At 39.7% G+C, this 144,179-nt stretch overlaps 6 protein-coding genes and 3 non-coding genes across 15 annotated transcripts; 7 read left to right on the forward strand and 2 right to left on the reverse strand.

Moving 5' to 3' along the window:
* Nucleotides 1-38,545: 38,545 nt before the first annotated feature.
* Nucleotides 38,546-42,255, forward strand: nppc (natriuretic peptide C). Its single transcript, XM_029429889.1, has 3 exons — nucleotides 38,546-38,764; nucleotides 39,927-40,220; nucleotides 41,722-42,255. The coding sequence occupies exons 1-2, from the start codon at nucleotides 38,672-38,674 to the stop codon at nucleotides 40,197-40,199; spliced, it is 366 nt and encodes a 121-aa protein (XP_029285749.1). The 5' UTR covers nucleotides 38,546-38,671; the 3' UTR covers nucleotides 40,200-40,220; nucleotides 41,722-42,255.
* Nucleotides 42,256-50,676: 8,421 nt separating this feature from the next.
* ncl (nucleolin) lies at nucleotides 50,677-58,384 on the forward strand. The gene is made up of 16 exons (XM_029430248.1): nucleotides 50,677-50,833; nucleotides 51,865-51,963; nucleotides 52,044-52,149; nucleotides 52,433-52,546; nucleotides 52,836-53,042; nucleotides 53,280-53,414; nucleotides 53,656-53,739; nucleotides 53,912-54,035; nucleotides 54,589-54,725; nucleotides 55,099-55,225; nucleotides 55,482-55,618; nucleotides 55,955-56,084; nucleotides 56,395-56,534; nucleotides 56,763-56,889; nucleotides 57,151-57,446; nucleotides 57,614-58,384. Exons 1-16 carry the CDS (start codon nucleotides 50,816-50,818, stop codon nucleotides 57,679-57,681), a joined length of 2,049 nt encoding a protein of 682 aa, XP_029286108.1. The 5' UTR covers nucleotides 50,677-50,815; the 3' UTR covers nucleotides 57,682-58,384.
* On the forward strand, nucleotides 52,606-52,743 carry LOC115007661 (small nucleolar RNA SNORA57). The gene has a single exon (XR_003832222.1). It is a non-coding gene; the product is annotated as a small nucleolar RNA SNORA57 (small nucleolar RNA).
* LOC115007642 (small nucleolar RNA SNORA57) lies at nucleotides 54,288-54,425 on the forward strand. Its single transcript, XR_003832204.1, has one exon. It is a non-coding gene; the product is annotated as a small nucleolar RNA SNORA57 (small nucleolar RNA).
* On the forward strand, nucleotides 54,771-54,908 carry LOC115007641 (small nucleolar RNA SNORA57). Its single transcript, XR_003832203.1, has one exon. It is a non-coding gene; the product is annotated as a small nucleolar RNA SNORA57 (small nucleolar RNA).
* A 5,511-nt stretch (nucleotides 58,385-63,895) lies between the features above and the next one.
* Nucleotides 63,896-70,595, reverse strand: b3gnt7 (UDP-GlcNAc:betaGal beta-1,3-N-acetylglucosaminyltransferase 7). Its single transcript, XM_029428886.1, has 2 exons — nucleotides 70,377-70,595; nucleotides 63,896-66,469 (listed from the first exon to the last, which is right to left on the reverse strand). Exons 1-2 carry the CDS (start codon nucleotides 70,385-70,387, stop codon nucleotides 65,224-65,226), a joined length of 1,257 nt encoding a protein of 418 aa, XP_029284746.1. The 5' UTR covers nucleotides 70,388-70,595; the 3' UTR covers nucleotides 63,896-65,223.
* A 7,709-nt stretch (nucleotides 70,596-78,304) lies between these two features.
* On the reverse strand, nucleotides 78,305-111,605 carry armc9 (armadillo repeat containing 9). Of its 5 annotated transcripts, none has more exons than XM_029429010.1 (26): nucleotides 111,570-111,605; nucleotides 103,055-103,220; nucleotides 102,671-102,796; nucleotides 102,077-102,247; nucleotides 101,537-101,692; nucleotides 101,320-101,412; nucleotides 100,050-100,074; nucleotides 99,204-99,361; nucleotides 98,772-98,870; nucleotides 97,989-98,024; nucleotides 96,046-96,080; nucleotides 95,838-95,949; nucleotides 95,402-95,494; nucleotides 92,818-92,908; nucleotides 92,355-92,478; nucleotides 91,873-92,012; nucleotides 90,978-91,054; nucleotides 90,418-90,492; nucleotides 89,862-89,952; nucleotides 89,317-89,372; nucleotides 88,417-88,515; nucleotides 87,770-87,885; nucleotides 86,989-87,158; nucleotides 86,471-86,576; nucleotides 82,987-83,180; nucleotides 78,305-79,571 (listed from the first exon to the last, which is right to left on the reverse strand). In XM_029429010.1, exons 2-26 carry the CDS (start codon nucleotides 103,127-103,129, stop codon nucleotides 79,549-79,551), a joined length of 2,541 nt encoding a protein of 846 aa, XP_029284870.1. In that variant the 5' UTR covers nucleotides 103,130-103,220; nucleotides 111,570-111,605; the 3' UTR covers nucleotides 78,305-79,548. The 5 variants fall into 5 exon arrangements, with proteins under 5 accessions (XP_029284870.1, XP_029284869.1, XP_029284872.1 ...); XM_029429009.1 differs by lacking the exon at nucleotides 111,570-111,605 and adding an exon at nucleotides 103,562-103,921; XM_029429012.1 differs by lacking the exons at nucleotides 82,987-83,180; nucleotides 111,570-111,605 and adding an exon at nucleotides 103,562-103,924.
* On the forward strand, nucleotides 100,421-109,178 carry polr2h (RNA polymerase II, I and III subunit H). 3 transcript variants are annotated; one of them, XM_029429017.1, is made up of 6 exons: nucleotides 100,421-100,536; nucleotides 105,387-105,478; nucleotides 106,022-106,105; nucleotides 106,628-106,721; nucleotides 106,861-106,944; nucleotides 108,761-109,178. In XM_029429017.1, exons 2-6 carry the CDS (start codon nucleotides 105,406-105,408, stop codon nucleotides 108,876-108,878), a joined length of 453 nt encoding a protein of 150 aa, XP_029284877.1. In that variant the 5' UTR covers nucleotides 100,421-100,536; nucleotides 105,387-105,405; the 3' UTR covers nucleotides 108,879-109,178. The 3 variants fall into 3 exon arrangements, with proteins under 3 accessions (XP_029284877.1, XP_029284878.1, XP_029284875.1); XM_029429018.1 differs by having other exon boundaries at nucleotides 100,458-100,541; XM_029429015.1 differs by lacking the exon at nucleotides 100,421-100,536 and adding an exon at nucleotides 104,187-104,412.
* Nucleotides 110,591-120,388, forward strand: mfsd8l1 (major facilitator superfamily domain containing 8-like 1). The gene is made up of 12 exons (XM_029429014.1): nucleotides 110,591-110,986; nucleotides 112,357-112,542; nucleotides 112,692-112,754; nucleotides 113,506-113,625; nucleotides 114,489-114,568; nucleotides 114,660-115,008; nucleotides 115,124-115,197; nucleotides 115,450-115,663; nucleotides 116,007-116,129; nucleotides 116,243-116,373; nucleotides 118,533-118,652; nucleotides 118,812-120,388. The coding sequence occupies exons 1-11, from the start codon at nucleotides 110,911-110,913 to the stop codon at nucleotides 118,611-118,613; spliced, it is 1,497 nt and encodes a 498-aa protein (XP_029284874.1). The 5' UTR covers nucleotides 110,591-110,910; the 3' UTR covers nucleotides 118,614-118,652; nucleotides 118,812-120,388.
* The last annotated feature ends 23,791 nt before the right edge of the window (nucleotides 120,389-144,179 follow it).

The following is a 144,179-nucleotide window of genomic DNA, read 5'->3' on the forward strand; positions in this document are numbered from 1 at the left end:
TGAACTGCCACTTTCGTGCAAAATTGTATTTCTTATAAACTGTGACTTTTATAACAGAATATTTTTGTCATCAAGAAAATGTGCTTACAATTTTCATTTAATTGGTCCTATCGGTATGAAGACCTCCTGGAATAATAGTTGCATCACAGCAAACACACAAAGTAGGAAATTTCCAACAATGTCCTGGAGCTCTGTAGCCTTAAAGTGACAATGAGAGTAAGTGTTCCATGTGTAGGTTTGCAAGCATGCAGGTGGTGCTATCAGTATAGAGTTGCAGGGGTATGGTAGGGGGTTGTTTCTGGTGTTCAGGGATTCAGAAGTAAACTGAATTAGCTACAGCTAATTTGCACTTCTGACTGGTTTTCATTGCAATGTCGACGGCAGCTGAGACTCATGGGTAACAGAGAGCTATCCACCACCAAACCGACATGAAGAAATGTAACCTCATAAATAAAGTTAAAACCATTCAAACTGAAGGCAATAACATAAACATAGTATTGTTACATTACCTGCAAGACTTCTGTGTGTCTATGCTTTGGAACATTGAGAATAGTATTGAAGTAAAACTTTGAAACTGCAATTTACAGTAGTAAAAATACTTCCAAAAACCACTGATTACTCCATTACTCATTTAAATACAATTTAAAAAATGTGTACAAAATATTAAGTAGATGCATATTATTTTGCCTACACACACATCTATCTATAAATTAATTTAATATAAATTTGTGTGTCTTGATTTGGATGATTTATCAAACTAAGATACAAATACAAAAACAGACACACACACACATCTATCAGTCCTGCTTAAAGCCTGTTTGCATTCAAGTGGATAGCAGCCACAGGGAGCATTACCTGAGAATTAAGTGAAGGCAGATTGGAAGCCTGACGAGAAATTTCCTACTTCGAAGGTTGTATGGAACAAATTACTGCGTCCTGTAATGCCTGCAGATCCCGAAGATATTCTAAGACTCTTTGGCCTGATGAGGTTCTTGGATCACACACATGACGCAGACAAGCATGACGGACTGAGCGGTCTGCATGTTCCCTTTGTACTTCTAGTAACTAAACACACAAGTGTAACACACACCACGCAGCCACACAAACACACATACAGCTCACACAAACAGAGGCAGTCACTTTCGAATGAGTCATCATTGCACGGGTTCATAAGGAAATCTCAGTGAATCAGCACTAATTTTCCTATCAGCACTAATAATGTGCACACCACTAACAGTCCGGTCTTACTGAAGTTCCCTAGTGGTAAGTGGCTCAACATGCCGCCAATGTTTTGGTGTCTGAGGTCACATCCTTAAAGGAATTAAAGGCAGGCCCATACCCCCATTGATGTCACTTAGCCAAAGGCAAGCTAACAAGCTCATGACAGAAAATGGCACACAGTTTCACAGGTTATTTGTAACAAAAAGTGATCAGAAAAGTGTTTTGGGCCACAGCTGCTAAAAAAAAAAGAAAGAAAGATGAAAGCACCCGTGAGATTTGGCAGTGGTGACAAGAGTTTGAATCTAAGATTTCAGACTTTTCAGTAATATGTGTTTCCAGACAGTTCACAGGGTTCACCCCCAATTTAACTGTCATGGAGAGAATTATCACAATCTGAATTTTTTTTTTGGTAAGGGTAAGCAGTAAAATAGTAGACAGAGAAGTATGTGAGCCAAAGATATCCAAATCTAAGTGTGAAAAACAAGTAAATCACGCCCTCCCCCGCCTCATCAACCACTAAATTATGGCCAGCTCTCAGAAGGGATTGCCTGTATCTCTAACTGAGTGATCATAAAGCAACCTGTAACTAAGTGTTTGTGATGCATGGCATTGCCCCAGGTAAAGTAAGGTTAGAAGAAACCTTTTGATGTCCCCATTTATCTGCTGTAAGGATTTCTCTTGAGCATTTACGTGGTTGGATTCTCACACGTCATCCCCTGCTTCCCCAGATTTCATCTCCTCTCATGGCTGCATGTACATTAGAGAGACACTAATTTGTGTGAATTACACAGTAATTAGGCCTATCTCTTATACTGCTACGGTCGCCGACAGCTACGGTCGCCGACAGCTGCGTCTCGTTCTAAAGCTAGAGACTGGCATGTCCCTTTGAGACAATCGTTTTTCAAATCAGGTAATTAGAGCAATTAGCCGCATTGTAATTACCTGCTGTCGTTTAGCCTAATGATATTACTTACAAACACTCTTTAAAGGAAGATAGAGCTACTTATTGAGCTTCCGACTTCAGTGTTTAGGCCAACAAATGAGAGCATGCCAGCTGTTAAGCAGACTTTGGCGTTAAAATACCTTTTCAAGGCTTCTTGACTTATGATGGCAATAAAGTTGGCATTATGCACCAGAAAAGTGAGATAGACCTGCAACCTACTGACAAAACAACATCGCTGTTTAAAAGCGTTTATTGCACTGCTATTCCATATTGCTGAGCAGGTGACGTCCAACATATTTTTTCGTTTGACCATTTTTCAGAAAGAGAAACATGTTATCTGAATATTGTTTGATCAAAAAAATTTAAGTTTTGTTTGGACAATAAAGATATACATTTCTTTTGTAAAACTCTCATTGGATGTCCTTAATGTAAATGATTCAACGAGACATAATGACCGTTTTGGTCTACTAAGTGACTCAATCTTGGTTGCTTTCCAACTATAAGGCTGAGGATTCGAGTCGAATCGAGTCCCTATGGACTGACCTAACTGCCACTCATGGAAGGTCTTGTATGCTTTCAGCCTTTGATGAGTGAAGGTCCTATGTGTCATGTCAAAACTCACTCAGCCCATTGACTAGAATAGAATAGATCATTCATATCATTTTCCACCGCCTTTTCTTTTTCAATATATTTGTTTATTTTCCTCTTGGTGTTGCAGTTGTAGTTTTGTTAAACCACACCGAATCAGTGAAAGGTATGACAACCAATGGAAATATCTGAAAAGAAACGAGAGGCAAAAGTTGTAACGGTATACACACAGTGGGGTTACCCAGTGCCGGTAAACATGCCGCACCAGAATTTCAAACAGGGCGAGGCTACAGGCTCTCAGTGTAAAGGTGATGGGAACATTTTCTTTCTTTAATGATTATGATGAATATCATAATGTCAAGGCTTATAACCTGAAGTTTTTTCACTGCTTTAAAGTTTAACAGTTGTCACACAGGATATTCTCGGAGTAGCACGTGTGCAGGTTTTAAGCGACTTCACTCATGGTGGTCCCTTTCCCCGTGGAGCAGCCCTACGCAGTGCATGTTGTTCAGTGATAGTTCCCTGCAGTCCTCACTTCTGATGAACACTAATTGCCTTAGAAGTGCCTAGTCTGTGGCAAAACAAAAATAAAGTCCGTCTTTTGAACAAGCCTGAAGAAGGCTCTCACACTTCATCAAAGCGCACCACACAGTGAAAACAATACTCGGCCTGTTGCCAACTCAGGACGGGTCTTTTAACTGATCATTATGAGAGTGCAGTTTTGCTCGTAATCATCCTTCAATCTAAAGGGCCTTGCTAGTACAGAGCCAGGAGGTCTTGTTACCATAATCTAGTGAGAAAATACCCCTGCCAGACTTTCCCTCTTTATTTATCAGACCTGTAATTTACTGTGAACTATTGGTACATGAGAGCAGTGGTCACTACACTCTAAAAAATTGACATCAATTTCAGTGGGAACTGGAATAAGTGTTCTTGAGATTCATATTCAGGGCAATGTTTGGTGAGCATCTTCGAAAGGAGATAAACTGTCTTCAAAGCATTCTATACAATATAGAATTCTGAGGTAGTTTTCAGTTTCCTTTGAAGAAACCCTGTTGAATCATTGTTTTTTAGAGTGACAACCCTGAGAAAAAAAGGAGGATATGGAAGTAATTATAGAGTGATTTTATTTTCAAAGTACCCTATCACACTATTACAAAACTTTGAAAGGCTTTGTCATTAAGAGGTCAGAGGGTTGAAGATTGTTATTGCACTTGTTTTTTCTATTCAATGTTCTATTAAGCCTGGATCATAAAGGACATGGAAGCGCCGTGATTTTTGTAGAAGCGCTTCTTGCGTTCTTTGCAAGCCCACGTAAACCAATTGGGCTGTGGAGCTACTCCATTATCCGCATCTTGTCGATCACAACAAGCAGACACACAAATAAATACACACTCACACACACACAAACAGACAGACAGACTAGAGAGAGATAGCGATAGAGAGAGAGAGAGATAGAGAGAGAGAGAGAGAGAGAGAGAGAGAGAGAGAGAGAGAGGGAGAGAGAGAGGAGAGAGAGAGAGAGAGAGAGAGAGAGAGAGAGAGAGGGAGAGAGAGAGAGAGAAGAGAGAGAGAGAAGGAAGAGAGAGAGCGCTCGATCGAGAGAGGAGAGAGCGCTCTCTGCGCGCCTTCTCGCCGCGAGCTTTCGCGCGCTCTCTCTCGCCCGCGCTCGCTCTTGTCTCTGCTCTCGTCCCTCTCTTCTCCGTCTCTCCTCTCTCTCTCGTCGCAGAGAGAGAGAGAGAGAGAGAGAGAGAGATGGGCTCTTGTGTGTTTTTAGGATGTATTACAATTTTTGCAATTTAAGTTGCGCTGTGAGCTTGACATTTTAACCTAAATTAAAGCTCACAGAAGTTTATTTTCCAGGCTGTAACAATCAGCTCCGACCTTTAGACTGCAGTTCTGTTTGTTTCAGTTAGTTTCGACATGATTTGTTGTTCTTGTAATGAATTTGGGGGGTTTCCTTTTGGTATTGCCAATCAAGATGCATCCTTGATAGTGTGAAATCAGTGCTCTATTATTTTGGAATCATACATTAAGATATGACGTCAAATGTATCCCACAAGGACGATATGGGAATGGAAACAAAAAATACAGACTGAAAAAAAGTTTTTACCCAAAAGTTTTTATGAATCATATTCAGGAGTTCCTCAAAATGTCTCTTTCCACTGCCTGACCATTTACCAAGTTGAGGTCAGCACCTCTGCCCTGCTGAGAACTGCCTGGGCAAGACCATACCACCCTTTTGTTGGTAGACTGACAATTTGCCAGAACGTCTTTGAGGCCAACTGCAAGTCGTTCTCGTTGGTATCCACAAACACCTACCACACTCACATTTTTGCTTCGACAACCACAATCTGGGCTGTCGATACCTCCCTGCTAATTCAGGAGGTCCATGGGCTAGCCAAGAACCAAAAGGCATAATTTCTGGGTTCACCAGTTCTGCATCTGATCAAACTTCCTACCAGGTGGTAAATACAGTATATCTCAAAAGTGAGTACACCCTTTAGATTTTTGCAAATATTCTGTTATATCCTTTCAGGGGATAACATTATCCTACTGAAACTTTGATATAACTTAAAGTAGTCAGTGTGCTGCTTGAATAACAGTATAGATTTATTGTCCTTTGAAAATTACTCAGTACACAGCTGTTAATGTCTAAACAGCTGGCAACAAAAGTGAGTACACCCCATAGTGAACATGTCCTAATTGTGCCCAAGGATGTTGTTTTCCCGCCCTGGTGTCATGTGACTCGTTAGTGTTACAAGGATTCAGGTGTAAATGATAAGCAGGGCTGTTAAATTTGGTGTTTTGGGCACAATTCTCTCTGAATGCTGGACAACATGGCACCTCATGGCAAGGAACTCTCTGAGCGGCTGAAAAAAAGGATTATTGCGCTTCACAAAGATGGCCTTGGCTATAAGAAGATTGCCAACACCATGAAAATGAGTTGCAGCACAGTGGCTAAGATCATACAGCGGTTTTCCAGGACAGGTTCCACTCGGAACAGGCCTCGCCAGGGTCGACCAAAGAAGTTGAGTCCACGTGCTCAGCGTCATATCCAGAGGTTGGTTTCCAAAAATAGACGTGCGAGTGCTTCCAGCATTGCTCCAGAGGTTGCAGAAGTGGGATGTCAGCCTGTCAGTGCCCAGACCATACGCCGCACACTGCATCAAATCGGTTTGTATGGCCGTCGCCCCAGACAGAAGCCCCTTCTGAAACCGATGCATAAGAAAGCCCGCAAACAGTTTGCTGAAGACAATGAATCCAAGAACATGAGTTACTGGAACCATGTCCTGTGGTCTGATGAGACCAAAATAAACCTGTTTGGGTCAGATGGTGTCCGGCGTGTGTGGCGGCACCCTGGTGAGGAGTACCAAGACAAATGTGTTTTGCCTACAGTCAAGCATGGTGGTGGCAGCATCATGGTCTGGGGCTGCATGAGTGCTGCCGGCACTGGGGAGCTGCATTTCATTGAGGGACACATGAATTCCAATATATACTGTGACATCCTGCAGCAGAGCATGATCCCCTCTCTTCGGAAACTGGGCCGTAGGGCAGTTTTCCAACATGATAATGACCCTAAACACACCTCCAAGATGACAACGGCCTTGCTGAAGAAGCTGAAGGTTAAGGTGATGGACTGGCCAAGTATGTCTCCAGACCTAAACCCAATTGAGCACATGTGGGGCATCCTCAAGAGGAAGGTGGAGGAGTGCAAGGTGTCCAACATCCGTGCGCTCCGTGATGTCGTCGTGGAGGAGTGGAAGAAGATTCCAGAAGCAACCTGTGCAGCTCTGGTGAATTCCATGCCCAGGAGGGTTAAAGCAGTGCTAGATAACAATGGTGGTCACACAAAATATTGACACTTTGGGCACAATTTAGACATATTCACTATGGGGTGTACTCACTTTTGTTGCCAGCTGTTTAGACATTAACAGCTGTGTACTGAGTAATTTTCAAAGGACAATAAATCTATACTGTTATTCAAGCAGCACACTGACTACTTTAAGTTATATCAAAGTTTCAGTAGGATAATGTTATCCCCTGAAAGGATATAACAGAAGGGTGTACTCACTTTTGAGATATACTGTAGTTGGCATATCTCTGATCCCCTCTCCATATGGTGGTGATAGCCTAGTTGCCTGGTGGTACGCCTTCAATAATTGTGAGTTCAATTACCACCATTGTACCCCTGAGCAATGTACTTGTGCTCCAGGGAGACTGTCCCTATAGTTAGTTCACTGTAAGTTGCTCTGGACAAGGGCATCTGCTAAATGATCTGCAATGTAATATGAGTGTTCAAGATATGCAACTGCAGATAAACGGTACATCTACAGAGTTGGACATTGATCTTTGGCCAATGGTGTTGCAAGTACCAATAACACTTGTTTGCTTGATTTCCTTCCAATCACCCACCACCAGAACTCTGGAGTTCTCAGGTGGCATCCTATCTAGACATGACTGCATAATCCAGTATATATTGTAAACCCACAAAAACCTAAAGCCTTTAGCAATGCCATTTAGCAGGAGCACAGTTCCATTGCATGTTTTGTGCACACAGAAAACACTGTCAATATATGGAAAATGTTCTTATCAATTGCTTTGAGTAATGTCTGAGTTAAACTTCTTTTGTTTCACTTGGCTACTTGACTTGAACTTATTTTTCTTCCATTTTGACTAAATGACTGCAAGAGCTGGGCCATGAAAAGAGGCATGATATGCATTAATATTTCTCAATTTCCATGGCAAAGGGATCGGGAATAGTGACAATGCTTGCAAATGATGTAGTATTTTTAAAGGGACAAATGATCCTGAAATAAACGTGACATTACACGTCATTCCATCTGATGTCACCTTCTCACATCTTTCTTGTTTAGATTGATGGGGAAAGTTTAGTTTGTGGTAAATTAGTTGCCTAGTGAAACAACAGGCTTACCTATATTTCAAAATAATTAGTTCAGACACTGTATATATCAGCTCTCACAGCTGTTTACAGCATGCAGTTTCCTCAGTAGGCCAATGAAATTGTGTATTTTAACAACAACACATTACTTCCTAGACCAAACTACTCAATACGTAAATGTTTCCAGTTTAGTTTGAGTGTGATTTCAGTTGTGTTTGCACATATGTATGTCTACATATAATCTTGAGCATAGTAGAGCATAGTAGAGCACCACTTTCAACATCCTGTCATAGTTGGCAGATAACATGTTCATTGACATTTCCATAGATCAGCACAAGTTTACTCTCTTATGTTTAGTCTTTCTTGAGACATTATCTCTCATGCCTGCATTCAATTTTGGTAATAAATGGTGTGAAGTATAGATATATAGAGGCAAACCTTGACAGAAAATACCTTTTTATTGAATGAGAAATCAATTTTATTACTTGCTTTCAAACCAATCAATCTGAATACATTTCTTTGAGTGCACCTTTTAAAGTCTTCCCGGTCAGAGTGACCCCAAAACACACTCTTGTCTCCACCAAGGGGGATTTTATTAGGTCCAAATGATCAGATTTATATTCACTTGTCTAAATGTAGACATACAAACAGTGAGTTGTTGAGTTAGCTTACCAAAAAAGATTGTTTTGTAACTTGAAGTTCTTCTGAGCTGTTAAGTATGTTATAGTCACATATTTCACCTGTCACCACAGCTTTTAGACATTGGACGTTATTACAACACTGAGCTGTGCCTGGCTCCATTTGTTCATTAGAGCATAAAGACGCCACAGGACCTGTCTGTTTCTTAATGCTCATTGTAATGACTGATAATGTTTCTCCAACTTTTACGTTTCATGAAGCCAAGTTCAAATGTAGCTTTCCTGTAGTCAAATACTTCAAGCAAAGTGATCTCACGCTCTAATTTGACAGCTTTTTAAATAAATGCCTTGCTAATAATATAGCAGGTGCTTATACTGTAACGCAGCCAACAGGATGGCTGGTTACACCGTAAGACTGTGGCCATTACTCTTGCTTACTTTTAGAGACATCTGAGGTCACTATGTCATCAAATGTTGAATGCCATCACAGTTTGAGGGCTTGGTTTACTGGTCATCATGCATACCACTGAATAAACTGTGATAAAGTGTTCCTCAACCACACACACACTTCCTTTTTAATGACTGTGGGTCATTGAAAGATGTGGCCTTTTTACTGCAAAGTTTCACTCAGGCTTGAAGTAAAAATAGCACTTCAACCTTTCTTCCAGTTTTGTGGGGAAAGGAAACGGGCAGAACCTAATGGCAAGCACAGAGACTGTCGTCATGGGAGTATCAGCAGGGAATTTGTGTCACCATTCCCTTCCTGTTGGCCGGGCCGACAGCGGACCTTAAACCTCAAGATAAGAACTCTAAGCAACCCCAGCTCGACTTTATTGCTGCGGCCTAATGCAAAAACCAAAGCACTTCATAAGATGGAACTTATGCTTGCTTGTGGTACCCAGGCAGCTGGCCAATTCTCCTCTACCCATCGCATCAACAACAAGTGACAGGAGCGGAAGCTTCGAAGGGAATTCCTGTAAGGGTCGCCAAGGGGAGAGCCTTGGTCTGTTTTACATTACAGACATCAGCCATGTTTTGGCAGTTGACAACAGCCAGGGAAAGATGAGACAAATAACAATTTGGGATTCCAAAACAAAGTAGGTCTGCTTAAACCCACACCTCCATTGGTTCCATGGTGAGCTGAAGGTTTGATTATCTCATAGGTTTACGTTTGCTGTTGAAGTACGCCACATCTTGAGCCATTAGTGAGTCATTAGTTGCTCAGTAGACGGCAGGAATGGTAACCATAAACACAGGCATGCTGTTTGGGTAGGGATGGCGCATTGTGTTCCTTCATCAATGCTCCTAAATAATCGTACTCAATGCTTTTTTGAAAGATCAGTTTAGACGTGTTTGTCATACTAGTACACATTGAACAGTGGCAATGACAACAAAGGGAAAATATTTCTTAACATATTGTACACTAGAAGGAAGCTATTTGAATCGTCAGCATGGAAAATAGCCCTACAGTAAAGCACATGAGCCATCCATGTATGGAAAACAAGTATAAGTATTTTTTAAACTGTAGTTTTGATACCTTTACAAATGTTTTGCACATTTAGAGTGAGGTAGCCAATATTATAAAAGCTTATGTTATGGGACAAGATACATTTAATTTAATGTTCAAATTTGGTTCATTGACTAAAGATACTAAAGATGTACTCAATGATTTTGTGGGATATACACGAATATCTTTCTTTGTCAGACCACCACTTTTGGCTCATTCGTGCTGGATCACATTACATCAACAGGAAGGGCAACACTTGATTTTGAGTGGCCAGGGTTAATGCTAATTACCTTCCCCTATGTAAAATTTAAAGATGGATTTGAAATAATAAGGGGAGTGCTAATTGGCAACACTAGTTTTGTGTCTAAGTCTCCGACTCTAGACGACAAACGTCTCACACCAAAGCACGTGCTTTCCAAAAGGTCAAATCTGACCTTATTTTTGATTGGTTGCATATAGGCATTAAAACATACATGGAGCTTTTATTTACATATTAAATTGCTGAAGCCTTATGATACCATACTTACATACCTACTTACATTACATATTTTAGGTTTAGTTTATGCTATTTTCCACAAAAGCTTAAATTAAAGATAAGTCTTAGCCACATACAGAATTTGAAAAACTGAAGCATGCATTGGTGCCTGCAGTTCAGTGTTAACAACAACACCAGTTGACTGATGTGAGATATTTCCTGTGAACACAATCAGAGCGAAAAAGCAAAAGGTCTGAGTAAAGTTTTAAGTGGCTGGTGACTGTTGCCCAGTGCGGTCTGCCGCATGTGTTTTAATACGCAGCTCTGAGGTCGAGAACAGTACACCTGGGACACAGCACACACACTGCTAAAGGAAGTGATCCTCCGCCAAAGAAAGCAATAGAAATTTCCAGCTAATTCACCAGTCGGCTGAGACCCCCCTCCAATCCCCCTTCAAACTCACTCCTTTATAAAGGATGAAACACAATGTCCCTAATTGGACCTTTTCATAGTGTGGAACAATGTATACAGTTGATGCCTCTATTGCAGTTACGTGTTAATGACAGAACATAGGCCTAGTGCTAAACAACACTTGTGTGGCCAAATTGAGATAGACAGGTTGTTTTGTGTTCTCAAAAATGACATGTTGTGTTTCAATAGCTCTAGAATGTGTGACCTTTCAGTAACAGATATATTTAATTGTCGCTTCAATTTCTTTTTGCAATTAACAAACAGTTAAATAAATTTGTAATTGTAATTGTAAAATTAAGTATGAAGTGGGATGTGACCTGGAATAAACATTTTGGTTTTCACACTGCATTGCAATTGTCTAATGAAGCCTTTTGTACCATATTTTAAAGCAACTTTGATGTCTAAAAACACCAGCGTATTATATAACTTGTGATAGGACATAGGATGTCATGACACACAGTATATTTTATAAGTAGTAAAAACATTATTTGGAGTGATTAGGTTCATTAAATAGTTTGCGTAATATGTTATACATACAGTATGAGATTAACACTGTGTAATGTATAGTTTTAAGGCAAAGAACTATGCAGCATCTGCAACTTAGATCAAATAATGGCCATTATGATGTGATGTGCAAACCCTCCATTTCATTGCTTTTCCAATATTCAGTGTCAAGCCGCAGAAGTAGAATGGCCTCCAAGTTAATATTGGCTATATATGCTGCATTCATAGGGAGGGGAGGAAAACATTATGTCTCCTTGGCTTATCTCATGGAGTCAAAAATCACCACAGGCAGGTTAGTTAGAGCTGCACCTCTCTCTCTTATTCCATTAAAATATCTCATCTCCGAGACAGATTCTATCTTGAATAGTCCAGTTTGTTATTCCAATGCCTGCACCCATTTCCACATGAAGCAACTAGACGAGTAATAGCATTCATCTATTACGACACTAACCCACAGGTTGTATTCCGACTGAGTGTTCAATAAAATTAGTATTCAGATTTTTATAGACTATATCTGTGCAGCCCATTAGTTTTAATGACAAGCGCTTTGGTTTTATGGTTTTGTGGCATTTTGAAGCCTAAAGAACTTTTGTTATGTCGTGTCATACTGTTTCATACTGCGGGTGTGTACTTTCTTTCCCCCATGGTTTAGCCAATTTCACAGCGTTGAGCTTAATTTCTTCGTACAAAATTCTGTAATGGAGAAAGTGGTGATATGAATTATATTTTTTCCTCGAATGTGGTTTATTTACATGACAATTTGTATAACTTTTTTAGTGGTTTGACATGTAAACATGCAGACAAACCCAAAATTGAAACAATGTGTATACTGCACATGGGTGGTGGTTGGTTTGAGGAAATTAAACCCTCATCTGGAATGACTGGAACATACCTACAGTACAACGCTGCAGGTGCTGTAGAAGTCAGAGTACTTAAAGTTAAATCTTAATTCCTCTTAATTAAAGTGTTTACTTTGTACATTAGATACTGAAAAGGGGTGCATTGTTGGTGTACCTGTGATACAAAGAAAGAGTTTTTCTTTTTAGTGATGTAAAAAATGAAATGTCACCACACAATCTGACAGACATCATTAGTGCTGGTCGAGAGAAGAGTATCTAAGGAGGCAAACATGAAGTAAAACAAGGTGGGGCAGGATGAGGAAAAGGGCTTCTGTTTTGGTTTGCAGTTATCAGAGAGGCCTATGTTTCTCTACCTCCTAAACATTGTTGAGGTTCCTGATGTGTAACGATATTGTGGAGTTTTTCCTGTCCTTTATCTTTCAAGGAGGGAAACCTAAATGACTTGCTGTGACTCACTCAACAGGCTGTGATCAACTGTGATCCCAGAAGACATTGCAATTCCCAGAAATATCCGAAGGCCTTGGTATTTTGGATTATTTCCTATACAATAGATAAGATGGGCATTCATAAAGTCTGAAATTAAGTGGAAATCATGTTTAACTTAAAATATATGACCTTAAGAGATAAGAGTCAGCCATTCAAACACAGCTGTTTCCTCTGAAAGAAAACAATGAAATCCTTGAACTGAATGAGTATGATAGAATATTTAGCAATAGGATTTACTGTACAGGAAGCTAGTCATGCTGACATTTCCCTCCACTCATGCTTTATTTAAGATCTAACAGGAACACAGCTCACGTCCTTTGTTTGTGGAATCAAATATTCCCTCCCAGTGAAAAAACACCCACTTATCTTTGATTAAAATGTTTACCTTGTCACTTTCCCTGAGGACTGTATTTCTCCACAGCCTTTTTAAAATGTGATTAACTGTGAGGCATCAAAATGCTTTTCATCAGTTATTATTTCCTCAAACTTTTCAATTCCTAGCAACTATTAATTATTTCAGAATTGAGGGCGGGAGAGTGACTTGCTGCAGGCGCCACAGCTTGGATAAAGGGAGAAGTGCTACTTCCCTAGTTCACCAACTTTCTATACATTTCTGATATTTGCATTTCAAAATTACAATTGCATATCTCACAGTTGCATTTGGTTGTGGGAATTTTTGCTTTTCTAAATTTTAGAATGGCCTGGGTTGTAATAAAACAGAGGCAAATGTATTTACATGTTTTAATATATGGTTATTACACAATGTCCTGTTCACTGATTGACAAGAAATACCATTGCCCCCTCAAATATGTGATGAATATAAATGGGGCAAAGGTAACATTAAATCAGTTCTCATTAACTGACGGATGACTAATCAAGGTCAACAAAATGCTCCTAAATACTGTCACTTTATCCAAAGTTAGAAACCCAGTGACCAGTGAATTCCTGAAAGACAGTTTGTCTCGGCATACGCTTTCTCAACACACTCAAACACATACACCCTCCATGACGCCCACAATCGCTACTGCCACTGTGTGTGTGTGTATGTGTCGCTGTGTGTTTGTGTGGGGGGTGGAACACGAGCATAATTGGAGTTGATCACAGTTCTCTGAAGCACATTAGCACAGAGCCCACAGTGTACCAGGTTCCACAGAGAGCAATACAGACGCGCAAAAACAGGTATATGGAAAACTAAGCTGATACAAAACAGAAACGTCTGAACTGAACAACAAGGAGGGGCGATTGGTGGGTAGAGGGGCCTCCAACCATCATTGGGACCACCTCGAAATGGTCCCAAAGAATCCAGCGGGAAGAAAAGTTGATCTTCAGCCAGTATGCTACAGGATTTTTATGTTGCCCTACACTGAACAACTGTTACAACATGCTAGTAGAAAAACAAAAAAGATCCATCTTGACACCTACTTTTGAAATTGTGAGAGACTGATCTTTTAGTTTTCTTTGCCTGAAGGGCGTGCGGAGCGTCGGCATGTAAATCAACTTGGTTTGACTTTTATATTTGGTGTTAGTTGTTAGAAGGAAGATGGATTTGCTTTGACAGCGATAATAGTTTCCTGAAAGCAAACTGTATGCACATTCATCATTTAGGCATCATCTTTCAGACGGGTGGCATTTGTCAGCAATTAGAGCTACCTGGTTACAGATCAGTAATAATGACTCCAACAAAGAACTCCAAGCTTCAAGTAATGTTTTGACAGTTTAGAGTCAGCTTTCAGACATCTGAATTTCTATTTGTATTTATACTTCTGTGAGACATACTTCTTTGATCGTGAGGAGCCATATGGCCACTAAAACCTCTGTGTTTTTTGAAAATAACATAGGTGGATAGATACATTGGTACTTACAGGTTAGAGTAAAATAACCCATGCTGACAAAAAATGGCTAACACAATTTCAGACTGAACGTTGAAATTAAACAAAATGATAAATCCTTTTTATTATCGGATTCCCCTCAGTCAGCCTTTGTTGCATTTGGTTCTGAACATTGAATAGCTCTGTAATAGTATAGGATCTTTTTTAACGTTGTGGCCTAACTTGTAACACTTTATTCCAAAAAATATTTCCTATTTGGTTACTCTATGTTGCCAGTTGATATGGCAATGTAGTGATTCCGCCAAGATCATTAAAACATTTTAGTACATCCTTAGTGGGAAAAATACTTGTGATGAAGTGAAGGAAGAGATGCTGTTTGGGCCTTCAGCAGAAGTATTTTTTTCCTTTAAATAAACAGAAGAATACATAAAATAAAAGACCTGCAGTTCACAGACACATAGCCACCTACATTGACAACGAAAGAAAATCCAAAGAACAGACATCACTGCAGAAGCTGTATTGATTGACAAGTGAACCCTGGGGAGTACAGTACAGGAACTCCACAGCAATGAACGCTTCACACCAAAGATGCTGCCAGAATGACAAAATAAGGATCTTGTGGAACACCACTTGAACTTTTAACCAGATGAGCACAAACAGACACAAAAACCAAATGAAGTGCATTTCTTTCAGCATGTTATATCATCATAGCTGCTATAACCATATGCTCATGAAACCAGAGTACAGTAACACGTTTTGTGATTACACACACATATGGTAGCAATTAAGCTCATGCCAGTCGGGCTAGCCTCCTGTGGCTAGACCTTGTGGTAGTCACACCAGTTTCACTGAAGTCATAGTGCCAAGTATGGTTAGTGTCACAGCAGATGATTTGAACCTGACGCAGACATGTCTTCACAGAACGAGTGTTGAAGCTGTCTGGTAAGCTTCATGGTTATGTGCTGGATGACTGCGAAGTCGGATTAGTCTAATATCATTGTCTGAGTAACAGTTTCCAAAGATGTTAAGAGCAGTTTGATGAGTTTTTTCCTGCTGTCCGTTTTCCTGCCTAAAGGTTGTGGTTCACCAAGGAGGGTGGGACCAAAGAGTTCGATTTCTTTGCGACAGGCACTGAGTCAATTGAAGTGATGCCGGCTGGCATATTCATCCAAGAGTGCGGTGGCTCAATACGTGCTGATTTGCAGAGGCACACTAACATTTCCTCTCCTAAAATAGCCTCTTTCTTGAATAAGGCATTTATAGTTATTCTTTCCTGATCAGTTTTAGTATGGGCTGGCAAATATTTTAATATTGAATAACTCTGCCAATGTAGACAATCCATGTGAATACCAAATCAAAAAGTAAGTACATCTAAGTTTGGGAAACATCTGTAGTTCACCATAGCTGCTGCCTGTTACTTTTGTTGACATACTAAACAGTTTTGCCTCTTCAGGCCTCTGAGGCACTCCAATAAGGGAACATCACCATTTGGTTAAGCTGTTTGTAATATGCCACCTGTGACAAGGGGTCGCATTGCTTTGCTTTCATGAGGGTTAGCAAACGCTGCCATAAATTGTAGAAAAAACAATGATATCATATATGTGACACCACACATAGGTAAAAGGACTTTTGGATGACTGGAGTTGGGTTTACAGTTTGCACCATCATCTTAATTGAAGACAGAAAATCCAATATTGTGGAATAAGTACGGAGCCTAGAGGAGTGCAGCTGTGTGTTCGGAATAGCAACATGTATTAACTAACTGATAACTAATATACCTTTTACTTTTGTTGTTCTACATATCTTCTAATGCAGCGGTCCCCAACCTTTTTGCACCAGAGACCGGTTTCTTGCAAGACAATTTTTCTGTGCAGAACATATCATTTTAATAATTATTACATATATAATGTTAATGTAAGTATTCTATTTTATATTCTATTATATTTTATTATTATTACATTGTAATATATATATTATAATACCAAAAAAAACGTTTTATTCTTTCTGTGCGGTGGTTGGGGAGCCCTGTTCCAATGTGTCTTTTTCTATTTACTAAAATAATAATTATTAATTGGATAAGGGCCAGTATCTGTTGAGTTATTAAGGTTAAAATTAATTGATTTAAATTCCGTTCTTCACTAACTCGAATGTTATACGGATACTGTCTGTTGTTTGGTAAACTGTGACTACAATCTATGTGCAATATAACGTATTTGATAATAGCCCCTGTTTAAGCAGTGGCAGCTTAAACAAATGTACTTGCCTCCTTGCTTAAAATTGTTGCTGTTTCTCGTCACTCAAACCAGTGTGGAAAATTACCAAATTACCAGAATCTGGAGACAGAAAACTGTATCCTACAAACAGGAAAAGGTGTCACCCTCGTTAAAGACAACCACATTTTCAGTGACTCATTTAAAAGAGAAAAAGGAGCCACCAAAGTGCCTAACGTTCAACATCTCAGGTAGACTACATTGCCTGACTCCTGAAAATTTTCAGCAAAAAAAAAAACCCTCACACATTCTCTTCTTGAAGTAAAATATAATGGCTCAAAAGAATTAAGGGTAATTAAACCTAGAAACTGACTACAGAACAAACCACGGAAAGGGAAGTTGCTTGGTAATTACTTGGAGAGGTGGCATGTTTCCTGTATCCAAACCTATCTTTCAGCTCCCTGCCACAAACGTCCAAACAGTGTCAGCTGGTTTGTTTTGATGCTATGTAGTCTTAATTGGTCTTGTTGACTCATGCTCCGACTCCTCAGCTACAAAAAATGCCACCATGCCCTCAGACTCCCTCTCCATAACTTATTTGTTTAATTTTGTTTTTGTGGAAAGTGACGGTGATCACATTTCCACTTTCGCATTCAAAGAACAAATGAAAGAATCTGAGCTCTTTTATTGACTTCTTGTTTTCTTTTTCACTTATTTTAAAATTAAAAAAAGTAGCAGGATAGGCTTTACAGGATAGTTGCTCATATCTTTCTGACGTTTCCCTTCAAAGACCTTTAGATATTTTCCCCCTTGTGACATTTAATACTTTTTACTCTCGCTCATTCTGGGGTTACATGGCCTTTCTGGTTTCGTAGTTTGATTTGTTTCGGATCGCACGTTAACTGATCCTTTCAGTTCTTGATAAAAGGCCTGGAATTATGGTTTCTGATCTGTACGTCTTTCAACATTGTAACGTGTAAGTGAAACTTCTGTGGCATGTTGATGCATCATACAATACATCTATTAATCTGTCAACAGACAACTTAACAGAGACTAACTGTGCAGCAAACTCCTTCACCCACTATGTACTGACATCAATCCAAACTCTGGCAGTGATAATTTCCTCTTTAACAATGTTCTTCAGATTAATGTTTGTGCAGAGCAGTCCAGAAATACATGATCTAAACTAATAGTCTTGCTTTTAATGACAGCAAGTCTTTTATTCAGTGCCAAATTGCACTAGTCAGACGCCTTTGGGGTGTTTCTTTCTACTCGAGGCACCACTATTGGGTTTCCAGCCCTTAATTTAGTTCAAATCAACATCCCCACCCAGAACAAATGGTCTACCTCAGATGACTCTCAAAACAGATCACACAGGATGAGCCCAGGTCTCCAACCGTGCTTCCTATAACCTTTGAAAGCCCTCTGAGGAGCCTCTCCTCGTCAAGTGTTTCAGAGGATCAAAGGCGGATCAAAAGTTTTGATGTTTTTCTTTGCTGTGTTTCCTGTCCAGTTGGTTGACCAACTGACTTTGATTCAAAATGAGTGGAAATGGTGAATGAAATTCCCAACAATATTATTACTATAGTAGTATCAGAATATTGGAAGCCGATTAGTGAGTGCACAGCACAATGACCCCTAAATTAATATTTAATATCAAGAGTGGTAGTATTAGTGTTAATAAAAATAGAAGTAGTAGGAGCTGTTTATTGGAACTAAATATCATTTAAATCTGTTAAGTCTGTAAGAGATTTTCGTTGAAGAAGGATGGGCTTTAATTACACAAACATTTCTCTGAAGCATAACTGGAGCCTGAGATAATCGCACTTGTTGAGTTAAACCTCAAAACCACAGCAGGCGGAGACAAAGAACCACAGTCTTTTAGTGATTTGAATATGTGAATGACAGGGACTTGTTTCAGGCCAACTAGCTAACCTAGTATAGATTGTATTTTTATTTATTTTTTGTATCTCCTCCTGCATGGATCTTTCTCTGGACGCCAGTCTGACATTACACATTTAAGGTTTCTTTGTCTTGCCGACTGAGGTTTAACTCCACAAATGAGATCATTTAAAAAAATGTTTGTATTGTATAACTACAACTTGTATCTGAACAATGGTGATTGTGCAGGAAAGTGCAGCCCGGCGGGTCTGTCAGTCAGAGGCAGTGATAGAGGAGAGGAGGACTCATGAGGAGGAGGAGAATCTCCCTCAGGGAGGATACAGGAGGGCAGGAGACAACATGGCAAAGGCAGCAGGAACACTTGAAGAGCATGGCCGACTGCCAAGAGTAGTTTGGCGGACCTCGGCTCTCACAGCACTTCACTCCAGCAGCCAAACAAGCTCTCTTTGGTTGAGGCTTACAGGGCTTTGCTCTGAAACAATCCCCCATATGCCTCATGCACGTAAACAATGCACACACATCAAGATCGGATGCAGTCAGACGTGACAATACTTTTACAAAACCAATACTTGCACACTTGAGAGGACTATATTAAGCTTGCAAAAGCACCATGCATGACAAGGCACGCTGACATATAAACAACATCCATGCCAAAACAGACAGTATTAGACAGACCACACAAAAACACACAGAGCACACCCAAACTTTTGATCATGTCGGGGCTTTCATGCACTGCATTCATTTCCCAAACTCTAAACCTTTCCCTCTCTCTAATACTGTATGCCTAACCATGATCCATACCTTAACCCTCGTACTAAAAAAGGGAAACTAATACATACATATTATCACACACACATTAGCTAAAAACATATTTTGGAAAACCATAACGCACTTAAACAAAACAAACATCGGTGAAACACACACACACATGCACATTTCCTTTTGCTTGAGAAATTATTCAAAAATAAAAGTCTTAGATGATTGTATGCTGTTGTTTGAAGGAGGAACAAGATTTTTCCATCCAGCCAGTCATAAGTCATGTCCTCCAGCACCTCCTGGGGGATCAATACATAACCCTGTCTGTTTAGGATGCTCCACCTAGTTGTACCTTGAACAGTATCTGGGATGCATCCTGATTGAGATGCTCAAACCCCTCTCAGCTGGCTGCTTTCACTGAAGAGCCGCAGTTTTGCTTCAAGCGTGCAGATACCCCATCAATGGCAGATTGTGCTGGTAGTTCATTTGTAGCCACTTTGAGATTTCCTGGTCCTAATGGCTGAATAACAGTTATACAAGAAACAAAGAATGTCTAGATTATACCATTATATCTAATGTGGAAAAAAACAGTGTCAGCTGTATGACTCAATCATTTGCAAAAATATTGTCTTATATTCATAAAATAAAACAAACCACTCTCTGTGTTATGAATGACCTGGGCTCACCTCACCCAGCAGTGCACAGCAAGGATGAGTTCTCAAATTATCAAAATATTTATTTTTAAAATCATTAAACACACTTGACTGAATTTGAAGGAAAACTCTACATAATTTATCACTGAGGTGACAATGCTGACATTGGTTTTAATTAAGTGAGCCGTAAGTCAGCTTAAGTTTCCCTCGGTCTTTGGGAGATAATATTTTTATTAACTGTTTTTTCACACCATAATTGTAACATGTAAAGCTGCAGGGCAGAAGCTATGGTTTCACTGCAGCAGAGTTTTTAGAGGTTTACTCTATGATGGCCAAGCTGTCCGATCACTGCTCAGATATATTATATGTTTTAGTTTTTGATGGACATTGTCCACAGTAGTGAATGAGGGACTTTGTCTCCTACTAATAGGATAACTTTACAGGAAACACAGTCAATGGTGGTCACAGACTATCTTTATGCTAATGTAAACTCAGTACAATGTGACATTTGCCAGTGAGGTAAGGTAAGCTAATATTAGCTCAGAGTGACAAAGGAGCAATGCGGTCACCAAACTGCTTCATGGTTAATTACATGCCAAAGAAACCTGACCGCTCCGGTGCTTGACACCACCATCCGGTTCTGCACTGTTTTAGGAAAAAAACGTCCACTTCCAATGCTCACCGCCAGCTGCTATTGCAGCGACAAATTATGGCAATAATTTAGGAAAAAGCTCCTCCCAGATGTGAGGGCAGCTTCAGGTCTTATAAAGTGAAGAAGTCTTGCTTTTACCACCACCCACTCAACGTCCACTGAAAGGTTTCCCTTCCGTTCCCCAAGTATATTACTTATTTGGAGAACCTAATAACGATTATTCAGGGTGGTAGGGTGGCCTAGTGGTTACAGTGACCGTCCCATCATGTAAAGGACAAGGGTTCAATTGCTGAAACAGCCGTACATCCTGGCCAAAAGCCCTTCAGCAAAATGCTGAAACCACTCAGTCACTGAAAGCCACTCTGGATATGACTGCTCGCCACATGTTAACATGCTCTGAATTAAGTGAAGTGTTTTTAAACTCTCATATTAAATCAAGAACGTCAGGCCTTAAAAAAGCATTGTGACTCATAGAGCAGATAAACATGCAAAAAGAATTTATCACAACGCGTGCGGTCACTGAACATTAATACCACATCCCGTTGATGAGAAAGACACACTTGGTGGAATTAGAGTTCAGCTGTGAACTAGGTGAAGGAGTAAGAAAAACAATGTAGGCTTGTGTGTGTGGATGGAAGAAGATAATGTCTTTATAATATGTCACATAGCTCGGAACAAAAATAATGAAATCAGACATGGTCTTGGCTTGCACTTGTGTAAATGGTCATAATATATGTGGGAAAGTGAAACTTTCACAGAGAAGTATACAATATTGACACTTTTGTTGTCAATACACCCAAATTGTAATCAGTCATGACTACTCATTGTACTGTTATTCATAATTTACATTGTATCCTTGCTATGAATCAACAATGTAACCATAAAGCCACTTTCTGATCACATGTGTGCCTTTAATTTAAATATTTAATTTAGAAGACTTTATCAATGTGCAATGTGCCTCTCAAGTACATGAATTGAACTAATATCTTAAAATGCATGAAGTAATTTCAACCCTAAACAATGACACTAAAGGTACTCATCTCCATTGAATTTGAATTTCTTATTAAGAGATAAGTCTTTTGTCCTAGAAGGATCTGGAAGAATAAATGTTTGATTACAGCATAAGTGTTGACACATTGCTGCTGCTGTAATGCCTTTAGGAAGGCAGGTAAACTGGGCAATCAGAGAATAGATAGAGTCAGATATAGCTAAATAAACAGAGATGATATCTGCTTTCATTTTCCAAAGACATTCTGCAAGTCAGAATGTGTGAGGACCTAGACTAGATTGACAGGTGTTGAGCAACAAGGTTATCATTACTGTGCTGATATTACACATCAAAAGGCAAGCAAACAAGTGTGGAATACATTTTTAGAAATGCAAGATTGATATCTAGGCCTACCTGTTATCACTGCGCCAGCAAAATGCCACAATATAATTTCAAAGCCTAAGGGTCCTGCAGGGAAGGAAAAAAAAAAGTAATGATAACAAGAATGCTTCCAATATTTCACAAGTAGGAGTCTGGAAACATTTCAAAATTGGTTGCGGGCTCTTTTTAATAATTCTTATTTAAAGCAAACATGTAATCAGGGTTCACATGCCCACAGGACAGGGTAAATGAGGATCAAACCAACCAATCAAAAGCCACAGTCTACACCAGGGGCACTTGGTCGCCCACAAAGACTACGTGAGTCGCCCGCAGAGCATGTTCTAAAAATAGCACTAGTCACCAAGAAGCTCCGTCTAAAATTTGTATTTAATTGTTTTGCTGTTTTTATTTGTTTTTTTAATCAATAACACTTGAAGTATTCTTTATTTTAAAATGACAATATTGAATATAGAATATAAAAAGCAAATGTTTTATGTATATATGAACTCTGACCCTGCAAGCTAAATCTCCATTTCCCTTTTCGCTGAGACAAGCTAGCGGGAGCAGCTACGGTGGGGCGCGAGCTGCGTTGTTTACGCTAAACATGGCAGAAAAGCGAAAGAAAACAAACTATTTTCACAATGATGGGGAGGAAGAATTATGTTTTACAACAGTGAAAGAAAAGTGTGTATGCCTCATTTGCGGGGCGACGGCACATTGTGGAGACACTTCGGTACGTGTCACAAAGCTACCATGCTAACTAACTAACTAACTAACTAACTAACTACCTGCAGCACTGCGGGCAGAACAAGCCGAGAGTTAAAGCAGCTTTGGGCAGCAGCATCTCTTCTCACGAGGCCGGTGAACAAGTCACAGAAAGCATCGGAAGCTTCATTTAGAGCTGCACATTATTTTAAATAAAGTACGAGAAAGCCTTTTCGGACGGAGAGGTCTTGAAAGGTGCAATGATGGTTATTGAAAACACTGTTCAAAGACGAGAAGAAAGGTTCAGATGTCATCTCCACTCTGCGATGTTACAGTGTTAGTGTTTGTACAAACAGGATATGATCTGAAGATGTGACAGCTAATGATTTCCTTAATTACTTTTACAGAAGTGATGCTTTGTACTAAAATATAACCGGTGTGATTTTGAACAAAATGCTACAAATGTTCTCATTCATTCATACAAAACTGTCAATAAAGATATTTACAAAAATATCAGAGATGTGATAACTCTGACTTTCAAATGTTGAAATATAAATAACATACATAAACAATGTTGCATGTTTAAATATATCTGTGTTTCCTACCATGGTAAATCATTGTTAATAATTATTGTGAGGAATAATAAACATTAACATGTGATCAGACATTCTCTTCACATATATGAATATTTATTATGATTATTATTATTAATGATAATATCATTAAAGGTGAACCGTACAACTATGTTATTCAGGAAGTTTGTATCAAACAAGTAGCCCTTCAGTATTATTCAGTACCCTTGAAGTAGCTCTCGGTATCAAAAAGGTTGGTGACCCCTGGTCTACGCTCATTAATTAGTTATTGTGTGATAGCTACTGTTTACATATTTAAGTAGTTTAAACTGCTCTCACATTGTGATACAGATCATCTGTGAAGTGCGCACAGTTATTATAGTGAAACATGTTCATGCAGAGACTTTTGGTATGTTCGTTACTAATGCTTTGAAGAGGGTAAACGGCATGGGGAGCAGGACATGCACCTTGAATCACTGTTATGTAGGACATTATCGTATTTTATAAACAACTGCAAAGCATGAGGCCCGATCATGGAAGAACAAGCATGATGTATGAGTTGGCCAATTATGAACATACAGTTGTTTTGTGGAACATCACTCTCTCCCATTGATTTGTGCTTTTTTATCTGTTTGTTGTTTTAGTTACAAATCCTCCAGATTAGCTGGTAATGAAAAAAAGCTGACAATCCCGCTCAGAAACGGGGACGAAAGGAAATGCGGATGGGAAATGTGAGGTGGGCCCACGCCCTTGAGTATAATGCCTCAGACATGGACTTTATGGCCATTACCAGTCCCTAATTTGATTCCGTCGTATGATCCGGAACAATCAGAACCAGGCTTGTCTTTAAGGATGACTGGTAAAACCCAGCCAATGGAAAAGTCAGTCTGCATAGCAACATGGAGACGATGCAAAAACAAGCTTGCTTAGACCCCTCATAGGTCAGCTAAACGTCAGGAGAAGAAATAGACCTGACAATGCACACACCTGTAGCCACTAGAAATGAAAAAGGCAGGAAGAAAATGGAGACAAAACTTGCAACTCCCCACTAAAATCCACTACATCATAATTACTAGAACCATCCTACAGTAAAGAAGTCTATAGGGCAGTGAAATACGTGAATCCCTTTTAGCTAGTTAGAACATGATGGAAACTTGTTCCTCATCCTCACTACCGTGGCCAGTTTAACAGCTTTTCCATGGCAACGCTCCCCAGTATACCCCAGCTGCCGGAAGGGAGCCAAGAGATGCAGGGTTTGAATGTGGGATAGGGCGAGCCTCCATTAAACTGGTGATCCCAGCATGGCGGTAAACCTTGGTGTGCTTCACTCCTTCCTACTGTAAAAGCCTGGGTAAGGCGTCAGGCCTGAATAGGCAGAGACTCTGCCCCTCCTTGGCCAAATACTGTACCTCAAAACCGGATGGTTAAGATGGAGCAAATGCTTTGCTAAATTCTGATAAGAAATGTTTTCAGTTAGTTTCGGTTTTCCACCTCCGATGAAGAGCAGTAGGCTACCCAGACGCTTCCCTAAACTTTGTTTCATCCAGAGAGTCCCAAACACGGTAATGTGTCTGTCAGATGGTCTGAATGAGATACTACCTATACTACTACAGCGCAATAACGTAGTGTCGTCAAATTGGTGTTGGTCCAGTGATCATTTCCAAATCTCCTCCTTAATTCTCTGCCACTGTATTGCATGTGTGACGAACTGGGAGTAAAGCGATAGATTCATTCAGTCGCATACTAGAAAATGTATTATAATCGCAAGCTCCTTACCACACATGACTAAAAATGTACATTTTATTGAGTCCAAATTTCCTTTTTGTAGATTTATGTTTCTTTTTTTTTATAAAGCAGTAGCGAGCTACTTGCGTTAGCCAATTCAACAGTTAGCTTTTTGGGGCAGCCCAGAAGCTAACGGCGAGAATGGATTTGGACTCGGGGGCGTGGCAGAACACCAGCGGTGGGCGAGTGTGCGGCAGACCGACATGCTCCGCTCACCTGGGACTGGATCCTGCTGTGGGCGACGGACTGCTGCATGGGCTAGACAGGCTTCTACTGACACATTAAGCACACACAAGGTTTGTTCCCATCCTGAGCCTGTAGTGATTGTTTTTTTAAGAAATCTTGTCAGCCATTGTTTTACTGCTTAATTTTACGTTGAACGTTGAAATAATTAGCCAACAAGTGTAAAATAACATGACGTTGGTTGGTTTTCCTCATGTCCTCTCTAATATTTTGATTCACCAGCCACCTCTGGTGTACAGCATATGAAATAAGTTTGTACTTTTTATTGACTAGCACATGACTTCCCCATGTAACCTGGTGCTGGCTAAAAATGAACGAACAGCTTCATTTTTACTGATACTTTGGTGAGATTGAGTTGTAGCCAGTCTGTACTAATACATACTGCCTCCACACAATAACTATATGCCATATTTATATACACCTTCTAAAGTCCAACAACGACAAAAGCTCTCCACTTTTCCTGCCTACTCAGCTTTTATGCAACCAAACTAAATGCCAGCCATATGGAAACATATACAACCTTAAATAGTGTTACAAACTCACTGAGTATTGGGTTGGTTTAGCTTTCTTTACGCACTGTAGGTGATGACTGAATGATACATGTTTTTCCCTCTGGGCTTACCGTAGTATGTGCTTGCTGCTCAGACCAATCAGTACTGCATACCCATAAAATCATTTGAACTGACTGGACTGCTGCTAATACCTCATACATACGTGCTGCCCTCAACACTTCCTGAACATGCCAAACTGCAGCCCATATGCGATACTTGTGTGGTCTCCAAGTCACTTCCTATTTTTGCTACCATTCATGATATAACATACATATAAGCTAGTAGATGTTTGTTTATTTAATGTTCAAAAATATGCACGCATCTCTCGCATCGTGAAAACTTCATATGTTATCAGCTTTATGTATGTAGAGTACATTTATTTTAGTTTTGACACATTATATTGCGTTACTCTTACTTGATACCCTGCACTCCTCTAGTGGCCTGCAAAACGTGCAACATACTGTATATGCTCAAAGTACATTTAGACGTACGCACCCGGGTACGACGAGGAAGCACAATTACTCAAACCACCCGGCACTGACGACCAGCTTAATGCCAACAGCAATGAAGGCCTAAATTAGATAGCAGCTTGAATCACAGGGACAAGAAGTTTCCAGTTTGTAGCTAGATAAAATGCTGACTATGTTAACCAGTGTTTTGTGCATTGTAAATGGCAAAGAACAAACACTTTGACTCAACAGCGGGACCATAATGTCTAGCCACCTAAAAAGCTGACTGTGTTATTCAGACATCCCCATTAAGGTAACTGCAAATGTCACAAATCCATTTAGTTGCTGGTGTGGTCTTTACTCTTATCAGTGCTAATACACTATCTGCCAACAGCTTGTAAGCTACAGAACATGTTTGGTTTCTGTGTCTGTCAGTCCCCTACTGGGGCTTTTTTAAAATCTGTTTGTTGTTTCAGTTACAAATCCTTTAGTTTGGCTGTTAAATTATACCCATCTCTTTACTATGGATTGTCACACAGATGTGAGCATGACCTAATGTAGAGTTATTAATATGTACTGCCTGGATGTTCATTGAGTCAAAACTCCACCCCGGTTTGCCACACTGGCCATGGTCCTTAACTTTAATCCTAGATTACCTCACTTGCTTTTTGATGGCATGTATGTGGGTATTAGTCTATATAATTGTTACAATTAATTTGGGTGGGGAAAGTGTTTGATTCAGTACGTGCCAGTCAGATACAAAAGAAGTAACATAATGTCTGTGGCAGAACTCTGACCACTGTGTCTGAAACTGTCTTTGACCTCTGAATTATGATACAGAGGAAGAGGTCACCTTTAGGTTAAGGTGCAGTTCATTCACAACCAGTCTATATTGTGTGACAGGAGTTTATGAGAGCGGTACTTAACGCTGCTTGACAGCGACCTTAGTTTTCCTTATATGTGGTAAGTCAGACGCCCTTCAATAGCACTTGGGTTACTGTCTTCTTTCCTCTCTCATTTTTGACTCAACTGTAGAGGCGGACTGGGTGAAAAAAGATCTTTATTGAATTAGCTCCTGACTGTAAAGTTAACTGCCATCAAGCTCAATACTTTTTCTCAGGTCTTAGGCCAACAGGTTTCTTTTTAAGCGTGAGGATCCCAGACCTCTGCCTGGTCATTGTGCAGTGCCTTTGTGTGTCATACAAAGGTAAATGAGGCATTCATTCGGGTAAATCAGAAGATTAAACAAAATGTAACCACATTACATCTGCATGCAAGTTTGTGCACGATTGAATCCATGCATATTGAATGAAATCTGAGGCAAAATAAGTCAAGTTCAGTTTATGAGTCAAATCCAGACTCCAAAAACAATTTGAATCTGTTGTATTCACCAACACTCGCTCTACCAAAGAACACAAAAATTACAGAATATGCAAATCACACACATACTGTAAATATAAAGAGTCTGTATTTTGCTCTGCGCTAACTTGCTTATTATAGACCTGTGTGGCCTTTACGCAGGTCTACGTAACTTGACGTCATAAATCACCCACTAAGTAGGAGGCACACAGTTAGGAGTAACGGTTATTTTGAAAACCCCATCACCAGACTGGCTTGGTTTGTCTGATTTTGAGTTGGACCTCATATCGTCACCACGCCACTTGCTGTCAAATGCTTCATCTGGTTTGAAATTGCTCTGGTGTGCAAGTGGATATCAAAGCCCCGAGTTGCTCCTAAATGCAGGTTTCAATGAAAGGCAAAGCTATAATGGCAGCTCATTTCCAGTCAGCCAGAAAGTTCTCATACTTTTCCAGCAGAGAGAATCTGGCAATGTAGGTTATGGTGACATGCAGAAAAACCAATGGTTTTATCATCAAGATCCACAATTTTCACTAATCGTTGTCATTACTGAACAGTGAACGTACTATCACAAATTGAGGGCACAATGGGGACAATGCCCGTTCTGATGAATTTAACAAGAAATGTTTGATCATTCTTATTTTTAGCAGAGGCAATGCATTGCCTAAAAGTCAACATCTACATTTGGTAACTTAGGAATTACAGCTGCTTTTGGGGGTAAAGCTAAAAAAAATATATACTTTTTTCATTAGCACTTTGAGGAAAGTCCAATTTTTCAATCAATTTTCTTGTCATTGATTCAATTGTATCCGTCCTTGGTATAAATCAGCCAAAGTGCAGGTACAAAGCTTGGTGTCTTGCTAGGGATTGGCCCCTGTTAGGTTATTAAATATGCAGCTTCTTGGTTACTAGACAGTTGTTAGTTATCACTTTGCTCAGATAAAGGGTTGTTCAGTGGTTAAATACCAGCATACTGCATGCGTTCATGCCTAGTTAATATTGTGCTTGCAACTTGAGATGAAACGTTGGGGTTGATTTACTGTGAAAAATCTAAGCCCCCTCATTCATTTAATAGGAACATTGCGTTGGCACAATAATCAAATACATGCAAGCTCACATATTTGATAGATAGCTTCAGATATTACGAATAGAGTGAAGCTACTTTTTTTTAATATCCGTTTATGACATAAAACTTATAATACATGGATTTTCATTATTCTATAAAAACAGTGGTAAATTCTCCTGTCTGAGAGTGTACGCTTATTTACTCCTGGATACAAAAACATCAGCTCCATTCTCTAAAAGCCTTTGAATTTCCTTTGCGGTCGTCCTGACACACATTCCTTGTTGTTTTTCAAGTGGAGTAAAGTAGTGACCTCACGTGAAGCGTCTGCAGCTCTGAACTTGTTGTTCAGCTGATGCTGGGTTACATCACTGCCTGAGAGCAGTTTGTCCTCAGCCATTATGACAAGAGGGAATTAAAATATTTCGTCTTACAGAGGAAAAAGTAGTTTTTACTAGTAGGTCAAGTAATTGTATCACACCTCTTGGCTAGCTCAATTTATTTTCATTCAACGATATTATGTTATGTTCTATGGATATATATACATATATATCAATGGATGCTTGTTGAGTGAGTAAACTCATTTGTGTACCACATCATTTTGGGAGTGGCCTTCCTCAAACAACTACTGTCTTTATTTAAAACCGCTTCAAGTACTCAACAATGGTTCAAATTAACACCAATAAAATGATGCTGTGCACAAACTGTTTAATGGAATACTTTAACTTATAGTAGAATGAGTATATGTGTATGTCCCCTGCTCTGCACCACTGATTAAAGGGCTGTGTTTCAGTAGAGTGGTGTGCAGTTGTGCAGAGCAGCAGCAGGTCATTCTGTCGAGCGCAGATAATAGGGCTGTTAATACTTTCAAAACCATGAATGACATGTTTTAAATCTCTCAATATGATTTTTTTAAAAGCAATTACCCATGAATTGTAGATTGGGGAAATACTGTTCTCAAATTAAAATAAATAATAATTAGGGAAACAGTGTGTTGCAGTGTTTTTTGCGCAGCGACATATGACTAGCAATAGAACTCTTCATTTACAGTCAAGCAAATTATATGCAACCGTGATTGAAGACTATATATCTGCGATTAAATGTCCTGTTTCCATGTGGTTTTGTCACAGCTTGTGCCACCCAAACCCCAAAAATGCGTTTTTCCACATGGTTTAAGTGACACACCAGTGTTGGATTGGCTTGGAAAAAAGCTTTTCTGCCACCAAGTATGTGCAGCAATGCTGTGAACACTGAATAAATGCTCATAAAACACTTTGCGTATTATTCACTTTTACAATTTTAAAAGTAATGGTAACATTGGCAGCGATATCAATAATAATGGGAGGAATTGAAAGTTTGTTTTACATATCGAATAATAATAATGATGATTGTAGTTGTTTTTTGTAATGATGCCATGAGGAGAGAAATGCTGTAACGCTGATATCATTGGCCCAGAATTTGGCGATGTTGGCCATTTGTACATGTGTCCTTGTGTTGTGAGACATGTACCCAGTAAAATAAAAGCCAGACAGCATCCCTTGTGGTTCAGGAAACAAAATATCTGTGCAAGAATAGCTTTTGACCTAAGAGCTTCTTTCATATGTTCTTTCCTCCTGCCTCCAGATGTAATATTAGTGTTTTTGGCACAAGAATGAAACATATGAACAGTAGGTTAAATAGTCAGTACAGCATTTTCTATTCTAAAATATGCACAGGTAACATTATTGTTCACTTCACATCTTTATAGACATGTAAAAATGTTGCATGCTTGGAATTTTGCGGCGGTTTTAAAGTGCAATGTTTAACGATATCATGAGATGTAATTGTTTGTAGATGACTGAACTTTTTCCACCTTTTAGTCTTCTCAGTGTCTGCTCAAAAATCGTGAGTATATATTTAGTTATGGAATGACAATAAAGTAAAAAAAATAAAAATAACAAGTGCATGCTTTGGAACCGACAATAAAACTCTATTGTTCATATGACCATATTCCACTTGTGGCTTCGTCTTCCTTTGTATTTGGCTTCATGCATGACCAACGCTGAACAGTATTTTGGATGGATTCCACCTTTGTGAGGAAAAAATCTACAGGCAGATTGTTTGTACAGTATGTGCGGGGTCCCTGGCGATCACATGTGTGGTGTGACGGTGACTGTTATTACAGCGTCTTCCAGTTTATCATCCTGCTTGAGGAGAAATTGAGGGACTTTTGACCAAATTAGTCAATTAACAATTTGAAGCACCGGTTTAGCGAGAGATAATAGAACCACAGATAAAGACTTGATTTTGATGGAAAGATGGTCCGGTTTCAGACTTTAAGGCCTGCTTTCTACAAGTTAAACAGAAGGGTGGGTTGGGAATTGTGGTGTATTATAACTTAAATCAAACAGCGGATATTAAAACTGAAAGAGAAAACTGAAATAAATTGTTTTTTCGAAGGGGGAAATAGTGCATATAATATTATGTACTCGTGTAAATAATGTAAACTAGGTTACATGACATGAAAAAACAATGTAATTTAATTAATATTGGTTATGTGTCACTGCTCTCTGATTGGCTACAGGAACTGCAATGCATGTGTTTGATACAGGTGTGGATTTGTTTTTTCTTCCCACGGAAAAATATTGCATGCCTGTGTGTGGGTTTGAATGTACAGGGTGAAAGTGGCATGCACAAATCATGATCGTCAAGGGAAGATTTGCACTCACAACACCATTGCTCTTTTTTTTCACTTCACAAATCCTCATTTACTTTTGTAAATCTTATAAAACGTGAAAATAATATATGAAAATATGTTTCCTCCATACTAAAGAACATGTGAGATTTCTCAGCTCATTAAATCTGGCACCGAAAAATAATGCCACAAAACTTTAGATCAAGAGGGCAAAACCAACCTCCTGAGATAAAGTTCCTTCTTGTCCCTGGTATGTGTACAGGAGTCTTAAACTATACATCCCTTGCCATTGAAGGCAAGCCTGCTGTTGGCACATACGAAAGCCTTCACAGCACTTGTGTAAAAAGCATTAAAATTCCCCACGCAATAAAACCGTTATTTATAGGACCATAACAGCCTTGTAGTTTGTCTTACACAACCCCAGAGGAGGAACCAAGACACTTTATCCTCCCATAGACACTCACTGCTAAGGCTACTGCAACACATGGCCCATTTGCTGGTTTGTATAGCTTCCTGATGCAAACCAGTCAAACTGCTTCATATTTTTCCTGCCACATGAAAGCTTAAAGATTTATTGAAAATTAAGCGAATAAGAATGTACACCAAAGGCAGAGCAAGTAAGGGGGGGGGAACAAAGGGACGGAGCAAAGTAGGTGCTCTCAGTAACCTGTGATGTCATGTGGAAAAATGTGTAACATTGTAAAAAAAAAAAAGACAAACTTGTGACACAACACTTGCGGCATTAAGAAAGAATTTGTCACTTACTTGTTAAATTCAAAATAAAGGAATTAGCAATAAGAGAAAAATGTTGGGCAAGAACCAGAGTCATGGACACGAGGTCAGCAGAGTTCAACAGTTCCACAGCGTTGTTGTTGTGAAATCAAATCAAATCAAATCCAAATCAAAAAACTTTATTGTCATTCCGAGATTATACAATGTACAATTCAAATGAAATTTCGTTGTCCTGGCTTACTGTAAAAGTGACTGAGTAAGTGGTCATAAATATTTAAAAGTGTCGTGGTGCTGATGCAGAAATCTAAAATAAAATGTGTACTTAAAATATAAATGTAGTTTATATAAATAACATATATACACTCTATAAAATATATACATTTAAGAGTCCTTCACATTGCTCAGGAGAAAAAGTTATTTCGGGTTCAACAGTCTGACGGTTTGGGGAAAGAAACTGTTGCAGAGTCTGGTTGTTCTGCTCTTTATGCTGCGGAACCTCTTGCCAGAGGGCAGCAGGGAGAACAGGCCGTGGTGGGGGTGAGTGGGGTCTTTTATAATGTTCTGGGCTCTGGTGAGGCAGCGTTTATTAGCAGTGTCTCTGATGGAAGGAAGACATGTCCCGATGATCCTCTCCGCTGTCCTCACCACTCTCTGCAGAGACTTCCAGTCTGAGGTGTTGCAGCTTCCAGACCAGGTAGAGATGCAACTGGTCAGTATGCTCTCTATGGTGCCTCTGTAGAACGTGGTGAGGATGGGAGGGGGGAGAAAGTGCAGGCACTGCTGTGCCTTTTTCACCAGTGAGGAGGTGTGAAGGAACCAGGTCAGACTGTTTGTGAGTTGCAACCCCAAGAACTTTGTGCTGTCTGTAGTCTTCACTGCTGAGCCGTTGAGGAGGAGTAGTGTGTGACAGTGCTGTTTTTTCCTGAAGTCAACAATGATCTCTTTTGTGTTGTCAACATTCAGGATCAGGTTGTTGGTGTGACACCAGTCTGTCAGATGTTTCACCTCCTCCCTGTAGGCCAGTTCGTTGTTGTCCCTGATGAGTCCCACCACTGTTGTGTCATCCGTGTACTTCAGGATGTGGTTCGTACTGAACCTGGCACAACAGTCGTGGGTCATCAGGGTGAACAGCAGTGGACTCAGAAAGCAGCCCTGTGGGGAGCCGGTGCTCAGAGAAATGGTGCTGGAGGTGTTGTTTCCAACCCACACATGCTGGGGTCTGTTGGTGAGGAAATCCAGCAGCCAGTTACACAGGGGGGTGTTGAGGCCGAGGGGTCCCAGTTTGCTTACCAGATGCTGGGGGATGATTGTGTTGAATGCCGAGCTGAAATCCAGGAACAGCATTCGCACAAGGGTGTTCTTCTCCTCCAGGTGGGCCAGGCTCAGGTGGAGTGCAGAGGAGATGACGTCCTCTGTGGAGCGGTTTGGGCGGTAAGCAAACTGGAACTGGTCGAGATTGGCGGGAAGTATGGAGATGATATGGTCCTTGACCAGCCTCTCAAAGCACAGAAAGTGAAGCAGGCTGCAGATGAGTTGAGATATGAAGTGGCTCCTCCGTTAGACCCAGTATCCTCTACTCCCTCTGACTGCAGGTATCTCAGAGTGTGAGTGGAATTTTCCATTTGCAGATACTGAAAGGGGCAAACCCTCAATTAGTTCATAGAACGAACTCAATGAGACTTCCTCTCGTCTTAAGTATGGGAAACAAAAGCATCTCTCCTGATGATAGCTGGCATTGCGGCACCCCATTGCCACAAAAAGCTGCTAAAGAGCACGGAGACTGTCATCTTTGGACAAAATCTTGATGACACGGCAAGCCCAGGTCTGGAAACTGGCACTTGAACATTTCAAAATGTTTCATTGGGCTGTGTATCAAACTTTCCCCGCTCAGTAAGTACATTATATGTACAGGGATATAATGTGGTGATTGACAAACCGTCCATTTTCACTACATATTCTTCCACGAAAAGCGACACTTCCATATGCAGGTTCTGTGCATTGCAAAAGTTCAATTCCAACAACAGCTGTGTAATTGAAGAAGACACTTAACTTCTCTCTACTCATCCGTGTTCATTTAAACCAGGGGTGGGGAACCTCCGGCCTCTGGGCCGCGAGACCATTTGATCAGGCCCTCGAGGTAATTTGTAAAACGCACGCAAAAATAATCCACTTGAAAAAAACTAGACGGCAATATTTTAAACAGGCGACTGTCTGTTTGAGCCGGTCATTGACATCAGAGAACGCAGCATGGCGAGTGTAACAAAGAGAAATGTGGATGCGGAATGTCGCACTTTCCAGGAGAAATGGATGAACGATTATTTCTTTGTGGAGGTAAAAGGCCAGTGTGTCTAGTTTGGATAAAGTTAACGCTCTTCGGCGGTGTTTGGCCCAACAAGCAGCTCTCTGCAGAGCGGAACATGAAAACATGGAAAGATAGAGAGGTAGACCACCACACCAAGAACAGACTATTCCACCACTGCTGTGCAATTATCACTGCCATGTGCAATACTCACTTTATTTTCTATCAACCACTTGGTACTTATATTATTTTTTAATATATTTAATTATTGTGTTCTGCCTTCTTACTTCATATGTTCTTTTGCTGTGACAAGATACATTTCCCCGTTGTGGGACTAATAAAGGATTGTTGATTTCTGATAAAACAGAAAGATACATGGATAAAAAAGTTGTGTTTTTGCACAGCATAAAAGAAAGGTGAAATGAATGGGCTGCGTCTTAAATAAAATTGCAGCGGTTATGATTTCAATACTTAGTATGGTGTAAAAAAGTAAAATGGCCCTTGATAGGAAAAAGGTTCCCGAGCCCCGATTTAAACTAAAGAAAAACATCTCTGACAAAACAAACGAGTGAGTCAATGAAAGTAGTGCTATTGTGGAGTTACACCAAAGGATATACGACTCATGTCAGAAAGCTACATTTTGTTGGTGATTGAGGAAATAGTTGTCTTTTAATAACTTTTAAAGAAAAGTGGGTAGCACATGTTTAGTTTAGTTGATTTAGTTGACCATTAAGAAGTGATTATAACAACTGCCCACTCTCATTTAACTTTCCGTCAGCAACTTCACTTTGATTGCAGTCGGTTTTGGCAGAAAAAAATCATCCTTGTGGCATCTGCTGAATCAAAATAAGGATCACTTTGATCAATAAGTACATTAGCCTCAAGTAAAATCCCAGATCATTGGGAGGATCGAATGAATGAAATGTTCATTACCGACTGTCTAAGTGCCCTGGAGCAAGGCACGTTACCCCGCTGACGCTGCGTAAAGGTAGGAAACTGCTTCCATGGAGCAGGGTGATGTGTGAAATGATGCCTCTGCACTGTGTTAAAGAGCGTAAGAATAAAAGAGCATGCATGTTCAGTAAACATTGTCTATGTTAACAAATGCTCCTTTAATCTGACGTTAAGAACTGGGTAGTTGGTATGAGTAATAATAATAACCACCACGGCTGAGCAGAAGTATGAGGAAAGAGTGCCAGGCACTAAAACTCATACTTAATCAGAGAATTACAAGCAAGAGGCCACACTGTTTCATCACAGTTTTTATTTTTAACATCATCTCTAAAGAAGTGTATTGCAGAAACACTAACTGATAAAACCAACGATGGTGTGCGACTTAGAGAAGAAACATTTCATATGTGTGTGATGCTTTCCCGCCGATAATAGAGACTGAATAGAGCCCTTCTGTATATAACTGGGAACAGCTCTTATACAGGGGGCTAATGGACACACACGTGTGCGTGCGTGTGTGTGTGTGTGTGTGTGTGTGTGTGTGTGTGTGTGTGTGTGTGCGTGTGTGTGTGTGTGTGTGTGTGTGTCAGGATGAGAGCAATCCGCTTGCCTAGTAAGTGATTTTGGACAGTTTGCAAAAAAAGATTCTAATACAGAAACTAATTTTGGGTTTCAATACCAAGTCCTGTTTCAGACACTTTCAAACAGTCATCAGAATATAGTTTGTGTTATGATACACTGAACACCAAGCCCACAGCCATCAGTGAAGTGAAGTGAAGCCCTGGTGTGCAACCAGAATCAGAATCAGAATCAGAAATCCTTTATTAGTTCCACAACGGGGAAATGTACCTTGTTACAGCCAAAGAACAAGAACGTAAAGTGGCGAGTACAAAATAATGAAATAGAATAAAATAGAGTAAAAGTAGTATCAGTACAGAGTAACCAAAAAGAGAGAGAGCAATGTATATTGAGAAGACTGACATAAACACATTGGCTTAAGCAAGTTATGACGACACCCGTCCACATATCACCTTTGCTACGCAATTCAAAGACCAACACACTTTTTAAATGCAAGTTTTAAGGCTGGTAGAACTCTGATAGTAACATAAATGTGATACATCACACATAAAGCCAGAGATCTATTGATATTCTTTTATCACATTGCATATGCCTAATCTACTACACACAGTTTTATTAGGATGTTCATATATGCTGTGATTAATGAGTTATCTTTACAGGAAAGTATTGATCCAGTATAAAAAAAAGGGGTTATTCACTTTTTCAGCACAGCAAATACTGCCACTCTGTGTTCCAAAACAGACAGTGCTGCCTGAGATTGCAGCTCCACCGTGCACGACCCAGACTGCTCCAGAATCATTCCACACAGCAAAAAATATCTGTTTTCACTGACTTTTTATTTCACTTTTAAATGCGCATTTTTTCTTAAACGCTGTTAAATAACCTGTCTGTGGCCGTCTCTGGGCACAGATTAAGCAATGTGCCAATTTATTTTAACATGTGGCGTTTCTAGAACATTCCTGCATCTATGAGTCAAGCTTTAAACATTGCAAATAAATGGATTTATCATATTCTATCTCAAATTAAAAGATATGTCAATATACGATGCATCTCATAAGAGTAGACTACGCTACAATATTACATGCTGTTAGATGTCATCAACCAATTAAGCATTAATGTCTCAACACTGTATTAGAAGATGCTTCTTTAGGGTTGTATCTTCTTGGTTCTACTGGGGTAAAAAAAAAACATTTATACTCTAATGTTTCTTTACTACACCTATTTGGTGCTATTAAAAAATATATAAAAAGGTTCCTTACAAAATGACACTTGTACCAAAAACCCTTTCTGGTGCACTAAGAGGGTCTTAAGCCTTTTACAGTATATACTTAAATCATGCAGTACTAAAATAATTCAAGAAAGATTGTTATACCACCAGGCTTTAAAATGTTATTTTCTGAACCTTAAAGACAGTCAACAAATTGTGAATATATATTCTGGATTGAAATCATAGTAGTAATTCACATTAATATAGGGTTCAATTGTCTATGTTTCTGTACGCACCTATACCATCACAACAAATACCTAATTAGTAACCAGATATAATTAGTTTAATAAACAAAGGAGTTTCAATCAACCTCCTTTTTGAGTGTGGACAAGTGGCTGTCTGGACAGAAGCACACACACGTCAGCCCTCAGTCTAAACACTCCATCATGGTGGGCTGTGCCTCATAGTATCCTCAGCATGGGTCTGTTTTGTTCTGTGGTTCCACTGTGAGTACCTGATGCGATGCGACAGGTCTGAATGAAACCCACACCATAAGATTTCCAAGATTTACAAAACAAATCCACAAATCACATGTAAATGGGATTTTGCGCAAAATGTCATTCCCATCGAGACACATTCATAATTCCTTTATAATGGTGCTCACTTCTTGACGTGAATACGTTCTGTCGTGTGAACCATCGGATCCATTTGACTGTTAATGTACCGTAGTGGCAGATGTCATTGTTCTACATGAAGTCTGAAATAACATCTTTGCGCACAGATGGTTACATCTAAACACCACGATCTGTTTATTTGTTGGTTATCACATCGCACAAACGGCAAAAAACGTTTCTTTATGGTAAACAAATATAACAATCGTATTTGTATAAGATGTGTTCAAGAAAGTATCTGCTTAGAAAAGTACATTTGACCATATAATTACCTAAGACTTCTCTGAAAATAAGATACATTATTCAACTCCAGTGGCACAATTTCAATTCGCATATCTTCTGTAAAGAAAAGTAAGCTATGTCATTAATACTGTCACAGTAGAATATATAACGTAAATGAGCGGCTGGCATCTTAGAAGTTATTTCTCTGCCAAAGTCGCTCTTCAGCTCTTGACGCGCAGCCTTTGAAACCACCTTCGATTTCAACCGCTGCATCTCAGCCAGAGGTCTGTAAAAAAAAAAAGTGGGCATTTTGATAACTCACAGCCTATCTAATTTCCCCCAAAGCACCGATGACCGGAGCTTTTATCATTTATTGAATCCCTGGCACCAAGTGTTAAGAGGCAGGTAGAGAAACAGGGAGTTGGCGCGGAAGGAGGACCATTACGCAGGTTATCATGACATCACCACGGGCTGGCTATAAAGCGGTGAGGACTAATACACAGAGTGAGAGGAGCACTTGAGCAGCTTTGGAGTAAAGACCGGACTGAAGCCTCTTATGTTTAACAGCTGATTGGCCGCTACCGTCACGCTTTCTGAACTTTAGCGCAGAGGAATTCCTTCAAGAATACAAGACTTGTCAAAATGAACTTGTCATATTTGGTAGCGTGTGGACTTATGGTCACCCTGCTTTCAGTAAGGATGGGGGCAAAACCTGTATCTCAGACGCAGCAGAAGGTAAGAATAAGTCATTTTTAATTTTATTACTGAGAACTAAAGCACATTATTTTTGCTTCGCACTATTAACCGTTGAGATGAATGCTGATTCAGGAGTGAACAGATGTTCTGTGGTCCAGGCGCTCAAGACTGTTGTTTTACGCATCATATTTCATAATTTCAGTCATGCTTAGCAATTCAGCATTTTTTCCACACCCTGAATCTAAAACATCCCAGCAAATGGGTTTGTATCGCTTTATTTTATAAAGAGACGACATGTTATATTTAATGAAGTCTAACCCCTTTAGACATCATAACCACCGTCTTTTGCTCCCCAACATTTCTCAGTTTTAGCATGTAAGTGCCAAATGAAGTCATTTGACAAGCGCTCCAAAGAAGAAAGAAACCAATGCCTTTTGTAGAAAAACCGTTCAAATTACAAATAGATTTATAAGCGATAAGAAGCTACTTTATACTATTTAGATAATCATTTTCAACTTGGAATGAATATTTTCTAATTGTTTGCCAAAATTAAACTACAACAACTAAACGTTTTTCTGCGTAAAATGACCATTACGCATAGCATTTGCCTGTAGAATAACATCGGGACTTCAGAAATGGTCTTTAAATTAGTTATTTGTTTAGATGGACAGCATTTAGGATGGCTGCAAGTTGTTGCCACAGCCTGCGATCAGACCAGAGGAGCGGACTGCAGGCACCTGTCTTATGAGTCTCCACTGAAGGCAACAGCGAGGTCAGAGCTGAACTGTCACATAGTAAAAGTGGAAGTACAGAACCCTCACGGAAAATCAACTAAATTACGGGTGTCCTTTGAGGTTTGAGTTGAATAACTGCTGCATCTTGTGTCTCTATTCGAAAGTTCTTTTTTAGTTAGAGGACCACTATCCATCTCGGTTAATCCTATAGCGCCGTGCGTAAAAATTGGCAAAACGTAGTACATGGTACCTCTTGGCCAATGCACATGGTGTTTGAAAGAGCTTATATACGCACCAAGTTCAAGTTCCCCCCAATTTAATATCAAGTAGGCTATTGCAAACGGCTGCTCCGCTCAAAGAGGCACTAAGTATGTATTTCAATTGTATCCGAAGTATCTCTTTTTGCACAATGTATTTTTACCTAAGGGAGACATCGTTTATTTATTTTTTCTCTATCTGTGTTCTAGTCACTTAGAAGTTTGCTGGGCGAGGAGCTGACGGAGTTTCTGGAGTCGGAGGAGAGGGAGAGGCGGCTAGACGCTGTGCGCTCTCGTATACGGTTACTGGGAGATTTACGCACGGACACCCGGGCCAGAGGGATGTGGGCTCGTCTCCTAAATGACCAACCCGCACCGAGGAGAAACAAATCGGGAAACAAGAAGGGGGGTTCCACGTCGCGAAGTGGCTGCTTCGGACACAAGATGGACAGGATAGGAACCATCAGCGGCATGGGCTGCTAGGGTTGGAGCAGCGCTGTGATGGTGAGTTTCTTTCGAAGTCACGGTCCCACGTCACACTTACAGTAGATTTACTATCACCTGACATATAAACAGAACCAGGAGGACAAAAAGGAATAAATAATGTGTAGAAAAGGAAGAATGAAGGCTGGAGGGAGAAAAAGATACAAAAAATAATCAAGACAGCAAAGGCAAAGCTCCTGTTTATGGAAGGATGATGCAAACTGATGGAAGGACAGTAGGAAGAAAGAATGGATAATATGAGGACAGAAAGAAGGAAAGCATTCTTTTTGATATATTTTCTCTTTTGTCAATGTTTATCTAAGGACTCCATTTAGGTGACAGATGGTAGGCTTTGTGTTTCTTCAAAGGCCCTTCGTGGGTTTTGTGTATAGCTTCAGAAAGGACAGAGGGAAGGAAGGAAGGAAGGAAGGAAGGAAGGAAGGAAGGAAGGAAGGAAGGAAGGAAGGAAGGAAGGGAGAGAGCGAGAGAGAAAGCAAGAAAGAAAGACAGAACAAACAAACAAAAGACGCTAGAGTCAGATTTCCTTGACGCTCGTCTCAGGACAGTGTGTGCTTTGCTTTGGCCAGTTTAGAATAAACATCAAGTCTGAGTGGCATGCAGACTGAAGGAGAGTGATGACTGTGTGGGGTGGTTGTATTCTTTCAGGTGATACATTCACAGTTCTGGTTCAAAGGTTATCTTGATGTAAGAAATCCCATTAAGCACAACACATTCTGCAACTGTACGTCATTAACCTCAGCTGCCTGATAGACGCTTCATCGTGAGAAAAGTTGTTACTTGGGATGATATTAAGAGAACATGATGTCTCACGCTTGTGATCTCTTCAAACCTCGACCTCTAGCAGTGTTCCCTCCTCAGACAGGAACCCGTTAAGACAGCAAGAATGCTCACTTAAACTGATGTAAAAGTATATATGGGAAACATTCCAGTTGGTATTTAGGAAGTCCACTCTTGTATTCACACACATCATTTAGAAAACAAGTAGCATATATCAAGTAGTATATCAAAGTTTAAGTAAAAAGGAGGACAGGGATAGGTGGAGGAGGGAAGAGGGGATGCAGACAGCACCCTGCGGTGGCCAGGATCTTTCTGGGAGACCCATTCTCTTTACACAAGTGATTTTAACAAAAACAACAAAGGGGCTGTGGGGGTGAATAAAGATATGAGGAAGCTAGGTGACGCACAATTAGTCCTGAGGCCTGAGGCCTTTTTTGTGGTTTTGTGACTAACTTGAGTTTGTGAGTTTTTCATCAATTGACATCCGTTTTTCCTCCCATGGCCTGCAGTGTATCGTAAATGTGGAAATCTGTTTTAGATGTGTGAAAGAGTCAGAGTAACACTTTAACTGAGCATAAAACCGAAAAGTACATTTTGGAGATTCAGGGTCGAATACACGGTCGATAAACATTATATATTATTGGATAAATTAACACGTGTGAATTCGGTTGTTTCACAATGCTCAGTCTAACCTTCATCCGTTTTGTTTCCTCTCTTTCTCTAGATCTCTGGACGATGGGTTGGATAACAAAGGTTCAGTTTGTTCTCACCTGAGGGAGAAAAAAAGAAAAACTAAAGTGACGGATTTTCGGTACGAAAGTCAACACGACCAGCATAAACAAAGACTGAGATAACAATGCTACAAAACCCTCATATATATATATATAATGGATATGCAGGTATATATACATATATACATATGTGTATACCATACAAATGTTCGACAGATGCATACTACAAGATGGCGGACAATGGTGTAAAAACTACAAACCGCAAAGCTGTATATTGTTGCTGCTGCTGCTGCTGCTGCTGTACATTCATGTACTTCATCTTCCCCTGCATAAATGTATTTATGTTTAAAAAAAAAACTATTTATATGTTTATAAAAAGAGATATTTATAAATATGAGTTTTATTTATGTAACATTTTGAAAATGGATGCAAACTGCAGGTCAATTCTGTTTGTAACTTTTTTCTTTTGTCTCAAATAGTTGTAAATGTTTTCAAATATGATAAAAAGAACATTCCATGTGCACTTACATGTATCCTCTCAGGGTTTTATGTTTCAACAAAGTCGGTAGATTTGAGTTACCGAAGAGTTCGGCATGGCTTGAAGGAGAGAAAGTGGAATCTTGGATATGTCGGGAGATAAGAAAAAATAGCTTTCTTGTCGTCAGCTTGACCACCAATCAGTTCTATTCAGATCAGATCTTGAAAAGGTTTCGCTGTAAGCGAGTGCAAACTTTCTGCACCAATATGGGACCTGCACCTCACAGAGCAGGAGATGAGTAAATGGCATCGTACTCTTATTATTATTATTATTGCAGTTGGTGCAGAGCAACTGTCTAACCGTCTTAAATCAACATAAGGTACCATAGAAATGAATTGCTTACTGAGGTAAATACAGACTTATGGAAATATGACATTGTGCCATTACCTTGTATATTCACACTGTGACCTATAGTGTTTGAGAGCAATGGTAAAATAAGACTTAAATCCCAAATCACCAACCATGTGAATCACTAATTGTGTGGAGGTCAGTGGGCCAATGCCTCAAAAGACAAGATGTCCCTGATGGTTGGATTTAGGGAGCAGAGGAGATGAAGATATTCTAATAGCAGTATGTTTTCACAATGTTTTGCAGTAACTCCTTAGAGCCTGGAAAACAGCCAAGTCTTTACTTCGACAGCTTTAAGTTTTATGATGATGGTAATCATAATATCTTTATTTATATGGCAAACATCTAAAAGTAAATTTTCCAAAGTGAAAGGCATAAAAAGAAAAAAGATTATAAAACGGTCATACATATGTGAGATATTCAAAGAAAACAAGCAAAACAAGAACATAAGATGGAAATATATAAAGGCAAGTCCATAAAAGTGTGTTTATGAGGAAAACGTGATAATGAATTAGCTAGCAGAAGTTCCTGAGACAGGTTGTTCCACAGTTTCATGATATAATCACCCAGAAGGGAGTTGAGAGCCAGAAAGGTCGTACGGGAAAGAAGTCAAAACCTTGGTGTTGAACGTGTTGGAGTTGTAAACCACCCTTCATGACAAGTGTAAGCTGCTGTGGTTACCTGTAGATTTAAAACATTTGAATTAATACAACTGAAGTCAGGTTTACAAGGCCTGTTCACTACTGTAAACAGGACGATGGTAAACGTAAATACGTAAGTCCAAATAGTTTTGAGAAAAGCTTTCCAAACTTACTTAAACATGATATTTACAGTTCTCAACCAAACAGTTTAACATTGATGACTTGAAATAATATACTCCCACACTAGAGGGCAGCATAGAGCCGAGGGGAACGAAGAAGAACTAGAAGACATCTGTTGCACACACACACACACACACACACACACACACACACACACACACACACACACACACACACACACACACACAATGAACTCCATCATTTACCAATCTATGAAAAATATTACATTTGTAAAGGTCGAGTGACTCAATTGAGAGAATTGTTGTCCGCTATATTGAATACCATTTTATATAGGCTTTATTCATGAATATAGCAATTTGAAAGACATGTTATTGACAGTTAGCAAACTCTTTTCCAATGAATGAATAAAATAAGCACACATAAAACACATAATGAAGAATCAATTGAAAAGGAGAAAAATAATACTGTACTTGTGTAGTACAGAGAACTGTGACACTAAAGGGCTGAAAACACAAAGGCAAGACACACACACACACACAAGCACACACACACATCACAGAACACTGCTCACAAAAACCTGAGAAAGAAAGCATGTGCAAAACATGATAACACCTGTCAATCATGGATAAAGGAAATACACTGAATGGTATATAACACCACAATGGAACCTCTCTGCTGAGATGTTCATGACAACAAGTGAGAGCTTTCTTGCAAACCTTGAGCATTTCTCCTATTTTAATATCTCAAATTGCTTTTATCATTATCTGTTATTGCTTTTTATCCCTGCTCTAGTCTAGATTATTCCAAAACATGTTTTTGAATCATTTGGGACTGAATTGCTATTTTTGAAGTCTGAACACTCATAGTGAGGTCACAGGTAAAGTGTGTGAATGTGTCCTTTATAACTCTAAGAACTACCAACTCCTTGAAAAAAATAACGATTGTAACGTCATGTGTGTTAATGTATTTATGTTTTGTTTCATGTTTAGTTTAAAGTCTATGTTTAGTCTTGTCTCATTGTTCTCTTGTTAAGTTACAGTCACTCATGTCTCGTCTCGTCATGCACTGTCTGTCATTGCACTTCCTGTTTTATTTTGTAATTACCTTTCCCTCTCGTTTCAGAGCACTTCCTGTCTGTGTTTCCCGCGTGTTTGATTGTTGCCACCTGTTTCCCATTACCTCGTGTGTGTGTGCGTGTGTGCGTGCGTGGTGTGTGTGTGTGTGTTTGAGTGTCTACGTTTTTTCCTCAGTGAGTGATTTTTTATTGAACTTTTAAAGATCTTGAGTAAAGATCTTTTTACTTTTGAAACCTCGTCTTGAGTTGTTGCTTTTGAGTTCAAGCCTATTGTGTCACGTTCACAACACCGATATCTATATACAAGTCCAGGAAAGAGAATGAAAGTGCTCTTAAGACAATGGGTAGCTCTACTCTTGTTGCTGACTTTGGGATAGTGGTGTATTACATGTTGGCTCTGTTGAGAATTCGAAGAACTACTGCAGTCGATAACTCATAACAGACAAGAGTTTTAAGTATTTAACTCCATTAGCAAACACTGACAAAAATGATTTACATGTTTAGAAGCATTACCAAAGATTTACCACTGCATGCTTTTACTAACACTTTAAATCTCACTCTGGCTCTGTTTTGGGTAGTTGCCCAAAAATAAATGCACATTTCCCTGTGATAAAGAAAATCCTTTCTGACCTAAAATCCCAGCATGCATCTATTTACCTCCATGATTAATTTGAAAGACAGCGAGAAGACATTAATACAACACGTGAAGGTAACAGGAAACCAGAACTTGAGTTCAATAGGAATACAATCCAAACATAAAATATGACATTGCATGTACTTGTAAAGAAATATTGTGTCCTACAGTAAATGTTGCATGGTAGAACATGTGTATGCAGAATCATTGACAGTAATATGAGTACTTGACCAAACCCTGTGAAAGAAATATTCACATTTGGATAATAAGTGTGACATTATGAGTGGGACTGTCGAGCATATAGCTGTGTGGATGTTATCGTGACTGTGTAGTTAGTGCTACAGTATGAGAGATGACAGAGACATGCAGCGAAGGTAGACGTTGTGTTTCATGGTCGGCACTAATGCCTCTATATTATACTCTATTTTATAGAGGAGCCCTATATTTTATTATTTATTTATTCATCATGTTTTAACATTTAATACGATGTAATTATGTGATCATTCTTACCTTAATACCCTTTGTTGGGCTTCAGCCCACCTAAAATGTTTTAAAGCCCACCCAAATTAAATTTTTTGAATAAATAAAAAGGGGTTAACGCTATACAGATATTTTAAAATATTGTTTCCAAATCGCCCCAAAACTCCCTTTCATACTTTACAATGTAATCTACCGGGTAAATCGCGTAAATCAAGGGCGCTAGGACCCTGGGGAAAAGGGTGCCGCCATAGACTGTACGGGTGTAGCACAGCTTTGATATCATGTTAGATATCTGTAACTTCTGACGAGTCATGCTGGAGACGAGAGGTTGACATTTTGGAAGATGCACTGTGTGAAATTGTACGAAGTTATTAATATGTGTTAGCTCCTTAACTTTTAATAACTCTAGGAAAGGGAAAAGTGTAGTAACATTAGGTCTTCTATGTTTGTTGGTGTACTGTCAGTAGTCAATAGTAACTGGCTAGCTACAGAACAGCTAACGTTTGTTCACTATGGAAAACAATTGTAAGCAGGAAAGGGTGAATCGCTATTCTAACTATCATAATCTGCCAATGTTCAATGATCAGATGGATATAAGAAGAGTCCTAAAGAAAGGTGCAGCTCTGCCACAGGGAAGCAGCAGCAAAGAACAAGTGATGTTGGAGCCAACAATGTGATGGAGGTTAGTTCAGGTCTAGGACTAAATAGGAGTGGATAGGCATTTTTTTTGTTTTAAAGCACACCAGATTTATGGTTGGTTTTCGCCAATTATTCAATGTTTTATGATGATAAATTAAAGAAGAAAATATGTCTGTCGCTTTGTAGTTATTGCCATCTCATCTTTTTTTTTTTATAATTCTTTATAATTATGTTCACAGTTGCAAGTACCATCAACAGTAAGGGCAAACATTCTTATATTTTCACCCCAACCACATGGGTTCACAGAGATTAGCAAGTATAAGATTAGTAAAAAACAATATGCACCAGATGCATACAATTCACTTTAAAATGTTAAAAAAGTTCTGCCCGGGGGAGCATACCCCCCTAGAGGATGCGAAGTCCACCCTACCCCCTAAGCAGTGGCGGCTCTAGACCAATATCACTAGGGGGGCCTGGCTGGGGCCAAGGGTTTTGTCAGAGGGGCACGTTCAACCCGGGACAAAAGAGACAAAGCAGTGTTCAAGCCTTCAATATTTTTAGTTAAGTATAAATAATCGCGCACAACAAAAATAATACCATGATTGGTATGTTCCTGACTGATTGCAGCATCTCTCCAGTGATCAATCATGGCAAGCGTGTTTTTATTTAGGTTCCCATGGTAACGAGTCAGACCGTTCATTGTAGTGATGAGAGGTCCGGATCTTTTCGAAGACTCTTCATTTAGTATCACTCGGAGCCTTCTATTTTAGCCTAATTTAGCAATTATAGATGGTTTGTGTGTTCGTAAGCAATTTTTCATTCAGCGTTTTCATAAAAGCCTTATTTTTATGCATTGCTTTCATACACAGTTACTATTGTTTAACATTTAATCAAACCTTTAAATGAACAACTTAACACATAACTACAGCAAACAAATCAAATAATTAAAGGCCAAAGTCTTAACATTATGACACTTTAGATAAAAGTCTTTAGTGCAGAGCTTCTTTTTCGGTTTTCACTAATTTCTTCACTTTCTCCCGACACGTATGCATTTAAATCCAGCTCCCAGTCTCTCTGTCACTTTGCGTGTACCTGGCCTGTACCACTACACTCGCTGTCTTTGGAGCGTCTGCCCCCCTTCCTTCTTTCACATAATTGTAGGATCCTACTCTGTCCTCGCATGTGATTGACCGCATGGTGTGCCTATCAAAATAAAGTCCCGCCCCTGCCTGGAAGGTTGCAAAAAATCAGTACTTTTTGTATATTGTGCAATATTTGTTTGGAGGGGGGGCCACAGGTGGGTCCAGACTCAGTGTTACAGGGGCACTGATAAAACACTGATAAAACATACAATCTACTATACAAAAGACAATGTTTCAGGTGATTTCCCCCAAAAGATGTATGCAAAAAAAGTAAAAAGAGTTGAAATGTCTTTTCAATAAAATAAAAAAAAGAAGAAAAGCAATGCATGGAGCTTTTAAAACAAAGGAAATAAGTTATATTACCCCTCACTAATAAACATATCCTTATTCCACAGTGAGACTCCAGTTATACACACAATGCAAGAGAGAAGGTTTTCTCTACCCACTGCGATAAGTGAGGGATGTAAAATGCAATGCTGCCTCTGTGTGGTGTTGAGGGTTAATTACTCAAATGTGCTGTTGGTGTCCCCTGGGATTCAACTGGGTCTTTGGATGAAATGATGTGCACCTTGTACACATACATATATATGAGTGCGTCAAAGAAAGCATGTGTAATACCGTCAAAAGTTCTAGAACAGCTACTAAATAGATGTTTTGTCAACTGCTTTTTCCACGGTCAAGAGTAAACTTTCAATCTCAACATTTAAACCAACATAATCTAGATCAGTGGTTCTCAACAAGGAGTCCGGGGACCCCCAGTGGTCCTTGAGGGAGTTGCAAGGGGTCCCCAGAAAATGGGGAATAGTTTATTTTCACTATTTAATTCACTATAAAAGTGAGCCCGATGTGAGTAAGACGGACTGATGATAGGATTACTTCCTCCATGGTTATCTTCTCAACTGATAACTAAAGAATTCTGGTCTTAATCATATCTGAATGAGTTCTACTGTCGCTTTGAAAGACAATGGGACAGACCTGACACCATCCCCCGCGACACTCTTCATCAGCTCCAGCCCAGGAGCCCCACCTTAGCCTCTCCACTACTGCCCACCTCAGTGACCCCCCCCCCCTACTTCCACATTGACACCTCTCTCCATTCTCGAGAGGGACGTCAACAGCCTATTCAAGAGGCAGAATCCCCGCAAAGCAGCCGGACCTGGCTCTGTCTCTCCTTCCACTTTGAAGCACTGTGCTGATCAGCTGTCTCCAGTGTTCACAGACATTTTTAACACCTCACTGGAGACATGCCACGTGCCAGCATGCATCAAGGACTCCACCATCATCCCTGTCCCCAAAAAAACAAGGATCACAGGACTAAATGACTACAGACCCATCGCCCTGACCTCTGTGGTAATGAAGTCCTTTGAGCGCCTTGTCCTGTCCTACCTCAAATCCATCACAGACCCACTCCTGGACCCCCTGCAGTTCGCCTACAGAGCCAACAGGTCTGTAGACGATACTGTCAATATGGCCCTCCACTACATTCTCCAGCACCTGGATTACGCAGGAACCTACGCCAGGATCCTGTTTGTGGACTTCAGCTCTGCCTTTAACACCATCATCCCATGATCTCATGATGGTGCACTTCTACACTGCCAGCATCGAGTCCATCCTCACCTCCTCCATCACCATCTGGTAAGCTGCTGCCACTGACCGGGACAAGGTCAGACTGCAGCGTGTCATTCGCTCTGCGGAGAAGGTGATTAGCTGCAATCTGCCATCCCTCCAGGACCTGCACGCCTCCAGGACCCGGAAGCGTACAGGTAAGATTGCAGCAGACCCCTCCCACCCTGGACAAAGACTTTTTGAGTCACTTCCATCAGGCTCCCCCCCCCCCCCCCCCGTCATTTGTGATCACACATATGTACCCTACAAACTGTACCTCATACTCTGTATGTGGAAACCTTTGCATATTCCTCTGAGTATTTTTCACATTTACATTACAACACTTTTAATTTTAATTTAATTAAGATATACTGTACATATTTTTCATAACATTCTGTACATTCTTTTTTCTATATTTATATTCTTCTGTATTTGCTCTTATTTTTAATTTCTCCTACTGTTTGCACCATTACACACCAAAGAAAATTCCTTGTATGTGAAAACCTGCTTGGCAATAAACCAAATTCTGATTCTGATTCTGATATCTAACAAGCCAAATGTTTTCAGGTGGAGGTCCCTAAATCCAAATATTATAAAATGGGGGTCCGTGACCTAATATGTATCAATTTAGGGGTCGTTGACATGAAAAAGGTTGAGAAACACAGCTCTCCATGACCCGTCCTTAAGTGCTCAGAAAAGTGTAAATTTTAACATTTTGAGTCCTTGACAACAACATGGTCAAACTCCATGTGCTAAAGAGGATTGAGTGGTAAAAAAAAGCTCCAGAACTGCAACTAATGGACTGGACTACTTGAATATGTTCCTGCCTTTCTGGTTTCAGTTTCTTTTTATAAATGACAGAAGAACACAGTAGGATCTTTTGCTGGAGTAAAAGCACCAATACCACACATTAAAAGTCCTACATTTAAATTTACCCTAGCCCATTCCATACAAACATAACACTTTTTTCTGATGCATTAATGTAAAAATATATTGTATCGTTGTTGACGCCAATCTAGGACTATTTTACCTACTTTATAATGTTACGGCATTTAGGCTTACCTTAGACAATGCATCATATGTTATGATAATATGTAAAAATCTTAATCTACAAAGAAACTGTTACTTTTATGGCAAATCAATGTAGTTCAATTTCTGTTTTCTGTTCTGATGTGGTCTACTTGAGGAGTAAACAGCAGCATAAAATGGAAGAAGTAACCAAAGTAAAGCAGGCCTAGAAGGCTACCTCAAATATCTTAAGTAACCAAATTGAGTAGTTTAAATGAAGATGCACTGCTCTGGTAGAGCGTTGTTACGCATGGCCGTCAACATGTGGTTGCTCTTTAATGGCAACTGGCCCAGGCCACGTGGTTCAAATTAACAGCTGCATGGGGCATACAGGCGCTCTGTACTGACTGTGATCATAGACAACAAATGTAAGTGTATCATTTATGAAAGTGTCAACAATCTGTCTCTTATTAAATGCAGCATGTCATAGCACTGTCTTCAGCAACGGCATCTTATTTCATGAAAATATATTGAATTTGTGTATGTACCGTTAACAAATTGTTCTTCTCTGTGGAGTAATACATGTAATGGTCTATGTAGGCGAGGCGCGTGCACGGTGTAAATATTCCACCATGTGATTGGTGGACATAATCATGTGGGCGGGTCGACGTGAACGCGCAGACTAAGAGAGTAACGAGCGCGGCTTCGACGTCTCTGTCTTTCCTGCCCAATGTCCCACAGAGTAGGCTGAGCCACCACGTGTATGCGTTAGATATTTCGTTACTCGTTTCCAAACGTCCAGTTCCTTGTGTTTCGTTGAAGCACACAGCAGCACCATGGTGAAATTAGCAAAGGTAAGAACAAATTGCTTAATTTTATATTGTTTAGTAAAATGTGATTGCGTTCGTGATCGAAAGCTTTGTTGTTACGTACATGAGGCCTTTACGAAGAAGTTGCTGCGTTTGTGTGAAAAAACGGAACTAACACCGGGGATAAATGTTTGCAAATATATTGCCGTTAATGCTTTCTGTTCAACAGTTAAACCTTTTCTGAAATAGTTACGTTGTTGGAAAATCCCGGTGAAATTGAAAACATGCGTTACTAAACGTTTTTCCGCTTTCCAGATCGGCCATGTTTGTTGGGTTTTTCTGGCCTGCTAACGGCTACCATTAGCAATCACTCAAGATGGCATTCATGCGCGTTCTCGATTTTAATCATGGAAGTTTAGCGATGCATACAGGGCTAGGCTAATCTCGGTTCCTTGGGGCTTGTCAACTAATGCAACATTTCTAGATACATATTAGAAGGCCTGAGATGTATATAATATGCTAGCTAACGTGTGGGCTTTAGCCTTAGCGTGGTGATTTAAGTCTAAATGCAGAGCCGTCGTTTGTCTTCGTAGTTGTAACGTTACGTTTCACCGTGTTTTTGTTTTTTTAATCAGACTCTTACAATTGGTGAACGTTTCTTGGCCTTCCTGCACATTTTGAAAAATATATAAGCATCCGTTCACATGCTTGTCTGAAAACCACAGTTAGCCAGCATGCTAACTGCCCGACCTCCTGAGCTCCACGTGGGTTGCGCGTCTGCTCGGAGTGACACGAGGTGAAAACCGAGAAACCAGATTACCGCTCAAAGACCCGCCTATTACTAAACATGGCGCATGGTTAACCCGCTCAACTATTTGATACAGTGATTAAACCATCCGTTTTTTGTTTTTTCAAGCTACACCATGGTGTAGACACAATGTTGTAAGCATGCTGAAGCGGGATGCATGGAGTAGCATACCATAGCCCTGCATTATTATATTTACCTTTACATGTGCTTGACCTACTGCAAGCCAATTTTGACAACCCTTTTTCCGCATTTTTATCACTTCTTGCAGGCAGCAAACAAGCAAGCAACTCAGAAGAAAAAAGCCCCCCCACCCCCCAAAGAAGTGGAGGAGGAATCTAGTGAGGAGGAGAGCAGTGATGCGGAAGAGGTACAGTGGTTTTTAGTTTTAAAGTCTTAAAATTACAATATTACTGGGTGTAAATTATTAACATGTTTTTTTTTTTTCAGACTCCTGCACCTAAAGCTGTGAAGAAGGCCACACCAGCAAAAGCGGCTCCAGCAGTTAAAAATGGAGCTTCTGCCAAAAAAGCAGAAAGTGAGGATGATGATTCAGGTAAGCAAAAAAACTTTCTTCCTCCTGAAGCAGTTTGTATTTGAATCTGTATTCAAAAGCATGAAGCTCATAGACAGCAAAATAATGCAAATTAACCTTTTGGGTTGTCCATTCAAATTTATGGGACATAGTTTTCACATGATTATTCATTAGTCAAACATGATGGACAAAACATTGTAATTCAAGACCAAAAATCCCTTTAGAAGTATAAAGATAGGTATTGTGTATTTGTTGACACGCCACAAATGTGTATTTATTTTGTTTCTTGTCAATTGACCTACAGAGGAGGAATCTGAAGAAGAGGCCCCACCACCAAAAAAGACACCTTCAAAGGCTAAACCCACACCAGCCAAGGCAACTCCTGCAAAGGCTGAAGAGTCAGATGATGATGACGATGGTATGAATATTGTATTATATGTATTAGTTATAGTAATAGTAAGCCGTTATGTGTCACACCCTCCATTTCTTGGCATGCATGTGGTCGTTCAGTACTCATGTATGAAATGTACGGAGGAAGAAAAAAGGCAGTGCTATGTCTTCGGTACCGGTGTGTGTTATCGTCTGCCGGTTCTATCCTCAATCGCTGTTACATACTTGCCTGGCTTTTAGTGAACTCACATTTTCTCTAAGATTCCAAATACATGTAACATTGCTAAAATTCACAATTATGTTTGTATTGTGACTAGACGAGTCCGAAGAAGAGGCCCCACCACCCAAGAAAGCCGGTAAAGCTGCCAAGCCCCCAGTGAAGGCTAAACCTGCAAAGGAGTCATCTGAAGAAGATGAATCAGAAGAAGAGGCCCCAGCCCCCAAGAAGGCTACTCCAGCTAAACCAGCTGCCAAAAAAGCGGCAAAGGCTGCAGAGGAGTCTGACGACGAAGATGAAGAGGATGGTAAGACCAAACCTCAAGTAATTTTTAGGGCATCGTTATATAGGAGATACTAAAAGCGTTGCTGACTTGTGAGCTGCAGTCATAGGAGACTATATGATGATCAACAAGGGACTTAATACTGATTTCGTATGATGTCACCTTTTTTAATGGATCTGATGCAGGTCAATGGCATGTGGTCTATGGTTTGAATTTATTCACAATGAGTGATCTAACTTATCAATGATTGTTGTTCTCCAGACTCCGAAGAAGAGATGGACACCACTCCTGCTCCAGCGAAGGCAAAAAAAGCAGGCATGGTTAAGGCAAAGGAAGATTCTGAGGAGGATGAAGACGATGATGATGATGATGAGGAAGATGATGATGAGGAAGATGGTAAGTTGTTAACGAGTTGCATGTTTCGCAGTTTGAAAAGACTCGTCAGTCTCCAGTGTTTGTTTGAAGGCACATTTTGTTTACATTGTAAATTTGTGAAAAGTAGGGAAACCGAAACATGTTTATTATATTTGTTTAGCTCTAACGTTAAGTTTAAATGCATCAGGCATGTTCCAGACTTTCTTATATCTGGACTTCATTGATGTCTGTTTTAAGATTTGCAAAACTCTTATCTCTACAGACTCCCCAGCGACCCCCGCTAAGAGGAAGGCCGATAGCAAGAAGGACACACCTGCTGCCAAGAAAGCAAAGGCAGAAGGCGAAGGTAGGCATAACGCACTGACCCATCATCAACTTTCAACATTTTATTATGATGATCAACAAGGGACTTAATACTGATGTGTGATGTCACTTTTATTGTTCTGAATCTGTCTGGCATGTGTAACAGTTTTTTACACTAAAAATGAAACTCAATAGAAATGTACTTTACTTTTTAGGTTTCTGTCTTTTTGTTGGAAACTTGAACACCAACAAAGACTTTGACGAAATCAAAGAAGCCATGAGGAAATTCTTTACCAAGAACAGTCTTGATGTCGCTGATGTTCGATTGGGTGGATCAAAGTAAGCATTACATTAAAACAAGAAATAGAAACGTGTTCCTATTTTCTATAAATTCAGTCAGTACGTGTTTGTTATAATCAGGCATCACATCTAATTGCTAGTTTAATTACGTCAGTATCTGCTAGTGTTACCACTGCTCATCTAACAAGGTTGGTCATTAAAGATAAACAAACTTACTACTTACACATTTTCAAATTGTCATAGGAAATTAAATATGATGTAGACAGACTTTTTTATTTATTATTGTCACACCCTCCATTTCTTGGCATGCATGTGGTCGTTCAGTACTCACGTATGAAATGTACGGAGGAAGAAAAAAGGCAGTGCTATGTCTTCGGTACCGGTGTGTGTTATCGTCTGCCGGTTCTATCCTCAATCGCTGTTACATACTTGACTTTTATAGTTTTTGGTGAACTGAATTCACGATTATCATTATCCCCCAAAATAGTGAAATCCAAAACATTGTTTTTGAAACCGGGCTTGAAGGAAGTTTTTTTATTTTCTGTTTTGAAGCAGTGATGTCTAATTATTCTTTCATGACTTGTCTCAACAGGAAATTCGGTTATGTGGATTTTGCATCGGAGGAGGACATGCAGAAGGCACTAGAGCTCAACGGCAAGAAGTTCATGGGTCAGGAGCTGAAGTTGGACAGGGCCCGAACCAAAGAAAGCTCACAGGATGGCAAGAAAGGTAAAAAAAAAATTGCCTAATTAAAATGCCACCATTTCCACAAACCCTCCATTTCTTGGCATTCATGTGGTCGTTCAGTACTCATGTATGCAATGTACGGAGGAAGAATAAAGGCAGTGCTATGTCTTCGGTACCGGTGTGTGTTATCGTCTGCCGGTTCTATCCTCAATCGCTGTTACATACTTGACTTTGATGGCTTTAACTCTAAGGAGGGTTTGCCTCAACAGATTGTCTCAAATGAATTACCTAGCACTTATCTTTACTGGAATGTCTGATTATCACATGTGTTTAGTCCATTTTTGGCAAGCAAAAAAAATTCTCAGAAATTTAAAGGGGAATAAAGCTGATTCCAACATTGAAATTTGTCCCACAGAGAGGGATGCACGGACACTGTTTGTGAAAAACCTCCCCTTCTCTGCGACAACTGATGACCTGAAGGAAGTCTTTGAAGATGCAGTTGACGTCAGGTTACCTCCGGGCCAGAACGGTTCAAACAGGGGGTAAGAACAATCAAGCACCTAAAAGTAGATTAGGTTTTTTTTCTTAGACCAGATTATGCAGATATGGTAATTTACAAGGAACACTAGATGGCGCCATGCAAGTCCTACAAGCTAACCTGAGGAAACTGATTTAGCCTATGGTTATAGTTGAAGGAAATGCATTTAAATGGCCATTTATTTTTGTTGATCGACTAATTGTTCAAGCTCTCGATACAAGCGTCTAATTCATATGCTAATCACTTTTCTCATTTGACAGCATTGCCTACATCGAGTTCAAATCTGAGGCTGAAGCAGAGAAGATGTTGGAGGAGGCTCAGGGAGCTGACGTACAGGGGAGATCCATCATGGTTGACTACGTAGGAGATAAGAGCCAGAAAGGGGCCAATGTGGCAGGTAAACTTGGAAACTTTGTAAAGCTATGAAGCTTGCATTGCATTATATTCTTCTGCATTTGCTCTTATTTTTAACTTTGCTTGGCAATAAATTTGATTCTGATTGGTACTTTAGCTGTATGAGACCTGAGTAGTTCAGGGGTAGTTTTGCAATGTATTCGTTACCTAATGATTATAGTAGGGAGGCAGTGAAAGCCTGATGTGTAATGTTTAAGGGTGGGGTTTGTGTGCATGCATACATAATTTGCATATTTATGTTAGTCTGTTGCAAATATTAGTTCCAGGAGATCAAAGAAAATGTTTCATCCATCTCACCGCTTTGCTTCTGGCCCTGTAGCGTCCGGAGCAGCCAGTAAAACACTTGTTGTGAATAATCTCTCCTTCACTGCCACGGAGGAAGCCCTGCAAGCCACATTTGAGAAGGCTGTCTCTATTAGAATTCCACAGAGAGACGGCAGACCAAAAGGGTAAATATCTGTAATGCTACTGTTCATTCTATGGATTGTCATTTTTCATCCTTAAAAATCTGGCGCTTAAATCTAATGAATCAACTTCTCATGAGCTCCTCGAATCTTACCCGTGATTCTGCATGGATTCGCACGAGAAGCAGAAACAATGAACAGTTTGACCAGGCTCGCCCTACTAATCAGGGTGTTGTCAGTGTCTGTTGTCCAACAAGTAGAAATGTCTAATGGGAATCATTTGACAATATGATCAGTAAGTTTTTTGTGAATAAATGTGTTTACCCTTTCCCTAATGTTATGCATATTTCCTCAGTTTTGCTTTTGTAGAGTTTGAAAGCACAGAGGATGCTAAGGACGCTCTTGAAAACCTCAACAACACAGATATTGAGGGCCGCTCGATCCGACTGGAGTACAGCCAGAACAGTGGCAGAGACGGGGGCAGAGGAAACTCGGGTAGGTCTACAAACTTTACAGTTTGGTTAAGCTGAAATTGACAAACTAGCAAGGAAACCAGATGGCATGCCCAGATGAACTTGACTTTGCGAAATTGACGATAAAAGATAGTTGAGTCCTGAGTCTTTAGCTTGATGAAGCATTTGTATTTTTACAACAGATCATTGTGGTGGAGCCAATCTAAATTATCCCTTAGTGTATTTTTAATGATGACTTCTCCCCCACCAGGTCCAACTAAAACCCTCTTCGTCAAGGGTCTCTCTGAGGACACAACAGATCAGACCCTCAGGGATGCGTTCGAGGGTGCCGCAGCAGCCAGGATAGTCACAGACAGAGAAACGGGGTCGTCAAAGTGGTAAGTTTTTGGAGATTTACATATTCCTCTGGCTGTTAACCATTATTGAGCATTGCTATGTCCAGCAGTGACCAGTGTATGGATTTGCATGTGAAGTAGAATAAACTCTCAGTTCAACACAGAATTGAAGTATGTTAATGTCTGGGACAAATAAATCAGCCTGTTGCAGTCTCACATACAGCTCCACGGGGTAATGTCTAGATAATTTCATGTTACCTAAGCTGGGTATAACTAAGCCCTTTCCTTCTTCCTTCCCCTCAGCTTTGGCTTTGTGGACTTTCACAATGAGGATGACTGCAAGGCAGCCAAAGAAGCCATGGAGGAAGGAGAGATTGATGGCAGCAAAGTGACCCTGGACTACGCAAAGCCCAAGGGTGAAGGCGGCTTCCGTGGAGGGCGAGGTGGTGGTGGATTTGGCGGCCGTGGTGGCAGAGGAGGTCGTGGCGGCTTCGGCGGCGGCAGCTTTGGTGGAGGCGGCTTCGGCGGCCGTGGTGGTGGCAGAGGAAGGGGAGGCCCACGTGGAGGTGGACGCGGGCGTGGTGGTGGCGGCTTTGGAGGTAAAATATGAATTTAAGATGCCATGTAATGTCTGGTCAGCTGCTAATGTGTAGTTATTAAAATAAGGGAAAAAACAATGTACGGCAATCAGAGGTTTTAGTTTCATAATTAAGTTGAACTTGAAAATGCTCACTAGTAAACTAAGTTTCCTTTGTTCTCATTTCAGGTGGAAGAGGAGCTGGTGGTGGTGGATTTGGCAAACCCCAGGGAAAGAAAACCAAGTTTGATGACTAAATGAATAGTCTATTTTACTTTTGAACGGACTCTGGTTTCATCACTTTTCAGAGCTTTTGGACATTCCAGAAAGCGTCATTGATATATATTTAACTGTTAATGGGCATTTTAGCCCTTTATTTAGACCCCTCAAACCTTCTCCACCCTTCTGTGCCAGAATGGTACTTTTTGACCTTCTCAGCTCAAGTGCTTTGTGTGAGTACTGAATGTCCCGAATGCAAACCTGCACCTCACCCTCATTGCTTACTTGCTTTTCTGAAGGAGTAAAATGGAACGGGTCTGGCAAACAAGTTTGCTGTGAAAATATGCTTGTCTTTGTCAGATACATTGTGTAAATTTAAACAGTTTGTATGATTTTCATTTTACCTTTTGTAAAAAAAACAATACACTTGTATCCATATGTTTTTTTGCTTTTATTTTGTCCTTTAGTTTGCTTTAGGTGCCAAGTTTTACTGTAATGTGCAAAGCATATTTTGATAGAAGATTTGAGTCAGTCATGAGTTGGGTGTTAAGAAAATGGCAAGTTGTTCTGTCATGTTTGTTTGGTGGGGCACAGTCAATGTCTGAGTCAGAGGATACAACACCTCTTCTATGTAACATAAAATATTTGTAGTGCATTGACTAATTTTTTTTTTCTTCCCCATCTGAGAATCTCAAGATTTTCACGTGATTAAATAAAACCTTGTAGGTGGTGATTTTTAAATGTCTCCTCATTGCAATCTGAAACATAAGTGTCATTAGCTAGACACATCTAATGCAATGCAACATTCATTTTTGTGAACCTTTTCAGGTTGATTCAACATTTGTAATTATTGACTAAGGGTGCTGTGTTAAGTCCATCCCAGTTCACATAAATGGGAATGGAAGATGGTCATATTTGTACATTTAAAATACTTAAGTCTACAAGCAACTATGACAACAGACAACTAACTGCCAGCCTTTGTGTCATTAAAATGTATCCCTGTTAAATCAGCCAATACCCTTTGGCTGACAAGTCCATTTTTTTCCACAAGGGGGCAGTGTCTGCAACGATAGGTGAGACAATGGTCGAAGTTCTCTAAATGGGGAAGCTGCATATGAGTACTTGTATGCAAATGAGACTAAATTAGTCAGTCAGTCATCGGTGAACTTTGATTATTCTAATCCTACAGCTAGCAGGTGACACTGGGTGAAGATAGTGATCTCAATCTAATCTGCCCTCATAGTTGTTGCACTCTAAAATCAAATCAAGCAGGCTTTCAGACTGCATGAGCACTTCATTCCCTTAATGTAAATTCTGGTGGTTGGTACCTTTTTTTTGTAGACTCAAAAGTAAAGAGGCTGTTACTGTAGACAATGTGGAAAGTCTTATTCAATGGCAATTGATAGGCTTTAGAAACTATGGTTTGCATGTAATTGCTTCTGTGTGTGAGTTGGTTGAGAGCTTTAAACACTCAGCACCGTGAATGACAGAAACTGCTTTATTGGTCAAGTATGGCATACAAAGTGTTACTGTGGTTTCTACTAGCTCAGTGTTCTTATACGGTGCCAAGAATAAATACACAGGGATGCATATACACGAACAGCTAAAACAAGGACAGCAGAGTTTCAACTTGGTAAGAAAGATGCATAATTTATATACATGTCAAGCTGTTATTGTAAAATCTTATATATCTGATTTCCCACTGACAACAAGACTTGGTGTGACTTTAACAGTGACCCTGAGCTGCTGGACAGGTCTTTGTCAGGGACACTACCAGACGGGACAGCAGTATGCTGTCATCCCTTGTCTCTGGTAGCTGAACAGGGATCTTTGTTCCTGAAGGTGCCTGGGTGAGAGGCACTGATGATGGCACCACTGAATACCTCCATTTAGAGATTAGTTGCCTTGAACAGTGACAGAGTCATGTTAGCTTTTCTCGTGGCGTTATGTCAGCCATCTAGAATGACCTGTGTGCTTTCCTTTTTGTCTCCGAGTTAACCTTTGAGTGTTGTTTTTCTGTTCTCCATTTTACATTGTTATATCATTTTGTATCTCCTGCTTTCCTGATTGTGTTCTTTTTTGTATTTTCCCTATTTAACACAGTCAGGCATTTAAGAGTAGACAGTAGAGCGTTTACAAAGGGATCTTCTATATCTGACTACAAGTTCTAACATTTCTGTAACTCAGAATCGAAAAAGTATTTTTCCCCCCCGGTATGATCGAGGAATTTATGGGAGAGAATATGATTGAGAGAGGCGATGGAGCTGCTATTTTACCTATTTTTGACAAATATATTTCCAACCATCAGCATGAAATTCTTAAAGATTTGACGCTGAGACAATAGGGCATTGTAAGGAGGAGAGAGGACAGAGACTGATACTCGCATTTGTTTAGTGGCTGATCTAAATAGGACCCTCTTTAAACGGGAGTAACCTATACAGCTCCAAGTCCTCTTCACAATGGATCTTTGTCAAGTACATGGTGTCCTATAGCACAGATGTACTATGAAGTCGCATTGCCTTGGCCTCTTTTTCTAGTATGATTTGTGGAGTCGGGGACTACAGCGTCCTCATCTGCTGAGTGGGCATACAAACACTTATTTATCTTCCTTACATTCCCCAGATGTATGTCACAGAGAAGAATACACTATGTTCTTTGTTTTGTTCATGCCAGAGAACAATGCATACTCTCTTCCCTACACTTTGATCATTTCCAGCATCATAAAACAGATGGGGACCAAATGTTCATGTTTTAACTCAAATCAGATAGACCTTTGTACAGACTTATTTTATGCCATTATTTAAATCCCAAACAAACATTACAAGTCTGGAAGTTCTTTGAAAAACATATAGTGGGATAACATGGAGACTGATGTCTACATCGATGTTTATAAAGTTATACTATTTATATAATGTCATGCCAGTGTGAAGATTTTCAGTTTTCACCAATGGCTGAATGAATAGTTTCAGTTTGTCACATGTACACATACATTTACTCAGTGGCGGGCCGTGCATTTCACACCTAGGCCTTCAGTGATGTCCTACACAGTCCTACCTGAATCATTCCACCTCTTAATACCATCATTATGACGCCATGGCTCTAGAAACTATACAGACAGAAACGCAGTATAACCGGGCGTTGCATCACCTTAACATAGTCAAGTACAACAGAGTTATATTAATATTTCCGAAACCTTTAGTTGTAAATAGCAGGCATTCCCAGCAGTACAATGTGCAGTGCCTCTCGGAGGCTGTGAGCCGGGGGTACCGCTCGTACTTAGTGATTTGAAAGTGGCGGACAAACCCTTTTCCCGGCTGTGATAGATTCGCTAGCGTCGGGGTTGGATGTTCTCTTCTCACGATGTCTATCTTGTCTTGAAAATGGCGTTGTAATTATATCTGCGACCAAATCGATCTCTTCTCCTCCTTCAGCCATTATGGGTTAAAAAAAACCAGCTTGTAGAAATCTACACAAATTAGCCCGTTCAAGTTCAGTTTGCTAGCTCTCCGCATAGCTCTGCCTCTCAATAGTGCGTATCCAATCAAAAGACGTGCACGTGCTGACGTTATCGTACGCCCCAGTAGCTGGCCCCGGTGTCGCCAACTTGAAATCTGATTGGTTAACGCCACAGTTTTGTTTCCGTTCACTTTAAGCTACAGGCGCCGCACTGTTGATTCTGAAGGCCTAAGGGCAGATTTCGTGGACCCTGGCAACACATTATGGCTGAAATATGATTGGATAAAAGCTCTAACATAAAGGCCAGCCCTCCAAATCTCGATCTGAGGCTGGAAGCAGCGCAAAAAAGAGGAATGCTATGAAATGAAGAGAATAGACTATGGGGAATAATTTAATACATATTTGTGGAAAAGATATATCAAAATTAAATTTAGATTCTGATGATGTTTAAGCCAGCAGAGAAGGCCTTGCTGGCCCTGACGGCCCACATGTCTCATAGATGCTGACTTTGAACCACTGTTTCATATAATATGTTTTGTATATATTGTGTACTGCTGTGTGCATTCTTAAAGGGTCAGTTTATTTAAGCCAAATCATAAATTTAGCTAAATGTACCTTAGGATAGACCCAGGCAAGCTGTTTCTTGTCCTATTGCTAAGCTAAGCTAACCGGTTGCTAGCTTTAGCTTTAAATTTAGCATCGAGAGTGGTGTCAATCTTCTCATCTAACTCTTGGCAAGAACGTGAATCATTTCTCATACACTGTCATCTACTATAGATAATATTGAATGTAAAGTCCCATTTGGTGATCTGAAACACCATGTTCGAAGTGATCCACCGTAATGTCATCTATGATAGCCTATACATGATTTGTAACTTGCGCAGCATGCTATATGATATTATTTTGCGATGCCTGAGCTGATGGAGATGCTATCATCAGCAGTCTGTACATTGAGGAATGTTCTTTTTAATTTTAGCCCAAGCAACAACTTTCCCATCTTTAGCCATGCCAATGATGGTGCTCAAGAGGCCTTTGAAGAAAATAGAGGGCTAGTGTGAAAGCCTGCAGCCCCTTCCAGCCGACCCCAATGACCGCGCTGACATACAAAGCTTCCTCCAATTAGTGTCAACAAATATGCAGCTCCTGGTCTGCAGGTTGGAAGGCTGGGTGTGGGCTCGCATACATTCAAATATCATCACTAGAGTGGGAAATTTACACTAGATGATTGTACATTTTTGCTGGGGGTTGATAAGTCAATTCTTCCAGCCAGAGCCGGCTGGGGGAAAAAATCTTTATTGTAACTCTCTGATACTGGCACAACTTTGAGCTGTGTGTTTTAAGGTTTCTCTCTCTTTGCAGGTTTTCTACACAGAGCGTTTAAGAAGTGAGTAAGACATGAATCATCTTTTTCTGTTTTTATCAGGCAACCACACATACAGGACACACTTGAACCCTGACCATTAAAACTCAGTGCATCCTAATGTACTTACCCAGAAAAACTGCTTCAAGTAACAGAAGTTCAAAATAATTTGGGAATTTAGACATTTTAATTGATCCCTGAAGAATAAAACTACTACCTGTATTACCTGATTTTTCAATTATTTTAAATTCAGTGGCACTACACTCACTGTTAACTAATATTTGTGTTACACAGTATGTGGGGAGGAAATCCTTTCTCCCAAAAACAAAAAAAACTTGCAACCCAATTTAAAAATGAAGTGAAATAAAGTAATAAAGTTGGTTCCTTCTCACACAGGAAAAATCAGGTTTCTTTGAAGAATTCACTGCCACCTATAAGTTACTTTTCACCTCATTCACACCACTATGTCGCCGCTATCTGGACCCCCAGGACCCCAAACAACAGGAAATTTGAATGATGCCGTTACAGCTGCTAATAAAACATCTTTAAGTAAACAATTGCTTACAATCACTTCTCTACCTTGTTCGGTTTTGTTAAACAGTCTCTGCAGTGTTAGATCTAAGTAGAAATTCCATGTTATCCATGACAGTAAACGATACGCACTACGTACAATAATAGAGATAAGTCAGCATATTGTATTCCACACAGAGGATAGTTGAAATAGATAAATCTTGTTAAGCTTAGCTTCTGTGTTGGCAAGTGCAGATCTCATGAAACACATAGGAGAAGATCTAGTTTCTGTTTGGCTTTCTTATCTTTGTCCTGGAAGAGATTGTCAAGAACAACAGGAAAGTATTTGTTTTGTTTTCTGATGCTCCTCTTTGATTTTTTTGGGCCAACTTAAAGCTCTAAACAATATCTTCACTGTTCAGTGGGTTCAGGTCTCAGCGGTTCTGCTCGCTTAACATAAACTGTGAAATGTCACACGTATGCGGAGCATGTACGGTTGCTTTCTGAAAACAAACAAAAAAATAGACTAGAAATGATTTCCCATTCCATAAAAAATAAAGATTATTGGGGGAAGTTGTGTCATATGTTTCTTGAGTTTGCACCAAAAACGATGTTCTGCGAATGCCATAATGCAGCATTCTGTCATAATCAGTGTAGGAATAATGCAAGATGCAGCTCTTTCATATCGTATCACAGGATTACAAAGAAAACAAAACACACTGATTGATGGTTTTTTTGTGTCCACCAATATTAATTTCATGGCTGTTTGAGAATAAATGTTTTCTCTATTGTTTAGTAGTTTAACTGATACCCATGTGTCAACACTGGACACTGGTTGTGTGACCTGACGTAGATTTTCACATGGATGTTCGGTACTGATAAAGCCAAGGCCAAACACAAGAACAGCCAATCTTCAAAGACACCTATACAGTCAAGATGTTTATTTACAAATTACATTATTTGTACATTTTGATTTTTACATATATTTACATCACCTAGAAATAACCATCACCCGCTACACCCACAACATACATCTTAATAATCATTGAACATCCCATTATTATGCTCATCGGACGCTTTAAATTAAATAAAAGAACCCCTTTTATTGTGGATTAAATTAACATGTCATACATAGTCGTACCAGCAATAGTTTTAGTTCTCAGTGTCATTGTAGACCCTCTACCAAATCCATGTCAAGTATATCAGCACATTCAAATCCACAGACAGCAAACATGAAACCAGTTTAGAGATTTGTTTTTAAAAGTTTCCAGTAGTATAAGTGTAGTAGACGACCAGATCAAGTCAATCACATTCCAAAAAAAAACTAGTGCAAGGACCTCTATGATACAGAAGTGATTAAAATCTTACTTTAGGAACATGTACTGCATATGAAGGTAATGTTATCATATTTACACTTACAGTAGAAAAGCCAAAACTAACAATGACATTTTTTTTTTATTTGACGGTATCACTGAGGTAGAGAGGGTTGTTTCGTTCTATTACTTGATGTGAAGCCACTGCAGCATGACATACTGACTCAAGTGAAGGCAATGTGTAACACTGTAATAAACCCAAAATGGAAGCATAACTAGAGGCTGTGCAGCATGTGCAATGGCTTTCGAACCCAAGTCTCCAGGGCAGTAACTAATACCAACTGATTTGTTTTCTACAAGATCAACCTAAACCAAACATTATTTCCCCCTGACCTATCCGAAAGCACAATATACTGCGAATACATATTCATGGTTTTGTTTACCACTTGTCCTCATAATACATTTGAAATCTCTCATATTCATACTTTTTTTCAGTTTGCTATTATTGGTGATTTGGTGACAGCTCACTGCCACAAGGTTCCTAACCAATGAAAAAACTTCCACCGTATCGAACCAGAAGAAGGAGAAAAGTAGGTGTTGGCCGCCGAGTAGGGGAGGACGAGGGTGTGTGATACGGTGGAGACCCATCACAAATATTATGCAACAGAATAAAATCCTGTTATTGTTGAGCCATAACAGTCCTCCTTAGCGCGCCCGTTAATGTAGCAGCTAAACTTTGGTTGTCGTCTCTGAATCTGCGTGCTGTCAGTGTTGAGTCCTTCAAAATGCCAATATAAATACACAATTCTACAACCTTTAAAGATTTTTCCAAGGTCCCTTTCAACATAAAGGAGACTTTACTGGGACTCTCATGCATCATGGTATCCACCGAGGTACAGCTCAGCTTGTCGGTGCTGTCCTTACCTAGTGTTCCCATCGAGCTATAGGATCTCCACTTTCTGCGAGCAGACCAGCTCACTGTTGACCAGGTTCCACATGTGTAAGAGGTCCGGCGGGAGCAGTTTGTGCACCACAATCATGCTCTTAAAGAAACAAGGTTCTCTGTTCAACTTGCTGTTCTTATTTTTCACCAAGCCAAACGTCTTAAAGGCGTTGTGTTTTATAGGAGTGACCTGAAGCACCTCCAGACACATGCCCAAGAAGACATCATCGATGGGGTAAAGCTCCAGGGTGTCTGCCACCCAGTAAAGCCTCCTTGCCAGGGTCCCATCCATCAGAAAACCCCCTCCTCCTGCATACGGAGGGTAGTGTGTATTATTATACAGAGCCAGGGGGATGTAGTATTTGTTTTCCTTTTTACGAATGGGACTAGCCTTGAAAATCACATCCCCCACAAACAGGTTCTTTGCACGGTTGGTGCTTTCTAGAAACTCGAAGATGTTCTCCACGCTGACGAAGACGTCATCATCCCCCTTGAAGACGTAGCGTACACCGGGGCAGTAGGTGTGGAACCACTTGAGGAAATGAGTCTCCTTAAGCGTGAGGTTGAAGAAGCTATCCAGGAAGTCCCACTGGAGGATATCCCTGTAGATGTGGTCCTCGTACTCCACTAGCTTCTGGTGATTCGCTCTCTCTGCCACGCTGGAGGGTTTACCAAGAAGGAAGAGGGTCTTTATCTTCTTGCCGCCAACTACCTGCTCTTTGCCCCAGGTTTTTCGGATGACCTCCCTTCGGTCATGCTGGGTGGCCACGGATTTTATTATCATGAGCAAATATATGTCCCCTGTGCACTTCTCCGGGTGGTTGATGTGCATGGGAAAGTAACGGCAGTGTCGATAAAGCATGAACTGCTTGAAATTCTCCTCCAGGCTCTTGAACCAGTCCTGACTTGAGAGGTTGAGGTTGGCGCTACAGTTAGAGCTAGTTACATCCCAGGTTCTGGGGTTGTTGTCCTCAGTGGTCCTGGACTTCTGCGTGGTGGCCCGGGCTTTAGGCATCAGCTGGCGTTTGCTAGCCTTCCAGAAGCTTTTTATCCCCTGGTACGAGTCTTCCGGGGAAGCTCCAGGTTCCACTCTGCCAGAGGCGTCCATGTGACCGTGCCTCTCGAGTTGGAAGGGAGCCCCCATATTGATGCTCCCTCTCTGGACAACCGTCAGCGCCACCACAGCCAGGAAAAACACGACACTCACCCTCTTGTACACTTTCCAGTGATTTCTGTTGTTCATCCTGCGTGAAGACAAAGATCACAGCCAGTCAGAGTTAAGGCAAAAACTTTTTGATAGACAGAAAGCCCCCTCTTCTGTTTTTAACCCCAAACAAATGTAACTGCAGTGGTGAACAGTATTTTTACAAGTACAATTTTGAGGTACTTGTACTTTACTTGAGTATTTCCATTTTATGCAACTTTATACTTTTACTCTACTACAATTCAGAGGCAACTATTGTACATTTTACTACACTACTTCATCTGGCAGATTTAGTTACTTTGAAGATTCAGATTAATAATACAACATATTATCAACAAACAATGTATCATCTAGTATTAATAGGTTAAGATAATACGTTATTGATGCCATGGTGAAATTCACAAGCTACCCAGCAGTGTATATATAGTAAAAAAAAAACAAGCTTCTCCTTTACCAGCTGCAACAACAAAGTGGTGAACACATTAATGCATCAATAATTATAATCCAATAATATCCAGCTCTGCTTCACTGCAAAATGATCAGTTCCTCTGGTTTTACTATATATACACACTGTATATATGTATGTGTTTGAGTACAATACAACAAAATAGTCTTTGAACTATTGCCAACATTTCTCCCAAATTCCAAATAAAAGTATTGTCATTTGGAAAATTTATTTGCAGAAACTGGTCAAAACTAAAACTAAAACTATCTATGATAAACTATCTTTCTCTTGATCGCGGCAAAAATCTGAGCTGCGCTAGAAGTGGCATAAAGTCACACAAAAGCAATGTGAAAGACAGGTGGAAAGGATGCCAAGATGCATGAAAGCTGTCATTTGAAATCAAAAATTGATTCTAAACACCTCCTAAGTTAAAACGTTGGGGTTGTGTCGTTTAAACATGAACATGAATTAGTTCTCTTTGCTGCATACGTTTTTTATTTTGACCAGTTTTCATTTAAATAAAAAACTAATTATCCAAATGACAATACTTTTATTTGGAATTTGGGAGAAATGTCAGTAGTTTAAAGAATAAAATAAGTATATTTTGATGCTTATAGTTTTATACTTCTGAATGCAGGAATGTTACTTGTAACAGAGTATTTCTACACTGTGGTATTACTACTTCTGAGTACTTTGTCCACTTTTGTTTAACTGTGATAGGCCTCGGAGTAAGAACACGAGTATTAGTTTATAAATGCACATGCCATACGATTTGGAATAATAAACAGTTTAATACTAAATCAATAAATGGGTATTAAATCATATGAGAAAATACAAGAATACCTGCTGTGTCATGTATGACATCATACTATGATCAGTGTGCTTATCCTGTAAATGTTTTTCCTCCCTACATGTTGTAGTGGCTTTACTATGTTTGTTCTAAAAACAAATTACATGCAGCAGAGGTAAATTATCTCCTATGTAAAAACCAAAAAAAAAAAAAAAAACACAAACACAGATCAAATTAGCACTTGTCACTTTTTATTTAACCACGTGTCACTTCTGGAAGAACATGTGGAATGTACTTAACAAGTGAAGTTACCCCTGGAGCTTCAAAATTCTCACATTTCCAACAAGTCATGCCAGGGCTCGTTACACTCACGGCCCCAGAGATACTCCCATGTGGGCGAAGGGGAGAGTCGCCCCCCCCCCAAAAAAACAAAGGAAAAACCCCCCACAAACAAACAAGGTGAATCCTGGGCACCCCACCCTTTTTTTTTACGAAATAGGCTGCAGTTACATTTGCTGATAATGAAAGTTCACTTGTGCGTTTTCTGGAGACACATCTTTTTTTAATTTTATTTTTATTCACATGAAAAAGTGTAACAGTGCATTACAGCAAATAAGGCATTTTCATCATTTATTTTTTTTAACAAAAGAACCCTTACCCACTTTCCCTCAACCCAGCCCCATCCCAACCCATCCCACCGACCCCTCTCCCGGAGCAATAAGGCAACATTTGTATCCTGAAAATGAACCAAAAGTTGTCAAAAGTGAGAGTATGTGTGGATTACTAGCTATAGGATCGCGCACATACAGAAGCAGGTCGTCAGCATATAACGAGACCCTATGTTCGATATCCCCCCTCTGAATCCCCTTAATTCCTCTCTCTGCTTTTAGGGCAATTGACAATGGCTCGATAGCAATTGCGAATAGTAGTGGGGAAAGCGGGCAACCCTGACGCGTCCCGTGGAAAAGAGGGAAGAATTTGGAGCGCTGAGTGTTCGTACATACAGAGGAGTGAGGAGAAGAGTACAGAAGTCTAACCCAAGAGATGAAGCCAGGACCGAAACCCAGATGTCAAAGGACAGAAAACAGATAGGCCCACTCAACCCTGTCTAAGGCCTTCTCAGCATCAAGAGATATGACAACCTCCGGTTCGGCAGGAGAAGGCGGACTGTGGATGACGCTGAGAAGTCTTCGGACATTGGTGAAGGAGTGCCTCCCCCTTATAAATCCCGTCTGATCTTCAGAGATAATGGAGGGTATAATAGATTCCAACCGACGAGCAAAAATCTTCGCAAGTATTTTCACATCTACAGACAGGAGCGAGATTGGGCAATATGATGCCGTTCAATGGGTCCTTGCCCTTCTTAAAGATCAGAGAGATAGAGGCTTGCATAAGGGTGGATGGCAGTGAGCCTAGGTTGTATGACAAATTAAACATATCTAATAGTAATGGGGCCAGTTGATTTGAGAATTTTTTGTAAAATTCTACAGGGTATCCGTCTGGACCCGGTGATTTGCCACTATTCATGGACTGTATTGCCTCTTTAATCTCAGCGAGCTGCATTATGATTTTGAGTGTACTTGCTAGTTTGAGGAGCTGATTGTACCGCTGTTGTGATTTTCATCTCCATATTAAAATAGACGAGATTCTAAGCTTTCCAAAATTATATATATTTTTTTTAGAATTCAAAAATGTCATTGTACAGGTGCAATAAAACACCTGCTGGGCCCGCCGGCGGCCAAAAGTTCTGAAAAGAAGATTGTAGGCCGGGGTCCCTCAATAGACTCAGGAAGTCCAATGATTCTGATATTATTCTGCGGATCCGACCTTCCAGATCTGCGGTCTTCGCAGCTAGTTTGGCATTTCTATCTGCTAGCAATGCACACTTCTCCTCAAGTGAATTTAATCGCTGGTCTTGCAGGTTGGCATTGGAGTCAAGAGAGTCAATTCGTTCACTATGTTCCGCTACCATGGTCTGCGTTATGTTCAGTTTCACCTCCAGTACCGCAAAGGCAGCTTTAAAATCAGCTGAAATGCTAGCTCTGTGCTCTTCAAGCGGGCCAATTATGCTAGCCATGTCCGGGCCAACAACTGTACTCGCAGCTGAGACAGCAGTTTCGACCTTTTTTGCCTTATTCGTCGCCGTTTTCGATGCAGTTTTCGACATCACATCAGCCTGTACTAATTTAGAGTCCAAATTATGTTCACAAATACTGTTTTAGCTCAAATTCGGTGGTTATAAATGAAATGTTCATAAAGTAGAGTCGTGGGAGAACGAAACAATGCTGCCAAACCGGAAGTCTGGAGACACATCTTGAAACAAAAGGCAGATTATATATACACATCATTTCTTCAATTACCTTAAAGTCCATCATGCCAACACTTTTACCTCCTATGATCAACATAGGAAATTACATCAGCAGCATCACCTTGGAATTTTGGATAAAAATCAGAATTTCCTTAAACGTTTGCACGTCTTATTATCCTTATCTTTACATCTCCTCACGTTTCCCCCACTTAACAGTTTAGTGTCATACGATATTGTTCTCTTAAATAAAAAAAAACATGTTTTTAAGTTAAAATCTTGATGAAATGATTCAGAGTTGATGCCTTAAAATGCAGAGATTCAACCAAAAGAAAAAGAAAAAAACTGTCAGTTAAAGATAGTGTAGAATTATCAATATTGCCTACAATGATGAAGACGACACTCACTTGTTTTTCATATGCTTTCGACGATCGTAGTTTGGAGACAATAAACCAATAAAACCCCCGATTTTTGAGCCAAGGCAGGTGGAATGGCTTGAGGTTATGTCTCTTTGGCTGTTAGGCAAAATGATAAAGTAATCCTTTTCATCGAAAAACTCTTGTTGCAAATGTTGACAGACACAAGCGGAGAGTTTGGACGTGGAGGTGGTGCCCGCGTGCGCTCTGCGATGTGTGCCGCTGAGGACTGCCCTCACTCCCTCACTGAGGTCTGATTTTAAAGGCGGCTGCAGTTACGTAGAAGAACACGTACACACAGGATGTAGATTATGGATGAACAGCCTGGAAAGGAAGAAATAGTCCGCCCTTCGTGTACAAACAGAGTTACTACGTATGTATGATGTTCACATCACTGACACCAAAGTCAACATGGATTTCTTTTGTTTCTTTTCTTTTCATGAAAAGCTTATGGGATGGAATAACGGATTAAGTACGTTTGCTTGACCGGTCTTTACCTTGTGGAAAAATCTAGCATACAGCTTCACCTACATTTTTCCAACTTCCAAAAAGCTCTGAAGATATTAGAAGTAGATTACAATATTTTTATTTTCACATTTTCAATTTAACCGTTAACAATATTGTCTGCAGTTTAAATATATCAACATGTTGGTCTAAATATTATTTCAAAGCCTTCCCACCAATGCCAGGAATATCCAAGTAATTATGGTGAAGAGATATTATTTAATTTGTGCTTTTGGCCTAAAACAAAAATAAGAAATCTGGCTTTGAATCTGAATCAGGCTTAAAAACTTACTTTAAGCCTTACTGGCCTCAGTCAGCTGTTTCCTGTTGTTGTGTTAAACAGGTGAAATTGAAAATATTTCATTACAGGTAAAGATCTTGCGTTCACATTTGTACCTAAACTACACAAGTGTTATCAGAGAAATGTACTTAAGGTATCGAAAATGCACTTATTTCTATAAAATGTATCAATGCAATGAAATAATTATGTATCCTGTATCATTGGATTAGTGACTTTAGTATGAAGTAAAATGAAGAAAATGTTCAAGTAAAGTGCCAAAGTATCTGTGAGTAAGTACAGTACCTGAGTAAATGCACCAAGACACTCTTCAACACCCACCTTGCTGCTCCAGAGATTTTCCAATATAAGAATCAATCAACAATTGAACTTCAAACTCAGTTCAAAAGGGGAAACTTGACACTCATTGTTATCTCTGTGTTTGTGTGTGTGTGTGTGTGTGTATGTGTGTATGTGTGTGTGTGTGTGTGTGTGTGTGTGTGAGTGTGAGATGAGGCTCATCTCCTGTCCAATTCTGCTCACCTGCCTCTCATCAGTTCATCAGCCTTGCAGCATGTCAACATAAAGGTGAGGCGTTGCTCTGTGTCTTTCAGATGTGTGAGTAAGTAGGGAACAGTTTGCGAACACGTTTTATTTAAGAACAATACAAGGTAAAGGATTTTCCACTCGTTTTTCTACCCTCAATTTTGCAACGGTGCAATTAAATGGACACAAAAGGAACGCAGCGTTAAAACAAATATTTAGCAGGCATAATAATAAGTGGTGTCAAAGTTCGAGTTCTCTATATATTTGCACAATGGAAGCTTGATGAAGTGGTATTATGAATGTATTAGGTTTGTATAATCATTTGGCCTCCAGGGTTCGCTTGAATACCTAACAGAGCCACAATGATCTACTCAACTATTAGTGATATTATTCTGTCCATTTGGACTTTTCGTTATGTTGTTGACGTCAGAAAGAGGTCCTGGTGTTAAGGAGCAAACTCCACGGGTCTTTATTGGCTCCCTAACCTTTCACATCTATTGTGTAAATAAGGATTTCGTATATTTGACAGGCTATAAAAATGATCTGTCACTTGACTCGTTTTTCTGTTGTAGTACTGGGACTGTCGGAAACAAGATCAGGCTTTTTTCCTGCAACATGACTCACACATCTTGCAGACATTTACTGGAAATCAAAAGCTGATAACTAAAATAAAAAAATATATCCCGAAGATACTTTATAACCCAAGTAGTTTGTTTCATGTGTGTACCACAGTGTGTGAGTAAATGAATATGAATCTGGACATAAAACAAATGTGTTGATGTTTGATTTTCACTCTTATGGTCTGTCAGACATGAAAACAAGATAGGAACTGATGATGGGTCAAATACTAATTGCACAGCTGTCACCACCACAACTGCACTTAACCCTTGCTGTGGCAAACTGTGCTCTTCCCCCTCTTTACGGTCCGGGGAAAGAACAACAAAATGTCTCTCTGTGCTTCAAAACAGGAATTTTTCAATCCGAACACAGCTGCGATCCAAAATCTCTCCTTCCTCTCCTTCTCTCTCCATTTCCTGGATCCAACCAGCCATCCTTCTCAGGCCCATGTGCATCCTGTTGCCTGCTGCCGGTGTTTTTTCCCGTTTAGTTTTTTTTCCTCTCTGTGGATTCAGGCTCTGCAAGTGAAGTGAAGTGGTGGTGGACACCACAGTCCCTCATCTTTCCCTCGGCTGAAAAGGCAGCGGAGGCATTAGACGATAAGGAAATCTTAGCCCTGAGTGCACGGTGACTCATTGTAACGTGTCCGGTGAAGGATATGACCTTGTAACCTACATTTTATTGATTTTAATTTTGAACTTAAAATTAATGTTCTGCACAAAGCTGCATATATCAAAACTTCTTAACAATGACTGCTTGTATGTGAAAGGGCCTATTTCTGGGATTTTATGATGTGAAAATGATATGTGATTGAAAAATGAATCTAATAACACAATAAAGGTAATATTGTGTAACCTAAGATATGACCTTACCCCCAGGTGCACAAGTAAGCCTACTGTCGGCATATCTAACATCTGTTATCCATTCAAATGGTTTTATCGGTGAACAATAATTTATTGTTCCTGAAACAAAAGTCGAAAGATCAAGACTAAGATAATAAGAGATACAGATTACAGAAGTCTATAGAATAGAATTGTTGACCTTTCTGAGGAAATCGTTTAGTCTCACGATTAATTACCTGTCTGCTGGGAAGTGATAGCAGAAATCTTTGTTTTCAACAGGTGAAATGACACAATTTGACACACCCTTGGCCCTCCCCAGGTCACTCCATCAGTGATAGTTTCCTTCTCAAATGTTCCCTTTCACCTTTTGTCGTGGTTTGTGTGAGAACGAGAAAGTCGAGGTGAGCTGGAGGATTTGCTCTTAGGGTAAGAAAAATAGACTGTTTATAAGAAAACATTGCCGCTACTTCTGGTTTACAGGAAGCCTGTGCTAATCCTTTGTTGGGTTTAACACACCTGAGGGACTAGGGGTAGGATTACCTTTTGGGTCTGTCCGACTCTTGTCAAGTGTCTGACTGGGATGAACGAGCCTCAGAAAGTCCATCAGTCCCTCCTCCATTGGATAAGTGAGGGGCCCGGGCTGCTAACTCCTCAGTCACCATGACAGAATTTACTGCTGAGGAAAAATAAGGCTTGAGGGGATCTTTATCTTCCTCCTCCCTCTTTTCCACTCAGCCGTCAACTGAGGATGTTCATCTTTGAAAAGGCTGATGGAACAAAGGTGATGTGATCAGGCTATATTATGTCAACTGTGGCTTTAAGTAAACACCTGCCCCCTCTCTCATCATCCAGAGGCCCCTATGGGTTTGGTAAACAGTCTAATAAGATCACCAGCACCCAGCTACAAAGGACAATCTGAAGAATTCCTTATCACTCAAAAGTCTCATTTTTTCATGCCTTGATGGTGATGACTTAAGTTCCTGGCAAGGCTTTGGTAGTGCTGAAAAGACTTCCTGTTAAGTTAGTGTTTTTAAAAAAACTTATTTACTTACTTACTTACTTACTTACTTACTTATTATGTATTTTTTTAAGTCACAAGATTGATATTAATGATTCACATTATGTTATTTTGGGAGACGTGATGTGTTCACTAGTGTGATTGGCATCTTGCTGCATCAAAACAATTTGAGAAACTGAGTGAAACGATCAAAACTTAAGGTCCACTTACATGCTTTTGGCGGAGCATTTGAACATATCTCGTGGTCCTTATCAGCAGAGGTTGTTTTGCCAACTGCTGTTTTCAAGGTCAAGTATAAACTACTGAAGCCTTACCCCTAGTGTGGCGACGTCTTCGCCTCATCGTGATGTGCTAAACCTTAATGGGCTCATTACTGCCCCCTGATGCCAGAGGACGGAAAACACGCACATGGTACTTGACTGTTGGTGAGAGCTGCAATTGTCGTGGGTTTTTCCACAATGAGTCCAATTCACACATGAGAAAAAAAGAAAAGAGTTCAAGGATGAAGACTAACTGGGTGTTTTGTCAGATATGCAGCTGGTTAACTTACCCTCCTCTACCCTGAGCTTTCCTATAGGACTTTTAAGCCAACGCAGAAGTCATAAAAGTGTTAAGAATAGTGGACATTTTCTACATCTACAGTTCTGTGACAAATGGGCTATCTCCATCTGCTGATAAAGGCCACGTGATACGGTCAAACGCAAATGGGTGAGCCTGGAGCTGAGATTATATTACTGTTGTTTTCCATTTAAAGAACTGCCAAGCTCAATTCCAGAATCGTGTCGGTGTCGTCCACAGATGAGCCCAGAGAAAAACTCGTTAAACTGATGCAGCTGTGACAGTGATTAATCTTTTTTATTCCTGTGTCCCACAAAACATGCTAACCCCCAGTTTGGATTTGCTCTAGTGTACACACAGAAAAAGTGTAGGTGCATTCATGCTAAAGGTTAATGGATAGTTTGTGAGGACATTCCTGAGAAGGTCAAAAATGTAAAAGGTGAATTCCAAATACGCTTTAGCTTCGGTCTGTTTGATGGGTGGCCTCTTTAACCTTTTAACAATACTATGTTTTAAAAAAATATCCTAAGCTTGGACAATAATGGTATCTGTCGATATGTAGTGATGTTTTTTTAATGAGCCTAAAAGGAAAGCTTCAAGTGTTTACGACAAAACAGCATTTGTGGGGGTCACTTCTATCTATCCGTTTCCAAAGGACAGGTCAGGAGCAATCAGGAGGTTCAGTAGACAGAGACACTGAAACGCTGTCTCTTCTTAGTTGGCGTCACCTTTTATCAGTAAAGCATATGGCTGTCTACTGATAAACAAATCTCAAAGGGGTGACGGTGATCCTGATGACAGTTAGAGCTGTTCAGTAGAGGATGCTCCTGTTTTTGGAGATTAGATTTTTTTGGGAAGTCTACAAGAAGAAATCACAATTTTTTGTAGTTTTTGCCATCTTTCCCACTTTTATGATTACATTTTCTCACCAGATTAATTGTAGAGATACAAGGATGCGGTGAGTCCACTCAACATAGCTTTGAAGAAAATGCTAAATACATTCTCCAGGTTAACTATATCAATTTAACCACTTTTTGACAAGTAAAGTCAATGGTGAAGGTCAAAGTATTACACATTCTTGCTGTTACAAATATAAAAACTGTTTACTGGTTGAACTTTGTCCCATTGTATTTGCTGATAGTTGGACACAAATGCAAATCTGAATCCACTTTTTGACAGCACTTTGAAATGTAACATGGGTAAATGTGGCATTTGTTTGTCTGATGGCACATGATGCTAATTCTAATGGGCTCTGTTGTAAAGCTGTGTTGTGGACAGTTGCTTCCTCAGGTCTTAATTGTTAAATAAGTGAGTCATTTGTTATAAAGACCCATGGGAGTGACGGAAAACAAACATAGACCCAGGTTCTAAAAAGCTTAATTTTCTCTAAATAATCAAAGCGACATGGAAATCTTCATTGTGTTCCTCGATAGGTCGCTTTAACCTGCAAGGATGTCCCAATTAAGCCCCTGTCCCTGCTACTCATATTGCAATTTGTACATTTCTTTCATGCTAGATTTGTTGCGTATTGAGTACAATACTGAAATAATGAAGGTCTTAAAAATAGATTTTGACAGGAGCCTTCTTCAAGATGAGGTAATAAGGCCTTTATTATGTCAACTTTCAGTTTCAGTTAGCGTGGGAGCTTTAAGGGCCCTTGGACTCTGGGACAGTCGCCCACTTTGCCTTAATAACCGTGCCTGACAGACAATACAATAGCTTTACAACTTGTCTTGATACAGCCTTTTAAAACTGTAATACTAAATCAGATACACAGACAGATTTCTTGCACTCCGTGCTGTAAAGGCCCAGAGGGTCATGAAACAAATCTGAATCCCTTCAGTGTGATAAAAAAAAAACCATGGTGACTGTTTGCAAATATTTCCATATCTGTAAGCCCCATCTCTAGCCTTTATCCACATGTTTGTTTTGATAGAAAGCAGCAGCTTCCTTTCTGTCGCCGTTACAGTTGGAGAGCACCGACGTGGCCCGAGCTCAGGGTTACGCAGCCACCTGGCTACAAGTGCGTCAGTCTGTCATGTGCGGCCTGTTTCCTTGCATTGTGCTGCTGCTCACTGGCAGCGTCCACAATATTAATTGTTGAATATGTCATGCCTCGGGGGACCGCATGTGAGAGTAAGTAGCAGCTAAAACTAGTGATATCAATCCTGTAGCATTTGCGTATCAGAGGGAAGTTGATGAAAGATCTGTGCGGTAAGTGATTTTCCAACTGGCTAGCTGTCAACAAGTATTTTTGGGTACAGTAAAGACTCAGCCTTAATACATGGGGCTCACTCTCTACCAGGTCAGCTGTTTATTATTCGTTGTTTACACCTGTGCATATCCTACTGTGTGACATGTCTGCCATGTAAAAGGCCTATTGGATAGTCAGCACTGATGCCACATATAAAGGGGCGGGTCCAACTCGTAATTAGCAGCTGATTCAACACACCTGGGGAAAAGGCAATTGTTGTTGAGTGGTACCTCACCAAGCCAATGGAACAGGGGGAATTATTTGACCTGTTGTTTTGGACTGTGTAACAATTTGGGAACTTTTCCAACCACCTTTTTATTTTATTTTTGACAAATAACACTTTAACTGCTCACTTTGAGAGATGAGGGCAGAAGATGGTTTTCCTGCTAAACAACAGGATATCTAATTGAAGTCCGGTTTTGACGAGCAGCCAGAATCATTAGGAATGCACTTTGTCAATGCGAGTGTGACGAACAGTGCTAGTCCAGCAGTTCTGTTTTTAGAAGAGAGTGAAGCACAGATGCACTTTAGCCGTTTCACAGAACATCCTGGTTGGTGACACTGTGTACAAATGTACTGTAAAAGTCAGATTATTCCGCTCGGGTCCTAATCTACATTGCATTTGCAACTGTGTTGAGAATGAACAGCAGTTTGATTTTATGCTGTGCACAAATCCAACACTTTACAACACCTTAAACACTTCAGATGTATAGTCTACTTCTCCAGCCTCGTCACCTGTTAAGGGTGTCTGTCATCCGCAAACTCAGAGCCCTGTCTGTTGCCCCATGACAAATTAAACCTTGTTCACTTTCTGTCAAAGCAGCCAATGAGATGAAGTAACACACAGCTGGAGTAAACAGACCGTTAAGTATCCAGTAGTAATGTGAATGACACCAAATCTTAGAGTATATCTTGAATGCTAGTGATAATTATACATGGGGACATTTAATTTAGCGTTTCCCCGGAACATTTGTAAGTGTGCAACTGTCAGGTGAGTTAGCGAGCGTAACACAGCTTTCAGTGTACGACACAATACAGGAGCAGACATCTTTCTGCTGTGTGACATCTTAATGAGTTGAACACAAAGAGTTTTTTCTTTGCTCAGTGCAGCACAAAGGAGAGCACACAACACTGTGTGAGCACAATATGTCAACTACTGGCTGGCAGTAATTATGTAAGGGGAGGTGATTTTTGATTCAAGACTGAGCTGCGGATGTTAGCAGCTGCCAGTCGGGATGCAGCACAGAGCTAAGAATCATCAAATGGAGAAATTCAACATTGCAGTTAATGAGGCAAGGAATATAGATTTTTAAGACTAGAAAAGTCACACATTTATTTAAAACCACTTAAAAAGTATCAATTACTATCAAAATGCATTACAACAACAATGTAGCAGTTAACATAAATATACTGTACATCCCCACATCTGGAAAATAGCGCAAATGTACAATGCTGGATTTAAGACACCAATTCAAGTTGTTGTATGGATGGTACTGTTTGTTAATAGCAATAAGCACTAAATATAGACTTAAAAAAACAAAACATGCACTAGCCTGACAACTCATGTCAAGACCTGTGTCTTTCTTGTAAACATTTCCTGGAGCATAAGTTAAATAAGAGCAGCAACTTATCTGATATGAGATAATGTCTTATATTTTGAAGTAAAGCCGGTACAATTATTTATTTATGTGGACGGATATTTTCCACCGCAGTCAACAAATCTATATATACAGTACGTAGTGAAATTCAGAAGATTATAGATTTGTGAAATCAAGATGGGAACTTTGGAAAGGAACAATATCTGTACAATCACAAACACAACAAAACGTCCTTGCCATGTCCCGTACTAAATGAGATGCGATTACACTTTGTGACAATCACAGAAACATTTTATCTTTATGCCTCGTCATGTCAGGTTTCCTAAACCACTAATCCCCCGCTTACATGTCGTTAAAAGCAGGTGGAATCCCACTTTGCTCAAGTGTGAACACTTCAGCTCGTATTCAGATTTAAAAGCAGATATTGAGGATTCATCAACACAAAGAGGCGTCTCTTGGACTCTGTTTATCTCTACTGATGTGAAGAACTGTAATGTGCTTATGTCAGAAACCAGAAAGGTGATCACATATATCCACAGCCCGGAGCTATACTTACTAATTACAATACCCGCATTTTGTTACACATGAATTTTGTCATGGCTGGAGGATGTGTGCCAACTATCACCTTGATGAGAGAGTAAATAAATTCAGGGCCATCTAAGGCTACGAGGTGCAGAGGGTTGGACGGCTGGGGATTGTGGTTATTGTCTATATTATGTTACAGTCTCTGCTGAAGCCGAAAGAGGGGGGGGAAGAAAAAAAGAAAATGGAGAGCCACAATCCTTCACATTGTTCAAGTCCCTCTTCCTGCTGCTGCTGATCCTCGGCCATCTATGTTGCCCTGACCCTGATCACAACCTGGGGGGGGGGGGGGGTGGGGGGGATGAAGTTACAGGAAGCCTGATGTTCCCGGGGAGATAATGCTACTCCATGGTGACAGCTCCCTCTTCACATCCCCTTTGAATGGCTGCCTAAAGGAGGAGAGAGAAAAGGGAGTGGGGTTTGAGAAGAAGAGACGATTTTTCCTGACATGTTTTAACATTTATAAAAAATAATTTGCTTGGAATAATTATTTATGTCTGATGTGTTTTTTATCCCTTCTTAAGCAGATGAATGCTAAAAGTGCCTTCCGGTGCCAAACACACACATGCACATACATCATTAGCACAGTGACGCTTACACATAGAAGTGAGGCAATAATAAACTAGAAGGCCAGATGCCCTATCCCGTAATGTTGGCAAAAGTGGAAAATAATTAGTGTATCCGCCGCGTGATTCGGATCCACTCCAACATGTAATGGGTTCTTCGTTGGCCAATGCTACACCCTTCCACCAGATTCCATGAAAATCAGGCCCGTAGTTTTCCAGTAATCCTGCTGACGAACAAACACACCAAACCGAAAACATAAACCTCCTTGGCGGAGGTAACAAAATGCATTTTTGAGTGGACGATGACTTTTAAATTACAGCAGCCACCATTACTAGCGGTTTTACAGAATGTAAAACCAAATCTTTTCAGTTCCTTTCAGTAGTTTTAATGTGGCAGGGAGGTTTTCCCCAAACTAACTGTATGTTAACCAGTTTTACGTTTAGCTGAGACATTTTGGTCATTTGTTATCATCTTGATACAACTTCAAATCCCAGTACCTACTTCTGAAAAGGTAAAGATGTTGGTTCTGCTATATTCTTTCCTACTTACTTGTGAGAAAAATAAAATCTAATTCATATTTATCATCCGGGGTCAGAGATACTGCTGCACTTCCTACACTTTCTCTAGCTTGCAACATAACAGGAATCTGTCGTCACGTGAAGTCAACATGGCTTAGGTTGGATAATGCCGTTTCTTTCCCATCCTCTCAACATGACGAGGCAGTCTTTGTTAGTGCTGGCTGAGTGGGTGGTCGGCTACAAAAAACGACTCCTCCATCTCTCCTCAGCCAAAGGATCGTCTCTGGCAGTCACAAAGGATGTGTTTGACAAAATTGGGCCTAAAGGGGATCTAGTCTCAGCGTGTGGTTGGTGTCTCTGCAGCCAGACTCCACCAAGCAGCAAACATCAGGCATAACAACACCTGACAGAGTTGATTCAAGTGAAAATACACCACACAATATAGTGGTTAAAAACAACTAGCAGGGAGTTAGAAGGGAACATACCAATAAAAGCGACCTTTTTTATTTGCCATGTCATGTGTGCCTGCTTATTCCCCCTTTTAAGTGGAGCAATCTTTAAGACTTCCTTATGATAGTCAATAGATGTCTGACACTTGCCAGACCTCATAAGTACAACACACACACACACACACACACACGCACGCACACGCACACACACACACACACGTGGTGGTTTGGACTAACCATTAAGCCCTATTACAGGCTTTATGGTAAGACCACCAGGCATAAGAGCCGGAGGTACTCGATCATCAATTTAAGATGCAAGAGAGCATGAAGAGATGTTATCAACCAACTAAGAGCACCAGAGTAACTGGGTCAGGCCATCTTCCCTGCAGTGACTCAAGTTTTATGTTTAAAATGTGAAGTTGACAGCAAAACATGATGTGCCTTAAGGGAAGGGCTGGAAAAGACTAATGTCCTACTTTTATGTCATCTAACAGTCATATACTGCAAACAAAAATGTAATTCCAGATTAATATTCCCATCAAATATCCAAAGCTTTATTTTTTCCTTTTAGATTGAACAAGATTCATAGTCCGTTGGCATAAACATTCATATCCGGCACCTGCTTGCCCGACACAAAGCTGTCCGCTCCCCGATCTGAAGGGAATTTGACCACCCTGCTTGTGAGAGCTATAGTACTGTATGTCCCAGGACTCTCTTTGTGGCTCTTTTGTCATTAGTAAAAAAGGAAGAAATGAAGGGAAGTAAAAGCAATAGAATCACACTCTCCTGACTCATGCTTTCCCGTTTGGAAGGACTGTAAAGGAGGAAGACAAAAAGACAAGGAGAGCTGTACACAAGTAAAACACAATGTTCAAATATGTCAGAGAAGTCCAAAATCTCTGCTTCAAAAACTCATAGCCTGTGAAGGAATATGTAAGTCTAAAATGTTTAAACTACTTGTTGTCAACTGATAATTGAGTGTCATCACTGGCAAATGCATACAAAATACTCGAAACAACGCAATGGCAGTCTAGTTAGAGTGTTATAACATGCTGGAATCCCTTTGTGTAACTCAAGATGTGGAGACCGGAACATGAACTGTTATTTTACAGTAAATCTCACTTTTGTTGTAAGTCCGCTTTTGTTTTCTGAACAACTAGAGTGGACCGTTCTGGTAAAACCTGTTTGTAAGGAAGACGTAAGAGTTGTATAGGCAGATGACAGTTGTACTCCCTAACTTCTAGTGAACTCCATCACAGGGCATTTACTATTGTTCCATGTCAACATCTTGTTGCAGGCAATGCATGTTTAATGTCCACGATTAGCCAAAAGTTTGCCAGTGAAATTTCCACATTTATTTGATCATAATATTAGTATAAAAAAACATCATATTCTGTTTTGCAAGATTTGAAATGAGTGAAATTCAGAAGATTATAGATTTGTGAAATCAAGATGGGAACTTTGGAAAGGAACAATATCTGTACAATCAATTCAAACACAACAAAACGTCCTTGCCATGTCCCGTACTAAATAACATGCGATTACACTTTGTGATAATCACAGAAACATTTTATCTTTATGCCTCGTCATGTCAGGTTTCCTAAACCACTAATCCCCCGCTTACATGTCGTTAAAACCAGGTGGAATCCCACTTTGCTCAAGTGTGAACACTTCAGCTCGTATTCAGACTTAAAAGCAGATATTGAGGATTCATCAACACAAAGAGGCGTCTCTTGGACTCTGTTTATCTCTACTGATGTGAAGAACTGTAATGTGCTTATGTCAGAAACCAGAAAGGTGATCACATATATCCACAGCCCGGAGCTATACTTACTAATTACAATACCCGCATTTTGTTACGCATGAATTTTGTCATGGCTGGAGGATGTGTGCCAACTATCACCTTGATGAGAGAGTAAATAAATTCAGGGCCATCTAAGGCTACGAGGTGCAGAGGTTGTAATAACAGTTGTTTAATGTCCACGATTAGCCAAAGGTTTGCCAGTGAAATTTCCAAATGTATTTGATCATAATATTAGTATACAAAAATGTCATATTGTGTTTTGCAAGATTTGAAATAATATTACCCATACCTACAAAAGGACAACCGAAGACAAACAGTTACAGAGAAGCTTCTCATTTAGTCTTTAGTCTTTCTAAGCCAACTCGATATTCTGAAAAGCGCTGGACCTCCAATATCATGGCTGGTTATCAAAGCGATCAGACAAAAGCCACAATTTGCCAACTCTGGCTGGTGGGCATATGCTTACTTCCACTGTGCCGTCCCCCTCCTTCTGTGGAGCTGGCGGAGCCTGGACGACTGCTCTGCTGCGGCTCAGAATGGGAAAACAGGGGTGCCAGAGCCGGGCCTCGAGCCCGGTGAGCACTGCTGTTCTGGCTGTCTGCTGTGTCAGGTGTACGGGGAATCTTGGGCTGGCTTGTAAATGGAGGGACGTAATCAACACTGAAGAAGAAGAAGAAGAAGAAGAAGAAGAAGAAGAAGAAGAAGAAGAAGAAGAAGAAGAAGAAGAAGAAGAAGAAGAAGAAGAAGAAGAAGAAGAAGAAGAAGAAGAAGAAGAAGAAGAAGAAGAAGAAGAAGAAGAAGAAGAAGAAGAAGAAGAAGAAGAAGAAGAAGAAGAAGATTATGAGTTTTGCTTTGTGGTGGTAATAAATGATAATAAACAACAAAGCACTACTAATAATAAACACCATAATACAGAAAAGGTTCTGTGAAAACAATTAAACAACATTGGCTTATGAAAAGTCTCAAAAATCAAACAGGAACATATGCTGAGGCTACATTGACCAAGCCAGCCTTGTGGGACACGACAAAAACTGTCCTTGGTTTGATTCTTTTTGTGTTAGTTCTTATTATAGCTCCTAAGTAGCTGTGAGACATGAACAGATCTAATTTAACAGAAGGTTTGATAGCACAGAAATCATGGCTTTCCAGAGTACAACATCAACCTTGCACAAGCCTCTTGACCTTGACACTTGATAGCATCCGTATCACTTGTTTTAGTCGATAGCCGGCCTGCCAGACTATTTCATCGATACTTCCAAGGTACCCGGTGGGGAGAGCCATCAGGACGGTCATCCATACCATGCAGATTCTTAAGGTGTAGAATTCAACTCAATATTATGTTTTTTGGGATGTGCAGATATTTTTTAACCTAGAAATTGCAGGTTTTTATGCTATAAAACACATTGAATATCATTAATAAGTTGTTTTAAAGTGAGAGGCAGCGTTGTTTGTATTTATCTTTGCTAAATCCTTATATAAACACAGCTTTTGTCACCAATCTTTAGTTGTATTTCTTTCACACTTTGAAAGCGCCAAGTGCTTAAGATTGTACCTGTGGTTGTGCTGCTTGCAAAAGAAAACCTGCATATTTTTAAAAAACTTTTTGTTCAACCTACACATGCTCTAAAGTATGAATTAAATTGCATAGCTGGATCCTTTTTTTACACTAATATTTTGCATCTACGTTACATCTGCTTATGTGTTACTGAAACCACAAAGAGGGCAATTTGTAGTCATGTCTGTGTGAATCTGAGAAACAGGATCAGAATAAATGACTGTCCTGCCTCCAGCCACACAGTGAAGGCCCACACTCTGCTTGTGTCCTTATCAGACCGGAGCCAAATGACCTACATCCTGTGAAGCAATCCCATACCATAATAGATGGATGGATTTCATTCAGCTCATTCTCGTTTCTCCTCGCAGTAGTTACATTGGCTCCAACATCCCTGATATCATCTGGATGTTACAAACGCAAGTGGTGGCCTCTTGACACGTTCTACAAATTTGTGTTTCCTTAAAGAGTTTGAAGCAGAACTTTTCAAAAAAGGGAATTCATTAACCTATTAACAAAGGCAAAATATATATCTTCTCTTTTGAAATTTGCTGCTAAGATACTATTTAACTTAATATCAATGACTGTGTCCTTAAATCTCTTCTAAGTATAAAAGACTTGCCTCCAAACTGGGGTGAAACGAGGCAACTGAAGTCTGTATTGTAGAGGTGCTGCTGTGCTGTACGTGTGCTGGGGGGACGGGAGGAGGGATAACTGAAGCGGCTTCCTGGGAATCATTGCTCTTGGCGGCATTCAGGAGTCAAGTTCCTCTGGGATTTGAAGAAGAGGAGAGGCAGGGGAGGTTTGATTGAATGGGTCTCTTTGTGGGAAGTGCTCGTTTAAACGCATGTCACAGTCTCACTGACCAGCTTGGCAGCACTGAGTCACCGATCGGTGTGGAACAACACTCTTGCCAACTCTCTCCACAGACACACAAATACGCTGACACACATCTCAAGAGTCTCACAGGAACCTCAGCTGACTCGCACTGTTTTTTCTTAATTGCACAATTTCCTAACGACCTTACTCTGGCTCTCTTTAATGGTAGTTGCTACAAAACAAACTGACCATAAAACACCTACAAGCTGAAAGCTCGTCATTCAAATACTGCAGTTTTATTATTTATATATGTATGTATGTATGTATGTATGTATGTATGTATGTATGTATGTATGTATGTATTATATATATATACATACATATATATATATATATACATACATACATACATACATACATACATACATACATACATACATACATACATACATATATATATATATATATATATATATATATATATATATATATATATATATATATATATACATACATACATACATACATACATACATACATACATACATACATACATACATACATACATACATACATACATACATACATACATACATACATACATACATACATACATACATACATACATACATATATATATATACATACATACATACATACATACATACATACATACATACATACAATACATACATACATACATACATACATACATATATATATATATATATATATATATATATATATATATATATATATATATATATATACATATACATATATATATACATATATATATATACACACACATTATATATATCACTTCTGTTGAGCAGTGAACTGAAAATGCATATGTATATGTATATGTATATATATATATATATATATATATACATATATATATATATACATATACATATACATATACATATATATATATATACACACATTATATATATCACTTCTGTTGAGCAGTGAACTGAAAATGCACTGAAATTACAACAGGCCCCTTCTCAGTAGGGGCTGTATATATATCGCTCCTGTACCGTAATCTATCATCCATCTTGTTTCAGTAACTGAACCAGCCTGCGGTCAAGAGAGGACTTTTCTCAGAAGTGACGATGCCTCTCTTGCCACAGTGTTCCAGATCCTCATTCTATTTGCAATGCCCGTTGAAGCATGCTGCAGCTAGAATACTTCCGTAAATGTATTTTATATCTCATGTTACGTGTAATCTGGAGGTAGCCAGAGAACAAACTGATAATTGAACTGAAATGCACTGCTTCTAATGCACAAATGGATCGTTCAAAGCCAACTAAGGCCTAACATCTGCCAACACAATATTATCATAAGTGTATTATTCACCACTTCATTTTTTAAATATCGCGGTTATTATTGTTTTGGATGTTGATGGAACAGCCCGCATGGTGGCGAGCTGTCGTCTGTGGTGTGAAATTAATCCATATCAAATTTAGCAACTCTCGCTGTTTCCGCCATTGGGCTGCAGCAACAGAGCCTCATTAAGTGTGTATGCGTGTATGCGTGTGTGTGTGCAGTTAACACTTGTGTGTCAGTTTACCTGGCAGAGTGTCCATTATGTTCCTCCTGGGAACGTCCTTTTCTGGCTCGCCCTTCATATGGCCCGTCCAACTCTGACTCCTGGGACAGCCGGCCGCACTCGGAGTCTGAGTGTGTTTTTGTATATGACAGAGAGAATTAGAGCTTCATCACACTACTTTTGGAACTAAACCAAACTACCGGTATCTGGCTTTGAAATGTTCTATTCAAAACTTAAATAAAACAATGCAGCAGTAGCTGTTGCACATTTAAGGTCACTATGGAACACATGAGCACAACCCGATGCCCCGCTGACGTATGCTTCATGGAAAGTTAAAATAGGTCATGAGCCATTTGGTGGATGCTTTCTGAGGAAGTCGCGAGAGCTTCCTTGCCTAGAGGACACTGGGCAAGACTTCACATAAATCCACATAAAGCGCAGCACGTGGAAGGGAAATGAAGTTGTCCAACACATTTCCGTAACGTGTCCATCAACGTGTATTGAAGTATTGGTAAATGACATTTGGAAGGTCCACCCACCTATACTGTGACGTAGGGAGTCAGCAGTGCTGGGGCGACTGCCGGAGCGCGTTGGAGGTCGGGAGCTGTATCGAGAAGGAGGCAGACTTCCTTCCTCGCTCTTCTGTCTGCTAAAGGAGAATTCCCTGTCCCTGCTGCCCTCACCCCCCTCACTGCCTGATCGATAGTCCCTACACAAAACACAAACAACACAGAAATTGCATCGGGATGTTCATATTTAGTCGTCAGTATCATTTCTTTGATATATATCACATCTTACTGGCTGTACAAAAACAGTGTATCAATGACTTGCTGTGAGTTGATGCTCCCTTATCTCTGAGGTCAGGTCAGGTGTATTAGGTGTAGTTTTTATTGACAATGATCTGCCTTGTAGTACAAAGCGGCTCCAGTTCCAGTGTCATCCTGCTGACTCTTTGCGATGAATAATGGCAAAATGTATTTGAACCCTTTCTCGCTTCGAACCGACTGCACTAGTTTTATTAGATCTTCAGAATCTGTGTAGTTGAACAAAGGGGGCAGCGTTCATTGTCAAAAGGACCTACAGGTTGGACTACGAGCTCTGTAAAACTATCCACTCGAAGAGAAAAGAGGCCAGACATCACATGACTTTATCCAAATATGGTTTTCTGTGGTGTTTTACACATTTCACGACTTCCTACTGTACAATGTTGAACTAAACAAACTCATGCACACTTGTCAACATGACACCCACAGAGACTATGAATTAGCATCTCCGCTGAAGAGTGAACTGACACAGCCCGTGTGTGTGTGTTTAACTTACACCGCGTTGACATTACGATGAGAACTTGGGGTGACTGGCCGTTGGAGGGGTTCATCAACACTTGCTGGCAGCAGAGGGGTCGACTTCCTCTTCACTCTTGCCATGTTGGTCATAATCTACACACACACACACACACACACAAAGTAATTTATATAATTAATGTTATATCTGCGTTCATTTGCGAACGTGTTTCCATCTCTAAAAACAGCAGAGACAGAGACAGTAGAGATGATGTCATGCAGAAACAAAGCTCAGGACACATCCATGGACAGTGAATAATAGAAGAACCTCTGGGACAAGTGTGTAACCAGGTCTCTCTCTCTCTCTCTCTCTCTCTCTCTCTCTCTCTCTCTCTCTCTCTCTCTCTCTCTCTCTCTCTCTCTCTCTCTCTCTCTCTCTCTCTCTCTCTCTCTCTCTCTCTCTCTCTCGTTACCTTTAACAGCGGCATCTTCAACTAGCTGGAACTGTGTCGTACACACAAGCAATGTGCAGCTGGCTCGTCCGCAGTCCGCAAAAAACTTATTCAAAAGCTAGCAGCCTTAATATGAGTAGTTTACGTGTCTGCTAATCAAACAACAACATGTTTATATAGCTTGAGCATAGTGAGGAGTTTAGTGAGTGTGTGTGTGTGTGTGTTATGCTCTTACGCCAAGGTACTCAGTGGTCAGCAGACTCTCCCCCGACAATTCCCTGGGCTGTGGTTGGAGAACTTCCTCTATATCAAGGTCTGTCTCCATTAAATCTTCCTGTCACCAGACAATGACAGTATGCAATCAAATAACAAACAGCTGACAACATAACCTTGTTTCTGAAACTTTAAGGAGAAGTCTCCCATATAAAAGTCTCTGAGGTGTGTTGACTGCCCTGGTGGTTAGTCTGGTGGTGCCTAATTTACTGTTTAAAATGAACTTTAATTGAAATAACATTGATGTGAGTCTAGGAACTAGGTTGAAAAATAATACAATGCTTTGCACCAAGTCACACGGTACCAACAAGAGACCAGTGTAGTCTACACTTGTTGGAATCACTTACACAAGTGGGGAACATACAGTATATCAGTTTAACCTTATGGTTAAAGGATAGCAGCAACAAAAACACCACATGTGAGATAAGAGGCAATGGAATAAGGGCACTCACACTTGAGGAATTCTTACGAGACCATGAGGGGAACAGGGAGACACACATACATATACACACACGCCTAGGAGACTCTGGCCATTCCCACTTTAAGTTACCACCACATACTTTATCTTGAAAACCTACTTTCCCACAGAATCCAATCTGCCAAGATCAACCCTACTGATCCCCCCCCCCCCCGCTCCTCCCTCCATACACACAACACCCAATACCGGTGTCATGGTGAGTTTGGGAAAGGTGTCAAACATGAGGTGTTCATTTCTCCTCGTGCTTTCTCTCACCCTCGTTTGTCATCCATTCTTATTCTTATTCTTATTCGTATTATCTGTTTTTATTAACACATTCCTATAGTTGTGTATTAATGTGTAGATGAGTATATAATATGTTGTTGTAAAACATAATGGGCTTACATCATTGTCATCCTCCCCTTCTTCATCATCATCTGACTCTGGCCCCTCCTCATCAGCTGTGCAGAACACAGCCAGAACATAAGGATTAAACAAACCAGTACATTTTCCATAAAACAACGGCAGCAGGAGTCACTCACTGCTTCACTCTGGAATATAATTCCAAAAGGCACATATCGTAGGTTAACTGATCAAATAAAGACATTAAGGATTTTGATTCAAGTAAACCATCAACTCTCTCAAAAAACGGATTATTGCTAATATTTAACACATTATTAAACATTTACAAAAGCCACTCAACTTTATATATACATGTAGTTCTTCAATGTCCTGCTATTTAAAGCACTTCCTCAAGTGATTTGAAACCACCAGTGCATGACTACTGACAGTTACACCAGCTAATCATTATCATAAAATAGCACAAGGTCACTTTCAGTTGTCACAGTATTTGATTCTTAAATATACACACACCAGCAGTAGATACTGTACACATACACATTCATAGAGTAGAATACATCCGTTGGAACGGTACATTTGACTTCACTAACCTGAGTTTAGCTGTTTAATGATGAACTTAATCTGTCTGTTGAGGTCTGGGTTCTCCTCTTTGCTGTAGCAGCGAAGAATCTCCTCCACACTCTGCACACACGTGAGAGAAAACACATGTCACACCAGTGCAGGCACAGAACTTCACAGCTGAAAGACAAACTCAAGGGCTATTTTTCTATTTAGCTTGAGAATCAAAACCAGCGACTTGAGTATTCAATGGCAGCACATGCTGTTATAACAATTGGCTGGGGGTCAAAAAGTGCTGATTCTAAGTTGATTACAACGTATTGTGATTGTGTTACTAATGATCATTGATGTTTGAGGCATCAAGGATGGACCCAGACCAATTACATTTCCAACCTGCGTTTCGGACACATATACGACCCACTAGCTCCCCAGTATCTGGGTGCAGCGACTGTGTCTCATTACTGTGAACACCTGTTGTTTCCCGTCCAAACACAGGCTGCGTGGTGACATGAAGAGACAAACGCAGAGCAAAAAACACAAACTGCGTCTGTTTCCTCCAAGCAGGTGAAGACATTTCTGCTATCTCACCATCTCTTTGGCTTCCTGTCTCACAGAGGGAATACACAGGATACTGTACAGGGCTCCATTCACATACGGTCGAATCTGAGAGAGCAAAGTGACACACACACACACACAGACACACAATCACACACACACACACACACACACACACACACACACACACACACACACACAGACAATCACACACACACACACACACATACACATACACAAAGGAAACAAAGCTTATGCAATGGATTCAAATACAAGCGTCATTTTATAGACTTAACAGTGTGTCATAGTAGGTAATAAGATAAAAGAAATGGTAGCAGTGTGAAGACAAGAGGTGTTGTTAAAGTTTTATAGACTTAACTAAAGTCATAGCTCATTTTTATCAAGGAAGCCAACACTCTTGAAGGCATCATAAACTTATTTGTATGGCAAGCCTGGATGTGTCTACTTGGGTTACAGAGGTATTAACATTCCAACAGATCACCTGGTGGTGAATTCATGTATTTATGTGAACGCTGTGAACTAGCGCTGTGTGTTGTCCACTATGTGTAAGTGTTGATGGATGTGTGCATCACCTCATGGTTCTCATGTCCGAGGAGGTCAGTTAGAACCTTTAGCACATGCTTGGCGTTCTCTGCACACTTCCTTTTTCCTGTACAAACACACACACACACAGACACACACACACACACACACACACACACACACACACACACACACACACACACACACACACACAAACACACACACGTCAGTCTTACAACCCAAAAGTAAATCATCCTAACTACATTTTACTTATTAATATTGATTCCCTCCAGTCCAATTATTATTATGTTCTCATCTTTCTGTGTGTAAGATAATAAAACTGATACATCAGTGCAGTGCTTTACTGTGGCATAACAGTAAAAAAAAAAACTGAAGGAAGTACTGAGAAAGAGGGAGAGTGTCTTTGTTGATGGTGTGTGTGTGTATTAAAGGGAAGTAACATGAACACAGATACACTCTAGATATGGTCTAGAGAAGAAATAAGTTTTAAAAAAAGGAGAGTGCGTGTTCAGAAGAAGCTGCAAAAGCTAAAATGTTGTATTAAATGGAGACCCAAAAAAGAATGGCCTTTACTCTGCCCGTAATAAAATCATCCAACAGGAACACAGTTACGACAGAGTCTGTACGGCTTTAAAAGAGATACAAAATGATTTACACTGACATCTTGGACTATTAATAAGCTCAAATTTTTCTCCATGTGTTTCTTGGTTTCACTTCAAGTAACCCTTGGTAAAGTATCACAGGACCAGCTAGATCTATAGAGTGGTGTACTGTTACTAAACAGGTGGCTTTAATCCTAAATTACAGTTAAACTCCCCTTGAGTTGCTGCTAGCTGATATACTGTAGACAATTTTTTCATCTCTTCAAATCTATAAGTAAAGAGTCTTGTTCAACTGTGTCTCTGTTCTGTATCTCGCCTTTACCTTTTGTACGCAGACACAGGTTCATGAGCAGAGCAGCAGAGTACTCCAGGGTGTGGTCACTCAGGCAGTCTGAGTCCTGCAGCTCATCTACCAGCCAGCCAATCAGATCGTCTGCTATCATGGCGGCCTGCTGGCTCCTCCTAACCAAAACAAAAAAGGATAAATGATGGATTAAAAAGCAACATATTTGTGTTCCTTAACAATAAAAAGAAATTATGGTTTGATGTCCAAGAAAAAACAACAACTTTAAAATGCAAATGATGTCCCATCACATTTAAAGAGAAACTGTGAGCATGAATTTAGTCGTTTGAATTAAAGCCAAGAGAAGATTTTCAAATGCAACTCAACAATCTGTTCCTTCTTCTAGGTAACACTGTTAGGTTTCTTGTCCATGTTAACGTAGGTTTCCTATAACTATAGGGTATCTACCAGTCGAAATAATGAGAAATACCCATTTTTGACAAGGTGATTTATTTATTTACCTGAGGCTGAGTTTCTGCAGGGCCACGAGCACATTCTCTCTAGTCATGGAGTCTTTTTCCTCCGTCCTGAGTGCCTCTGTCAGAAGTTTCAGTAGCATGGGGATTTGGGAGAGGTAAACCCGACCTGTAAGGATTAACAAGGCATGAAATTTAGATCAAAAGTCAAGAAAAAACCCTTCCATAAAAGGCCTCCCTGGACAATACAGAAATAAACCAGTTGTACCTAAGTTACAAGTAGTGGCTTCAACAATAAAAAGCAGACTTAAGAATTATCTTAACAACATCGTCCGTTTACAAAATGTCTTTCTGGCAGGCTGCTGCAGAGGATCATTAGCGGTTTCAAACCTGAATGCAAAGTTTAAGGGAAAAAGCTTTTGAGGTTTTCCGTGAATCTATGTCAACAAATGCATCCAGTCAGACAATAACTCACAGTACAAAGAAATAATGCTGCTCGAGCACTTACCCTCCGCAAGGGAAGCGGATGCATTGATGAGACGAGCCATATACTGGCGGACGATCTCGTTCTTCGATCTCATTAAATGAAGCACCGCTTTCTATGAAAACACAAAATGCAGGGTAGTTTAGAATTAGATCCAATTATAAAACGTATAAGAAGAAAAGGGCTAACAAGTGTGTCTGATCAAATTCCAGCGATCTGGAATGTTAAAAATGATCAAAACTGAAGGAGAATTATACGTTACCTGTACTGTAGCTAATGTTGCCCTTGCTTTTTATATAGCAAGTATAGACAATGTCTTTGCACTGCATTGCATTAGTATTTTGCCATCCAGCGATATTTCATTGTGCATTTGCAAGCTAAAGTTTCTCACTTTATACAGGAATAAAAATCAATAAACCTTTGAAATAAGCATTCTACATTAAGAATTTACAATTGTGTGAAAGGATGTCTTGAAGTTACAATCTCCAAGATCTCCGTTTTGTTTGCTTTGGCGACACCTCTGGCGATTATTGGTAATTGCAGGCGTGTTTTTGGATCTCACTTCTCAGAGATTGCTGCTTGTGATTTTTTCCAGGGAATGTCACCACAGACACCAAGTTTGTAATACTGCAAATGCAAGTGCTTTCATTAATGGGCCATGGGTTCAAGCACCATTGTGTCTCCTCGTTCGGTGATAGTGACTGAACGGACATATATTTAAATGAATATCTTCAAGATTACTACTAAAGTTGACATGGAGACAAAGGCCACACGCTGACCAGAGCACTAGGAAAAACGTACTTTTGCTCCTTGTAGGGTAATTAATGTTACCCTTAATTACAGTTGGAGAAAGTGTATTAGTGACAAGAGTGCCGCTGTTCCTGCAGCCTATCAGCTCGAGCCTGTTGAATAAGAGTTTGGTTGTAATGAGAGTATATCCAGCATGCAGAAGAAAAAGTGAACTGTAGTCAATGTTCGACTCCACAGAGCACTGAAGCCCCCACTGGGCACAGAGCGCTGTTCACCTGTTTATTCAAAGTTTATTGAGCGTGTCCAAAATGCACCAACTTAGACACTGCACGTCCAAGCCCCAGCAATACACCGGGTGTATTGTGTGTAAGGACAGACAGATGGACAGACAGACGGACAGACGGACAGACGGACGGACGGACGGACAGGCGGACAGACAGACAGACGGACAGACAGATGGACAGACGGACGGACGGACGGACAGGCGGACAGACAGACAGACGGACAGACAGATGGACAGACGGACGGACGGACGGACAGGCGGACAGACAGATGGACAGACGGACAGACGGACAGGCGGACAGACAGACGGACAGACGGACGGACGGACAGACGGACAGGCGGACAGACAGACAGATGGACAGACGGACGGACAGACGGACAGACGGACAGACGGACAGACGGACAGACGGACATAAATTCCTTGTTTTACAGTTAAAAGAAATTGACACCCTTCCACTATTATTGTGGCTCCTACAGTTCATGACTCCAGTGTCATTTAGTGTTGGCTTGGAGGGCCCCGGTAAGTACATAAACACAGAGCTCAGGTGTGAGGTGAGGATCTCTTACTCTTCTGTGAAGGGATCGTCTTTAACCTGGAGCCCTACAACTAAAGGCTAGGTGAAGGGAATGTGAAAAGAAAAGGAAAAAACAATAAAGCATGCAAGAAAGGCTTCTGAAAGCCTTTTCAAATGGTGAAATATGTTATATAATGCTGTGCTTTTTTGGTATATAAAAACTGAGACTGGGAACATGTCATAAGATTAAAATAAAATAATTAAAATTACACATACACATCAATAATATTATGGAAAATCAGGTGTCAAATTTGATTATTTTCAAAAACAATTATAAAGAGAATGATGAAGAGTTACTAAATATGACTTAACTAAGTCAATTTATCCATCCTGGGTTCATCATGATTGAAGAATGTGCCAAACACAAAAAGACATTGTCTTGATTGACCTGAGATATTTTTAATATTAAAAAATATAAATATTTTCATGTCTGATTATTGATTATTTCAGTTCCCACGTCTGATATCTGTTGAAAATCATTTTGAGGGCTTTATTAAAAAAATGAAATAAAATAAAATACTGTATCTCTAGTTCACGCTTTCAGGAAGACACCATTTTTTTTTTCTTTTAAAGATTTTTGTAAATCAATAGCGAGAACTTGTCTTACAAGGAATGCAAAAGTGAAAAGGCATGAAATATTATTCATAAAAACAAATATTGACATCTGAAATGCTTTGTCCAGTTTTTCTACAGTATTTGCTCTTCACTCACTTCAAAGTCAAAGGCAGGTGAAAAGCAAACATGTGTTCACCCAGGAAAGGTGCCAACTAACCAGCTCAGGCCTTACTTATATAATTATAGCCTGGGGATTAATTACGTACTGAGGTCAATGGACAATAAAGTTATATTATACTTTGGGCTCGGATGTTTGAATGAAATGTAGGTCGGGGGAAAACAAAATCACTGTCATTTCAGTTCACATCAGAATAGAAATCTGCCCTAGTAACTGCTTTATAGTGTTAAAACACGGCCCTATACACTAACATTAAAAGCGATCCAACCTGTTTTGTGCTGTAGCGCTCCAGCAGATCGTTACTGATGAAGGCCTGAAGCACTGTGTCTCTTTGTTCACCAGGGAGTGAGCGAGTCAGTCTCTGAAAAAGAAAGAAAGAAGTGAGAAACAGACCCAGCGATGAAGTAAAAATGCTAAGTGAATATGAATGATGCTCACAAACTGCTGCACTTATGAGCTTCTCTTCACACTGACCCAATGCAGCAGCTCAGGACATCACTATAGGGTTTATTGGGCTGCTACGGCTTTGTGCGAACAGTATATAATGAATGCTAAGACGGCAAACTTTTATATTTGCTAAGTTGAACTTGAATCGCTCTGTTAGCTTTAAAAACATCATCCTTCACAACATAAACTGTAAAGTATAGAACATTAGCCTTTCTGTAAAATGCTAATATACTGTGGATAATAATATGAACACTCACCCAGCGCAGCGCCTGAAGCAGCAGCAACCTGAGTCTGTCTGAGCCTTCAAGCAGGTCTTTCTTTAGCTTTTCATAGTCCAGTGAGGGCAGCATTGGCACCTCCTTGGATCTCCTGGAGATTAATAAAAAAAAGAAACACAAGTCAGCCATGTTTTATTATGTTCACTTGGACGGATTAGCGTGAAACCTCTTCAAATGTAAAACTCACTGCGGTGCAATGGATGCTCGTAGCAACGACGAGGCCTATAAGAGAGAGAGGAAGATTGAGAAAAGAAGGCGAAGAGGAACAGAGTGCATGTTACATTTGATTATTTCCGACCGCGTTTATTACATTCTTATCTTAAAGTTAGGAAAACATAACCCATGCAGACTGTTTATCCGCTTTATCATTTGTACAATGTGTTGCCCATCCAAAACAATCAAGTTAGCCACCGTCTACGTAGGTCATTAGCGGGTTGTTTTTTGTTGCGGCATGCAAACATCATGCTTGTGGTGCATGCTGAATCCCCGCACATACAAGTATAGTACTGTTTGGCAACATCGCCCATGCAGTCAGTGACAAGTAGGATAAGATAATTCAGTAATTGAAAAGTACCAGAGAGGGCAGGTTAGTGTGAAACAGCCATCCCTCCATTTGTTACACCTCAGTGTACTTGAACTGTAGGCCTGCTTGTGGTTGTTTTAGAGAAAAGGAAATGGAGACTACAGAACAGAGTAATATGTCATTGGGGTGGTGGGGTGGGTGTGTGGAGGAAGGGTGAAAGAACTAATTATTAGTCGGTTTTTTTTCACTATTGAAAGGGAATTTTGAGCCCTGAAATCCAATCTGAAGCCTGGGTGCTTAGGCCTATAGCGGGAGCAATGTAAGGTCAGGGGAGTGATCCGTGTTGTCGGAGGTATCAGGTGGTCTGGCCACATTTGTTTTGCTTTGGCGTGCAGCAGGTAATACGGAAGTCGAGGAGAACGCCGATACCTGGATATATTCCAAAATTCCTTTCTCTGTAAACATTTCAGTTGTTGGAGGACAGGTCTGGACCCCACAGGGCCTGATTAAGAGACGTATGTACACAATTATTCTCCATTGCTGTCTATGAACAGGAAAGCCACACACACCTATGCTGAATGTACAAAACGTGGGGTCAAACTAAAGTCATTTAAGGAGGCAGGAGGGAAAAACTACAACGTGGCATTTCTACATTTTCAATTAATCTTGGATTTATAGGCCATGTGACTTCTTCGATTTCGTCTAAACAAAGCAAAGGCTTGACCTGAATTCTCTGACAAAGCAGAGTATAGATAAGAGATGCTTCTACTATCTTCCTCGCTTCAGCGCATCTTCTTACCATTCTTTTTTTTTTACGACCGCGGGGAGTGGACAGTTTAAGACGATCTATTGTTGAAGTTATTGTCTACGTGGACGGCTCGGCTCCTCTCATCTAATCCGGGTTCCCCCCCACGCAGCAAAAATGAACCATAGCGAAGTAGCAAGAAGAAAGAAATTACAAAATGATGAAGAGTCTGATAATTATGGTCAATTATGGTGTTGCGTTGCAATTAACGTGAGGGCTAATAATATGGTCTCTCAGATCTCAGTAAATGAACATTAAGCACTCATCACATGACAGTTTTCTTTTCTTTTTTCTCATTTCCATCCCTTTATCATCACAGTTAAAGGCCTGACATGACATTTCCTGGACATTATCTAAATAAGTATTCTAATTGAATATGTTTTTTCATGAGTGCTTGCTATACGTGGTGTTAAGAACCATCACAGTTACATAAAGCGTTCTGGTTGCCCCTTTTCAAAACAGCTGTAGTTTATTCATCCTGTTTGACACACTGAGTGTCAGAGAAGTGCTTTTAGTGCCTTGTGTTACCTTTGAGAGCGGAGGTCATTGTTACAACAAACGAGGCCAAATTTCCCTTTAAACTAGGACAATCTAGTAGGAACCAGAGGACAATGGCATGGAATCTAGACAGAGTACGAAGGCAGGCCACGAAATGTATATCTATAGTAAGGGAAGGGGAGGCAAACACGAGGAGAAGGAGAGGAGGAGGAGGAGGAGGAGGAGGAGAGACACGGCGCAAGCTAGATGAGAAGGGGGGACCTGAGCGATGAAGGAAGTAAAGATGAAAACGTATGAAACTTACATATCCATCATCATAGGGACTCATAGAGTAATATCCCTTTGTGGACAAAAAGCATCACACACGCAAAAAAACACAAAACACACAGAAAAGAAGTTGTTCAGTTCAAAACAGAAAGAAACAAGATTTCACAAACCAGAGTTCAACACAACAAAGAAGGTCACTGACAGTAAGCGTGATGGTCGAGCTTTCAGTGTGGACCGTTGATTTAGATTTTTTTTATCATCTGTGTCATAGAGTCACAGTGTGACAGCTACCAAACCATGGCAACAAGGACGTGGAAAGTTCCACCAACTATTTTGCTTTTTTTTTTTTTTTTTTTTTAAATGCAACCAGCCATCATTTTGAACGGTTGATAAACTTTACATATTGTGAGCCACTTTGACTTTGGCGTTTGAAATTGTTCATTTCCTCCATCGTCATGCATATTTAACTTTTCAACAAGTCTTCCAAAGCGTGTGTGTATTATTGCAACACCAGGATCCAGTCAACTATTTCCAGGATACAGACTGCAGGATTACTACATGGCTTTACGTGGGCTGCCCGATGTACAGGATGTAGAGGAAAGCCTCCTTTTAAAAACATCTTTAGAATAGACTTTTCAAACACGATGTCAACAGGACCAATACTTGTGACATAAGGCCCTAAGAGCACTTTCCTCTGCTGATATTAAGTGTAATACTGTGGTTCCTATCGGCATTCCCTCGCCGCTTTTGTTATTATCCGGACCAGTGAGGTGATAAAAAGAACGAGGGACAGGAGAGAGGTCTGTGTGCTCCCACTCACAGTGCCGGGTCTGGTGAAGTCAGTGCTCTGCACCACGCTCTGCCTCATCTGGCTGCTGAACAGGCGAACGAACACACTCTGCAGGTACTCAGGGGAGATCTGCAAAAACACAGCAGGCCCCATGAGCTTTAAGAGGCTGTATTTGTTTTGTGTCCCCGATTAACAGCCGTGTCATCTTATAGTTAAGTGCACGTGTGTGCATGTCGGGTCGTAGGTCTGTTTCAAAACCATGTGTATAAAAAGGCATATGCAACTGTGCTCACCACCTAACTAAATGCTCTGTGTGTGTCTGTGCAGTGTTTGTGTGTGCACCACTCATTAGCTCACACTGTGTGTGTCTAGCTTGTGCAAGTCTATGTTGTTTGTGCCTGTAGTGTGTGTGTTAGAATGTGTGTGTGTGTGTCTGTTTGCCCCACAGTCAAGCCGACCTACCATTTTTCCGCTGACGGTGGCCTCCAATGAGTCGACCAGCTCAGCAGTGATTCCAATCAGGTTGTGGTAGTCGGCCTGCATCTTGTTGAACTTCCGTACGTAGCTGGCGATGCGCCGTTCCGATTCAACCAGTTGGAGCTGTAACTGCTGTATGGCCTCTGTGCAGTCACACAAACAAACATAGGCAAAGGTCGCGAAATAGAAACGCAAACAAATAAACAATACTGATATCATGAGTGACGCTCTCTGTGAAAATGAAGGTTAAAATGTTTGTCATATAATAAGAAGTGTATCATTTTTTCACATTAAGTCTGCAAGTCAATACTTCCATCCTCAAGGGAGAACTGGCAGAACTTATATCCAGCACAAATCTTTGGCAAAGCGTCCCATCGCTGCTTGTGTGCCTTTGAATTACTGTAGGCTGTCACATTTTCTCAATAAATCCACCGTTAACAAATTAGACATATGAATGATACTAATGATGATTGGTGATGTTTGTATATGATGAAAGTCATTTGTGTTTTTGGCTAGAGAGATGGTTTTTACATCTGTATCTGGAATATTTGTCCACCACTGATAAGCAATAAGCAGGTTTGCTTTTAGGATCTCAATGTATGGGAAGCTTTTGTTACGTTCCCAAATACCGGTATATGATATGATTTCAGAGTAAAAATTAAAGCCAAAAACTACAGCACTGACAGTCACTGGCACTGACAAAACAAGTTGTTGTATAGTCTGCAGTCGGTATCTGTATTATAGTATGAATTATATAATGGAATGGAATAACACATAGAATAATTCCAATACACTGAAAAAAAAGGTAGATTATTTGAGAGGGATATTTACCTTTAGTACTCCTTCCTCCCTCCTTCTGCATGATGGCTGTTAAAGAACACAAACTAGATCTCTATTGAATACATGTCAAACATTTATATAGTAATTGTATCCCTATCCCAAGACGCATGCAAACAAAAAAGAGTGTGTAAAGATGCAACGTTTGTTTGAGTTTAACTGGACATACGACAAACCCACCATGTTATACATCCTGCTTGAAGCAGGCACATTTATTTAGGTGTAGGAGTGGGATGTGGATACGGAGCCGGCTGCTGCTGGGGGAGAGATGGATCTCAGCTGGAGATCAGACAGCTGGACAGAATCAGGTAATCAGTCACACAATATAAGCGTGGTGATGACCTGGTTCTGTTCTCTCGCAGTAGGCTGGGTCCAAGGAGAGACGTGGAGGCGCACGCACGCACGCACGCACGCACGCTTTAAGAGTGATAGATCATTTCCAAAAAAGGACGATGATGTTGCATATTGCGATATTTTCCAGGTTAGGTAAATTTGCTGCTTTCTGTTTTATGTATGTACAAAACAAGACAGATTTATTTTGGTCAGAACCTCGAGATGATAACTGTTATGTTGATCTGTATGCGTTGATCATCCACCAGTAGGGATAGGGTTTAGTTTCATGGTTTAGTTTTCATGTGGAAGGAGGAAAGTCGAGCCATTGGGTTTCCAGTAAAAGCAACAGTTCTTGTTATCCTTCACTTGCCCTTATACTCTGACGGGGCTAGGGTGAGTTAGTGTCAGATTTGGTTCTGCCATACTAAAAACACAGCCATTTATAAATGCAAATCAGACAGGATTTGTTTGGAGGATATGAAACGACCAGGTCTGGGCAACAGTCTGACTGATAATGAATTCTTTAGTCACCTACAGAAAGGCTTTTTATTTGAGATTGAAATGTGCAGCTCAGCCAGAAGAGGGAATGAAAACCTCTGTACTTGGCCCGTGGTAAAGCTTTGAGTTGTTCCCCTCTAGTTTTTTCCCCACCGGCTGAGTTATTGTTTTAAATCCAGAGCTAAAGACATTCTCCTCCTTTGATACGTCAAGAAAACTTTTACTTGTTATGAAGTCAACCAGTTTGGAACTCAGGCCACGTCTGGGTGGACTGTCAGGTGTGAAAAGTTATGTTATCAACACCTATTTAGCTGTGGTGGCAATTTGTGTAATTTGTAATACAGAAAGGTTTTGACACTGTTAGATTTTCATAGATATGTTAGATTTGTTGCTCCCATCATTGAAAACAGCAACGAGTTGTAATGAAGGATACGTATAAATTCAGCAGCCTTGGGTTGTTGGACGGCTTCAATGTGATCGAAAGAAACTGGTCCAACTTGTCCTTCAACTGCGGAATCCAGGAATCCTAAATATGCAGGATGGAAGAAAAATGTGGTTATTTTCATTCTGAGGGTAGCACCGGGTAATAATGTTGCATATGCAATAATTATTTGGAAAAACTCAACTACGTAATGTTCTATAATTAGCACCTGGAAAAGATCTTTGAAGGAGGGATGGACAGTGGGATTGGGAACGAAAGGCAAGGCATAGTAAGGCAGAAACTTGGTGGTCTGACTCAGCGCTGCTCCCCGAGTCTCCAGGTACTGCTTAAAGTGGGAAATCCTCTCCTCAAATTCAGCTCGGTCCTGGAGAAAGATTAGTTTTTTTTTTTCAAATACACAGATACATTTCAAATCAATAACAAAATGTCAGTTTAGCCTATTAAATCATTTAAAACACACATTCTTTTCAATTAGATGATTATGTCTTTTAGCCTGCTACCAGCACTGAAATGCTGCTGCTTAAAAATACATTTAAAAAAAGATACCTGTAAATTCATATAAATATATAAACTCAAACTGCAATGACTTACACAGTGAAAGGAATATCATAGAGATTAGAAACAACATCATTTATAGCCCACTGAGAACAAGCCTGTAGCACAGCATAGTGGACATCTTGAAAAATAGCCATAGTGAACAGTAGAGTTGCAAGACATAGTTAATGATCTTGTTAAAAAAAAACCATACATGTCTGCCAGGGTGCTTCCTCAGTGGAAAGATGGTGAAGTGGATGTGAAGGTAGAACTCCAGGCTCTGGGCCTCAGCGTCTGTGTCTTTTACCTCTGAGGGCATATTCTCTGTCCACAGTTCAAAGAACACTTTGTGGTCTCCATCATCAAAAGAGCTAAGAAGATCTTTCTAGAAAAGAGAAGAAGAGAAGTTGATGATAACATGACACGAGATAACACGAGCAAGACTTTTCAAAAGACCTGACAATGTTGAGAGATAGGATCAATAAGAAAGCATTCTTTAAAAAAAGTCTAATTTCAGAAACACATGTTTTTAAAACAGGTAAGTTTGTCAGTCTCAACTCTCTGGAAAATCAACGTGAGTTACTTAGACACTAGACTATAAAGCAAGCTGTTGAGTTTCATAATATTGATATTAAAGACATAGGCTAATATGTCTCAGATTGCAACAATTGCATGGTAATAACTACCAATGTGTGGGAAAATATCCTTTCAACTTTTCACCACTCTCCGTGCCCATCAGTAGTTGGCACCTTCATAAATAATTAACAAATCTACAGGAACAACAGGTTATAAGAATGTTATAATTTACCTGAATGACACAAGTCTTTGAGTCTCTGAGAGTGCTTCCTTGAGGCTTTGAGACGAGCTTTCCTTTGCTTTTGCACTCCATGTCAAAACTGTGAACAGTCTCTTCCAATTCCTCAAACTTAAGGTACTACAAAAGACACAAAACAAGCACAAGTGGCATTAAATCCACCAGTGAATAATGGAGGTGAGTTTTAAGTCATCCAAATTACACAAGCTGCACAACTTTTGCCTTGACAAAACTCTCTATAATATAATAATATATAATATCAAACGTGGTTTATTGGACAACATGTGTGCATCTTGTTTAACTGTAATGGACTTGAATTGATACTCATTCTGTTTTACATATTGCTCTGTGTGCATTCTCGAAATGTTAGTGAGTTACCTCTTTGATCATCCCAAGAAGATCGGCTTCAGTGGCCAAGATGTCCCCCATCCTGGCTGCTTCCCTGGAACTCATGTGATTGTCCAAAACCTTTAAAACACCTACTGACAGCAAAGACTTCTGCTCTCATATAACATTTGTACTTCCATGAAGCATTCTTCAGAGCCTGCAAAAGGACAGTTCATGGCACTATTAATAGCCATGTCAGTGTAGCGCCTTAAGAACTTCATCACAAAGCTCTTTCGATTAACTTTGATGCAATTTTTGTTTCAGAGTCTAAAATGCAGCTAAAGCAATACAAATGTTTTATTGTAATAGTAATATTCTTGACCTAATAACATAGACTTCTATTTTGTACTGCAATTTTACAGCTGTAAAACCACACTATGAACACAGCAATCAGATTTTTTCTGCTTTTGAAAGCAAAATGTGGCAAGCTAACATTAGTACTAGCTGACAAGCTAATCAGTTAACGTAATCTGTTATTAAGGAGAACATCATTCTCACCTTATTCACTCAAGTAATTAGTAAATATAGGCTTATATCGCCTTCAACGTGTTCATCCGCAACTTGAATTTATATAATCAATTTTTGACACGGCGTATGCGTATATCACCTACGCTGATATTAGCTAGCTAGCCATTGGCTAGCAACCGTACACAGATAGGACGCCAAAACACCTAGCAACCAAACAGTTTGGAAATTCATGCTGGAAAGTAGAGGCAAATGTCGTGAAACGTGCTTGATTTAGCAAATAAAGTGTAGCGCAAGGGTTTTTCAACATTATAGCAAAGACAGATACATAGATAGGTATAACATTGCCTTTTTTTCAAATAATATATTTTAGTTTTGTTAGACATATACAATAACAATCCGTCCACCTATTTTCAATACATCAGTTTGTATTTTCAACCGGAAGCAGTTTGCGTGGTCAGAAGTTGAGGACACCGAACCTCCTCTGATTCCGATCCAAGCGACTTCCGCATAGTCCTGCCCTATTTTGCTGTGATTGGCTAGTAATCATTGCATTGACCCGATCTTGCTATTGGATGACGCCCCCCTCACAGCTAACATCCAAAAACGCGTCGACGCAAATTGTACTAGCCAATCACAGCACATTAGTACTAGCTAATCACAGCACTGTAGGGCGGGACTAGGCGGAAGGCGATTTTGAACTATATGAGCACATTCCGCGTTTATACATCAATGGGTACAATCTGTTTCAGCAACGTTAATGAATGAAGTTGAAGTCAAATAAGATATCGCACAATTTAAGCACACGTTTCCACACAGAGAAACTGAGTGACTGAGACGTTATTTTGTGGACAGTACAGTACAAGAACATCATCTTATTTGAGGTAAGAGTGGGGAAGTGTGTGCACAACATGCTAAAGCTAACAGCTAGCCTGAAAAGGAGACACCAGTAGTTGTAGTTAACGTTATAACAATACTTTGTCTAACTTTAACTCAGCTATGCAAGGCAGCAACGTTGTTAAATTAATGTTAAGTGAGAGTATTTTAGTAACCAGCTAATTTTTGAGTGTTACATGTTTAGCTAGAGTTGATGTTCTTGGTCCACATGGACTCTTGAATGGGATTCGTAAAGCGTGAGTCAAAGCTAGTGTTGTGAAGTAGCTTTATATCATGTCATTAAACTACAAGTTGAGCAACACCTTGCACAGTCTTGGCAATATTTCATTACATTAAGAATAAAGGTCGTGACAAATGTGTCTAGTGTCAGGAAGGCAGCTGGAGATACACTGAACATTCCCTATAAAGTCTATAACGTTTTACATTTCAGCATCTTCAGTTTGATACAACTGATAACTTGTACATGTTGTCATGGCAGGTTGTTAACGAGCAGCACACTGCCTTAAATCATAAACCCTTAACGTAAAAATGCATTTAAAACGAGACCTTTTCATGACAAATATGAGCGTCTTCTGTTATATCTCTTTCTGTCTCTGCTATTAAATGTGTATTTACATATGTACTAATGTGTTGCTGTTTATATCAGTCCTTTAAGTGTAGCATACTCCTGTAAACTACAGTAATATCATTTGCATTTAGTTTTTTTTATTTATCATGATAGATATTTATGTTGGTTAATAAGACAAGTGATACATAATTTTACCTGGCATCAAAATGGCTTTAAGAAGCATTGATTCAGATACATTGTTTGCAACATCATACTTTCCCCATTAATAGATAAAATACTTGTCATTGCAGTCTAAAGCTATATATCAGTGTCATATCAGTGGTTTTCATTCAACCAATTTCTTTTCCAATAGAAACTGGCTTAATCATATCCCTTGTATTTTTCCTTTCCAAGTTCATAGACCAGGACAGAGATGGCTGGAATTCTGTTTGAGGATATCTTTGATGTAAAGGACATCGATCCCGATGGCAAGAAGTTTGACAGAGGTGTGTGAAAACTCATTATAAAACAAGGTTAAATAAGGTGTGAAGTATTAACACCTCACACTACAATAGTCTCCGGTCTCTTCTACTGTGCTGGTTATTTCTGCAGTTAAATCAACCATCAGTCACCTTACTCTTAAAAAAAGAAATACGACCAAATATGACATGATCTTTAAATCTAATGAAGTCTGGCAACTATCAGGCTAAATACCCAAATGATTTTCTTATTGGTGGACAAAAAGGGATTACATATTAGTCTTGCTTTTTTCCCAGTTGTCCAAAAACACAGCCTTAGTAATCATTAATTAATACAGCTGCAATTATCTACATTTTAGTTCTTTGTTGGTGTTCTTGCTTCTTTCCTTTGTTTTGAGTTCTGTGTAAGTTTATTTATTCCATCTGCAAAAAGTGTAAATGAAGTATAAACCTTTATTTACATTTGGTTGCTATTATGTATCGAGGTTTTTGTTCAATTACTGGTCTTAACTTTAAAACTGCAAATGAACTAATCCAAAGACTACTTCTACTTTGTGTTGTTTTATACAGTATCTCGTCTACATTGTGAAAGTGAATCTTTTAAGATGGACCTCATCTTGGATGTGAACATTCAAATCTATCCGGTCGATCTTGGTAAGAAGCAACCTTTTTGTCTGTGTGTATATTTATTTTAAGTTAAAGATTGGAAGTCTTTTTATGGTTGTTTCTCAAACAATCATATTCTAAAAACTCAGCGTGCATACAGTATGCTTAGAAAAATCAGCAATCACTAAATGCCTTCAGTCAATTTGCACTTCCTGAAATATAAAACAATAATTCAAATTAATGACATAATTGTTTGGGTACATTCACTTACACCCTCAGCATTTGGCTTTTGCTTGCAAACTCTGGCATATATGTAAGAGAAGTGACGAAATGGCGCCCCGGATTGCTGCCGTGTCTCAAGCTCCTCTACAACTCTGCATTTTAACGGTTTTACTTTGTTTCTGCATTTTACTTGCACCATTATTTGCCATTGTAAAGCTAGACAGCTAAATATATTTATTTTTTTGCTGCTGTGTCCTTTCGATTAATCCATAAAAGCAGCATGCAGCCTAACCCAGGGTGTCTAAGTGCACAATATAAACTTACTTTGCACGTTTTCATTTTATTTAGGTGACAAGTTCAGACTGGTCATTGCCAGCACATTATATGAAGATGGAACGCCAGACGACGGAGAGTACAATCCTCAGGATGACCGGCCATCCAGGTAAGACATTTGCTCTTCGTATAACGATGCATTTAACATTACCAACATGTGCTTCCTTTTGTCTTTCTTTTTAAGAATCTAATGACTGTCCCCTCTGCTATACAATCATTTTTGCTCTCATCTTGGTTTACATTTCCAGAGCGGACCAGTTTGATTATGTGATGTATGGGAAGGTTTACAAGATCGAGGGCGACGAGACATCAACAGAAGCAGCCACACGCCTGTGAGTGACGTTATACGCTTTAAGTGAAGCTTTGAAGTTAAGCTTGTGCAGTCGGTTCAGAAAGTATTCAGACCCTTCAATGTTTTCACATTTTGGTATGTTACAGCGTTATGCTATAATTGTTTAAATTCAATTTTTCCCTCATCAAGCTACACTTGATACCCCATAATGACAAAACAATAACATCATTTTAGAATTTTTTGCAAATGCATTAAAAATAAGAAACATAACATGACATAAGTATTGAGATCCTTTACTCAGTACTTAGTTGAAGCACCATTTGCAGCAATAACAGCCTCAAGTCTTCTTGGGTACGATGCAATAAGCTTTGCACATCTGGATTTGGGGATTTTCGTCCATTATTCTCTGCAGATCCTCTCAAACTGTCAGGTTGGATGGGGACCGCCGATGGAACGCCATTTTCAGGTCTCTCCAGAGATGTTCAAGTCCGGGCTCTGGCTGGGCTGCTCAAGGACATTCACAGAGTTCTTCCGAAGCCACTACTGCGTTATTTTGGCCGTGTGCTTAGGATTGTTGTCCCGTTAGAAGGTGAAACGTCGGCCCGGTCTGAGGTCCAGAGCGCTCTGTAGCAGGTTTTCATTCAGGATCTCCCTGTACTTTGCTCCATTCAGCTTTCCGTCGACCCTGACTAGTCTCCCAGTCCTTGCCACTGAAAAGAAAAAAACACAGCATGATGCTGCCTCTACCATGCTTCACCGTTGGGATGGTATTGCCCAGGTGATGAGCAGTGCATGGTTCCCTCCAGACGTGACGTTTAGAATTGAGGCCAAACAGTTCAATCTTAGTTTGATCAGACCAGAGAATCTTGTTTCTCAGTCTGAGAGTCCTCCAAGTGGCTTTCATGTGTTTTGCACTGAGCAGTGGCTTCCGTCTGGCCACTCTGCCATACAGCCCAGATCCATGGAGTGCTGTAGTGATGGTTGTCCTTCTGGAAGGTTCTCCCATCTCCACAGGATCTCTGGAGCTCGGTCAGAGTGACCATTGGGTTCTGGGGGACCTCGCTTACCAAGGCCCTTCTCCCTGATTGCTCAGTTTGGACGGGTGGCCAGCTCTAGGAAGAGTTTTAGTTGTTCCAAACTTCTTCCATGTCAAAATGATGGAGGCCACTGTGTTCTTCGGAACCTTTAATGCTGCAGAAATTATTTTGTAGCCTTCCCACCTCTGTGCCTAATCCTGTCTCTGAGCTCCACAGTCTTCCTTTGACCTCATGGTTTGGTTTTTGCACAAAAATACATTGTTAACTGGGAGCTTACATAGAAAGGTGTGTGTCTTTACAAATCATGTCCAATCAATTTAATTTAGCACAGGTGGACTCCAAACAAGGTGTAGGAACATCTCAACGATGATCCATAGAGATTGAAAGCTCCTGATCTTAATTTCAAGTTTCACTGCAAAGGGTCTGAATACTTATGTCAATGTGAACAAATAGCATCGCAGTTGCTATTGATACATTATCAGTGTTTCATTTGCCACAGTTACATATTGAAATTACCACAGAAACATTAGATTTGTTTTTTATTCTACAACATTTTTCAGCATTTAAATGATATTTGTTTGTAGGCCTACATATTTATATTATAATAAAATGTACTACTCATTGTCATGAGAAGAATACACTAGGTGGCTTTTAAGTGGATTATCCTTAGTACACTATTCTCGGCAAATTATCACCATCAGTTGTGTATTGCATTGACCGAAAGTCCTTAACTTGCCTAACAAAAGACTTGTGTGTGTGTGTGGGTGTGATAGATAATGAGCTTTAATTAAGTTTCAATGAATGTGCTCCTTCTTTCAGCTCTGCCTATGTGTCTTACGGCGGCCTCCTCATGAGGCTGCAGGGAGACGCCAACAACCTTCACGGCTTTGAGGTGGACTCCAGGGTCTACCTCCTCATGAAGAAACTGGCCTTCTAAAACACATCCTCTGCTCACTTACTTAGCCTGGTTCTTCCACTGCCACTGTCAACTTTAAAGTCATAATGAACTGCATACTGAAAACATTCGTATTCTCAACACTGGAGCACATGACCATCATCCAAGAGCAGCTCACAGACAGAACGCATGGAGGCTGAAGATATTTACTTTTTTACTTTTGTAGTTACAAAATGTTTCCTCCATGGAAATGGACTACAGATTAAAGACTGACACGTAGGAACCGATGCAACCTCCATCTGCTGGTAAACTGTAAATAAAGATTTCTTTTATACAAAATGATTCTTAGGTGGTCAGTCACCTTTTTATTTTTATTTATTTTTCTTATCTTGACATTTGTATTTTTGTTTCGTTCCATATAACTCAGCAACTGTTAAGGGGCTCTTTCAAATGTTGAATTAGGTTTTATTTTTTAACACTGGTTCTCAATTTTTGCACTGCAGCGACATTTTGTGCTGAACATTATGCGCTAGTAAAGAAACTTTAGATCGTGTTGACAGTGAAGACGTTCAGTCCAGAGTAACTGGAATCAGCACTCATCAGAATCTGCTTTGAAATCATTATTTAATGACAATTATTGTTATGCATGTGGTTTTCAGAGTGAGTAGCTGCAACATTATTTGGCCTTCATTGCTGCTACCTTTCCTTCCTTTACATACATGAACAGTCCCCAAATAAGTAAAACATTTGAAGTTAAAATGAAATGTTGACTAGATCCTCTGGCAAATATTTTAGTTAGTTGAAGTATTTTGATCACGATCATGTCATAGGCAACGGTTTTATATTTGCTTCGATGGCAGCAAACAAATGTGGACACTCAGGAGAGAGAAGATTGAATTAAGGAGAAGAGGCAGCTTTTGTGTGCAAAACAGGCTTCCCGATGTCAATGCTAATGGGTGTCACAAGATGGGAAGGAACACTGCAAGTGACTCACATATACTCCTGATATGAGCATTGAAAGCAGAATGCTGTTGAATAAACTTGTAATCTTACAAAAAGAACACCAATGCTATATAATGTGTAAGAAAGACATTGGATGAGTAGCACACCAAGTAATTATAGGAATATACTGTATATGTTAAAAGGCGTATTGGATTTAAAACTCATTTGATTTTACCATAATGGGACCCAGACTGATTAATGTGTGTACCTCTGTCACACCATAAACAGTAGGTAGCCTACTGTGAGTCATTTGCTCACATGCCCACCATGGTCAACGATCAGGTTGAGTCATTAAACAACATTGTTCCCACTAGTGTCAGCTAGTTTGATAACACCCTAAATGCAAATCAAATTCAGATTGTTATCATACAAGCATGGCAAAATGCAACTGTAACTTACAACATGTTGGACATAGAATAACAGTCTGCACATTAGTTGTCATTTTATGCAACTACAATATTAGATTTTCAGTCAAATATTTTGAAAATCAGATTTAGCCTTAAAATAATATGTTGAGGTTTTTCATTGTAATGTCTTTGTGTGTCTTAAGATAACATAGTTGTTGGTCTATTTTTAATTTACCAAAGATGTTAAAGTTAAAGGACATAACTGACTTCATCACAATTTAATTAAAACTTTTTTTTACATTTTAGAACGTTTCTTCTAGCCATTTAATGATTTCTATTTATTTTACAGTGAAAATCAGTTGTACGTTAATCCACCGGAAGTGACGATATTTGGGTTGAACTGCGCAGGTGCATGGCGGGGATGTTTGCTGCTGGTGCAATCTCACAGTAAACAATGTGTGCACAGTCGGGACTGGCACTTCAAGCATTACCTGTCCAGGGAGCTGGCGCCGTGCACACTCACGGCAGAGATATGTAGAACAGTTCGCACTCCTATATCTAGTGTTTTTCAAACTGGCCGCAGACAGCTTTAGTGATATGTTCCTGCATTCGGCTCTAATTGGAAGCACTGCTCTCGGGATTATGTCAACTGCGGTGTTTTGTAGAGAGACTAGCATGAACATGTATTTTCAAGTATAGAAAGAAGATTAGAGCAGCCTAACACGATGGATAATCGACGGAAAAGGAAGTTGACATTCTTCACCATTGGGCTCATATTTCTTCTTAGCGGTGTGGAATATGGTAAGATCTGTTTTGTGTTATCATTGTTGACAATTGACATTGACAATAAATATTAGAATGGGACACAGACATCATCAGTAGCTACGATACATTTATTTTCCCATAAGCACCTATGTTTTCATATAGAGCTATTCAATGTCACCTATTATTTTTGGTGGAACGTAGTGTTCTGGAATTTAGTGGTTTGAGAAGTTGATTTGTATTTCTTCTTCTAAAGAGATGCTTTAATCAACCATTATATGAGCCTATCAGGGAAAGAATACTTTGACAAGGTCAGCAGTAGTCAGGAGGCATTGTATACAAAAGACAGAAGTGAATCAATAACTTAATTTCACTGTTCCATTGTTGGGTTAATTGATTTTATCGGCCTACATGGTCTGTTTCACAGCCGTCCCCACACTGGCTTTGTTATTTAGTTACTTATTCGATAACAAAAAAAAGTTGAAACAAATGCCAGATTAAGGCTCAAAGAGACACCCTGTGGAATTTGTGTGGAATTGTAGAATATAAAATCTTTCTCAGGTTGTTTAAAACTCCAAAATACACCAAACAATACCCAAGGATATAACTGCGATGTTCTCACCTGAATCGAGCTGACCAGTTCATATTTAACTGAAATCTGGGTGGGGTTAGCCCATTGTTTAGGTCCCTTTTTATAAGGATGCCACCTTTAAAATGACATTAACATAATTATAATGCAATCCAATAGAACAACGCCTCTTACCACACTCCTTATATCAATACCTCTCAATAAGATTTAGAAAGGTAGTATTTATTAGGACTATTATATCCGAATGCTTCACAGTGGACATGTTGTTCATGGTCACTCACTAACGTTCTAAAAGCTGTGACAAAGAAGCAAGACTCAATTAGTTTCATCACTCCCACATGCCCTCAAATGACAAGAAACTTTGCGCAATCATTCCCCAAGAATTGAATTGGGATTGTTTTTGAGTCAGCACTAGCCTCTGTCTATATGATAACAAGGCTAGAGGCATTGATGGGGAGATAGAGCTACCACGTCCTGCTCTCTTGGCATTACTAGCACTAGACATGGAAAATATTTAAAGTTGCACCTGGAAATAATACATATTACTCTTGTTTTCACTCATTTCACCAACTCTGCCTCTGAAAAATGTCACTATATGGCTCAGGCTATATTGGTGAGAGTTACAGAGCTACATAGTGGTCCATTGACTCCACACAGATGGCTTAATCACTGAGTTAGGCAGTGTAGGGTCAGCAGATTTGGAAGACAATGTTCACTTCATATGTGTTGTAGCTGTTTTCAAATCAAGACACTGAAGTATAACTTCATAAGTAAGTGTACTTCAGGAGGCAGATATAAATGTTTCCTTTTGTCTCTCCAGCTGTAATATTGCCTACAATATGGAGGTACTTGCAGACTTTGGATGCAGTGCCTTACTTCCTGGGTTTGGCCCTGTCAGCGTTCAGCTTGAGCGGCCTCCTGTCAGGACCGTTGTTCGGCTACTGGTCCGACAGAACACGAACCACCAAGAAGATCATATTGTTCGCCAACGTTTTTGAGATAATCGGTGAGTCCACTCGTATTCCGCATTTCCATCCCTACTACCTTGAAACGGTATTTTCAATTCTTAAACACCAAACTTCATTAATTATTCTATCTGTGTTGTAATTAATGGCTCACTTTATTGTTCTACTCTGTTTTGTTTTTGCTCTCCAGGTAATTTCATGTACTTCATGGGCTACTCCAAGTGGCTCCTACTGTCGAGCAGACTGGTGGCAGGTGAGTCTGCACAAAGTGATCCATTTAGCAGGTGGCAAGTAGAATACACCGGTCATATCAGAGTAGCTTGGCTAAGTTGCTAAGTTGCATCGTCATTTATGGCTGCTAACAGCTGCTGTCCATTATCTTTTTATTATTTTTCTAAAAATAATGATGCCAATATAATAATGATAACATTGTGTGGTTGAGCAGCTAACAATATCTAATAGCTTGAAAACACTGGGTGCAGCTGCGCAATAGCCGCCATAAAACCCCCAAGTTTCAGCTCATTGATGCTGTTTTGAAACGTACACAGTATTTCACTTTAACTTTGATGTTGTTGTGTATTTTATATTGTTTCTCATGAGCCCATATGAGCTAGCTCTCAGCCTTAGACCCTCAGGTAGGGCCCTTCTGGCTGTTCCAAAGTGGATGCATGAATCTAAAGGTGAACGTGCTTCTGTCATCGGGGCCCCCTCGGCTTTGGAACAACCTGCCTGAGGAGATAAAGCCATTTGTATTTTCTCCTCTATGTCCTTGCGTCCTCTATTTTCGTGTCTTATTTTACCTTAACATTGTCTTGCTTTTAGTTGGCCTCACCGTTTGGCTTCCTGTTGTTTTATTGCCTTGTATCCTGTGTTTGCTTTGTCTGTCAAAGCACTTTGTAAAATATGTTTTTATAGGTGCTATATAAATAAAGTTTATGGTATAATTTTAGCAATATGATATTAAGATGCATGAAATTTATTAATGAAATATGTATTTTCCTCAGGCATCGGAACAGGTGCCGGCTCAGCCATCTTTGGCTTCCTGACCAGAAGCACCGCCCTCGAGGACCGTGCCACTGCATTTGCCACTGTAATGGCATGCCGACAAGCCGGCCTTCTGATAGGTCAGTGCTCCACTGCTTTCTGATGGCAAAATTCTTAAGGCGGCCTGCTGATTGTTTGAGTTTAATTAGTATCAATTATAATGGTTTTATATTCTTTATAGAGAAAATAAGATGAGGATTACTGGCCATCTAGCTTCCTGATACATTTCACACAGTGAATGCTTAGAGCTCACACACAAATGTTAAATAATAGTGCGTCGGCAATTACACATGATGATGGAAAACAAATGGCCTGTATGATTGTCGTCGCTTTTGAGATTAATGCAAATTAAGCAACTACATAACATTTGGTCCGTGACCCCTAGGGTTCCTCAGAATTACTGCAAATCATTTTTTAAATAATGTTTTGAAAGTAAAAAAAAAATAACATGTCTGGACCCATTAAAGTAACATGATTCCAACATATTATTAGAAAAGATAAATCGCCTATTTCTTAAAAACAACAACCTTGTATTTATACAATATTATATATATATACACATTGATTATAGTCTAACTGTTAACCATGAATCCTTGTGCAATCACGTTAGCTAACGTATTCTGAATCAATGTGTGCCACCTATTTATAACGATTATATTTATATATAATAATAATAATAATTATTTGAATAGCTTAAGATTGTGTGTATGCACCATAGAAAGGCATGTTTATACTGTACATTGGACCTTAGGCCACACTACACATTATTGTAGCTCCAGTTTAATAAGCAATTCAATTTCATACACATGAGGTAGTCCAGCTAAGGGGTCCTTGTCCTCTAAAAACAGTGAAGACCCCTGTCATATAGATTGACTTGCCATTGTATGGGGGTGACGAAATGCATGTTTTAACCTCTCCTCTGCTTAACTTTGTTTTTTGACAGGTCCAGCATTTAACATCTTCCTGAGGCTGTGTGATTTCCAGCTCGGTCCTTTTGTGGTCAATAAATATACCGCGCCAGGGGTAAGGGTCCACAATCAGTTATGCATTTTGCAACACTTTCTTTCGCCCCCCTCAAAGAAAAGTTGTAATTTTCTTATTCCCCCTCCTTCAGTTGTTCATGTGCCTGATGTGGACTCTTCTTCAACTGACTGTGATCTTCATGTACTGGGACCTACCACCTCAAGTGAAGGAGAAGGCCAAGAAGAGTTCAAGAAACCAGAGCATGGAGGAGGAGAACAGGCAAGGGCTTGCGGAAGAGGACAATGAGGAGGAAAAGCCACTAATGGGAAACGAGGAGCTGGGGGGTTCCTACGGCTCAGTGGTGGCACCCAACCCTCCCAGATCCGAGTCCTCCGCTGCCTCCAATGCCACGCTGAATCACATCTCTCCACCTCCCTCTCCAGTGCCACCTGAGTCCCACGAGTCTTCCAGCCCCTTTAAGATTTCCAGCATATCTCGAGGTGGGTGGTTGACATTACGTGTGTCAGTATAATTCAGGGGGCCTTTAAAAAGTTTATTAAAAACTGTTGTCTAAATGTAAGGTCTTAAAAATAATGTCTCCAACTCTCTCCGTAGAGTTCCTGAGAGAAGAGGTGGTCGTGCTGCTGGCTGCTCAGTTCATCACACTCTTCAATCAGACGGCGCTGGAGGTGCAATGAACACACACACAGACAGGAACACGCACTTGCACTTGCACATAGATATTATATGATTGAATAAAAACCCTAGTTCTCTTTTTATGTTCCTTTAATGAGTGATCACTTTCCTGAAACTTCAGACACAAGTGAAACCACTGCCAGACATTTTTACTCAGGAAGTTAATGTTTTCAGGACAGACAAAATGAATTGTAAATATGAGCATTTATGCACTGTGCCAACATCTCCACACATTCCCTCTTCAGACCATGGTGACCCCGATGACCCAAAAGTACTTTGGCTACGGGGAGCTGGAGAACAGCGTGATGTACTGTCTCTGCGGTGTGGAGGTGATCGCTGGCTTCCTGTTTGTGCGCTGGCTGAGTCAGCGTGTTACTGAGCGAGTTCTCCTGGCCATTGGTCTGACCATCTGCAACATCTCTGGAGTCTGGTGCATCATCTTTCTGGCTAACCCACTAGGTCAGACTGCACTGAAGAAACTTCTTACTTTTGTTATTTGTAAACGCAGATCTTTATCAACTGTAACTGATGCTGCCATAAACCCTGATCTCTCATTAAGAGATAATGGTGCATTATTTACTGATGAGGCCTGTTTAAGAAGGATTTTATAGTTATAAGAATAATTTTGCTAAGTAAACAACATCCTCAAATAGGTAAACGCACTCGTATGCACAACCGATCTAAATTCTATGACTATCATCCTCACGATCAAGCATTTGAAATGCCCCATTAGAACTTGGCTGTATTGTGCTTATTCACTCAGTGTTTTGGTGTTTTCTCTTGCACTTTGTGTTTCCTAAAGGTGATTTCCCATGGCAGCTGACTGAGTTCATCATCGGGGTGTTTCTGCAGGTTTTGGGTTTGCCATTTGTAGCTGTGGCTCAGGTTTCCCTCTTCTCCAAAGTTACTTCTGAGAAAACACAAGGTGAGGAAACTGCACCACCTAGTGGAAGAGAGAAAAGATTGCACGTTGGAAATTAAGTCCTGTACCCCGCGTTGTTTGGTGTGTTGAGTCTTTGTGTCTCGCTTGTATTGCAGGTTTCAGTCAGGGAGTGCGTCGCTCCGTGGGAGGTCTAGCTACCATCCTGGGCCCTCTGTGGGCTGGTGGCCTTACCGAGAACATGTATATCATGATGGGGGTGATGATGGCACTGCTGGCGCTGATAACGGTACGCAAAAGGAAAGTCATTATTGGAGTTTCTGCAACCATGTGAGGGCTAAAACGGACACAGGCTGTGTTTGGATTCGCATACTAACAATAACAGTCTGAGCTTACTGGACATACTCAACCGCCCCAAAGTCTTCAGACTGAGGAGATTTTGAGTCACTTTATTACATTTTAATATGTTTTTAGACGAGTAAGTACCTTTTTAGATTCCCAATATGTGGTCACTTTATCCAAATAACACCTATTTGGAAATTTACTGCAATGTTTTTGTAGATGTGAGAGCCACTGGCCAGCGTCTGTCATGTGATACAGAGTGTATAGTGGGCAGTACGGTACAATACTGTACTGTAGGGGCAGTACTGTAGGGGCAGTACTGTAGGGGGCAGTACTGTAGGAGGCAGTACTGTAGGAGGCATTACTGTAGGAGGCAGTACTGTAGGAGGCATTACTGTAGGAGGTAGTACTGTAGTAGGCAGTACTGTAGGAGGCAGTACTGTACTGTAGGAGGCAGTACTGTACTGTAGGAGGCAGTACTGCACTGTAGGAGGCAGTACTGTACTGTAGGAGGCAGTACTGTACGAGGCAGTACTGTAGGAGGCAGTACTGTACTGTAGGAGGCAGTACTGTAGGAGGCAGTACTGTAGGAGACAGTACTGTACTGTAGGAGACAGTACTGTACTGTAGGAGGCAGTACTGTAGGAGGCAGTACTGTAGGAGACTGTACTGTAGTAGGCAGTACTGTACTGTAGGAGACATTACTGCACTGTAGGAGACAGTACTGTAGGAGGCATTACTGTAGGAGGCAGTACTGCACTGTAGGAGGCAGTACTGTAGGAGGCAGTACTGTACTGTAGTAGGCAGTTCTGTAGGAGGCAGTACTGTACTGTAGTAGGCAGTTCTGTAGTAGGCAGTTCTGTAGTAGGCAGTTCTGTAGTAGGCAGTTCTGTAGGAGGCAGTTCTGTAGGAGGCAGTTCTGTAGGAGGCAGTTCTGTAGGAGGCAGTTCTGTAGGAGGCAGTACTGTACTGTAGTAGGCAGTTCTGTAGTAGGCAGTACTGTAGGAGGCAGTACTGTACTGTAGTAGGCAGTTCTGTAGTAGGCAGTTCTGTAGGAGGCAGTACTGTAGTATGCGATTCCGACCACTGTCTACTACTCAGGCAATTGTGGCATTATTGTTGTGCACAAATTTAACCAAATCCTATTTAGTGGAACATTAACTGCTAGGGCTAGGTACTAAATCTCAATACTTAGTTTGCCATATGCCTTTAGCAATATATAGCAATTACTTTTTTTAATTTATCCTCATTGTCCATGTGAACAAGACACAGCACTTGCAATGGTTAACATGATTTGTGTAAATGTGGGTATCATTTCTGTTTCAAGCTAAAATTGCAAAGAGTGTTTTTTGTTTATTTGTTTTTTTTTACTGAGAATCCAATTAGAATAAATAGACCACAGAAAAAGGGTTTACATTTAGGAACAGGAGATGCAAGTTGACATCTTATAGCCAGCAGCTGATCTTGTGTTGGGGAACAAACGAGCGTAACTAAATGTTTGTAATGCCTGTAATAAAGCAAGCCAAAGTGTGTGTGTGTGTGTGTGTGTGTGTGTGTGTGTGTGTGTGTGTGTGTGTGTGTGTGTGTGTGTGTGTGTGTGTGTGTGTGTGTGTGTGTGTGTGTGTGTGTGTGTGTGTGTGTGTGTGTGTGTGTGTGTGTGTGTGTGTGTGGTTTACCAAGAAGCTCCCTTCACAGCTAATAATAATACATTTTATTTGGAGGTGCCTTTCAAGACACCTTACACAAGACAGGAAAGCTAGCTCTATCTTTCATTATTTTCATTGTAAAGGACATGCTGTTACTTCTCTGACAGCTCTCAGGATTCACTTCACAACTGAGTGAAGAAAATGCTTTGTGCAAATATCAATTATTTGCTCAGGCGACAGGCTTTTTGATATTTATTCTAATGTATTTTTTTTATATTCATGAAAACTTATTTTTTAGAAAACTATTTCTTTTGTAAATGATTTCTGATTTGGAGTGCATTACTGACAGAGAATCCAACTTTTGATTTGCCACTCAGAGCTTCCTTGCTAAACAGTTTCTCCCTTTTCTTTCATTTAGTTTTTCCTGTATTAAATCTAATCTTAATATTGTCCTATACAGATGATGCTGGCTTTCTCATATGACCGGATGCTTGCACCTGCTGCAGAGGAGCAAGTGGAAGACTCAGAAAACTGTCGCTAATTCTGCAGAAGGTCGATGCAATAAACGTGGATATGAAAGGTAGCTTTTTTACAAATATATAATACATTTTATAAAGGAAGACATTGCATTACATATATGTATGCAAAGCAACTTACAATGAGAATTGTGTAAATAAAATGTATAAAGCAGCCTTGTTTACCACCATACTGCCTCTCATCCTGTATTTCTTTCCCACAGTGGGAGATTCCCTGTCCTGCACCTTACAAGGCCCTCCATAGTTTCACTTTCTGCATTGGGACCAGCATGCAGGGTGATACAACACACACACACTACCGGCACACACCTCACCATCTCCTGAGGGCTTCCCTCAAACTTGGACGTGTCAGCTTTGTGTGCAGAGGCTGATCAGCACTGATATGCTGTAAATGTACATTTCCCATGGAAATATGGAATTCTGCTGACACAACGTGTGCAAGCTTTGGATGAAAATTGTTCCCGTCCTTTTGCGTTCTACACGGAACACCAAGTACATTCGGTGCATCATACATTCATGAACATGCCAAACGGTTAGCTGATTTAGCTGACCTCTGTCCTTGAGCTGTCTGAGAATAAATAAGCTGTTCAGCCCTGATACTTGATACCTCCATCTTCTAGAAAAGCAAGCATCCAAAATATTTATCGGCTCAACCGGTTGGGAGAAATCACCAAATGCTGTATGTCAGGATTCTTTTGGCAGGTAGCAAACCAGGATTTATTGTCCTCTAAAGTAAAATAATCAAAGTCAATTAAACAGAAAAAAAGAAAAAGCCAGCACATTTCTAAACCTGGTTTAGAATCAAAGTCAAAGTTTAGACCAAGATTTCAATTTGCTTATACATTTCAATCCACTTCTTCTTTACTCCACTTTCATTCCATCTACATCTGATATAGTCATGGTTTCTCCCTCTATATTTGCAAAAACTATACTTTTCATTTTTCCTGCAAGTTGTATTTATTCATTTAAATGTTGAATTATGTGCTTTTGTTAATTAATACTTTTAAAGTTGTCTCTACCATTAAAACAATATGTTTGGTCACTGTTTAAAGGAACTACTAACACTACCTCATAATATTGAATTAGTTTGTCATCCCGTGGTGATGAAAATTCTGTTTCAGAGGCATTTGAGGCATCGCAGTAATACAATTCTCTGTGAAACACTAAATGCAATAGATATGTCAAACCGTAATTAAAGGGGGTCATAAAAATGTATAATCTTCCTGGCATAAAGGCCTTTATATAAAAGCAGATCAGTACATGTTTCTGAAGTTTTGAAGCTGATGTAGTAAATATGTTTAACACTAGTGGGCGCTCGTAGTCTACCGAAGTTGTTACTGCTGAGCCTCATGCTTTTAGTGTGATCTGTCGGTCAGATAACTCCATAAGGAGGTATCACAAAGACGCATTTAGGGAATAACAAGTATATTGGGAACTTTGACTTTGAAAAATATTCTTGCAGTTTTCGGTACAGAAAACACACATCAAAGACATTTTGTTTTTTCTAAAGGCTTTACACTATGTGTTGTACCTCTTGATCATTTCTTCAGGGTTTATATTCACAAACACGTTATGAATTATGAGACTGTTTATTTATTATGCATCTATTTATTAGATAATTTATGGGCCCCTAACATGTACAACTTTTCCTTGTGTTCCTTGTCTCTATACAAAAAAAGATAAAATTCCACATTGGCTTGAGTTTCGTTATGCTCACGAGGGTGTGTGTGTGTGTGTGTGTGTGCGCACAGTAATTACATTAAAGAATATATAATTATAATTCACAAGAAAAAATATGAGTTTATTATATTTCTCTTTTAATATATTTCTTTTAGGCCTTTTAGATGTTATCAACTTAAAGGCCTATACATTCAAACAAAGAGCATATATATACATATTTACAGCATATAATCACATTGTCACAACTAAACCAATGTTTCCAATATAAACTTAGTTGAAGTATTGTAAAAATAAGACCAACATCTTCCCATTTTCCGTAACAGCATTATGTGAAGAATAAATATGCTGTTACGGGGTTATACATTTATTGTTTTTTTCTTTGTTTTTTGATGTATTACATTTTCATACACTCATTTTAAATGTATCATTGACTTTTAAATTATTCTTTGTATTACCAATTGTTAGAAAGAAAACAAATGCATATAAACTTTATTTTAAAACTAAATTCATGATCTAAACTTTGTGAATTAAATTGTGATTTAAAAATGTAATAAAGTTGCCTTTGTCAGAGTGCTTTTAAAGCTATCTTGGTAGTACAATTCATAATGTATTTTAAAATTTCCTCTTGTATTTTTACTTTTATTTTCACTTCATTTTTTGCTTTATTTTATTTATAGCTTCATTGCTATTTATTATTTAATTTGTAAGGGATCATGAACAAAACATTAAACAGAAATGTTAGTTAAATTTTTGTAAAATACAAATTGTATCCGGCTTAGTACAGAGTCACCATTTGCCATCTTTCTTTTATAAAATATTAATTATAATGTGGAAAATATTAGTGACATTTTGCATTTTAAATTTAGTATGAAATAAAGAGAACCAAAGTCAGGATAGTTTAGTCATGTCTTACAAATTCATTTTAGACTTTTTTCTGAAAATGTATTTTCCTCATACACATGTATTTTCCTCATACACATGTACATTTCAAATACGACTGTATTTACAATCAATTATAATTATTTTACAATTGTAGGTCATTTTTTAGTAATTAAATATGAATATTGTTTAAATAAAAATCTATTAATTTATTATGTACTGTAAATAAAATCAAAAAAGTCTAACAATGAAATGGTCAATTCAAAAAAGTCTATAAAGATTTTTATTCTTTAAAAGATTTAAAGCACAAATGAAAAACACGAACACGCAGGGTGAAAAAAAAAGATTGTTGACGTTTAACTTTTTTTCTTTTTTCTTCGATTCGATGATACAGAATTAATTAAATCGCGAGTTATGTTTGTGATATGTAGAATTATATATTTTGGAAGCTTTTCGGCAAAAATATTTTAAAATAGCATGCTCCATTATATATATAAAACAATTAATGTTTTTTTTATTCAACTTTTTGTTAATGACTAATTAACATAATATATAAGATTCATATATAGTATATAAAAAATATTGTTGATTAAGAGGAAATTACATAAATAAACCACCTTCTTAGTTTGCAGATGATTTTAGAAATTTTAGATTTTAGAAAAAGTGAAAACCAGCACATTTCTAAACCTGGTGTTCTTCACATAGTGTTTATAGATAAATGGACCGGGCCCCACTGGGGGTCGCTGTGACCTCGCTGACAGAGCCAGAAAGTAGGGTAGTTGGGGCCTTCCTCACTCATGATGACACGCCGTCTGCCTTCTGACGTGGTGGCGAGGGGGTGTGGCCTCAGACGTGAACTCTGCTTGAACCCGTTTTGATGTTGGGCGGGGCAGACTCAGATATGTTACGACACAGGACCAATAATAGAGATATTTTTTTACAACACCCCCACCAACACACACACACACAAACACAGACTCACACAACCTATAGCGGCAGTCTGACCGAACAACGACCCTGCATATCAGGGTCAGAAGTGCAGAAGACATCGTGTGTTATATCAGCAGTGGTTGTGGGCGTAAATTTGGTAAGGTCACTCCTTCTCTGCCTATCACAGGGATACGTTACGGGGCATATACGGCCAGATTCTAAGATTATAATGAACGTGAACTTTTGATGAACTATGTTTTTCTCGACGAAAAAGGGCAGCGAGGGCAGGTGGAGTTCAGTGGGTTTTTTCTCAATCTCATTCCCCCGGCTTGATCACTGATTGAACCGCACAAACTGGGTTGGGGTAGTGTGGGGAAGAATTTGTATGATGCACTGCGGATGATTGCAGCTCAGCCTAACATGCATATTTTACAAGTGGAAGTGTGGAAAAAGCCACAATGCAGCATTAGCAAACACTTTTCCCACATATCTCCCTTTTCTTGCCATTGCACTTTACAGGACCCTCACTCTGTTCCTGGGACAACTTAGAAGTTCATGAATAACACCTTCAACTTGGTCATTATAAGACTTTCATGACGCTAGTTGAGTTGGGTAATAAATGGATAAAAGTGCTCCACGGCCTGGACTTCGAAGCTTTTGAGCTACGAAGCGTATGAAATATTTAGTTTGTTCAATGGTGTCACGGATTCTTGCGAAAACTGCTCGAGCCTCAGTCAAATCAAAATGGTGCCACCGACAGAAACCTGTGAAAGTCTATGAGTGTCCCTGCATGAATAGCACTTGAATCTTCCGTTAATAATACATGTGTCACTCCGAAGAGGTGCGACATCTGGAAAACACTGTTACGGGGAAAAATGAAGAAGCAGAGTGCTTGAGTTGTGATATAACGTGGGGAAAAGGGATGCGCTGCCACAGAAAGTCTGCCATAACAAAGCGTGAAATACAAGACAATCTCATGCTAAAATTAGACTATAACCTAGTTTCTATAGTTGAAAAGGTCATCTGGAAAGTCGGGCTTGGTTTGGTTGCTGCAAGAAATGTGAGCTTAATTTCTGTCACCCAAGGCTGTTTGACATGAGGATTTTTCTCCATCGGTCCTGTCAGGAAAGCGTGGTTGTGTAATGTTTCTTCTTCTGTCTGAATGAATAATTAAGTCTGCATTTCCTATAGCCGGGGCACCCTGGGCTGTATTGTGCAAGCTAGCCAGCTGCTATTGCACTGAGAGTCCTGTTTTGCCAAATGCAGCACGCTTCAGTCATCTTCAGCACTGGACGTTTCCTTCTAACAACGTTCTCCCCTGCTTCCTTTGATCTTAAAACATCATACACTTCATCTGGATTTGTAATTCTGATGGTCGCTTTGACCCTTGACATCGCACTAGTTCTGTTTCAAGTTTTGACCCGTGTGGTCAATTAGAGTAGAGTGGAACATGAGGGATTAAAGATACTTATGTCACCTTTTCAAACTCTTTATTTTGGCTGGTTTTCAAACTCTATGAAAAGAATACTAATTCCATCTTGTCGTTGTAGCATTATTCTCCTTTCCTTCATTTCTCTGACGCGTCTCAGGGAATCCTAAGAAATTTGGTTAGATATGTTTTGAAGATAGTTCTGTTCTGGAGGCATATAAATAACCTTTTTTTTGTTCAGGTAAAGATTGGTGAAAGGAGCCTAAAAGTAGTTTTAGAAGTAACAGTGAGAGTACAAGATCTATTATGTCAAGCAGTCTTTCATTTGACATTCATCTAGTTCACAAAGCTAGCATTGAATATTTCTTGAAAAACGCGGGTTTATCTTCTATTCAAGGTTAACTCCATCCCTCAGTTTCTGCAGCCCTGCTCTCAGGAAATATATATCAACAATTCCCATCTCTCCATTTTATGACAGACCTCCTGTGTCTCTGCTTTAATTGTGTTCTCACAATTAAACACCCGGCGGCACCCACCCAAGCAGCCACGATGCACTCCCACCCTCATCCGTCCCCTTTGCTCCATGAACAGAGATTACTAGCCCATCTGTATCACCAGAGCCGGGCCGCGCTAAGCCGATGGGAGCCCTGCTCAGCAAGGCACCGCCGCAATTGTTAACCCTGATTAATTTGATGTGGCGTTCAGTAGAGGGAACAGTGTGAAAAAATAAAGCTAGTGCCGTGACCCAGTGCCCTGCCACTGAACCGAGGGGGAATTGGGCAAACTTGGGGAAGGAGTGAAAACAGAAAAGAAAAAAGAGAGGCAGAGCGATAAACGTAGAATTAAAGATTGCACAGGAGGAACAGATATTCGCACATAAATCTCTTTCTCTGTTTTAGTGCAGTGAAAGCTTGGTGTCAGTTGAAATATAGACTCCAGCGTTAAAACATAAATTGGCATGTCTTTCAGTGCCCTGCGATGCGCTTCTGGAGAGCCGCTGGGTGCAACAGAGGACATCTAAGATTTGGTTATAACTACTACAGTAAGGTTATCGTTACACAGAGACAGTGTAGATGTTTGCTGCATAGTATGATCTGGAGCATAGGTAATAAATGAAGATTTCATTAATGTCTTGTCCTCAAGGCACTACTTGTTCTGCTTTGTCTTTTAACATGATAAGAAATTCAGATGCATTTTTTTTCTTGTAAAACAACATTATTGTCGTACAGTTATTCCGGCATATTTGTTTAAGGAGCGTCAAATAATTAAATTAAATAGTCAGATAACATTTGAACTCTTTATACGAGCACGGACTCGATGTGGCACTAATTATTAAATCATCGCTGTGCCATGGATAATTCTCTATTATATGCTTTTCAGTTGGATGGCCTTTGTACGGTTCCTCACAGATGAGCCTGAAAGTATTAGCGTCTACGCAAGTTGCATTTGCAAAGTTTGATTCGTATCTAGAAATATGTCACTGTCATTGGTTCAGTCTGAAAGGTCAAGCTAGACGGTTGTGCTGGCTTTGATATTTGGGTTATGACGTATTGTTAAACCAAGTTGGCAGGAAACCATCAGGCATGGCAGGATTTCATCTTGTGTGTTCGAATTCCAGCTTAATGTAAAAGTCCTGAAAATAGAAAATAGAAAATAGGCCAGTGTGTGTTTTTACATAAGAAATGTTTAACAAGCTCTGTTGCACTTGCATGAAAAAATGTTTCTTTCCCTTATTTTTCAGCACATATGTTGAGAGGAAATATATGTCTTTTTTTAATTAATTTTTTTATTCCTAAACAAAATGTAGGTGTGAAGAAGACATTTATGAAAAAAATTTCACTCTATTCAAACAAATGAATAATGAGGATATAAGTATATTTTATTGTCATTGTTCTACAAAAATGCAGTTATAGTCTTATTTTGCTTCATCAGAAAAAACAAATGTTCAGCAGTCTCACAGCTTGTCATGAGTAAATGTTCCTAATACTTATGAATGTGCTGAACACAGCCGTGTGGTTATGTTCGCCAGCATCCCCAGAGTCATACGAAGTTAGACGACTGAACGACCTGGAGACATTTTCTCCCTGATTACTTCCTGTTGCTACATGTTAACCAATGAACCAATAAGAATATAACTGACACTGAGAGGGAAGAAATATTTATATATATTAATGGGGATGACATGTCTACCAGTCTCTTCATCAAATTGCCCCTTTGAATATAGGCACTTTATTATTTAGCATTCTTTTTATTTTAGCATTTGATTCCTATTTAAAAATGAAAGGCCAAATTTGTTTTTAATAATACTCAAATGAGACTTTGTTACCTGCATTATATATAATGATGTTGCATTTGCACAGATTTGACAGATTTGACAGATTGTAAATAAGAAATACTTTCATCTGTTTATGCTATACATGTTTATATGAATAATATAATATAATATGTGCCAAAAGAAAAAAAGAAATTCTTCAAAGTCAACTTATTTACATGTAGCTGTGCACGTGGTGGGGTATATATGTTGATATGTATTAGGACTCTTTAAGAAAATAATACCTTTGTGCCTTGGCAATGACACCCCCAAACAAATGCAGAGATAATAACATGTTGAACCCTGTAAGAACCCCAACAGGCCCCTCCCTCTCGGCTCCTGGTCATTTCTCATTTGACCTAATAATTAAGCTGCTCTCAGCATTTTAAATTGAGAAGCAGCTTTGCCAAACTGCAGTGACAAATCTCTCCCAACCTGAACCACTGCTTTGCGTAGGCCGCCACTGTCTTACTTGCAATGCATGGATGCTTCCAAGCTCCCTTGTTAAACTCCAACACCTTTTATCATCCCACTGAGAAAGTAATCCTATATTTTGAATCTACGGAAATGGGTACAAAAAAGAAAATCAAAAATAGCCAAGTGCAGAGAATCTTTCAAAAGCTGAGCTGTCATAAATGTGAGAAATTTTAATAAGAAGAAATTGCAGCTGTGACCGCACGGTTGTGATGTATCAGGAGCCTGTATCTAATCACAGTCATTATAATTGGAGTAAAGACAGAGAAAAGTACGGGGAAGAAACATGCAGAGGAGCTGGTGGTTAGATTGTATGTACTGTAACACAACTGTCACAAAGTTTGAGCTTCACAACATCCAGTGTGTGAATAGACATGTGATTTTGTATTCTGCCTTCAAGGCAGCCTTTGGTTTGCATTCAATTCTATACGGCATGAAAATCAGTGGCAGACCCTTTAAACTTGCTTACATTGCATAATTCATCACAGTCACTGATTCCAATAAAGTTCCTTTATTGTTACGAGGTAATGCAGTTTAAGTGTAGATTGTTAGGAACATCTGCAGTGTGCTTCCTCACAATGATAATGCAACTTTGACAACATCTGAATTTGTAGTTAGGGTGCTAAAGAAATGCACAAACACTCCCATTAGCGGTCATTTCATACCAACTCACCAAGACATCCCAGAACTTTTTTTTTATGTGAAACCTTCTATTGAATTTAATGGACCTTGTAAAATCCTATAGCTCTACACCAAATACTTTTTAGTTTCTTCAGATTTTTGGAAAATTGTGTATTTCAAGCCTCAGCGACAGCTTATGTTTCAATGGACTGAGTTTAAATTTGTACTGAACACCCAAGAAACTCTAAGAATAATTGCAACATGTAATCATGCAAATAGTTGTTGCTGAAAGTTTACAGGAATCAAATGAATAAAAACCAAACAAAGAATCTACTAGTTTTGATTATGCGTTTATTTCTGTATAGATCTATCACATCTGGAAGTTATGCCACAGATCTTGCTAAATATATATTACATTTTACTGTATATTTTCCCAAGAAGGATTATTTTAATTTATTTTAAACAGTTTTTATGGGCAAGTGTTCATATTCCTTGCAGATATAAATTAAAGATGTAATATTAAATTAAAGATGTTTTATTACTCCATCATTTAATAATTATTTGAAAATAGGTAATTATTTGTACTTTTCACTAACTGTAATTCAGTGGTTATATATATTTATTTATGTAGATATTTGTAGTATGTTGACTTCAAGGAACCCTGTTGGGTTCAGGATATTTGCGATTTACAGCTTGTAATGGCTTGGCATACTAAATTATATCACCTTGTTCTGTGTTTCTGGACAAAATATTAATCGTAGTTCCGTTGCTCAATACACATATTATTTCACAATTTCAAACTTTTCTGAACTAATGTTCGGACATCATCAACTAGTAGCATTAGAAAACAATAAAGTGCTGTGCGTCATTGATCCCCAACGACAAGAAATGGAAGACCATACTACTTGTCCAAGAATGATAAAGGAAAATTGAACCATCACAAAATGTGTATTTGTGAAATGAAAAAATGATTATTTTTCATGCTATAGCTGACAGTAAATGTGTCGTACATTATTAATAATTTACGAACTTTAAATAGTTAATGCTTAGACTAAGGATTACATTTTTGTTTCTCTGTGTCAATACAATGTATTTTCATGTTCTCTAGCTTTGTCTACTATGTAAATGTTGGAAATGCTTATTTACAGAAGATTATATAATTATGAAATTATATAGCTGCAATGAAATTAAAATAATCCTTCCAGGGGAAATATACATTCAAAATATCTCAAAAAGTGGGTACATCAGCTCTGAAGCTATAATTAGCCAGATATGTGGCACTTGATATCTTACGCAGGACTAAATACCTTCTAGATGCGATAAAACTATATCAATACTAAACAATCAAAATGTTATGTAAGAAAGGAAAAACGAGTGTTATTCTTTGTTTGGGTTAAAAAAAAAAGAAAGTTGACAGTTGATCCCTTTTGGCTAGATAAGAATGTCACAATTTCTCCAACTACGTCTTTTGTTCATTTGTTCTGAACTCTTTATAAGATGCAACTTTCTGAGCTCAAGTTGCAGGACCAGAGAACAGATTCCTTTTGACCTGTAAGTGTGATTTCACCCTGAGCTCGACAACAAACAATCCAAAACACCCTTCTCCAAATACGACCAGTCTTGTGAAAACTTTGTCGGTGCAGCTTTTCGATAGGGGGGTTTCTCAGCCTGTTCTGAAGTTAGACAGGGTGGACATTAAGAGAAACAGACAGGAGGGTGAGAGAGGAGGGTGAGAGAGAAGGGAGAGAATGTGTGAGGCAGCTGGGAGGCAGCAGGAATCTTGCAGAAAGGCGAGTCGTGGGACATGCTAGCATTACCAAGCAGTGACCCAGTATTAAGCGTGGTGGACAGTAGCCGTTTGATTTGATCGGGCAGTGCTGTGTTGTTAAATCGCTCATTAAATCCAATTAGCTGGAGGTAGAGGGAGACAGACTGGAGGGTGTGTGGGAGGCTGGAGGGCTTTAGTTTTGCTGCTCCTGAGGAAAATTGCGTGCCAAGCCGAGCAGGTGACAAAAGTCCAACTCTGAACTCCTGACCTAGCCGCGGGACTCCCCTCATCTTCACTCCCTATCGCCGCTCTCCTCCCCTTGTTCTTTCCTCAGCTGCCCACTCACCGCTTTCACGTGCGGCCTCTCTCATCTTTGTGCCGCTACAGTGAGGTGTTAGGGTGCTGGATATCCTGCGAAACAGCTGACGTGTCAAGTAGCAATCACTCTGACCAGACTTACATGCAAAATACATGGTCAAGCCAATTACTGTCCAATCAAATTAAAGAGAACTACAGCGTGAGTGTTGCTCTCATGTGGTGCCGGGACAGTGCAGTCACACCAGAGCAGTGCCAAGACAAATGCCACACAATTACACAGCATAACAACACCCTGCTGTGGCCTCTCGATAACCTCTCTCTAAAACTTTCACAAAAAAGTTAACTGCGGACAAATGCCCGAACCCTCCTGGATTTAATACAGTTTACCTCATTCTCCATTTCACTTTCTTCCCAACGTAATCTTTTTCCCCCAGTTTTCACGGTTTATAATGTTTTTGTCTCTGTAATGGCGTGCAATGGTTTAGGGCTCAAACAAACAAGGACGGATTACGAGAGACTTTGACAATTTAGTTATTCTTCTCATGAAGTCTCATTTGGTTTGGTTATCTGTGATTTCATTCTTGTTTACTTCCCAGACTGTCACAACACTGCTGCTCTAATGCGCATTGTTTTTCCAACTCTTGTCCCAGTGTTTGTCCTTTATCTGTGATTCATGTTTCACGTCTCTGTGCTGCGTGTCCTCTTTAATCCAAATCCTCTGCCCTTTTGTCGTAGGTATTTTACCATAATGCTAAAACCTCAGTTGGAAAAAAATACTTTATTTCTGATTTTGTCCTGCTTGTTTAACTGCATTAACAATAGTTAAAGTGTTCAACATATATAAATGGTCTTGAAAAAATTATAATTTGATATAAGTGTGACTTAGCGTTGCAGCTGGTAACTGGTAAATAAAAAAGCCTATGACATTGAACTGACACCAGGGAAGTTTGTCCTATGAATGCCTGTGAATGTAATCAAATGCAGCTGAAACTAGTGTTGGCAATAATTGACAATAGATTGGACAATGTGGATTGAAATCTCCTTTTTTCGGACCGTCAGGATTTCAGAAATACCGAGGCCATATGAGTGCAGCAGATCTTTTTTAAAAGAGGCCTTTTATAGAGTGTGGAGGATGAGTTGTTTAATTTTTTAGTCATTCAACTGTTCTATTATGAATAATTTGTATACACTTTTTTCTTCATTTCAAATGTGTTGTATGCCCCACATATTCTCTACATGATGATGTAGCTTAGTTACCTACAACATTATAGACACTATGTAAACTGTGCTTAAGGTCTCAAAATTAAGAAGGAAAACAATTATTGACGACAACTTAAGCTATATAGAGTAGATTTATTTTATATTTTATTATTTATTATTATATATATATATTTATTGAATTAGTATTAAATCAGTAAACCCCATCTCTCTATCTGTTTCTCTCTCACACATTAGGGGATCGGACAAATTGTCCTGGATACATAATAGTTAGTTAAGAAGGACACATGATTTGTGGGGTGACATTCTTCCCTGTCTCCCCATAAAAGTATACTTATGCCACTAATTTGAGTTATTGCAAAAATAGGACACTATGTTCATGTTTTCCTGTTCGAAAATTAAGCATCATACAGTACAAATGACTTTTTTCACAAGTGCAAAGGACCAGGGGTGGAGCTTTGAGGAACACCTCTGACTCTATCGTACTGTACTGTGTTCACATATTCTCTGGAGAGCCATTTTAATTAATGCATTTATAATATCCCTGAGAAAAATCCATTTCTGTCTGGGAGCAAACACATGTAACACTTTCTTCTCGAGGCAGCGTAAATATTTAATGGCAACTTCCGCTTCACTAATTGAATGGAGTGAGAAACAGGCTAAAGCACACTCTGACGTGAGGTGAACTCCGGTGAGGTGGGGGCGACTAATTACCTGTCAAGAATTTTCTGCGTTCACAACCAAAGCATGAAAAAAATATATTGAGTGAGAAAAGTAAGATTGTGGCGAGAAATCATCACAGGATTGATCTGGGAAGCAAAACACATAGTTATTGCAGCAAAACTATTTTTCACTAAAGCTTATCATTATGTCTTTGACATTCAATTCAAGCTGTTGCTGGATCATGAGTCAACATAAATGATCTTCTACTTTATAACTGTCATGTTTATTGGCTTTTATAATGCAACCGGTATTTATTCTTCAAAAATATTTGTTTCATGACTTCATATCATGTTTACTGTATTTATTAATCCAAATTGCTTTTAACATTAAGTTTACATTATGTTATCTTTGAATGCAGACCATATTGAGTCCGTATGGTTTTCATTTAACAAATGTGCCTTTACTTGCTTTCCTGTTTAATGTACTGTGGTTATTATTATTTTTATATTAGCTGCATTCTGAGCTTAGTGTTCTTTTATAGTTTCTTATTTTTACTTGTGTAAAATGTTGATCACAGACTGTAAAACATTTACTCTTGGTTTTGCCTTGTGCTCTCGTGTATTTTCTTGTCCTTAGACATTTACTGGTTCCTTCTGGCTCTGTATGCAGATTATATGGTGCTCTTATATCTTTAAAATGATTGGTTTAAATGACTTTTTATGGCCTCAGGAGCTGCTTTAGTTATCTGTCCCTTAGGTCAGACTGAATGACTGCTGGCAGAAATGTTCTTAGGATCTTTTTCCTCTTATAGTAGCCTCAAAACATTTGTTTAAACTCAAAGTTGTAGTGTCTCTTGATGGATTAAAACTGGCTGATTAAAAATATCTAATGGCAAACTTGATATTTTTAATGATAAACAATTTAACTACCTATGAGCCTTCTGATTCAATGGGAATATTATTTCTGAGGCATCAATATAGAACAATTAAATTAGTTCTGACCTTGTGTCCAACTGTCATTTTTATTTTAAATATATTTTATTTTGTGTACTATGTTTGCCCTATTGTATATTTATAAATTGCACATTTTCTGCGGCCGTGTTTGACCACTTTAGAGATTTAAAAAGGCGGCAGCATTCTCTCTCACATTATTAACATGTTCATAAATAATAGTGTATTTAAAAACGCATATACAGTAATTACACAATTATTTATATGTTATAATGGGTAACATTCATGGGTACAGTTAATTCTTACTACAGTTTTGATTCTGCACAATAGCAGATACATTGTGAGGCTTCATATTCAATGAAAAAATAATTATTTTGCATAATTCAATAATTATTAAATAATTTTACTCATACCTTTGGGAGAGTGAAATTCAACTTTAAATAAAAAGGTAATCACCCTCAAATAAATAAATAGATTATAATGGAATGCAAATTGTTATGTGAAAATGTAATACAATAATATAGCTATAGGAGCAGTCAATGGGTTAATATTTAATGATTTTTAGTGTTCTGTAATGTTTTTAATTATATTTGAATAAATAGTCATATTTAGTTATTTTGTGCTTTTCTACAGACAAATATTTAACATTTAATAATACGAATAATATGGAATAAAACTAACAGCTTTTAGTTCAAAGTTTTATTCCATTATTATTATTATTATTCATCTTAACTTTATTAATTATAATAAATGCACATACCTGGGACACATAGTTTCTAATACTGTACAGTATCTCATTCTTGTGTGTCTTACCAACTAGTCGTATATAATGTAATATCCCTAGTGGCGGTGAATGTATTAGATGTATTAGATAGATACTATCATTTGTACTAGATGCTCAGTCATTTGCTAAAGGAACTCAATGTCCTCAAAACGATCAAGACTGTGTTGCTGTGCTGTGTTTGAGACATTATGTAGCACCTGACTATTAAACTGTGAAGTTTTGAAAACCAAGACTTGCAGCCAGAAAGTCAAGTGTTCCCACCCTGAGTCCGATGGTCCACGTACAGGTCAAACTGTCTCCACTGTGATCTCACTGGGTGGCTGAAAAAGGTTTGAGAGGCTCCAACATTTCTGCTCTCCAAATGCTCTCACATGAAGATATTTCTGTGTCCAGTAATGATACTATAAGAAAATGTATTATTTAGGGTTTACATGTGACTTTGAGTTTCCATTTCGCCTTACGGCATCAATACTGGCTGCCTTCAGTAAGTGTTAGTGTAAAGACAGGGACCTTAAAGACCTTAAGTACCACACAGCAAATTAACTTTTCACCCTACTTTTCGCAAACAGCGGTTAGACTGTTCTCTGTAAATGGCCGCCAGCTAGCAGAACAGAGACCAAGGCGGTTTGCAGAGGTTGGGGATCAGCGGGCGGCAGGGTCAAGGTGGATGTGGTGACTTACAGTATAGGCACAAGGAACGGAGACTGAGCTCGCTGTGTCTTTCTACGGGTAACTCGGTGCCCTAGTTACATTGAGATATAGCTCTTTCTCCGCTCACTGATGAAGTCATCCAGGCCTTCGGAGTCACAATAAAAGTCAGCAGAGCCACCATAACCTTTTTCTGACCTCTACCATTCTGTACTCTGTTTACTGGGCTCTTGATACAGACATTCATACCACTTGACAAACTCCTCTTCATGTGTAACATCACAAACGACCCAGAGAGTTGGCTCGATGTAGTTTCTCAGCATATTCAGCATACTGTCTTGCCTTCGTATCAGCATGGCTGAGGGGAACAGTTATACCAAATGTCTTTGTCAATCCCTCAAGAAAAATAGATAGATGTGTCCTAACAGGCTCTTCGTCCTAGAATAGATGACAACTTTGACACTGATGTATTATGTCTCAGTAGTTTAGACAGGGAAATGCGGCCTGCCGGCTAGATTCAGCACAGGCAGCGAGCCAAGCAGAGGTACACGAGAAACGTGGGGGGGGGACCTATTTAAAAACAATCCTATCTGTGGATCCATTGTGGGCTAAACAAAGGATTGGGCCTCATTACGATAAGAGTGTCCACAAAAGCGGACCAGTTGTTATGTGAAAATGCCGTCTGAGGGGCAATGGCCCAATTTCTTTTCTCTCTCTAAATAGCTGTGTACCTTTCCAGTGTAGGGTTTTATGTCTTTGCTAGTACTGAGCATGCTCATCAGCGCTCCCCCCTCCATTGCCCTTCATCACGTCCATGTTGCTGCCGGACATGTGTATATCTCATGGGAATGAGAGGGAAAACAATGATAAACATTGACAAATAGGTCCGGCAGTTTTCCTGATGTGCAGGGCAGAAGTAATACGGAGAAGCTGGGGAGAACAAACTAACCCAAAAACAAATTAATAAAAAATTTGTTCCTACAAATCCATACATTTTATTTCCTGGGTCCACACACTCTTGACAACATTATTAGGCAAAATGTTCCTCATGACAAGTTGGCCAATTTGTTACAATACTTTTGGATTGCTTGTTATTCTACTATTTTCATTATTAGTATATTTAAATGAAGTAATATTCTTCTCATTTGTCTCCAGTTGTTACAAATTAAAAGAATAAGATACTTTAACATATTTTATAGATTAATTATATGTGTAGACAATATATGAAACTACAAAAGGTTATTACAAAAAGAAAAAACATTCATATCCCATCAATTAAACTGGCACAATACTACTTAATACAATTAAAAAGTTAATGAATTATGTTTTGTTTTACTTTTTAAATTTTATTAGATGTTTGTACATTTTCCCCTAAAATAAATTAATATCAAATACAAGTAGCACAATTGTACCACACCGTTATACATGACAAAGTGCAAAGATATCCATTCCCGTGTATAGCACATTTCAGCAGGGACACTCAATGGGCTCTACATTAAAGTGCATAAAGCAATAAGTTAAATGAAAAAATAATAATATCAAACATACAGAAGAACAAACAAAATGCCCAAGTAAGATAGATTTCATGTTTTTTTACAATAACAACAATGTAGTTAAATTACCTTTTCTTCTATTTTCAAAATCCAGTAATTCAGATATTAATAAATAATAACACCTGCTCCTTCAAAACACAATTGTAATCTTATAGTTTAAAGGAGCACATGGCTAGTGTATATTTAATAATTAAAACAAAAAAACTGTGACATAACGGAAAATCCCCAAAAGACACATCCCTACAAACACTGCTTTGAGTAACACATTCTACTATTGGCCCTGATGATTTTAATAATTTATGTTGATTTATAACCATAGCACAACATAATAATAATAATGCATGACTTTCAGTAACAATATGTGAAATTGTAAAAATATATGTTGAACCTTTAAGGAGCTTAAAAGCAGGGGGAACACATTTTCTACCAAATCTTTCTAAATAGATACTGGCTTTTTTCTTTTGTTCTATAAAAGCCTGATTAGATCTTCTGTTTTGTGTTAATTGTATTGATGTTTCTTTTTCATATCTTTTTTTGTCTCTATTAACATTCACATCACATAACATTTCTAAAGCAACTTAAAAATGATGTGCACCTAAAATGATCAAGTGGAACAATAGATTAAATATACATTAAAGGGAAGTCATTTATAGAGAATTTATTTTATTTATTTATTTTCTAACCTCAACTATTCAGTAATGAATAAAAGACATGTCAACACGTAAGGGTAAATGGCATTAATTATAATTTTTCATCATTTTTTTAATATTACGAATTACTCTCCACAATAGTGGCCACTGCCTTATGCACATGTACAAAACAGATATAAATCCATCCAAAAACAAGGATAATATACATGGGATACACTAATCCGGTCTGACCATAACATAAAGACCGACATACTGTACATACTTGTATTTATTAATACTGCAATTAGTAATACAAAACATAGATAACTTCAAGCAAAATTAGACTTGGGTACATCATAATAAAAAATAGCAACTTAATAATTAATTTAAAGGAGTACTGACCTCTTTTTTTTTAAAAGCTTTATTATTTGAGAATAAAAAGAAGCTTAGCTGTAAACTCAAGCACTCTGAACTCTGATTAACAAAGGGTTCACACAGAGGTTATTGGTTCAAATTAGCTTAAAGATCCGCAGAGCCGACTGGGGCTATTTGTTATGTGACCTATATGCTCCACTGGGGGGCAGTACATTACCTCATCTTGGGCGATGCTGCTGTTAAGGACAGAGTAATGAATGAATAGAGAAACAGAGTGAGAGAGATATGACCCTGTGATGAACTGCAAATCTGCTGGGAGCTCAGCGGGGCATTGCTGACTGGTTAAATGCCAACCCTCCACCTGCGAGAGGAGAACAGTGACAATGATGTATCTGTATGCATGTGAGCGACTGCGTCTCTTTGTCCATGTGTTTGTATTTGCATTCCTCTGTAAGTGAGCATTTGGCGAGTTTTTGGGTGTGGTTAATCATGCTAACATGTGGCCAGCAGTGCAGCAAACACAAAGTCTTATACATCACTGTGTCATATCTCTACTCATTCCTTCAAATGAAGCCCAGCAAACATTTTCCTCACAGATTGACTATTTAAGCCTTTTGCTGCCCGATCAGTTCTCTACACAATCCGTTGGCCTCTCTTTTCCATTTTGGCTCTCTCTACTTACTTTTCCCAATCTCTTTATTTCGTTTTCTAAACAAAAGCCAGGACCGGGAGGCACATGATTAGGCTGCCACTAATTGGTATCAGATTCACAGGTTTGGATCAGCACCGTGCTAGCTAGAGCCAAAGTATTGCTCACATCTGCATAGAGAGTGGGTTGTTGAGAACCCGAGTGTTTTGTGCAGTTTGGCCCACCATCAGTTTCTCCTCACAGAGTCGTAGAGCTGCCATCACGTACAGTGCTCCGGGGCCAGACGAGCACACATGTATGACAGCTTTAATGTGCAAGCCAAAAACTGATCAGAGAACCTTCATATTGACACCTTTCATGGTTTGTTAGCACCTTGACAGTGAAGAAGCAGGACAGCTGAAATGTCTGCAGTGTGACGGAAACAACCGACCGGCTTGGAGAGAACGCTGAGGTTAAGAGAGGCAGGGCAGACATGGGGATTAGGGAATGGGGTCTGCCTGCCATATTTTCTGCCTTCGTGGCCCCAAGACATAGAAACTCACATGCACAGACTCAAGCAAAAAATATAAACATATAATGCTGACACACACTTGCACTTGTCACTGCTAATACACTCTGTCAGTGAGCAGCGTGTTTTCTGTGGTTTTTTTGTTAAATGAAGGAGGAATTTTATGATTGGCTACGCCACTGAATTTGTTTTGGCAAGGCACCCGGTTTGTTTCGACTTTATCGCAGTGACATGAGTTGGCAGACTGTGGGGGGCAGCGGGTGGGGGTTGGCTGGACTGCAATGCTGTGCAGAGACGATGGACGGTGACAAGAGAAAGAAAATGTAAAAAAACAGAACATAAAAAGTGTGGGAACACCTGCATGCTCACATAACAAGTCCTCCTTCCCCCAAGGGCCATCCCTGACCCAGAAAACAAGTACCAGGCAGGTTGTCGTTGGCTAAAGGATGGTTTGTGGCCATTAAGCTAGTTGAGTGATAACATGCCTACCACAGTACATATACTTCGCAGGCAGCAAACACTTGGGAGGCTGCCATTGAATTTGAGGCAGCAGCCACAAGGGGTTTACTGCCAATGGCGCGACAGTTCTCTAACGTCAAACACTTGGCAGCATCAGCACCACCCCTCTTTTGGTTAACCCCTTATTTAACTTGACAAGTTCAGCAAGAACACGCTTGTTTACCACAAGGTCCTTGGGAGGGGGGGGGCTGGATACACTACTGCCCTGTCATACCTGTGCGGCTCAAAGTACCACCAAATCTTGGCACTAAGCAAGAGCATAGCAGGAGATCCAGTGCTCAAGATTCTTCCAAGACCAAAATACATTTGTATTAAAGGACATAGGGCTGGTAAATATTATTTATACATACAAATAAGGATTACTGGTCAGATTCTGACATTTGTGACTTAACAAAAGATGATGCATCATGAGTTCATGACCACCATAACAAGACTTTTCAGGGATAATCGCCAAAAGCATTGATCTAAAGCTAAATACACCAAATGCACTTGTAATATACTACTCATATTCTGTCCAGAGATATATTTAACTTGTACATGCCTCTGTATTATTAAACTGTAAGTCGATTGTGTTGTCGCCATGAAATATAGTCCAAAACTATCCATAATAATAGTATAAAGCTCTCATTCAAAGTAATAAGAGAGGCTAAGTTTTGTCAGATGTCATGAGAAGTACTACCACTGTTGTAATTCATACCGGTTGGTAAGTCATAAATAACGTAATATTCGTTCATGAGAGTGGGCTGCATTACTTATTCATCCTGCATATCTTTTGAGTTGGATGGGTGAGTAGATCTGTTAACTTTTCAGTTACAAACCCATTGTCTCTAACTCATCTCAGACTTCTCTCATTGCACCCCCTGGTGGCTTCCAACCAATCTGAAGACCTTTTCACTCCTTGTTCCCACTGGAGCTGTGTGTGTCACCCTCCTGTTGCTCCTCTACCACCTACTTATTGTTCTTCCGTCACTGTGATGCAGGCACACCTTGGGAAGCAAAAGTTGGAGAATGAGAAGTTCCATGTAATGAGAGAAGACTTGGAAGTGACTTTTAGGTGAGCTTGCGGCAAGGAAGGGCTAAGATGGACTGGTGCTGTGTGCTCATCAAGGGATGTAAAATCTAAGGAGCAGAAACCTTTTGGTGGAAAGCGTACATATCCAAAAACTTTGTATCAAAGTTTCAAGTCAAAGACAAAAAATCCGACTAAAGATCTGTACACTGTACTTAAGTCAAAGCACAGAAACATCTCTTTTATGTTGAAATGTTGCTCTATTAATTATTGGGATCTATCAGTAAAATGTTTTAAAATGTTTTGTCTGATTTTCTTGTTCTGCCTTCAGATAAAATTTCTGCCTCATATTCTCACTACCTACTACAGAATGCTTAGAGAAAAACTCATATTTCATTTCCATTCTCATATTTGGCAAGTAAACAGCCTAAAATAGCACCGGCAAGTAAAGAAATGAGGCATATGGTTACTTCCAACAGCGACTCGACCAGTATTGGCCAGCTATTTGCAGACAGCCTTTCATTCCGACCCTCCATCAGATAACAGAACAATACAAATCAGGAACTTTGATTGGAAGGGACAATTTTCCTGCTGCACTTTTTTAATGTGACATTACAAGGCAGGCAAGTAGGGAAAAAATGGCTTTTACATCGTTTCCATTTGTTTTGATTAACATTCATCTCGCTTGCTCTTTAATTAAACCATAGTGAGGTCAGAAAGATTGTTATGCCACTTTTTAAAAAGGCTTTTTGTGGAAATACAATCCTGTGACCATTTTACTGAATTGGAGTCACTTTATCCTTGCTCTGTGCACCATGGCAGCCCTCTCACACTCTGAACCTCTTCCAAGCACAACAACCAGGGACTTTACACAGCATGAGGAAAAACTGATATAATGTGATCTATCTTTTTTTTCTTCTTCTTGTCACTGCCTCACTCGCATTGTAAGTCTCTCCCTCTTCCCTGCTGGCACATCCAATCAAATTAAAACTGGATGTGGGGGGGGGGGGGAGAATTGCCGTTATGGGGCCATGTGTCCCTAAATTCATTGAAGAGACTGGAGACGGCAGTTTATAGCCACTGCTTCACCCCCTTTACTTCTCGTAATCCTGGCTAGAAACCGAAGAAAGGAAGAAAGGGCAGCGTCTGTCGCTCAAAGACGTTACAATAACAGAAAGAAAACCAACCAGCTTGAAACACCAAAACCCCTCCATAATCTAGGCTACGAAGGGAGCTTTTAGAACAAGTGACAAGACCGGTGTGTGTATGCATCTGTGTGCATGGACGGCCCAAAAGTTCCACTCATGGGTAACAGATGGTGCCTTATCATTGGCCGGGATCGGCCTTGCAGTACACATTCCTAGACATGCCAGTAATGCCTTTTGTGATGTTCGGCTAATGCTAACTTCACATAGAATTACACACCAAATTACCGTCATAGCATGATCATTACTCAATGCATTATCAGTATCAAATTTAACAGACAAAGCACACTCGGGGGCATTTGTTGAGATAATTGTTGTCTAATGATTGAACAAGCTATTACACCTTCCTGTGTGCTTCCTTTTTAATTACACATCCATGCCAGCATACGTAGCCACCAGCATGACCCATTTGGGCCGGCTAATGAGTGCCCATTGTACAAACACACTTCCTCACCTGGTCGCCCTAATACCTGGCCTTTTAGTAGCCTCCCTCCCACCTCACCCATTTAATAATGCCCTTTTATCCTTGAACACATTATTAAACACTGTCAATCAGGCTAAATACCAGAAATAGTTGGATAAGATCCTAAACAGGGATGGGGGAGGGGGGGAGGGGGGTTCATAGAGTACTCTGAGTGATGGATCTGTTTGAGTCCATAAATGCTGGTGTTGTGAATAGACGGAGAAAGGTAAAAGCTGGGAGGCTGAAGGAGGGTTGGAGGAAGGCCAAGTGCATTATAGTTGGGGTGAGAAGTTCACACTGTAGTGCAGCAAGGGGGGGGGGGGGGCTGGTGTTCACTCTGGCTGCACGGTGTGATGGCTGGTCAGTAAGGAAGATGATTGACACCTGGTATAACTGACTGGATGATTGACATATGTAGTGAACGTGTTAAAGTCTGTGTGGGTTGGAATGATGGTGGTGGTGATAGTGTCCTGCGTGTTTGTGTGAGTGCACCAGTGTGTTCCTGAACAGATGTCTATATTGGGCATTCTGGGGTATTACCACATGTTTGAGTGCATGAATTTGTCTGGGTGCATTCCATGAATGGGTGCCTGCATGAGGTTCAGCTTCTCCCATACACATCTGGAATTATTTTAGCATGAAATAACTTTTTAGGAAATGTAACACATCCTCTGGCAGCCATACTGAAGTTCTGCTCAATGTAATACTGATATTAAATGCTGGCTGTGCATCTCAACAGCAAGAAATGTTATTAGAGAGAGTTCTATGAGAACATCAATACCCCTCTTTTCTCTTCTGGCTAAATATAAAGCCAGAGCCAGGAGATGGTGAGCCGGCTTAGCATAAAGACTGGTAGCCTGCATCTCTTCAAATGTCAGAGCTAGTGTCATTGAAATAAATGAGGAAGCATGTATGCATCGGTCTGAATATGGCCTTACACATTTGACAGCTAGTTTGAATATATCTGTTATGCTGAAAACTACCTCTGAGTTGAGCTTTAACTCAACTGGGGCGATGAAGGTTGCTTATTGTGAATGTAGACAGTGCCTTACTGCTGTAACTAGGCAGTTTTGGTTGAGTAGGAGATTGCAATGGCACTTAATAGCCTCTATGGAGCAATGCTACTCTAGTAATAAGCAAGTAGCTGACAAATTGATTAATAGCACTACCAAAGTGGCCTTGTTTTGATATTTAATAGTCCCAGTACCCCCCAGTGAGAGGCAAAGCACATGATAAGGCTTAACCAAGGCTGTGACAGGCTTAGCCTACTGGTTACTGCGAGGAGTGACAGGTTGATGGAGAGAATGAGTTTCCAAAGCATTGTGACAGTAGCCATAGTTTGCTGATGTCACCAGGGGAGGACATGGCACAAAGACACACACACACACACACACACACACACACACACACACACACACACACACACACACACACACACACACACACAGACACACACACAAAGACACACAAGGATCACCTGCCTGGAGACAGGGTGGATTATGGGGAATTAGGGGGCACTGTGTGTCTTGGCACTGAAACTAGGGGTCCTGTTGTTGTCGGCGCAGGATCTGAAATCTTGCCAAAACACACTGACACACTCTTACAATAGAAAGCACACAGATAAATGAGACACTGATACGAACACATGCACAAGGTAAAGACAGACACGCTTGTGTTCACGTGCGTGTGCTGACACATGCACACAGTGCACACTGTACGATGTGCTAATGTGAGCACATGCACACACAAATACACATATAGTTCAACCTGTAACACGTTAGGAGACACACACACACACACATACACACACACACACACACACACACACACACACACACACACACACACACACACACACACACACACACACACACACACACATGCATACACGCACACACACAAACACACTAGCTCCCAGCAGTGTAAGTGTGTCCCCTATCCCACAGTAGCAACTGTAACAATGACAAGGCTTAGCGGTGCAACAGTAGCCCCCTGTAGATTGACATACGAGACCGCTGTTCATACAGTGCGACCATTCACAGCCTAAGAGCTTGATAACTCACTTTTAGCCAACACTAACCTGCAGCTGTGCACTGTTATAATTAACAGTGAGGCCTTTACATGAAATGTCAATCTGTATTCGGGCTTTTAGCGACAGGCATATCCAGCTAATGTAAAACTCTGATGTGGCGTGGCGGATGGAGGGTATTATAAGAACCCGTTTGATCACGGTGTGTAGCAGACATGCTTAAAGATCAATCTTACACTTTAACTTAACTTTACAAATTTATTTTTTGAAAGAATACATGAAGTTAATATATCTATCTATATATCTAATATAGCAAATTAAGTTACTGAAAGTTACATTCAAATACAATACTGATCATTTTAAATAGCAAACAATTTGACAAAATAATCTTAACTCAAGGTTTACTTGCTGGCTTCTTTAAGAGCTTTAAAAAGCATCAGGAATTTGCCCCGTTGTCACGGAGATAACTCAGTTGTCATCACAGTAAGTAGACCTTGAGCTAAGAGTTTTGTGTTTTGGTCAAACTGGTTTCTTAGTTCAAAAAATACCTTTTTACATAACTTTTACAATAAACAAATCCAACTTATCTAACTGGCATATCACAACTCATCATTTGCATTATATTAAATTACAAACTGAAATGAAACACACACACACACACACACACACACACACACACACACACACACACACACACACACACACACACACACACACACACATACATGTGCACATGTAATCTTCATGCTCATACATATACAGTACTAATACACAATGGCCCAATAGACAGAGACAATAAATCAGGTAATATTCAAAACTATGCAGAAACACACAACGTTGTGGAGTAGGTGATATATGGCAGCAACACACTTGCATGCACACGCACGCGCACGCACACACCCACAGACACCCCCAACCCCCCCCCTTCCACACACACTCTCTTACAGTACACCGTATCATGCATATCTCTCACACCCCCTGCCAGTTGTCAGTCACTGCCTTTGAGCACAAGGCCTGAGGGACTAGATTAAATCCTTCTGGAGACAGGATGACGGGTACAGAGGCCTGCGCTGAACACACATACTGAACACACACACACACACACACACACACACACACACACACACACACACACACACACACACACACACACAATGAATGACGGCATGTCCAATGCTAACCATCTCTCCATGATGAAACTCAGTGTTCTTTGCCGAGATCTTATGACAGATCTGCAATAAAATGAATTACCGGTCATTCCAATGTTTCAGCTCATAACATATGACATTGTGTTTTTGTGAACGGAAATATTTGAACAGCTTCAAAGGCTGATTAATAACAAGTAACAAGAATCAAATAAACTAGAATGTTTAAACTTTTAGTGGACTGTTACTAAAACCAGGCAGGAAATTAAAAGCCCACCAGTAAATATTTTCTTGTGATTGCCTGCAAATAATCAGGGACAAAGTAATGTGTGCTCGTAAACATTTAATTGCGTTGGCCTCCAGGGGTATTATAACCAAATGGCTTATTTAGTCTTTATCTGTGTAATGCAACAAATCGCAAATTAGTGGCTCAGTGTTGTGTCTTGCCATGCTTGACATACCCCTTTCATTCCCCAGTTAATGATATATTGTCTGCACCAAAAGCAATTTCTGTATATTTTGTCCAACCTCTTTAATTGCATTATACCTACATGTGGTGAAAACAATTTGAAAGTTTGAATGCTATGGGCCAATGTGGCAGCCGTATTGTCAGGTGATTTGGGTAGATGAATAATTAAAATTGCTCAGTTGCTTTGTTGTGATTTGTGCGGGGCTCCTCCACTGGCTGTTGAAAGTGTTGGCAGCTGCGGATGAGTTACGGGCGTATTTCAGAGGATACTTTGTTGTTGCTCGCTGCATCACAGCTAAGCAACCTCGAGTGAAAGCCGGAGTCTCCAGGCTTGAGAATGAAAGT

The sequence above is a fragment of the Cottoperca gobio genome, chromosome 4, assembly GCF_900634415.1.
Source record: "Cottoperca gobio chromosome 4, fCotGob3.1, whole genome shotgun sequence".
NCBI lineage: Eukaryota > Metazoa > Chordata > Actinopteri > Perciformes > Bovichtidae > Cottoperca > Cottoperca gobio.

Coding starts and splice junctions, on each gene's coding strand:
- ncl (XM_029430248.1), top strand. Junction 52,150..52,432: donor AAGTGAGGATGATGATTCAG/GTAAGCAAAAAA, acceptor ATTGACCTACAG/AGGAGGAATCTGAAGAAGAG. Junction 56,085..56,394: donor AGAGACGGCAGACCAAAAGG/GTAAATATCTGT, acceptor ATATTTCCTCAG/TTTTGCTTTTGTAGAGTTTG.
- mfsd8l1 (XM_029429014.1), top strand. CDS start 110,911: ATGGATAATCGACGGAAAAGGAAGTTGACATTCTTCACCATTGGGCTC. Junction 112,755..113,505: donor GTCGAGCAGACTGGTGGCAG/GTGAGTCTGCAC, acceptor TATTTTCCTCAG/GCATCGGAACAGGTGCCGGC. Junction 114,569..114,659: donor ATAAATATACCGCGCCAGGG/GTAAGGGTCCAC, acceptor CCCCTCCTTCAG/TTGTTCATGTGCCTGATGTG.
- polr2h (XM_029429017.1), top strand. CDS start 105,406: ATGGCTGGAATTCTGTTTGAGGATATCTTTGATGTAAAGGACATCGAT. Junction 105,479..106,021: donor TGGCAAGAAGTTTGACAGAG/GTGTGTGAAAAC, acceptor TGTTTTATACAG/TATCTCGTCTACATTGTGAA. Junction 106,106..106,627: donor AATCTATCCGGTCGATCTTG/GTAAGAAGCAAC, acceptor CATTTTATTTAG/GTGACAAGTTCAGACTGGTC.
- nppc (XM_029429889.1), top strand. CDS start 38,672: ATGAACTTGTCATATTTGGTAGCGTGTGGACTTATGGTCACCCTGCTT. Junction 38,765..39,926: donor TATCTCAGACGCAGCAGAAG/GTAAGAATAAGT, acceptor TCTGTGTTCTAG/TCACTTAGAAGTTTGCTGGG.
- armc9 (XM_029429010.1), bottom strand. CDS start 103,129: ATGAGTTCCAGGGAAGCAGCCAGGATGGGGGACATCTTGGCCACTGAA. Junction 101,413..101,536: donor CCTTCAAAGATCTTTTCCAG/GTGCTAATTATA, acceptor CTGCATATTTAG/GATTCCTGGATTCCGCAGTT. Junction 98,871..99,203: donor CCACCGTCAGCGGAAAAATG/GTAGGTCGGCTT, acceptor GTGTTTTTGCAG/ATCTCCCCTGAGTACCTGCA.